The following is a 144179-nucleotide window of genomic DNA, read 5'->3' on the forward strand; positions in this document are numbered from 1 at the left end:
GAAGATCTATCTCTAAAACGGTAAGTACTGCTTCGATTTAAAAAAAAAAAAAAAAACCCAGATTCCCCTTGACAAAATGAGCCTCCATCTACTGTTAAAAATAGTTTTTCGGGTGAACTCCCGGTTTAATGGTTTGCGTTGTATGTTTCACATATTGATGTTTTTTTGTCTTGTCCAGTAAAATGTAATGCTGACCTCCAGGCACACAAGTGTAGGTGAAATGCTTTATTTGGAGAAAAGATTTGTAATTCTGATCAGCCCATCTTTTGATCCGGACACAGACCGTATAGTCCGGTCATTGACCTCCCTTTTTTCTCCACTACAGATGAGCTTACAGCATGGGTCACTTGCCTGCACCTAAAACTGCTGCTTGGACAGTGACGAAGGATTGCCACACCAGTTGGTGGATCACATTGTTGGCTCAGTGCACTCCCCTTTCTTCTTCATTCTCCATCATGTTCCCGGTGTTGGATCTTTATTCTCACATTATTCTCTCTCCTTCTGAGTCCTGCATTGCAGGAGGTTACAGGAAGCCAATATAAAGACAGGTTCTTGTATACACAATATCTTTTTAAATATTTGTAAGCTGGAGTTCAGCTCTAGGTATGTTTGCTTTAATGTTTGTTTTTTGTTCTTGATATGTACACTGTGTGTGCATTACTGAAAGAGGTCATCATTGACTTTTAATGCAATGTATATATTGGTAGAAAATAAAGACTATTTTACCCAAAAATGCTCCTGTCATGTTCCATGTAATAAGTGGACAACATTGCTATTCTTATAGAAGATCTGCAGCACACAGTATAAGGTCAGAGCATTTGGCCTATTTCACCAAAGCTCCTATAATCTGGTCACCCTGGCCATGCTCTTTGCACTGTTTTGGCCTTAAAGTGGCTCTAAAGGCGGGAGGTTTTATTTTTTACCTCTAACCCATTCTATGCATTAAGGGAAAAAACCTTCTGGGTGCAGCTCCCCCTAGCGCACCCCCTCCTTATACTTCGCTGAGCCCCATCTCAATCCAGTGTTATGCAGGAGAGCAGTGGCTCTCCCAGGTCTTTCTCCTCATTGGCTCACACAGTAGCTCCTAGTGTTGCCAATCACAGTGAGGCACTTGTCCACACTGTGTGAATGGACAATGTCCATTCACAGGAGCGTGGCTCGGGAGCCCCCACAGCAAGAGGCTTGCTATGGGGGGGGGGGGGCTGCATAGAGGAGCAGTCGGGAGCACCGGCGGAGGACCCAACTTCTGATAACAGCCTATGTGTGCATGGACACATAGAATAACATGATGGGGAGTTTAATGACTGTAAAAAAAATGTCTGAAGATGTTTATCCAGTGTGCATGAGGCCTTGGGTAAAACCCACAGTAATGACAATATACGCTATATTTTTCATTTAACACTTTGGCTGCCAGGGGAATTTTTTTATTGCACACGTTGTAAAATAAAAATTTTAGGCCTGAAGATTACCAAAAAAAAAATTGTATACATTTTCTGAAAGTAGACGCCCTAGAGCAGTGTTTCGCAATAATTTTTTTTTTTCTGGTCAAAGCACCCTTTTAAAATGATGCATAATCTCAAGGCAGCTCATTCTAAAATAACAAATTAAATAGTTTTATATAGCGTGGCAACATCCAGACTTACGACACCAAATGTTTACACCGATACTGACCTAGTATTCTAATGTTTCTCTTCTTCCTCAATTTCTCTCCCTCGCTTAGCCAACATGACCCCAATGCTCTGAGGGAGAGGGTCTGACAAGGATGGTAATAGAGTGATGTATAGAATAGGCAAAATATACTCCAGCAAATGTCGAGGTAAGGGTGACCCCTTGATAATCCAAATTGCACGAAATGGACAAACTATATTATGTCTTTATTATAACAAATGTGGAATGTCGGGTCATCATCGCTTAAAGCGGAAGTTCCATTTTTGGGTTGAACTCCGCTTTAAGATGGATGCATCTTTGGCAGGCTGCTACATGGATCATCTCTTTGGCCAGCATGATGAGCCAGTCTGTTTGTATGTTCACATGCCTTTTATAACTGTTTGTTTTTTTTCACTCTTTTTGCCCCACGTTTCCTGCTCTTTGGATCTCCCAATTCCATTGGCAGACGGCTTTGTCTCTTTTGGTGGGGAGGTGGGATCAGAACTGTCTTTCTACCCTCGCGAGCTGGTGATTGGCTGGTAAGGGGGTTGTATGATGCTGTACCTCTGCAGCATGTGCTTTGCTATAGGGGGAGTGACGTGATCCAGTATTTGACGAGGTGTCCATGCATGCGCTTTGCGGCTCTTCTGACGCAATGGCGCCAATTTTTGATTCTGTCCACCTGGAGACATAAATTGGCAGCTAAGCACGCCATGAGATGGGATCTGCTCCCTGCCCTATATAGTTTCTCTGATGTGAGGGAGCTGAGGAGTCTTCTGATGCAGGCATAAGGGACCATTGTTATGGGACCCCTGCCTTACCATCCCGTACCACATCTCTCATAATACATTCCATCTTGCATGTGGCTATTGCACCGAACATCAGGAATTCTGGGGGAGTGTTTGACGTTGATATTTATTAACATCCGGGAGTGCAGGCGGGTGGCCATGTTGGATTGACAATTGCGACATGGGGCATCAGGAGGCAGCAAAAAGGAAGACGTTGCATACTCTGCAACGTAATTACTTGGCCAAAGTCCTCTCTATAGATTGGATAGTACTATCCAAAAAAAAGGGCTATGACCATATATTTGGACAAAAACCACTGACTGGGTACCTCTGGGGGTAGAATAACCACCCCCTGAGGAAAAAGGAACCTTAGGTCTCTGTGCTGCCTCTCTGATTAATGCCCTCCTTGCCTGGTCCGTGAGTTGTGGTGTTCAGCCAATGTTTTTATTACAAATTATGTGAACAGACTGCAGTTACTCTTTAACCGACTAAGGACAGTCAAGGGGATTTTCAAGAAAAAAACAGGAGAATTCCTTCATGTATAAGGTTAAAGCAGGGCTCAACACACCCCAGGCGCCAGGTCACATTGGCAACTAGAATTAGCGGCCTGGCACCTGGGCTACACTTAGTCCACGGGTGTGTGGACTAATAGGCTGTGCCGGATGGTAATTGAGGCCGTGACTTTGCGGCCTGCTGGAGCGAGATGCAGCGCCTGCTATGCTGACTGAGGGCATTGCCCTTAAAATGATAACATTGGCCTGTGAACCGGCGCCCTCTTCTGGTGGCTGGGGCTGCGACAAGCAGTCGCTGAGGGCTTCCACTGCCCGCCCTCCTCCGACATTAGTTTGACAGCTGGTAAGAGATTGAAGGTGTTGCGGGCTTGATCTGGCGCGCTTTCCTTAATAGTGGGTGGACAGGGAGTGTGGGGCAGCTGGTTGGAATGGTTTCAGTTCCATTTACCACCCCCTCCCTGACAAAGAGGGAAACAGGTTTTCTATTTATTTTTTCATTAAAATTTATTTTTTATTATCTTCAGTTGTGCACTCTCTCCTTGTCATGACACAGCCGAAGGCCAACTTCACACCAGCTATCCAATCAGCTGCGCCTGTCCAGTTTTTCAAGCTGACCTGATCAGACCCTCCAGTCTCCTCTATGGAGCAGCAGATGTCAGTGTACACATGTCTGCTGACGCCCACCGCCATCCAATCTGATCTGATCATGTCTGCCAAAAACAGACAGGTGGTGTTTTTTTTCCATCCGATCTCCTTTTCCCCAATTGTCCAACGGATCGGATGGAAATGGACAGGTGGTCTGTTTCAATCTGATTGCCCCAAAGAGGAGAGTGGGACTGTGTCTGCTCTCCATATCGGACATAAACATGTCATCCTCCTGCTAAGCTGGGATCAGTGGAGAGATCCCCTGCTGAGCAAGCGGATCCCACTAGGGGAAAGGGGTCTAAGGTGCCATCAGTCAGTGGACTTTGGTTCTAGTTGTCTTTTTGTGCAAATTTAAGATCGGGAAATTTTTGGCATTGAAAGTAAAGCTTTGTTCTTAGTTAACCACTTCCCCACCGAGCCATTTTAAAATGACATCAGTGGGGACTTGCCGGCCGCTAGGGGGCGCGCGCGCCGCATTCCTCGGGACCCGGTGCGTGTGCCTGGCGGCCGCGATGTCCGCCGGGCACCTGCGATTACCCACAAACACGGCATGGATCTGTGTGTGTAAACGCACAGATCCATGTCCTGTCGGCGGTGAGGAGACCAATGTGTGTTCCCATTACAGAGGAACACACATCGATCCCCCTCCCCCTAACAGTTAGAACACACTTTAGGGAACATATTTAACCCCTTCAGCGCCCCCTAGTGTTAACCCCTTCTCTGCCAGTCACATTTACACAGTAATCAGTGCAGTTTTATAGCACTAATCGCTGTGTAAATGTGAATGGCCCCAAAAATGTGTCAAAAGTGTCCGATATGTCCGCCGCAATGTCACGGTCACAAAAAAAAAAACGCAGATCGCCCCCATTACTAGTTAAAAAAAAAAACATGCCATAATTCTATTTCCTAGACGCTAGAACTTTTGCGCAAATCGATCAAATACGCTTATTGTGTTTTTTTTTTTACCAAAAATATGTAGAATAAGTATCGGTCTAAACTGAGGGAAAAATTTTTTTTTTTTTAAAAAAAAAATGATATTTATTAAATCCAAAAGTTAAAGATGTGTTTTTTTTTCAAAATTGTCGCTCTTTTGTTTATAGCGCAAAAAATTAAAACTGCAGAGGTGATCAAATACCACCAAACGAAAGCTCTATTTGTGGGGGGAAAAAAGGGTGACAATTTTGTTTGGGAGCCACGTCGCACGACCGCGCAATTGTCATTCAAACTGCGACGGCGCTGAAACTAAAAATTGGTCTGGGCAGGAAGGAGGTGAAAATGCCCTGTATGGAAGTGGTTAAACAAACTGGCTCCCAGATCCCAAGCAAATTTGTCGAGCCCTGGGTTAAAGTGTATATAGCACCTTGATCAAGTATTTCCTTCAGGCCAAAGTGGATTAAGATGAGTACTAAAAACTATTTATTTTTTCCACCTCCGTCAAGCAGGTGTGCCTGCTTAGCAGGGGATCTATCTGCTGATCCAACTGAGCAGGCAGATGACAGGCCCGTGTCCGCTCCACTTATGCAGAGTAGACACGGACACAGACCATTGTTCTCTATAGGGAAGTCGGATGGAAACACACCCTCTGTCCGACGGTCATCCAATCCCAATCTGGTTTTGGCAGATCGGATGCAGGTGGGTATAAACCTGCAGGGCTGGTGCAAGGATTTTTGACACCCTAGGCCAGTGATGGCGAACCTTGGCACTCCAGATGATTTGGAACTACATTTCCCATGATGCTCATGCACTCTGCAGTGTAGTTTAGCATCATGGGAAATGTAGTTCTAAAACATCTGGGGTGCCCAGGTTCACTATTGCTGCCCTAGGTGAAACTCTTGCCCTCCATTGGCTCCACCCCCTTTCACAGGAGGCGCCGCTATACAGGAAGCATCGTCTCTGCTTCCTCTAGCGCTGCAACTCTAATTACACTACTGGTCGGACTGAGTTAGTTACATGCTGCATCCTGCAGACGTGGAGGGAAACCAGCGGCCGGCACCCGTAGGCAGCTGCCTAGTGGTAGCACCGGCCCTGATAAACTGACACGTGGGGGGAGCTATAACCTTTAGCACTGTTGCTCTATCTTACTACATGAGCCCAAAGGGGAAAGCTGGGCCCCCATAGATGACACTTGTTCCTAGGTTATCTTATGGATGATCTGGCTCTGAATAGATGTGTGGGGGATAACAAAGGGAAGAAAGAGCCATGGAAGGAAGCTTTTGCTGTAAGGAATGGACCCCAGGAAGGAAGGTTGGGAGGTAGGAAGGAAGGGAGGAAACAAATGGAAGCAAATACAGGCATTAAGGAAAGAAAGAGAAGAGGAAGCAAGTATGGCTGATTAGCCGCATCGGTTGTTATTAGAAGAAGGCCGACCGTCGGCTCTAAAAAGAACGGTACCGGGGTGATGCCTGCACTGTAGTCATAAAGGGATGGACATGGTCAGTAACAATACTCAGGTAGGCCGTGGCGTTTAACCACTTCCTGCCCGGCCTATGGCCGATTAACGTCCGGGAAGTGGTTACACAATCCTGACAGGACGTCCATGGACGTCCTGCAGGATTTCATGCCGCCCGCGCCCGTGGGGGCGCGCAGCGCGGCGATCGGTGATGCGGGTGTCAGTCTGACACCCTGCATCTCCGATCTCGGTAAAGAGCCTCCGACGGAGACTCTTTACCACGTGATCAGCCGTGTCCAATCACGGCTGATCACGATGTAAACAGGAAGAGCCGTTGATGGCTCTTCCTCACTCGCGTCTGACAGGGGGGGTTCGCGCTGATTGTTTATCAGCGCAGCCCCCCCTCGGATCGCCACATGGACCACCAGGGAAGCCCACCCTGGACCACCAGGGTGGGCCAAACGAAAAAAAAAAAAAAGCATGTAAAAAAAAAAAAAAGCTTTTTAAAAAAAAAAAAAGATGCCAATCAGTGCCCACAAATGGGCACTGACTGGCAACATTGGTAGATCAGTGCTGCCCCACAGTGTCCATCAGTGCCACCCCAAGTGTCCATCAGTGCCACCCCACAGTGCCCATCCATGCCCAGTGCCCACCTATCAGTGCCCATCTGTGCCACCCATAAGTATCCATCAGTGCCACCCATAAGTGCCGCCCATGAGTGCCCATCTGTGCCACCTATGAGTGCCCATCAGTGCCGCCCATGAGTGCCCATCAGTGCCGCCTATGTGTGCCCATCAGTGCCACCTCATCGATGTCCATCAGTGCCATCTCATCGGTGCCCATCAGTGCCGCCATATCAGTGCCCGTAATTGAAAGAGAAGACTTACTTATTTACAAAAAAATTAACATAAAAAAATAAAAACGTAATTTTTATTCAAAAATTTCAGTCTTTTTTTAGTTGTTGCGCAAAAAAAAATCGCAGAGGTGATCAAATACCACCAAAAGAAAGCTCTATTTGTGGGGGAAAAAGGGACACCAATTTTGTTTGGGAGCCACGTCGCACGACCGCACAATTGTCATTCAAAGTGCAACAGTGCTGAAAGCTGAAAATTGGCTTGGGCGGGAAGGTGCGTAAGTGCCTGGTATGGAAGTGGTTAAACAATACTCAATCGGTACTAAGGGGCCAAAAGTGTGCCAAGAAAATATCCCCCACACCATTACACCACCACCAGCCTGAACTCCTGATACAAGGCAGGATGGAGCCATAAAACTGTTAGTAGTAATCTTGCGCTAAAGAAATAAAATTAATATACAAAAACGTGCAAACTGCAAGAAAGTGACTATGTGCTGTGCATAGATTACAATCAAAACATAAGTGATACAAAAATGTAGACCAATAAGAAATCAGCAAACGAATGGTGAGCAAATGTATACAGCATGAATATGTGATCAATAATCCCACAGTACACCAAATCGCAGAAAAAGTGCAAAGTGACAAACCGTGCAAAAAATGCACAATAAACTAAAATAGTTTGTGACTGGTTCAATATAACAATGTAAAAAAAAGGAAATTAAATGAAAATATGATTAAGTTCTGTGTCGTCCCGTGCAGAGAGGTGATGGGAACAAACAAAGTCAATCTTCCAATAAGTGAATAATCTTGATGGAGATGTCTCCTTAACCACTTAAGCCCCCGGACCTTTAGGCAGCTAAAGGACCCGGGCCAGTTTTTGCGATTCGGCACTGCGTCGCTTTAAAGCGGTGGTTCACCCTGCAGAACAACATTGTAGCATACAATTCGGCATTGTAGCGCGAGCTACAGTATGCCGGTCTTAATTTTTTTTATCGCCGTACTCACAGCGTAATCGTACATCGTAGATTCCGTCTGCCGCGGGGAATGGGCGTTCCTTTCAAGAGGGAGGGTGATTGACGGCCGGCTCTGGCGCGGCACGCTCCCCGAAGACAGCCGGAGTAGGTCTCGGCTCTTCACGGCGCCTGCGCACAGACTATGCGCAGGCGCCGTGAAGAGCCAAGCCTATTTCGGCTATTTCCGGAGAAGCGTGACGCGCCAGAGCCGGCCGTCAATCACCTTCCGTCTGGATTGGAACGCCCATTCCCCGTGGGCAGTCGGAATCTACGATGTACGATTACACAGTGAGTACGGCGATAAAAAAATTAAGACCGGCATACTGTAGCTCGCGCTACAATGCCGAATTTTAGGCTAGAAGAAAAAAAAAAAAAAAATTTATTTTATAGGGTGAACCCCCGCTTTAACTGACAATTGCGCGGCCGTGCGACGTGGCTCCCAAACAAAATTGGCGTCCTTTTTTTCCCACAAATAGAGCTTTCTTTTGGTGGTATTTGATCACCTCTGCGGTTTTTATTTTTTGCGCTATAAACAAAAATTGAGCGACAATTTTGAAAAAAATTCTATATTTTTTACTTTTTGCTATTATAAATATCCCCAAAAATATATAACACATGTTTTTTTCCTCAGTTTAGGCCGATAAGAATTCTTCTACATATTTTTGGTAAAAAAAATCGCAATAAGCGTTTATCGATTTGGTTTGCGCAAAATGAATAGCGTTTACAAAAAAGGGGATAGTTTTATTGCATTTTTATAAAAAAAAAATTACTACTAATGGCGGCGATCAGAGATTTTTTTTCCCGTGACTGCGACATTATGTCGGACACTTCGGACAATTTTGACACATTTTTGGGACCATTGTCATTTTCACAGCAAAAAATGCATTAAAAATGCATTGTTTACTGTGAAAATGACAATTGCAGTTTGGGAATTAACCACAAGGGGGCGCTGAAGGGGTTATGTGTGACCTCATTTGTGTTTCTAACTGTAGGGGGGTGTGGCTGTAGGTCTGACGTCATCGATTGTGTTTCCCTATAAAAGGGATGACACGATCGATGACGGCGCCACAGTGAAGAACGGGGAAGCTGTGTTTACACACAGCTCTCCCCGTTCTTCAGCACCGGGGACCGATCACGGGACTCCATCGGCGATCGGGTCCGCGAGTCCCGCGGCCATGGTCACGGAACTTCGGACCGGGTCTCGTGCACGCGACCTCACGGCTGGGCCTAAAGCGCCACGTACATGTACGTGGATGTGCCATTCTGCTGACGTATATCGGCGTGAAGGGGTCCTCAAGTGGTTAACTTTCCTCTATTCACGTATAATCATTAGTAGCGCAGAAGACACTGCATTTTCACTTTGACGTTATTCACTAACACACTTTTGCAGCCAGGATGGATCCATGCTTTCATGGTCTTTATGCCGAATTCTGACCCTCACCATCTGAATGTCAGAGCTGAAATCGAGACTAGTCAGACCAGGCAACGTTTTTCCAATCTTCTATTGTCCAATCTTGGTGAGCCTGTGCGAATTTGGCCTCAGTTTCCTGTTCTTAGCTGACAGGAGTGGCAACCGCTGTGGTCTTCTGCTGCTGTAGCCCATCTGCTTCAAGGTTCGATGTGCTGTGTGTTCAGAGATGGTATTCTGCATACCTTGGTTGTAACAAGTGGTTATTTGAGTTAGGGCTCTTTCACACGGAGCGGACCGTTTCTGGGTCCGCTCAGTGTGTCTCCGTCGGCTCAGCGGGGATCCCCGCTGAGCTGTTGGCGGATAGGGCGCTCCGCTCTGCCCTATGGGGAACCGGATGCAGACGGACCGTATGTCCGTCTGCATCCGTTCCGTTCCACCGGACGGAAGAAAAATAGGGTTTTCTTCCGTCCGAAAACCGGATCCCGACGGACGCGGACGCTAGCGGATGCTCCATCCGCTAACGGACGCGATCCCATAGGGATGTATTACAAGTCCGTTAACGGACTTGTAATAACGGACAGGCGGACGTCTGAAAGGGGCCTTACTGTTCCCTTTCTATCATCTGGAACTGCTGCTCACTGGATATTTTTTCTTTTCGGACCATTCTTTGTAAACCCTAGAGATGGTTGTGAAAATCACATTCGATTTTTAAATACTCAGACCAGCCTGTCTGGCATCAACAACCATGCCACGTTCAAAGTCACTTCAGGCTGGGTTCACATATGAGAACACAACGCCTCATTGGCGCATTCCCATTCGCCGGTTCAGGTCCGATTTCAGCCTGAATTTTGGGCTGAATTTGGACCTGAAACGGACCAAAAGACGCACAGGACTCCTATGCAAATCGCACCGGAGCCGCTGTGGAGATATGTGAACCACCTCCATAGAGAGTCGCTCACAATCTCCTGCTCTGCGAATTGGATGCGGAAATTGGATAGAGATATCTCCTGAATCATCCCCTTGCTTCCCCATTTTGATGGTCGATTTGAACTTCAGCAAGTCGTCTTCACCACATCTAGATGCCTAAATGCATTGAATGCTGGCATGTGATTGGCTGATTTGCAATTTGTGTTACAAAGAAACTGAATAGGTGTACCTAATAAAGTGGACAGTGAGTTTATGTATATATTACGTTTGGGGGTTTTAAATAGATTTATATGCAAAGTGCTGATTTTAGTGGATAATAAAAGACATTCCTTTTTTTGATTATTATATTTCTGTATAATGTGGATATGGGGGGGGCGTGTTCTATCAGGAACCCGGGGAATTCACTCCTCATGGCTCCGCCTCCTAGGCTTGTTCCCAGGCCGGGGATTTCTGGGAGGCTGGCGCGCATGCGCGGACCGGATCGGTTCTGTGTCTTCCGCGTCATTTGTTGCTATGCAGAGCTGAGCACAGAGAAGACAGATTGGCTTCCTCCGGACACAGCGCACTTCTCTCCGGGCAGTGGGCAGCACACAGGCCGGTCACCGAGTAGTCCCCGGTCACTGAGAGCACCGGACAGCCGCTTCTGCGCGTGTCTCCGTTTTCTGAGAGGCTTCATGACACCCCGACCCGTCTGTGAACACTGACAGCTGAACAATGGGCCCGACCGGCCTGCTGGGCCTCCTCCTCCTCCCCCTACTGTACTGTCCTCAGGTAATGTCCGAGCAACAGGTAGAGGACCTGAGACCGGGGGAGGGGCATTGTGTACTGTATCTTATTATGAGGTGTACTGGTGTGTACTGGCATGTAATGGTGTGTACTGGTATGTAATGGTGTGTGTACTGGTATGTAATGGTGTGTGTACTGGTATGTAATGGTGTGTGTACTGGTATGTAATGGTATGTGTACTGGTATGTAATGGTGTGTGTACTGGTATGTAATGGTGTGTGTACTGGTATGTAATGGTGTGTGTACTGGTATGTAATGGTGTGTACTGGTATGTAATGGTGTGTGTACTGGGCTGGCATGTGACAGGAAGCAGCTGTGTGATGGCATCTGATATGCTGCCAGCCATGGTGACTTGACCACAGCTGACACCACACTGCCATCACTGTGTACTGGGAACACTGGTATTCACAGCCATCGCTGTACACTGGTCTGTGTTTACTGGGGGATACTGGGATTGTATTCACAGCCGTCATTGTACATCGGTCTGTGTGTACTGGGAACACCTGGGATTGTATTCACAGCCATTATGCTACACTGGTCCCTGTGGACTGGGGATACTGGGATTGTATTCACAGCCATCACTGTACACTGGTCTGTGTGTACTGGGGATACTGGTATTGTATTCTCAGCCATCACTGTACACCTGTCTGCGTACTGGGAACACAGGGATTGCATTCACAGCCATTATGCTACACTGGTCTTTGTGTACTGTGAACACTGGGGGATACTGGGATTGTATTCACAGCCAATCGCTGTACTCTGGTCTGTGTGTACTGGGAGGGATTGGGGGATACTGGGATTGGATTCTCAGCCATCACTGTACACTGGTCTGTGTGTACTGGGAACACTGGGATTGTATTCTCAGCCATCACTGTACACTGGTCTGTGTGTACTGGGAACACTGGGATTGTATTCTCAGCCATCACTGTACACTGGTCTGTGTGTACTGGGAGGGATTGGGGGATACTGGGGTTGTATTCACAGCTATGGTACACTGGTCTCTGTGTCCTGGGAACACTGGGCGATACTGGGATTGTATTCACAACCATCACTGTACACTGGTTTGTATGTACTGGGGGATACTGGTCTGTGTGTACTGGGATTGTATTCACAGCCATTACTGTACACTGGTTTGTATGTACTGGGGGATACTGGTCTGTGTGTACTGGGATTGTATTCACAGCCATTATTGTACACTGGTTTTTGTGTACTGGGTGATACTGGGATTGTGTTCACGGCTGTCGTACACTGGTCTGTGTGTACTGGGAACACTGGGATTGTATTCACAGCCATTATGCTACACTGGTCCCTGTGTACTGGGGGATACTGGGATTGTGTTCACAGCTGTCGTACACTGGTCTGTGTGTACTGGGAACACTGGGGGATACTGGGATTGTGTTCACAGCTGTCGTACACTGGTCTGTGTGTACTGGGAATACTGGGATTGCATTCACAGCCATCACTCTACACTGGTCTGTGTGTACTGGGATCAATGGGGGGATATGCCGACAATGTATTCATTGGATTTGCCTGCGAGAAATGTGGGAAAAGAAGTCCAACCCTTTTTGAAAAATACGCCGCAGCACCATGAGGTTTCGCTCAGCACAAATACACATGCAGGTGCCGATACAAGGGGGTGCTATAAAAGTATGGAAATCCCCAAAAACGACATACTCCCCTCCATGCTGCAACATCTGTCCCGCAATGGTTCTAAGCCTGAGAACTGAGCGATCACATGACCGCTGATCGTTTAGTTCTTGTTCTGCTGATTGCTGTCTATCACCGCTCTCCCCCTCACTGGAGTGCTGAGCCGAAGAGCGGGCTGGTGTGGCTGACTTCAGCGCTCTAAGAGCATGGAGTGCCTCTGTGATGTCACCGCGCCCCCCTTCCCCCACTAACCCATTAACTGCAGCATGAGTGCCCACTCCTCCTCTCCACTGTTATTTTACAAATCTGGCATGTGCTTCTGGTCTTGTCTACGTGCACGCGTGATGGACTTCGGCACATGCGCACAAATGACGGCAGCCTCAGCTGAGGGCAACTCTACTGCCAACTGCATTTACATTTTTAGCATGCGCTGCCGCTTCCACGAAATGCGATCACTTGAATGGGTTGCATTCAGCGGATGGTAGTGCACGCCAAACTCTACTGGGGATATAATTCTTGCCATGGCTACAAAGCGCTGCAGCACCTTTGCAGCTTACGCTACTTTAACCACATAAGACCCGGAACAATATGCAGGTAAAGGACCAGGCCCCTTTCTGCGTCGCTTTAACTCACAATTGCGCGGTTGTGCGACGTGGCTCCCAAACAAAATTGGCGTCCTTTTTTTCACACAAATGGAGCTTTCTTTTGGTGGTATTTGATCACCTCTGCGGAAAAAAAATCGCAATAAGCGTTTAACGATTGGTTTGCGCTAAATTTACAGGGTTTACAAAATAGGGGATAGTTTTATGGCAATTTTATTCATTTTTTTTTTTTTTTTGCTACTAATGGCGGCGATCAGTAGATTTTTTTTTTTTTCGTGACTGCGACATTATGGCGGACACATCAGACAATTTTGAAACATTTTTGGGACCATTGTGATTTTCGCAGCAAAAAATGCAATAAAAATGCATTGATTACTGTGAAAATGACAATTGCAGTTTGGGAGTTAACCACTAGGGGGCGCTGAAGGTGTTAAGTGTGACCTCATATGTGTTTCTAACTATATCGGGGAACAGAAGAGCAATGCCACTGTGAAGAACGGGGAAGGTGTGTTTACACACACCTCTCCCCGTTCTTCAGCTCCTGTGACCGATCGCGGGTCACGGAGTTTCGGACCGGCTCGCGGGCGCGCGCCCCACGGCTGGGTTTAAAGAAACACGTACAGGTACGTGATTGTGCCCAGCCGTGCCATTCTGCCGACGTATATCGGCGTTGGGTGGTCCTTAAGTGGTTAACGCTGAGGCGTTTTACAGGTGTTTTTAGCGCTAAAAATAGCGCCTGTAAAGCGCCTCTCCTGTCACTCCAGTGTGAAAGTCTGAGTTCCCTCACACTGGGGCGGTGTGCTCGCGGGATGTTAAAAAAAAGTCCTGCAAGCAGCATCTTTGGGGCGCTTTAGGAGCGGATTTAAAGCCTTACAGACCACTTTCACCTACAGGTAAGTCTAGATTAAGGCTTACCTGTAGGTGCTTGAAATATCTACAATTACCTCGTATGGCAATGTCTTCCGCACATGCGCCTGTGTATTCAGTGCATGCACACTAGAAAGGGCACGCTGTGCCGTTTCTAGATGGGGGTCATGGCGTGACTGGTTGCTCCCGCGTGCATGCGTGGGAGTGACGTCGCACTACTCCGGCCAGTCACAGAGCCGGAAGGAAGAGGGTTTGAAGAATGGACGCTTCCATCCAGCAAGGAAATCGAGGGCATCGCAGGCTTTGGTTTCAGGTAAGTGACACATAATGGGCTAGTATGCGATGCATAGCAGCCCATTATGCTTTACCTTTGCAGGGAAACAAAGAGGGCAGCACCTGCAAAGCAATTCGGGAGTGACGCTTTGCGGGCACTATTAACCCCTTCATCAGCCGCTAGCAGGGGTTAAAAGCGAACCACTAGCATCCGAAAAGCATTGCTATTTTTAGTTTTACTTTACCACCGACTACTTAAAAATCCCCATAGACGACGTTGCAGGGCATTGCGGAGTATTGTGGGGCATTGCAGAGTATTGTGGGGCATTGCAGAGTATTGTGGGGCATTGCAGAGTATTGTGGGGCATTGCAGAGTATTGTGGGGCATTGCAGAGTATTGTGGGGCATTGCAGAGTATTTTGGGGCATTGCAGAGTATTTTGGGGCATTGCACAGTGTGGGGGCATTGCACAGTGTGGGGGCATTGCAGAGTATGGCTGGTACTGCAGAGTATTGCACAGGGAGGGATCGATGGCTGGATCTGTGACTGCATGTGTCACAGATCCAGCCCGCAGCAGCAGCAGCAGCTGCTTCCGCTCTCTCCCCTCTCCTCTCTCACACTGTACCGTTCGGTACAAAGAGGAGAGGGAGGAACCGGCGTCATCACATGACGCCAGTTTGTTTACTAGTGATCGCTCCGTCATTGGACGGAGCGATCACGTGGTAAACCGCCGCTATCAGCGGCGATTTACCGTGATCCGTGATCAGCCGGGTCCGGAGGTCACGGAGACTCCCGTGTGCGCGCCACTCTGGGAGGACGTACATTGACGCCCTCCCAGAGTTAAGCAACCGCCTTGTAGACGTATTTTGTCTATAGGGCGGTTGCTAACTGGTTAAGGTGTGAAGTGGCCGGGGAACAGTAAAAAAACGTGGCACAGCTGCATGCTTTACTGCCTCCCACTGCAATTGTAAACGAGCCCTAAATCCTCTTATTTTCACCTGGTGATCCTGCCAGTAAGTCTGTTATTTTTCAGACAATGCTGTTTAGCAAAAGTGGCAGTTGGTGTGTTGGAGAGAAGCCATTTGTCATTTTCTTTGTTTCTGTAAAACCTTTATCCCAAAAAGGGAAGTATAGACGGTTGCTGTAACTGCTTAAAAAGTGTTGGCTGGGATTTAACATTAAATTATTAGTCATGTCTATTTAAATCTGATGTACATCTAACACAACCCTCGCTTTGAAGAAATGTCCTTCCACTTCCATGGTGTCTATAGGAGAAGAAGTGAAGGGAGATCTCCATATGAGACACAAATAGAAGAACTCCAATAAAAGAAAATCTGACTCTTGTGGAGGGTTCAAACCATTCCCAACTTTATTAAAAAAGGGGAAAAAAACTAAAAACTTCAGTTATACTTTAATCGCACTCAGTATCTCAGTGGCTGACAGTTGTCTCATTTAGAATGCACTGAATTGTGTATCTTTGGAATGAGAAAGTTTCAGGAAGAGGGAAGTTCCATAGTTCTGTGTGACTAAAAATCTGAGTTTCGCAATTTTACCCTCCCCCAGCAAATAAATTAGTCAGCAGCTACACATACTGTTTTTTTTTTTTTTTTTTTTTTTTTTGCAAAATCGTGTGTGTGTGTGTATATGTATATATATATATATATACATACACATACACACACACACACACACACACACACACACACACACACCTGCTGGTTAGATTTTGCTCTTTACTGGTGGAGAGGCTATTTTAAAGTGGTTGTTAACCTTTCACATGATATATGAACAAGGCCTAGCCCTCTATTGTGTGTGCTTGTGTCAATCCAGAGCACTAAAAGTGTAATTTTTCTCTGCTGCCTCGTTCCTCTATCAGCATGAGTCACTTCTGTTGGGTTTTCCTGCCACCAAGAGAAAAAAGGTGACAGGAGGGCACGGTCTGTGATTGACAGCCTCAGTTGCTGGGTGAAGGCGGCTGTGTCCCTTCCCTCCAATCAGCTCTCCTAAAGTACAATAAAAAAAAAAAAAAAGTGCCCCCCGTCCCCAGGTGCTTACGCACAGAAGCGAACGCATAAGTAAGGCACGCCAAAATATGTAAATGGATTTCAAATCGCATATGTGAGGTATTGCTACGTGCGTGAGAGCAGCAATTCTAGCCTAAGACCTTCTCTGTAACTCAAAGTGGTTAAACCTATAAGGGAGTTTGTCTTTTTAAAGTGACTGCATGGTTTGCTATCTTACATATCTTAAAGCTGAGGGATATCCTATCCATCCTGTCTATCCTGCTTTATTAACATAAAGAATGGTAACACCTGGCCAGCTGGAATTACTGCTCTGTAGTCTATACTCTATACTGTCATGGCATCTGTTCCAGTAAACAAATGCCTGGGCACTACTCACTGTGTTTCAGCTGAAGGGGCTTGTGGGACAGATGTTCACATCGGGGAGACCAGTAGTTCTGCCTGAGCTCTGCTTCTCCTCTTCAACAGGTCATATGACTAGTGCATAGAGTGACATTCTGGCTTTGTGTCTGGCTTTGTGTCTATTTCTTTTTTTGGGAGGCCAGAGCAGCCGTTTATGTGGGACATATAAGGGGTACAGGGGCCGGCGTGGTCATCTGTATCCTACTCTTAGAGTCGGTTCACACTGCAGCGACACGACTTCGGGGGCGACTCTGCAAAACGACTTCTGTATAGAAGTCAATGCAGGTCGCCCCGAGCCGCCCCCGAAGTCTTACAGGAACCTTTTTCTAAGTCGGAGCAACTTGCGTCGCTCCTATTAGAACGGTTCCATTGCATTTAATGGGACGCGACACGTCAGGAGGCTGAGCCGCCTGTCGTGTCTCCCCAGTGTGAACTGGGTCTAAACCTGAATGATTTTAATTTCCTGTGTCAGTCTTTAAAGTGGTTCTAAAGGCAGGGAATGTTTTAACCTTAACACATTCCCTGCACCAAGGTAAAAGATATCAGTAGATCTGTCATGTCTCCTGTCATGAATGAATGAATGAATGAAAACTTTTATGTAGCGCAGTGCATGCGAACTGAATCGCCTCTGGGCGCTTGTTGTTCCTGTCTCCTTTGATATCAAAAGAGATGAGTTTTGATCTTTCTCCTGAATGCTAAGTGGTTCTCCTCCAACCGAATGCTGGTTGGTAAAGCGTTCCATAGTCTGGGACCCTGGACCGCCAATCTTCTATCTCCTTTGGATTTGTAGTTGGCTTTCGGTATCTGGAGTAGATTTTGATTGGTGGATCGCAGAACGCGATTTGGGATTATGAGCTTTTATTTGCTTGTTTACACTGGCAGATCCCCATTCTGCCTCTTTACTAGGCGATCGCAGGTCGTCGGCGGACATAGTCTGCCCGACCCGTGAGCTGTCGTACAGGTATGGCGATTAACGCAGGAGAGCTGCCCTGCTGCCGTATAACGACAGCTGGTTCGACAAGTGGTTAAGGTACAAATGTTTCGGCATGGGCCCCACACCACCCCCCCCCCCCCCCCATACTTACCTGAGCCCTCATTTGATCCAGAGCTGTGCATGTCTGCAGCACATCTGTCCCCTTACTTTCAGATCTCATTGGTTTTGCTGAGGCAGTAGGAGCCATTGGCTCCCACTTCTGTCAATCAAAGAAAAATAACTACATGCCTTGAATGTAACGGTTTTGAGTTTAGTTTCACTTTAAAATAAATCTCCTAAAGTGAGGGGAATTCCGGTCTTTGTCCCTGAAACAGGTGTCCCCTCCTTTTTCTGGCAACAAAAACCTGATTAAGGACCAAACCCTTCCCCACTCTATTAACCTTTTTAAACGTTTTTTTCCCCCCCTAGAGGTACACTTAAACCAGTTGATCTCCGGAAGATTTACCCTCCTTCATGAGCAGGCCATTTTTTTTCTAAACCACATTGCATTACTAAACCCACAACAGTACAATCTGTGTGTATATGCAGTAAAGCATGCTTGTTATAATCGCTGTGGAACCTAAGGGGTTAATCCTCTGCATTGTGTAAAAAAGCTGTTTGATCCTGTCTTCTTTGATCCTCCTCCTTCCACTGTCCCCAATCCATCTCCTGATAGAACATAACCCTGGGGGCACTCTGCACATGCTTAATTTGATGTGTATTGCTTTTTTTATTTTTATTTTTTTCAATTGGGTGGTGTAGATTGCATGTGATCAGCACAGGGCCAATTGGCACTGTACAGACAGGGGTCAGGAGCTATGCAGCCTCATAGGACAGTCAGAGGAGAATGAAAACTCCTCCTACAAGCTTTAACCGGACACTGATAGAAGTCACTAGTGTGTGTGTGTGTGTGTGTGTGTGTGTGTGTGTGTGTGTGTGTGTAATATATATATATATATATATATATATATATATATATAATTGTGTTCCATGCACACTAGCATTTTTCTTCTCCCTTTTTTTTTTTTTTTAGCTTAAAAAAAAAAAAAGCTGGATAAAAACGCTGGTAATAGCTTTCTGTACTACGGGTTTAGGAGCGTTTAAGAGCATTTCTGCTAAAGGAAACGATCCAAGAAACTCTACTGAAACAACTTTTTTTCTGCTCCTAGACGCTGAAGTTTAAAAAACGCTAATAGCCCAAATTAGTGTGCATGGACACATGGGATAACACTATTTAGCGTCTAGAGAAAAAAAAAAATGCTAATAAGGCTGCATTCACACCTGAGCGTCGGTCGTTTTTCCGGCGTTTTGTCGTGCGTGTTCATGCTTATTTGCGCGTTTGCATACAGCGTTGTCCGACGTTTTTGTACTTTGACGTTTTTTATTTTAGCCAATAGGAAAAACTATCATCTTTTCATCACTTGTTGCTATGTTGGTAGATTTTTTTAATCTTCTGCATGGGCGACAAGTTCTATTGATTAAAGTGAAGAAACGCCCGTAGCAAACGCCCGTTGTCGCGCAAGTCGCTTGAATCGAGCGTTTCCTTTACTTTCTATGGGAAATGGAAACGCTCAAATACGCCCAAACCGCCCGATACGCGCGACAAAAAAGGGTCCGGAACTTTTTTTGGCTACAGGCGATGGGCGTCAGGCGCATCAGCGTTCAGATGTGAACCATCCCCATAGACTTTAATGTATTTTGGTCCCTCTGGCGTTTGTGAGCGTCGCGCTACAGGCGACAAAACGCCTAGGTGTGAATGGGCTCTAACTGCTTCTAGGTGCTAAGAGTCTATTCACACCTAAACGACAGGCGCGTTCGGCGGTAGCGGCGTATTTTGCCGCGATTATGAAACTTTCATTTTTTTTTTTTTCTTTCAAAAGTCTTCCCATTGCTGTCAATGGGAAAACACCACTGTCGCCTGAAAAAAAGGGTCCGGGACTTTTTTACAGGCGTTCGGCGTCTATGAGATGTGAACCATCTCCATAGACAGCAATGGGAATTCTCCCCTCTAGCGGCAGAAGCGTCCGGCGTCGGGCGTTTTGTCGCTCAGGTGTGAATGCAGCCTTAAGCCTTACTAAAATAATTGCATTTCCATGTTCTGTGTACTGTGGGAGACCAGATATAGTGAATGAAGGGTGAATCCAATTTTTGTGGTTGTAACCCTAAAAAAAAATCCTGTTCCTTTTTTAAAGCATGATAAAAAGCATAGTGCTTCTGTAGTGCCGTTTTGTCCCTTTTTTTTCTGTGCTGTAAAATACCTGGTTGATCCTGCCCATTCCTGTGTCCTCCTAGGTGTGCTGACCATGGTAATTATGACCGCTGATCCATTTATACCGTGGTCAGTTTATGTGTCCCCGTGTTCAGAGAGACTCTCCCCCTCCCTCCCTGACTGTCAGTTCCTAGTGTGTGTGTGTGTGTGTGTGTGTGTGTGTGCGCCCGCATGTGAGAGAGAGAGAGAGAGACGATCTCCAGCCAATATTCTGTGGATGTAAAGTCACTGAGGACAATTACTGGTATCCCCTCTGTTATAGCAAGGTGTAGTGTGTGTGTGTGTGTGTGTGTGTGTGTGTGGTGTTTGTTTTTTGTTATAAAGCTGGGAGGTCAGTGTGCAGTCACGTGACCTCCCAGCTGACATCAGAGCAGAATCTCTGCCCCTCCCGCTGTAGTCTTTAGATCCGGAAATGAGAGCGGGGGGGGGTGTGGAGTCACATGACTGCACAATGGTGCTGTGAAATAAGGTATTTGTCCTTCATAATTAAAAAAAACACACACTGAACTTTATTAGTCTGCTATAACAGGGAGTATCTGTAATTGTCCTCAGTGACTTTACAATCACTTTTATATAGTACTTGGTCTTATCAGTGTGCCTTACGTTTTTACATTTATTGCTTTGCTTTTCCCTGTAGCAGTTCCACAAAATGGCAGCAATTGTCTCACTTTTGGTGTCCATACAGCTCAGAGTGCGCAATGAAAGTGAACCCTTCCAGTGATTCCCGCTCCTCCATGTCTCATTCTGTGGTCATAGAGGCTGACAGATGGTATATTCTATACCTTTTTAATGATCTATATTGCTTCATTCAGATAGCCAGATTGGCTGTGGTGTGGAAATATCTTGTGGAAAACTGACCCGGAGCCCAGGGGTTGGTGTGTGTGTGTGTGTGTGTGTGTGTGTGTGTGTATATATATATATGAGCGGTCGGGAAGCCCTGTGCAAAGTGGTGCCCGGCTGACCGCATCCACAGCTGTCTGTTGATGTTTGGCAGTAATCGCAAAGGGGATTGATTGCTGTTAGGGACAGATGACTGCCACTGGTGGGATTTCCCCTAAATACCAACCGTTATTTTCAGAGAAACGCGGTAGCTACAACTAAGACCCACCCCAAAAATAAGACCCAGCGTTATTTTCGAGGATGGCTGCAATATAAGCCCTACCCCGAAAATAAGCCCTAGTTTAAAATGCATGTAAGATCCTGTAATCCACTCTATTACAGTATTGTACAATGTGAGTGTTTCTGTAATATAATTATGCCATATACCTTCGGTATATCATCGCTCTGCACTCAGCTGACCTTCAGCTGCTGTCCTCCTCTTCTCCCAGCTGTCAGCAGGGGATCTCGGGGCCCACGCCCTCCTCTGCAGTGCTCGGAGCAGGGAAGAGAACTCCTGGCGCGTCACGGAAGTTATAACAAAGGTATTTGGCACAATTATACAAGGATTTTAACTCGGTTCACACTGGGGATTCCTGACCGGCAGGGGGGGAGAGAGAAGACGGCACATGACATGAGACCTACCCCGAACATAAGCCCTACTGTGTCTTTTGTTGCCAAAATGAATACAAGACCTGGCTTATTTTCGGGGACACCCGGTACTGTCAGCCCGTCATTGCTTTGCACAAGCTTTCAGGATGTGTTCCAGGGCACAGTTTTCACAAGATACTTGCTGCACCACAGCCGTTTAAGTAATGTGAAAGAGGCCTTCAGCTGTTCTTATTAGGGTTGTCCCAATACCACTTTTTTAGGACTGAGTACAAGTACCGATACTTTTTATCAAGTACTCGCCTATACCAATTACCAATACTTTTTTAAAATCTCATGTGACAGTGGCACATGTGTCAGTTTTTTATTTTTTACAATTCATTTTTTTATTATTTATTGCAATTCCCTTTTTTTAATCATTAGCCCTGTTGGGGGGGCTTTAACAGACCTCTGACATCTCCCCTTTGAGACAGGGAAAGGGACTAGGGACACGGATTCCCCAGTCCCTTTCTCAGCAGCCTCAGCTGCACTGAAAATTAATGGAGAGAAGACAGTGGCTCCTCTCCATTCATAAACTGAAACATTGTAAACACAGGAATGGACAGAGTCGGTGATCACTGACTCTGTACATTCGGAAAAGGTAGGAGCCAGATTTACTGACTCCTACCTCCGCTCTACATCCTGACAGATCGAGGGGGTGGAGATGGCAGCACGGAGGGGGGACACGGCAGCATGGAGGGGGGGATACGGAGGGAGACGGCAGCAGAATGGAGGGGGGCTGGAGGAGGATACGAGGACAGTCAACGGTGATCAGTGCTTGTAACTCCCCCACCGCACTGATCACCCTGACTGCCCAGGTATCGGGTGAAGCATCGGAGCATTTGCCCGAATACAAGTACTCGGGCAAATGCTCGGTATCGGTACCGATACTAGTATCGGGACAAACCCTAGTTCTTATTGTCATATGACTGGATGACATGTTACTGACTTGAGGCACTGCTGACATGCTAGGCTGCATCTTTTCATATACGAAGACGGCTATATCATGTGAGCATGGGCAAAGCACAGGATTGTGTTAAGGTTTAAATACATGACTAATCAGAATTTTGGAGTATTTTGTCAGTCCAAATCAGATGATCCAGTTACTTTTATTTACATTTTAGCTGGTAAATAATAGTGCTGCAGTTACTTAAACGCTGCAAATTTTTTAAAATAATATTCTACTTATCAACGGTCTGGGCAACTATATTATATTGGGGCTACAAAATGATGCCAGGAGAGTGAAGGGTGGCTATTTTACACCAAAGGTCGCCAAACCTTTGCCTTTATCTGGCGCCAGTCGTGGGGCACTATTCCTCCCACTGGCGCCAGTCGTGGGGCACTATTCCTCCCACTGGCGCCAGTCGTGGGGCACTATTCCTCCCACTGGCGCCAGTCGTGGGGGACTATACCTCCCACTGATGCCAGTAGTGGGGCGTTGTTACCAACCCCAGAACATTTTTCTACTCCTACTGGCCACAGTCCTGCCCCTCTAAAGTCTGATGGATAATAAACTTGCCCTTTGTTTAGAAACGATTCTTGACCTATGCTTTGTGTAAATGGTAAAACGTACCATTTCTGAACTCTTCTAAAAAGCCACCTGGCTATTCTAGGAATGCATGTTCATCTGGATACTGCATTGGGAATTACAGTGCTTTTCATAAGTACAGATGACTGTCCGATGCCAGTAGGGTTTTGATTCTGTTGGTTTGGGCTTGTGCCCGGGCTCTAAATGGCATGCTCTAATGTCGGATACAATTTACAGGAATATACATCAGAGATAGGGGATGAGGGTATATTTATACTGTTAATATATACACTATATTACCAAAAGTATTGGGGCACCTGCCTTTACACACAAATGAACTTTAATGGCATCCTAGTCAGTATAAAGTTGGCCCACCCTTTGCAGCTTTAACTCTTCTGGGAAGGCTGTCCACAAGGTTTAGGAGTGTCTATGGGGATGTCTGACCATTCTTCCAGAAGCACATTTGTGAGATCAGGCACTGATGTAGACTAGAAGGCCTGGCTTGCAGTCTCCACCTCACTCCACTGTCTTTATGGACCTTGCTGTGTCACTGGTGCGCAGTCATGTTGGAACAGGAAAGGGCCATCCTTAAATTGTTCCCATAAAGTTAGGAGAAAGAAATTGTCCAAAATGTCTTGGTATGCTGATGCCTTAGGAGTTCTCTTCACTGGAACTAAGGGGCCAAGTCCAAAACCCTGAAAACCCCACACCATAACAACCCCCCCTCCACCAAATGATTTGGACCAGTGCACAAGGCAACGGCCATAAAGACCTGGATGAGTGAGTTTGGGGTGGAGGAACTTAACTGGCCTACACAGAGTCCTGACGTCAACCCGATAGAACACATTTGGGATGAATTAGAGTGGAGACTGCGAGCCAGGCCTTCTCATCGAACACCACAAATGCTCTTCTGGAAGAATGAGCAATCATTCCTAAATCTTGTGGACAGCCTTCCCAGAAAAGCTGTTATAGCGGCAAAGGGTGGGTCAACTTAATATTGAACCCCACAGACTAAGACTGGGATGCCATTAAAGTTGTGCGTGTAAAGGCAGGCGTCCCAATACTTTTGATTTGATATGGGATTTGTACTGCGCCAAATGTGCTCCCTTAGTGATTTGGTAATATAGTGTACTACTTTTGGAAGTGTAGAATACCGTATATTCAAAGGGTTAGTTCACCTTTCACCAAAAAACTGCTTATGTTGATAAAAAGATACTGTGCAGCTTTGAGCACAGTTAAATCCCAGCTCCAAACAGAAAAATGACCCCTTGCAGTGGGGCTTTTATGCAGGGGAGAGAAGAGAGTTTACTTGGCTGCGATCTCCCACCATCCGGTGGTGGACTATCAGTCTGTCCCTTGGTGTCCTTACTCCCAAAGCAGGGATATGGACCCTGCTCTGGTCTTGATGTTGGGACCACTGGAACTTGTAGGTGCAGAAGCTGCAGGGACCATCTTAGTCACAGGGAGGAGTAGAAGTTTGGGAAAGTATATTTCCTTTTATTGTTCCTCTAGATCAGTTGTTCTCAACCTGGGGGTCAAATGATGATTTGCCAGGGGTCATCCAATCCTGGGCTGTTCCTGAAGCCCACACCACTCTCCCAGCCTTTTTGCGGCCACCCAGCAGGGCTATCCCTGGAGCCTGTGGCAGCCCAGCTGTGGTGTTCCTGGAGCCCGCAGCCACCCACTCAGCCTCTTCGCAGGTGCCTATTCAGTTCACAGCAAGGCTGGGGGGGCAAAGACTAGAGGTCAGGTGACTGGTGAGGAATGTGAAGTGGGAGGGGCTGGAGGAGACCCTATCTCCTGATTTCGGCATAGGTGTCACTGCTACGAGACACCACAAAGTCAGAGACACAGTGAGTAACACTACCTGTGACTATAGTTGCCATTAAAAGGACTCAGGTAGCGCTAAATGTCCATGGGTTAGGGGTGCAAATTACTTGTCTTGCCTCAGGTGCTGACAAATTTTACTGTTAGGGGTCCCCTCAACATGGGAAATTGTATTAAGGGGTCACAGCACTAGAAGGTTGAGAACCACTGCTCTAGATGTAAATGAGCAATTAATCCTTGTAGTGCAGCCACAGCCCCAGTGCAAGGGATTATTCAATTCAAATCAATTAAATTCAAACCCTTTCGTATGCTCTCTCCCTCTTACTTGTCGTAGTAGGTCAGTCATGCTGTGACAGGAGATTTTGGCCCAGGTATGTGTGGGATTTGATAGCCCGCTAGCAAAATGGTTCTCAATGTCTTGTCAACAAGGCAGCATGGGACGATCGTTGCCATATCTGAGGTTTTTCCATTCAGGTTTTGGGATGTCCATAAATGACCTACACCTATAGTAAGAGTCTTATCCAACTTTACTCTAAGCTGCACAGTTTTTATCTCCAGGTGAACTAACCCTTTAACTCATAGGTGGCAAACACAAGGCCCGCGGGCCGAATGCGGCCCTCCAGGCCATTTCATGTGGCCCTTACACCTCTCCTGCAGCTTCAGCCCTCCTCTGGTCCTCCTCCAGACCCTTACTTTCTGCTTTAAGCAATACATCCAGCTTCTTCCCAGCAGCAGCATATGGAAAGGGGGGTGCACTGTGATGTAAGGGAGAGTGGGGGACTCAACTTCTGATGGTGGGTTAGCTCTTGGCATCTAAGACGGGATGCGCTGGACATCTAATCTTACAGATACAACCGGCCCTTTTGAGGGCAATCATAATGCTGATGTGGCCCACAATGAAATTGAGTTTGACACCCCTGCTTTAATTCATATTGTCTTGTATTCTCTTTATTGTTCTTTTGTGAGGGATATTTGAATTGCTTGTTCTTTCCATGTACAAAACATCATGTACACTCTCTTTATGTTTGTTTAGTCTGAATGCAAACCCAGCTTTGTTTGTTTTGTAGATATATGCAAGCAAAGGAATTTTGCGCTCGGCTGTCATTGAGGAGCCTTCAAAAGCAAAGGATTATTGTATTACATATAATTCGACATGGACAACACTTCCACCAACCTATACAAACGCAGTAAGTTCTTGTTCTGTTCAATATGGGAAAAAAAAGCGCTATTTAAAAAGCTATTAGTGTACAGTACTGATGCTGCTGCTCCTAGGTGGCAAATGAACCACTAAACTTATGGGTACATCCTCACAGCACTATACAGTGCATACATATGTATGTAACATTGAATAAAACAAACAAATCCACAATGAATAATAAAGTGGTTCTAAACCCACTGTTCCAATTTTCACCTACAGGTAAGCCTAGATCAGTGATGGCGAACCTTGGCACCCCAGATGTTTTGGTACTACATTTCCCATGATGCTCAACTACACTGCAGAGTGCATGAGCATCATGGGCAATGTAGTTCTAAAACGTCTGGGGTGCCAAGGTTCGCCATCACTGGCCTAGATTAAGGATTACCTGTAGGTGCAAGAAATATCTCCTTAACCTACACGGTTAAGGAGATATTTTCCCAAAAACTGGCACCGCTGTCTACGGTGCATGCGCGTCGTAGACAACGGCGTACTGAGCGGTGCCGTTTATGTGAATGGCATTAACGCCGCGTTTTCTGCATGCGCTGGGATCTGCCGGTCATTGTGACGTCATTGCCGCTCCGGCCAATCAGAGCCGGAGCAGCGAAAACAAGGAAGAAGCTCCAGGGGACATGGTGGCGGTGGACGGGACCAAGGCGGACTTCAGGGGCTTCGTTCTCAGGTAAGTGACACATAATGAGCTAGTATGCTGTGCATACTAGCTCATTATGCCTTTCTCTTGCAGGTGTATTTGTTAAAGTGGAAGTAAACCCTCTGTAATATTTTAGTTCCCAATATGTACACTCCAAAGTCTCTCTTGACTATCTGTTGTGAAGTGCTCAGTGCACAGCATTAAAGGGTCACTAAAGGAAAATTTTTTTTTTTTTGCCTAAAATTAATGTCTGCAAGGTAGACAGACAGAATAGTGTAATGATTCTGTTAAACTAGTAAATACCTATTAAATTCCTTCATCTATATCACCTCCGGCATTCTAGTTTCTGTTCTCTTCCTGGTTTGCATCGCTCGTTCATGTAAGAACTACATTTCCTACATTTCCCAGTATGAATTGCGGCACGCCCAGTAATTCACACCTCCTTGAAGTCTCTAACACGTAGAGAGCGTCCTGCCGCACAGATGTAGTTCCCAGGAGGGGGTGAGCACGTCACTGACCACCGCAGTAAAGCCTCCCATCACGGTGGTCAGTAACAATCAGACAAGCAGGAAGTGAACAGAACAGAGAAGAAATAGAGCAACTTCTGAGCAAAAACGAACAATGAGGAAGTGAAAAGAGGAATGTCTGCAGGTAAAGGATGCTTATTATGAAAAAAAATGTTTTCCTTTACTACCCCTTTAATATAATGACTTTGTGCTCCAACAAAGGTGCTCTGTGTCCCTCTGATGTGCCGACAGCTCCCCTATAATCTGTGGGGTGCCGGGAGCTGCAGCTATAAGGAGGCTGCAGGACATCCGCAGCAATAAGACCTAACAAAAGAAGAAATAAGGTTGTCAGCATACTTATTAAAAAAACTGTGTAATTCCTGGGAATGTAGAGGAGTCTGGTCTAGTAAAAAGAGAGAAGCAAAGAGGAACACCTTTCCATAAGGGCTTGTTTGACTCTTTTATGCTAATTTCTAGGGGGTCCATTCTTTCCGGTGAGTGTGGGAACATCAGAGGGGGCATGGAGCACTTCACAATGGATAATCAAGATGGACTGTGTACAAACGTTTGTGCAAGAGAACGGCACAATGAGCTAGTATGCACAGCATACTAGCTCATTATGAATTACTTACCTGAGATCGAAGCCCCTGAAGTGACTCTCGTTTCTCTCCTCCGCCGCCGCCATGATACCCGAGTGACATCATCATGGATTTGTTTATGGTTTTAGTTTTATTTTTCACGGTCATAAATATAAATTCATTGGGAAGTATGGTACAAGCAATTAGGCAGATGATAACTGTTAGAGTAGTACAGAATCATGCAAACAAGGTACATAAAGTTCAGCAGTAGATATGAATGCATTAGTTTATGGTTTTATTGTTATATTTATATGTGTGTACTTTTTAGCACTTGTTATGTTTATTACCAAGCAGTCTCTCTTCAGAATGACCCTATTTGGATGGGAACTTGGGAAGACTTTGCTAATATGGAGCGGTTATTAGGTTTTAAACTTTAAATGGGCAACACCCTATTAAGGCTTAATGTACACGGACATTTAACTTGACAGATGGTAACCCACGTTAAAAAACTTCAGTTTTGCCGCGTTTACTTGCCGCGTTTGCGTTTTTAGAATAATTTTTTTTGTCAAATAGTCAGTATTGTATCTTCATTTAAAAACACCTGTAAGCTAAACGCAAGATACCGCGTTTACAAGCTGTTGCAGGCATTTGGTGTTTCAAATGCCTCAGAACATCCATCCTGAACGCATTATTTTGTGTTTCAAAAAAAGCTTCTAAACTCGGCTGCCTAGAAAGAACTATAAATGACCCTGTGTACATGTACTGATGAGATAACAAAAAAAGCCCAACTGCTCCTAAACATCCGTTTACCAGCAGCATTGTACATGAAGCCTAAATAGAATTTTATTGTGTTTGGAAATATTTGCATTACAAGGAATTCAAGTAGTACATAATTTAGGGGTTGATTTATTAAACTGGAGAGTACAAAGTCTGTTGCAGCTCTGCATAGAAACCAATCGGCTTTGAAGATTTATTTGTCAAAACTTAATTGAACAAGCTGACGTTGGAAAACAACGCGACCTAGAGGCCCGTCTGGAGGTACTCTACACGGCATTTAAACAATCTCCTACCTCGACTAACCGTAAACTTCTAGACTTTTTGATCTTTGTCTCACTGATGGGGCGGAGCGCATTTTGCATTAGTTTCGTGAGGAAAAGGTATGCAAAGGCTAATTGGCCGAATCGGATGTTGGCCAATGGGCTACGTACTTTCACTCTTAAATTTACCCCTATCACCCTACAAACTCGACATAATGTACTTACTGGTAATCCAGTGCAGGTCTCGGATGAATTTCCTTCATCGCCTCACCACACTGTACTCGGGCCCCACCCCAGATATGAAATCAGGACACTGATACATTTTTGAACAGTTTCTCGCTTCCTACACTGACTGAGGCTCGCGTGTCCCTTTTATGGACCAGGGTATCCAAGTCTTGGAAGTCCTCCAATGCATTAAAGACTTGAAAGTAGGTAAACGACCTGGCCCTGACGGCTATACTGCGCTTTACTACAGGAAGCTAGCTGACGTTATAACCCCACATCTGACAGCTATGTATAACTCTGTTAAAGATGGCCAGCCCTTTTACATCATATCGTTTAACCACTAACAGTGATGCTTCCTAAACCTGACCATAATCACTCCTCTTGGGCCAACTTTAGACCTATTTCCCTCATTAACATAGATATGAAGATTCTGCCCAAAATTTTGGCCAACTGTTTTAAACTCTTTCCTCCACCCTAACTTAATTAAGAAAGATCAAGTTGGCTTTGTTCCACAGAGACAAGCAGGGGATGATATTCAGCGAATATTGCAGTTACAACATATAGCTCACAGCCGTTCTTTAGAATCAATGCTTTTGTCTCTTGATGTGAACAAGGCATTTGATACCGTCATGACCTTATCTTATGTCCGTACTTCACCATTCTGGTTTCGAAGCCTCGTTTTTGCGATGGCTGACAGTGCTGTATCACTGTCCTCTGGCTTAAATTTAAATATTGCAGATTTGCGTCACCCATCTTTAATATATGGGGGTATTTTAATATTAAATGGCTTCATTCACTGACGAAATTCTGCTAACCTTGACCTCTCCACCAAATCTACTATCTCTAGTAGATACTTTTGCATCCCTCTCTGGACTTCGTGTCAACTCTTCCAGATCTAAAGCACTATCGGTCAACCTCTCCCTTCAGTACTGACGGATTTGAAATCGGCCTTTCCATTCCACTGGCTCTCCTCTTTGCCCTATCTGGGAATTCATCTCACTTCATCATATGCAGGACTATCATCGCCTGCTCAGTGGGGATTAGCGGAGCGATTCCCCCACGGAGCTAGTGGATTCCACTGCAAAAGGGGCCTTAGTAAATCGACCCTTTTATTTTCTGAACTCGCTTTTTTTTTTTTTTAACACTGGGAAACAGTTGTAGTGTCAAGGTGCTCCTCATTCTTAAACCATATATAGTCCCCCATTTAGGGTTCACACCAACCTGTTGTGGTAACGGTGTGTCCTGATTGCCATCCTAACTCCCCTGCATTGCGTCACAACCCATTATGTGGCATTCACTGCGCTGCAGAACAATTAAAGTGTTTTCTTGCACTGAGAAATATTACAGCCCACTCATTTTGAATTGGCTGTTCAATGCAATCTGTTTTCAATGCACAAACATGTAGTGTAGTGGCAACAGGGGCCCCATTATTTAAAGGACCTCTAACTTTATCATCGTAGAAGCAATACAAATGATGGCCATCTTTGACAATCCGATGTACAGTGCATCCAGAAAGTATTCACAGGGCTTCACTCTTTCCCCTTTTTTTTTGCTGCTATTTCCAACATGGATTAAATTTAATTATTTAACCTTAAAACTCTACAAACAATACCCTCGTAATGACAACGTGAAAGAAGTTTGTTTGAAATCTTTGCAAACTTATTAAAAATAACAAACAAAAAAAATCACATCTACCCAAGTATTCACAACCTTTGCTCAATACTTTGAAGCATCTTTGGCACCAATTGCAGCCTCAAGTCTTTTTGAGTATGATGCTTCAAGCTTGGCACACCTATTTTTGGGCAGTTTCTCCCATTTTTCTTTGCAGGACCTCTCAAGCTTCTTAAGGTTGGATGGGGAACATCGGCGCACAGCCAATTTCAGATCTCTCCAGAGATGTTCAATCGGGTTTAAGTCTGGGCTCTGGCAGGTCCACTCAAGGACATTCACAGAGTTGTCCCATAGCCACTCCTTTGTTATCTTGCCTGCAAGCTTGGGGTCTGTGACGGTATTAGAATATCCCCGTCAAGCATTCCCTTCTTCCCATGAAAAGCAAATCACCCCAATATTCCACGAGGAGGAATATTCCTGGGATCGCCCAATAAGCCACACATGAGTCAAAGCTTACTGCTGGAACAAGACAGATTTTAATGGTACAACACACAGCTTATATGTAATTTACAAAACTGTTACAATGACAATCTCCGCCCCCCCTCACACTGGGGCTTCCATACAGATGATAGGCAGACACTTCGGAGTCGACCCTGAAGACATTTCTTTAGATAATGACATCAGTGAAGGTAATTACTAGTTGTAACCGAATACATTATCTAGACAGCCTGGCCCCGCATATAGAAGAGATAATTACCACAATGAAGCAATCAGAATATTTAACATGAGCCACTTCTAATCACAGTAAACACAGGTCTCCTTCACACACACAATAGATCAATTATCCTTTGAAATAGGGAGCTGGCTGAACAGCCTGTTAGCAGAGGAGTGAGTCACACCTGAAATCACCTTTCCTCTAACACACACACCGCATTAAACTAGCAGGGAGAATTACACTGAAGCATATCCTTCACAGGGTCATTGTTCTGTTGGAAGATGAACCTTCGCTCCCGTCTGATGTCCAGAGCGCTCTGGAGCAGGTTGTCATCAAGGATGTCTCTGTACATTGCTGCGTTCATCTTTTCCTTAATCCTGACTAGTCTCCCAGTTCCTGCCCATGGAAAAACCTTCCGACGACGTGATGTTGCCACCATCATGCTTCACCGTAGGGAGGGTATTGGCCATGTGATGAGCGGTGCCTAGTTTCCTCCAGACATGACACTTGTTCAATCTTTCATTGCACCTGAAAATTTTGTTTCTTGTGGTCTAAGAGGCCTTCAGGTGCCTTTTTGGCAAATTTAGAGGTGGGCTGTCATGTGCTTTTTACAGAGAAGTGGCTTCCGTCTGGCCACTCTACCATATAGGCCTGATTGGTGGTGTGCTTCTAGCGCGTAGCCTGTTCCTAGTCTCACATTCCTTCCGGTGCTCTCCGGTAACATCATCATCTGCACCTCCACGCTGAACCTGGCTGTTTCCTGGCGGCCACAGGATGGATTTATCTCCCTGCCTGCAGATCCATGGATCTAGATGGACCTGAGACTGGACCGCACCGCGCATCATGAGACCCTGATGAGCCTGTTTTGTAATTGTGTATTGTCAGTGCATTTCTTTTGAGATTAAACATAGTATCTGACATATTGCACTTAGGTGGCGTTTCCCTTTTTTGTTTCCTTGATACAAAGTGATTGCCAACGATGTACAGTTAAATTGCTACTTTTTTGTTTAGGTTGCTAAGGGGAGAAAAGTAATCCTAATCGGGGCGATTTGTAGGATCTCTATCTCCACTCATAGATGGTACTCAAGGATGAAGGGTTACAGGCTATGTGCACGAGAATTCCCAGGAATGTTAAGACACCATTTGCAAAGGCATTTTGCCATGATGCAAATTCCAGTGGCAGAAATCTATGGATTTCTTTTGCTGGGATTGACAGCTGCATGCAGATAGCACTCTGTGTGTTTCCTGCCGCAATCGCTGCAGGTGATTGCTGGCTTTGCGAACAGGCACAAATGGCTGCGGCCAGTGGCAGCCTGTCATTGCGACATATGGGGTATGCAGCCGTCAATTCCAGCAACGGTATTAGGCAGATTTCTGCCTCCTGAGATTTGCCGCATGGCAAAACATCCGTGAAAATGGTGCCTAACACACTTACCGGAGTTAAATAAAGGGAAAAAAAAATGGATGAAGTTTAAAGAAGGAGAAATCGGCATTTGAGACCGATAACGAAACAGGTGACCATCAACTGTGACCACTAACACAAAACGCTCAATGGCTGCACGTTGCTTTTGCTTGGACTCCAATATTTACCTAAGAAAAAAGTGTAATATTTGCTCTAGTAATTAAAGTTACATAGTAGGTAAGGTTGAAAAAAGAAACAAGTCCATCAAGTCTAACCTATGTGTGTGATTTTATGTCAGTATTAAATTGGATATCCCTGTATAGGGAAACCACTGCCTGCGGAAGGGAATTCCACATCCTTGCCGCTCTTACAGTAAAGAACCCTCTACGCAGTTTAAAGTTAAACCTCTTTTCTTCTCATTTTATTGAGTGACCATGTGTCTTATTAAACTTCCTTCCGCTGAAAAGTGTTATCCCTATTGTAGGGTCACCTGTATGGTATTTGTTAATTGAAATCATATCCTTCCGACCCTTTTATTCGCTTTGTTGCCCTTCTCTGTACTCTTTCCATTTCCAGCACATCCTTCCTGAGGATTGGTGCCCAGAACTTTTTAATCCATTCCAATATTCTGTTTGCTTTGTTAGCAGCAGCTTGGAACTGCATGCCATTGCTGAGCCTATCATCTACTAGGACCCCCAGGTCATTTTTCCATCCTAGATTCCCCCAGAAGTTATCCCCCCCCCCCCCCAGTAAGCAGATTGCATTCATATTTTTGCCACCCAAATGCATTATTTTACATTTTTCCACATTAACCACTTAAGCCCCGGACCATTTTGTTACTAAATGCCCAGGCCAGGTTTTGCGATTCGGCACTGCGTCGCTTTAACAGACAATTGCGCGGTCGTGCGACGTGGCTCCCAAACAAAATTGGCGTCCTTTTTCCCCCACAAATAGAGCTTTCTTTTGGTGGTATTTGATCACCTCCTGTGGTTTTTATTTTTTGCGCTATAAACAAAAATAGAGCGACAATTTTGAAAAAAAATGCAATATTTTTTACTTTTTGCTATAATAAATATTTCCCAAAAACATATATAATTTTTTTTTTCCCCTCAGTTTAGGCCGATACGTATTCTTCTACCTATTTTTGGTAAAAAAATATCGATTGGTTTGTGCAAAATTTATAGCGTTTACAAAATAGGGGATAGTTTTATTGCATTTTTATAAAAAAAAAAATTTTTACTACTATTGGCGGCGATCAGCGATTTTTTTTTTTTTTTTTTTCGTGACTGCGACATTATGGCAGACACTTCGGACAATTTTGACACATTTTTGGGACCATTGTCATTTTCACAGCAAAAAATGCATTTAAATTGCATTGTTTATTGTGAAAATGACAGTTGCAGTTTGGGAGTTAACCACAGGGGGCGCTGTAGGAGTTAGGGTTCACCTAGTGTGTGTTTACAACTGTAGGGGGGTGTGGCTGTAGGACTGACGTCATCGATCGAGTCTCCCTATAAAAGGGATCACTCGATCGATGCAGCCGCCACAGTGAAGCATGGGGAAGCCGTGTTTACATACGGCTCTCCCCGTTCTTCAGCTCCGGGGAGCGATCGCGACGGAGCGGCTATAAACGAATAGCCGCGCCGTCGTTCCGGATCGCTCCCCGAGGTAAGCCGCCTGCCGCACGCAGCGGAGGGGGTCCCGATCGGACCCGCTAGAAGGCAGGGACGTATATATACGCCCATCTGCCTGTACGTGCCATTCTGTGGACGTAAATAGGCGTGCGGCGGGCGTTAAGTGGTTAAAGGGTCACTAAAGGATTTTTTTTTTTTTTTTTTGCTGAAATTACTGTTTACAGGGTATAGAGACATAAAAGTTAAATGATTCCTTTTAAAAATGATTACAAATAGATAAAAATCAATCATATAATGTGCCTGCAGGTTAGTTTCACTTTTTTAAACTGGTTTCATGTTCCTGTGAACTAGAGAGACACACAGAACAAAAACAAACAAATCCAGGACAGTGTTTTGTTTTTAAAATGAATCTGATTGATTCTGTTAAGTTTTAGACACACAGTAATGACAGCTTAGACCACCGTGAAAAGCTCCCAGTACTGTGGTTATAAGGAAACAGACAACCAGGAAGTGTGGAGATCAGAGCAGAATTACAGCAACTTCAAAGCAAAAACGAACAATGAGGACATGAAACCAGTACTGTCAGTAAGGTAAAGGAAGCTATTTAGCTAAAAAAAATTCCTTTAGTGATCCTTTAAACCTCATTTGCAATGTAGTTGCCCACCCCATTAATTTACTTTCAAGGTTTCCACTTCCTGCGGAGAAGTTATTGCCCTGCTTGGCTTAGTATTGTCCGCAAATGCATAGATTGAGCTGTTCACCCCATTCTCCAGGTCGTTTATGAATAAATTAAATCGGATTGGTCCCAGCACAGAACCCTGGGGGACCCCACTTTCTACCCCTGACCATTCTGAGTACTCCCCATTTATCACTACCTTCTGAACTCGCCCCTTGTAGCCAGTTTTCAATACATATACTCGCCCTATGGTCCATGCCAATGGAGATTACTTTGTACAGTAAACTTTTTTGGGAACTGTGTCAAATGCTTTTTGCAAAATCCAGATACACCACGTCTATGGGCCTTCCTTTATCTAGATGGCAACTCACCTCCTCATAGAAGGTTAATAGATTGGTTTGGCAAGAATGATTCTTCATGAATCCATGCTGATTACTGCTGATGATACTTTCTTATTACTAAAATCTTGTATATAGTCCCTTTATCCCCCTCCAAGAGCTTGCATACTATTGATGTTAGGCTAACTGGTCTGTAATTCCCAGGGATGTATTTCGGACCTTTTTTAAATATTAGTGCTACATTGGCTTTTCGCCAATCAGCTGGTGCCATTCCAGTCAGTAGACTGTCAGTAAAAATTAGAAACAATGGTCTGGCAGTTACTTGCCAGAGTTCCCCAAGGACCCTCGGGTGCAAACCATCTGGTCCCGGTCACTTATTAATGTTAAGTTTTTCAAGTCTATTTATAATTCTGTCCTCTATTAGCCATGAGGGTTGTTCCTGTGAGGTTTCATGAGGATAAACACTGCAGTTTTGGTTAATGAAGCCCCCCGATTCCTTCGTGAAGACTGAGGAGAAGAAGAAATTCGATACCTTCGCCATCTCTCCATTCTTTGTAACCAGATGACCGTCCTCATTCTTTATGGGGTCAATATGGTCTGTCTTACCTCTTTTACTGTTTATATACTTAAAGAATTTTTATTTTTACTCTCCTCCGCTATGTGTCTTTTGTGTTCTATCTTAGCCGCTCTAATTGCACCTTTACATTTCTTGTTGCTTTCTTTGTAAAGTCTGAATGCTGATGATCCCTCAGCCTTGTATTTTTTGAAGGACTTCTCCTTTGCTTTTATATGCATTCTTACATTGAATGTAAGCCATCCAGGACTTCTGTTCTTCTCTTTTAAATGTATTTCCCAATGGGATGTACTGGCTAATTCCCTTATTTAATATGCTTTTTAAAGCAACCCCATCTCTCCTCTGTGTTCTGTCTTCCTAAGATTTTATATCTTCTAGCAAGATTCGTAGTTTAGGGAAGTTGGCTCTTTTTGAAATTCAGTGTCTTTGTATTCCCCTTGTTTCCTATTTGTATGATTTATACTGAAGCTAATTGACCTGTGATCGCTGTTTCCTAAATTCCCCATTATTTTTACATCTGTGATCAGGTCTGTATTGTTGGTAATCAGTAGGTCTAGTAATGCTTTGTTTCTAGTTGGTGCGTCTACAATCTGACCCATGAAATTGTTCTGCAAGACATTTAGGAACTGGCTAACCTTAGACAAATGCGCGGTTCCTACCACCCAGTCTATGTCTGGATAATTAAAATCCCCCATTATAATGACACCTCCCATCCTTGCCGCTAATGCAATTTGTGATAGGAGGTTTGTCTCCCCTTCCTCAGTATTACTTTCCCCTTAGTTTTATCGCTTAGTAATGTCCTCTCTCGCAATTATTTGTACACTTATTCTTGATATACAGGCATACCCCTCCCCCTTTTTTACCCTCCCTATCCCTGCGATAAAGGGAATACCCTTGAATGGTTGCCAGCCAATCATGTGAGCTGTTGAACAAAGTCTCTGAAATTCCCACATAAACACTAAATTCTCCTCGTACAACAGTATCTCTAGTTCTCCCATCTCATCTTGTCCGTCAGGCTCCTGGCATTGGTGAACATGCCACGTAGTTTAGACCAGTCACATACTGTCTTCTTATTGGGTGGTCCGAGGTTGCAAATAGGCTTTGTTACTATACCTTCTTTGGGTTTATGTGCTTTAGCCAACCTACCTCCCTAACTTTTCGGCCATCTTCACTCCCAGCAGATCTGCACCCTCCTCATTTAGGTGCAGTCCATAACTTCTATAAAACTGGTGACCGACTAAGAAGTCGGCCCAGTTCTCCAGGAGCCCAAACCTCTCCTTGATACACCAGCTACTCAGCCACTTGTTTACTTCCCTAATCTATCTCTGCCTTCCTGCAGTGTTGTCTTGTGCTTGGATGTGATCAGTGCTAATAATGATCTTGTATCATTTTCACTCAGAAAAATGTCCTGCCAATGTCCTTCTGATTTTATTGTAACATGTATGGCCAGCATAAAATTGCTTATCTTTTTAACACATAACTAAAAGATATGACTTTCAATGTTGGGTAAAGAGAACTTGTCACATTTGAATTTATGAAGCTGAATATTTAGTCAAAGTAGTAAACCTTGCACTTTTTTTTTTTTCTATGCATGTTAAGCAGTGTAGGAAACACTACATAATATGCATGGTATGTGGCACAAACACTTGCCATAGTCCCTTTCCACCTCTGCGGGCTCTAGGTCCCTCAGTGCAGCTTTCCCAAACTTGTTTTTGGAGGTGAGCACAGACTACCAAGTCACAGCGACACAGAAGAAGCACCAATCGGCTTGGAAGAGGGGAGAGCAAGGGAGTGACTTGTAAGGGTTGTGTGTTTTTGTATGTGTGCACATTTATTCACCACTAGTCCCAGGCCTATAGTGTGCATGCAAGGGTGGCTCTATAGAACCCTTCTGGAGAAATGAGTTGCCCTGAAACCAGGAAGTGGCACAGGCGCCAAAGGGGTCCAGCTGGAGCAGAAGGAAAGAAAAACTTTGAATAAGAGGTAGCATGTAAAGTAACTCTTCACATTAGTATATGAAAAGCATTAAAAAGTAAGGCTTTAATATTACTTTAAATTATAATTAATAGACAGGCTTACTTATAAAAGGTTCATATTTTCTCCTCTTACTTAATTAAAGCCAATCTGACCTGTCGTAAAAAGTTTCTAAGATCAGAGATACCTGTAACTGTGATATCCTTAGACCCTAGGTCTAGGCAGTGTATGAGACTAGAAACTATTCACAGCATTAAAACCTACCGCTTTCCATTGAAGTACTAAATGCCAAAGCTTTTTTTATTGCCCTCTGAACGTCTGGAATATTGCAATTAAATGACAGGTTGGGGTGGTAGAGTACTGTGACTATCAAATGTTTTCAGGAAGAGTTGATGCCCGCAGCCTGGGCTTTAGTCCTTAGGGGATTCTGAGTTGCACTGAAATCAATCAATCCTAAAGCCAAACTCCATCGTACACCCAGAAATGTGCACTGTGGTAAGTTACATCACTGCTTGGCCCAGAACACAGCTGGTTTCCTATGTCTTTGCAGTCTGGCTCTTGTCAGAACATCGTCATTCCATTTTGGTTATTGGTTCACTTTTGTATTTTCTTTTCTTTTTTTCAGACCCTTTACAGGTTGTTGGACTTAAGCTCAGTTTGGCTGTGCAGCCCTTCAGACGTTCCCAGTGCAGGATTTCGGGACATGGCAGTCATTGTGATGGATGGAAACTGCTCCATGATGGATAAAGCTCTTTTAGCTCAGAAATACAATGCTAAAATGCTGCTTCTTGCCACTAGAGACGGTCTGGTAAGTGTTTGGGATTATAGACATGCCTCGTTGATTTTTGAAAATGTCCCTTTTTAATCTTGACATTTCGGTTAAGCCAGCCATAGATGGATCAAATCTCAGCCGGTTCAGCAGGGACCAGCCGACATTCCATCAACCTTTTGGGCAGGCTCATTGTACTGAAGTAGATTCCTCGATCGCCTTCAGTTGAACTAGCTTGTCGTATTTTTTTTTTGCATGTGACCACTGTCGCCAACAGTGATCACTGTGATTTGCTGGCCGGGAAGTCTCCTAGCCTGCAGAAAACCATAGCACTGCGGGAGGGATTTCCTCATTGACACTAAGGCTCCATTCAGACATGATTTCCAAATAACTACAAAACGCGGGACTCGTTTGCAATGCCATTACTTCTAATGACGCCCCAATTGCGCAACAAATCGCAAAAACAAACTTGCAGGACGTAAGCAACACGTCTGACACCCCCCCCCCCCCCATTTTGCCATGCGGCAAAATTGTGGCACGATTTGGTTGCCATTAGAAGTAATGGCATTGCGAACATGTCCCGTGTTTTGCAGCCATTTGGAATCGTGGTAATACCGCCTGCGTGTGCATGTGTGAATGGAGCGTAACTCTACTGATGGGTATAAACGCACAGGCTGATTTTAGCATTGTGAGTTTTTTATATGTAGCAAAACACAAAATACATTTTACATTTGAGGAATAAATATAAGATATATAATGTAAGTACCTTACGACAACATGAACATTGACTTTTTGTTTTTTTCTTTAACTGTGTTCTGTTCACTTGATGTTCTAACAACTCTGCATTCTCCGTTGCAGCCTGCTCCCCAAGACAGCAAAAGCAACCTCTTGACAATACCGATTGCATATATAAAATATGGAGATGTCATAAACATGGCACAGGTATATAATTTGTGTGTGTGTGTTTTTGCTGCATTTAGACTTTGTTAACCTTGTCCTTTGTAAGCACATATCTTATGATTGTAAGCATAGTTATAGCTTTGATATATTGCTGCAATGTTCTTACAGAGTGCGTAAAACCACAGCAATCCCCGCTGCATACAAATTTTCAATTTTCCTTTCATAATCAATCTACCTCACACAAACATACTTGGATTATTTTTTTATTTTATTTTTTATCTTTTTATTGGTTTTCAGAAAAAACAAACATACATTTATGCCTTTTTTTCTAATGGTAAAATGGAAAGGGTTTTTTGTAATATTTACCAAACTTCCTTTTGATAGGATGGCAAAATTAGGAAATTGCTTAGCAGTCTTGGAAGCCTGAAAACCCCCTATGTAATAAAGTGTGTGTGTGTGTGGGGGGGTTTCATGAAAATGTTTATTTTCTACAATACCAGCTAAAACGTTATATCAATTTCACATGATGGTATTGAAATGTGGGAGAAAGGGGAGAATGTCAAAATATGCCAATTAAAATACTGACATTACCTTGTTTTGTGCACTGAAAGTCTGTCGGCATGGGCGTCCGCTCCATAGGGCAAGGGGGGGGCAATTGACCCCCCCCCCCCTGGAAAATCGAGAAGGTGTTGAAGAGTTTTGCGACCACGGGCTGTCTAAACGGTCCCGGGTTGGATGTCACACAGGCACAGAGAGCAGAGTGAAGCTGCCTCCCCTCCAGTGTTTATGTGTACACAGGGGGAGGGAACCTGCTGTGCCTGTGCTGATCTGAGGTACTGAATGGGATGGGGAGGGGGATTTGTGCTGAATGGGGGGGTCTGTACTAAAGGAGGTATGTGCTGAAGGGGGGTCTGTGCTTAAAGGGGCTCCATCTGTGCTGAAGGGGGGTTTGTGCTGAATGGAGGGGTCTGTGTGTAATGGGGGGGTCTGTGCTGAAGGGGGGGTCCATTTGTGCTGAAGGGGGTTCTGTACATTCTCTAGGCTATATTTATATGGGCATGGAGTGAAGCTGAATTATCTCAAGAGCTATTTCACACTGCCAGCTGGCCGCGTTATCGGTAAAGTGGCGCTTTACCATATTTTTAGCTGCACTATTCGGCCGCTAGTGGGGCGCTTTTAACCCCCGCTAGCGTTTGAAGAAAGGGTTAAATGCGACTTGGTATCGCCGCTGCTGAAGCGCCCCTCCCTGAAAAAAATTCAGCGGACGCCCATGTCTGTCGGGTAGGTATCTACGCTGCATGGTGTGGTATGTCTACTTTCGATTATCATAGGAAAATAATTGTAGGCTTAAAACAGTGTTTCTCAACTCCAGTCCTCAAGGCGCCCCAACAGGTCATGTTTTCAGGATTTCCCTCATAGGAAACGGCTGTGGTAATTACTAAGGCAGTGAAACTGATCAAGGCACCTGTACAAAACGATGGAAAGCCTGAAAACATAACCTGTTGGGGTGCCTTGAGGACAGGATTTGAGAAACACTGGCTTAGAAGATTGAGTTTCCGCTGTGAATACAGCAGTCTCCTTTTATAGATGTCAATGCCAAATCAAATGACTGGCTACACAAGGTAGAAAAACATACGGTTGACTAAGTGACTATTTAGCTGGTTGGAAATTTGACTGACCGAGTAATGTCTGTTTTTTTATTTTTTTTTATTTTTTTTACCCCTAGGTGCTTGGAAAGGATATTGCTGTGTCTTTGTACTCCCCTCCGCTCACACTGTTTGATTTCAGCCTGCTGGTTATTTTCCTTATTTCTGTGTTCACTGTGGCATTGGGTGGTTACTGGAGCGGACTGTCTGAGATGTAAGTATAAATAAAAATATTTACCTCCCACTGATGCTTTTGTAAATCCTTGCACACTTACCCCTGCCTAATGCAATATCCTCCTAATTCGAAATTAAATAAATGTTTAAGATACTTTTATTGTCTTATTTTCTAGTGTATAATATGGCATTCATCAAAACCTACTTTGGTGTTTGTATTGCTCAGCTTAAAGTGGTTGTTAACCACTTAAGACCCGGACCTATAGGCAGGTAAAGGACCTGGCCAGTTTTTGCGATTCGGCACTGCGTCGCTTTAACTGACAATTGCGCGGTCGTGCGACGTGGCTCCCAAACAAAATTGGCGTCCTTTTTTCCCCCACAAATAGAACTTTCTTTTGGTGGTATTTGATCACCTCTGCGTTTTTTTTTATTTTTTGCGCTATAAACAAAAATAGAGCGACAATTTTGAAAAAAAATCAATCGTTTTTTACTTTTTGCTATAATAAATAAATAATGGCGGCGATCAGCGATTTTTTTTTTTTTTTTTTTTTTTTTTTTTTTCCGTGACTGCGACATTATGGCGGACACTTCAGACAATTTTGACACATTTTTGGGACCATTGTCATTTTCACAGCAAAAAATGCATTAAAAATGCATTGTTTACTGTGAAAATGACAATTGCAGTTTGGGAGTTAACCACAAGGGGGGCGCTGAAGGGGTTAAGTGTGACCTCATCTGTGTTTCTAACTGTAGGGGGTGTGGCAGTAGGTGTGACGTCATTGATTGTGGTTCCCTATATTAGGGAACACACGATCGATGACGGCGCCACAGTGAAGATCGGGGAAGCTGTGTTTACACACAGCTCTCCCCGTTCTTCAGCCCTGGGGATCGCGGGACTCCAGCGGTGATCGGGTCCCGCGCCCACGGAGCTTCGGACCGGGTCGCAAGTGCGCACCCACGGCTGGGCAATTAGAGAGGACATACCTGTATGTGCTTGTGCCCAGCCGTGCCATTCTGCCGACGTATATGTGCAGGAGGCAGTCCTTAAGTGGTTAAAGGAGAAGTGAATCACAGGAGTGCAGTTTGTTTTGCACTCCTGTGATGCGTTTTCAGCAGGCTAAAGCCCCCTGTCGGCTGATGTCACAGAGCTGGTACAGGGAAGGATCGCCACCATATGGTCAGGATATGCCCACATGCCTAGAGCGGCACCCAGCTCAGCCTCTCGGTGAGCCGCTGAGAGCCTAGGCTGGCCTCTCCCTCCCCCCTCCACATCCCAGCGCTCCAGCAAGCATGGGGGGCAGAGCAGAGAGCTGCTGACAGTCATACCAGCTCTCTAATCGGGGAACTCTGAGACCCGAGCGATTGGCCATGTTGGATCGCTCAGTTCTCAGTGTTGGAGACATCGGGGGACAGATGTAGCATCAGACCGAGGCTGCATCCACCTAGGTATATATGATTCTGAAATGACAAGAAAACCCATACTTCTCTTTTAAATATGAACAAAGCATATACCTCTATAGTGTGTACTTATCTAAATTGAGAGCACTTCGGCTGGATTCACACCTATGCATTTGTTGTGCATTTTTGCACTACAGAACATGTTCCATAGGAAACAATGTTAAATGGAGTGTAGTGCCAATCTGCAAAATGCACAACAAATGCATAGGTGTGAATCCAGCCGAAGTGAAATTTCTGTCTGCTGCTTCATTCCTCTATCGGCATGACTCGCTTCTGACATCCACTAAGAGAAAAATGGTGACTGGGAGGTATCTCCAGCTGATTGACCACCTCATCTCATTTCCTGTGTGTGTGTGTGTGTACACACGTCCCTTCCCTCCCCTCCAATCCACTTTTAGAGCTCTCCTTACTGAGCTCAGCCGAGTGTAACTTCAGCTCTTTGCCCCCTTTTGTTCTGAACTCTCAGACAAGCTCTAAAATTCAGCACATTGAATGGCTGTATAGAAGAGTGCAGATAAACACGTACAACGTATGTAGGAGGATTTGTTTCATCTCTGTGTATCACCCGAGGCCAGTCACTTTACTGGGTATATGTAAGGGTGTACAACCACTTTTACCCATCTGCTAAATTACTTAAAATGGACCGCAGTTCTATATATAAATGGAAGTCCTGATGGTGGCTGAGGGGACCCTGCTTTTTCTGTAGTAGGGAACCCTCTTGCTGCAAGTAGATCTATTCTTGTCCATTTCCCTGAACCTTTCAGTTATGTTCCAGTGTAACGACAACTTTTTTGTTTTGCCTTTTCTTTCAATACCATCTGGACACCCCCTGCAGACAGACTGATTTGCCCTGTTTGTATTCTTATACTGTATTTTGACAAAAACTTTAAACAAAGAATAAGAAAAAAAAATACCACAGTATTTGTAAATGGTAAAAATCATTATTGTAAGTAAGTTGTACTATGTTTGTAATTCAGGGAAGACTTGAGACCTTCTCCAAGTGAAGATGAATGCGAAGGAAGAAAAAAGAAAGATGAAAATGTGACATTTACACCTCTCACTGTTATCCTGTTTGTTGTCATTTGTTGTGTCATGCTGCTTCTCCTGTACTTCTTCTACAAATGGCTAGGTAATGGGCTTCAATTTCTTGTGAATTTTGTGTACATTTTATTTCTGACTCGCTCAGTAATTAGGAGTTGATTAAAAAAGGGGCCGGAGGCACCATGGGGGTTATTATCTAAAGGCAAATCCACTTTGCACTTGGAAGTAAAGTCTCTGTAGATCTGAGGGGGACATGCAAGGAAAAAAAATGCATTTTAGCTTCCACATGATTGGATGATAAAATCAGCAGAGCTTCCCCTCATTTCAGATCTACCCCTTAGGCCGCGTACACACGACCAGTCCATCCGATGAGAATGGTCCGACGGACCGTTTTCATCGGTTCACCGCTAAAGCTGCCTGATGGTCTGATATGCGTACACACCATCGGTTCAAAAAACGATTGGGTCAGAACGCGGTGACGTAAAACACACGACGTGCTGAAAAAAACGAAGTTCAATGCTTCCAAGCATGCGTCGACTTGATTCTGAGCATGCGCGGGTTTTGAACCGATGCTTTTCTGTACTAACCATCGGTTTGGACCTATCGGTCAGCGGTCCATCGGTTAGATTTTAAAGCAAGTTCTCTAATTTTTGTCCGAAGGACAAAAGACTGATGGGGCGTACACACGGACGGTTTGGACCGATGAAACGGAACTTCGGGGCCGTTTTCATCGGTTTGGACCGATGGTGTGTACGCGGCCTTAGATTTAAGGCGACTGCAATTCCAAGTGCGCTTGTAGTGCAAAGTGGATTTGCCTTTTGTAAATAACCCCCAATGTGTGTTACTACTTCTATTATTAATAATAATCATTTATGTTCTTTAATGTAAGATGGGCACCTATACGTATCCTTTAATAAAAACTAAAAACATAAAAAAAGTGTCTTCCCATTCGGGAGATTCAGCTTTCTAATTTTGTCCTGTTTACCATTCTCATTGAAAGTGGGGAAAAAAAGTCCTATATTTTGGGTTGTCCCGGGAACAGCGATGGTTCTGGTGACATCCAAAGATTTCTTCACTTTGTACGGATTTCCTCTCACTTTATGATGTGGCTAACAGGACAGGAAGTGAAGGGTAATTTCCCCAATGAAATACAGATGGCAAAAAAAAAAAAAATCCTGACTGGTTTTAACCCCCCCTTTTTTTTATACTATTCAAAATTAAGAAAAATGCCTTTTAGTTTTAGGCAGGTGTGAAAAATCCTGTAAATTAGAAATAAAGTGTTTTAATAGTTTATTTTTATCAATGAACAAAATGCGAGTAAATAACAGAAGAGAAATCCATATCAAATGAATATTCAGTGTGGCCACCTTTTCTTTAAAACTGCATCAATTCTGCTAGGTACACTTGTACACACAGTATTTGAAGGAACCCGGCAGGTAGGTAGGTAGGTTGTTCCAAACTAACCACAGATCTTCTGTGGACGTAGGCTGCCACAAATCATTGTCTTGTCATGTAATTCTCAGACAGACTCAATATTGAGATCAAGGCTCTGTGGGGGGCAAACCATCAGGATGTTCTTTACACTGACATTGGCTGCATATTTGGGGCCAATCACATGCCTCCTGTTAGTATGGCATGATGGGATGTGTATCTGGCCAGATTTCTCCAGACAGTAGATGGGTGTCCCTGGGTCCCACTGGTTTCTGCCAGTTCTGTTCTGATGGTACTGCTGGTCCTCTGCCTTGAAATCTTTGCCTGTTAAGACCTTGCTGATGAAGCACAACTACCTTGTGTCTTGTTGTGTGTGTGTACTCAGTAGGGATGAGCTCCGGCGTGTTCGCACAGTCCACGTGCAGAGCCCGCCAGGAATTCCTGCACGGCGCTGCGCTAATCACTGGCAGGGAGACATTGTCCCGATGCTCGGCTGCAGAGATTGGGAAAATACTTCCTGGCGGGCTCTGCGTGTGGACTGTGCGAACACGCCGGAGCTCATCCCTAGTACTCAGTCTTGCCATGGTATATGACCTGTGACATGAAACGGTCTTCTACAATCTCACCTTAGTAGCGAAGAGCGACAATTTTGAATTTGACGAATTTCTTCATAAATTTAGGCCTATTTGTATGCTGCTACATGATAAAAAATCCCAATAAGCATATATTAATTTGTTTGTACAAAAGTTATAGCGTCTACAAACTATGGCATAGATAGAAGGGAGGGTCAAGTGGAACAAAAGGTAATAGCTGTGGGGGATGATCAGATGGAGAAAATGAAATAAATAAATAACACTGGCTGGAATGGGGTTAACATCAGGAGCGATCAAAGGGTTAACTGTATGCCTAGCTAGTGTTTGTGCACTGTGGGGGAGGCCTCCCCTACTGACAGAATGTCGATCTGCGTTGTTTACATAGGCAGATCTCCGTTCTGCCTCTGTGCTAAATGATCAGCAGACATCGAGGCTGCGGTACCCACAGATCAGCTGTATAATCCCAGTGGGAGTGGCCCTCGACTGGCGTGCATACGTGCCCCAGCCCCGAAAGTGCAGGATCACATGCTAGGTACGTGATCCTTCGCAGCAGGATCCGCCGTATATGTAAGTTTATACGGTCAGAAAGTGGTTAATCAAACATCTGACGCTGATCTTAGAAAATCTCTGACTTTGTGCAAGTGTACGAATTGGTGCTGGTTTGAAGCCAAAGAGTAGTCGCACCAAATATTGATTAGATTTCGATTTTTCGTCTGTTTGCTGGTTTTGTATTTTGTATTATTAAAAATAAACAATTTAAAATGTAAAGTTTTTTGAAAGTATTCTTTACAGCATTTCTTCACACCTGCCTAAAGCTATTGCACAGCAGTGGCTGTCCATACGGGGCTCATGGGCGCCGCCTTCCTAATCCATGCAGTAAAGAAGAAATGGCTGTACATCTATGAAAGTCCAATTCCCGTTTGGTGTCTTTTGATGTCATCTCAGTGGTTAATAAACAGAAATTGGACTTTCATCGATGTACAGACATTTCTTCTTTACTTCATATACTAGCAGAGCAGGGGCAGGGGCTAGCACTTGATTGAAGTTCATTCACCTGCAGCGCCGACTTCTTTATTTCCCCTAATCCAGGGATCTTCAAACTACGGCCCTCCAGCTGTGGTGGAACTAAACTTCCCATGAGGCATTGTACAAATCTGACATTCACAGACATGACTAGGCATGATGGGAGTTGTAGTTCCTGAACAACTGGAGGGCCATAGTTTGAGGAAACCCTTCCCTAATCCATGTGCACGGTCCCTAATCTACATGCAGGGCGCCGAACGCATGGATTTCAGTGTTTTTTTTTTTTTTTTTATCCCCTGCTGATTTTGTACATTTTGCCCACTGACAAAAAAATGATCAGTTTATAACTGTATTTTAACAGTGAGAGACAGAGAAACAAAAATATCCAGAAAAACACATTTCAAAAAAGTTTTTTCTTGAACAGGGGGACCTTGCTCGAGCTTCAGGATTTCAGTCCTTCACGGTGTAGTGTGTTACCAATTGTTTTCTTGGTGACTATGGTCCCAGCTGCCTTGAGATCGTTGACAACATTCTCCTGTGTAGTTCTGGGCTGATTCCTCACTATTCTCATGATCATTGAAGCTCCACGAGGTGATATTTTGCATGGAGCCCCAGACTGAGGGAGATTGACAGTTATTTTGTGTTTCTTCCATTTGCAAATAATCGCACCAACTGTTGTCACCCTCTCACTGAGCTCTTTGGCGATGGTCTTGTAGCCCATTCCAGCCTTGTGTAGGTCTACAACATGGGTCTTCAAACTACGGCCCTCCAGTTGTTCAGAAACTACAATTCCCATCATGCTTAGTCATGTCTGTGAATGTCAGTGTGTTACAATGCCTCATGGGATGTGTAGTTCTACAACAGCTGGAGGGCCGTAGTTTGAGGATCCCTGGTCTACAATCTTGTCCCTGACATCCTTGGGCAGCTCTTTTGTCTTGGCCATGGTAGAGAGATTGGAATCTCGTTGATTGCTTCTGTGTACAGGTGTCTTATATAGGTAACAAGTTGATATTAGGAGCACTCCCTTTAAAGGGAGTGCTCCTAATCTCAACCTGTTACCTGTATAGAAGACACATGGGAGCCAGAACTCTTGCTAAATTGATAGGGCAAACAGTACTTATTTAACTTATTAAAATGCAAATCAATTTATAACTGTTTTGAAATGCGTTTTTCTGGATTTTTTTTTCTTCTGTCTCACTGTTAAAAACCAAAATCTACCATTTTTAAAATTTATAGACTGGTAATTTCTTTGACATTGGACAAACGTACACAATCAGCAGGGGATCAAATACTTTTTTCCTCACTGGTATAGTCCCTTTAAGGCCCCGTACAGACGAGGGGACATGTCCGATGAAAACGGGCCGCGGACCGTTTTCATCGGACATGTCCGCTCAGAGATTTCGGTCTGATGGCTGTACACACCATCAAACCGAAATCCCTGCGGACAGAGAACGCGATGACGTATACGACACCGACGTTCTCTGTCGCGGAAGGTCAAAGCTTCCACGCATGCATCAAATCAATTCGACGTAATACGCGGGTTCTCGGGCCAGCGGACATGTCCGATGAGTCATACTGACCATCGGACATGTCCGGCGGACATGGTTCCAGCGGACGTGTTTCTTGGCATGCTAAGAAACAGTTGTCCACTGGAAACCTGTCCGATCCGCCGGAAAATTGTCCGGTCGGCCCTACACACGACCGAACATGTCCGTGGGAACTGGTCCGGCGGACCAGTTTCAGCAGACATGTTCGGTCGTGTGTACGAGGCCTAATACATACTTCTATTCTTAGGGTTTCATTCACAAAGTCAGGCTTCTGTTGGAAGAATATGTAATGTCTAATTATTGAAAAATGTATTAGTAACGTGGAAATGTTTGTTTTGGAAAGTTTTATTCTTGCAACTATTTACAAGTTATTCTTTTTGCCTACAGTGTATGTTATCATTTGTGTGTTTTGTCTGGCATCTGCAATGAGCTTATTCAACTGCCTTTCTGCATTGATCCGGAATATCCCATATGGAAAATGCAGGTGTGTCTTTATCACAAATATATTAAACATATTTTTCAGGTTGGACGTAATAAGATAACATTATCATTTTTGCTTTCCATAGAATTTCATGCTTCAGTAAAAGCGGTGAAGTGAGGCTCCTTTTCTTGGCTGCCTTCTGCATAGCTGTGTCTGTGACCTGGGCAGTGTTCCGAAATGAAGATAGGTACTGTATGTGATAATGGGGACAGAACAATACTTCACTTTCATGTGACACGCTTTTCCACTGTACTATAAATAAGTTGTTTGTATTCACTGTGCAGCTGTTGGTGTCTCACATTTGAATGAAAATATGTACTGCTGACATGCATATGTTCACAGGATGTTCAGATTGAGATTTTTCATGAGGCTTTATGTAGAAAGAGAAATGTCCAAAAATGAAAACAAAATGCACGGCAGATTTAAATATCCTTGGTTCACCAGATTGTAAGAATCTTACCTGTATCTGATGACCTTAATGTAGCCATGAACCCCCCTCCATGACCTCCTATATACACTACTGTGCAGAAGTTTTAGGCAAGTGTGAAAAAATACTGTGCATTAAGAATGCTTTAAGAAATAGGAGTGCTAATAGTTTTATTTTTAAAGCGGTTTCTCCACCCTAAAGTGAAGTCGTGCTGATCGGCACCCTCCCCCCTCCGGTGTCACATTTGACACCTTTCAGGGGGAGGGGGATGCAGATACCTGTCTAAAGACAGGTATTTGCACCCACTTCCGGCCCGGCATTCACGGGCAAAAGACGGGCATTGCTACATATCTTGTCGCCCCCCCCGTTGTGTGCTGGGAACACTCGGCTCCCAGCACACAGCGGGAGCCAATCGGCGGGCGCAGCGCGACTCGCGCATGTGCTGTAGGGAACCGGGCAGTGAAGCCGGAGCGCTTCACTTCCTGGTTCCCTCAGCGTGGATGGAGGGGGGAGCAGCAGGGTGACGAGCGATCGCTCGTCCTCTGCTGCGGACGGCGCTGGACTCCAGGACAGGTAAGTGTCCTAATATTAAAAGTCAGCAGCTGCAGTATTTGTAGCTGCTGGCTTTTAATATTTTTTTTGGAGCGAACATCCGCTTTAAGTGAATGAACAGAAGGGAAATCCAAATCAATATTTGGTGTCACCACTCTTTGGACAAACTGGAAACGGGCACTACAAGTCACAGCAACAACGAAACCTATGACAGCTGACGCATTTCACACTAACTTCAGTGTTTACTCATCAGCTATGAGTAAACCCTGAAGTTAGTGTGAAACGCGTCAGCTGTCCTAGGTTTCGTTGCTGTGACTTGTAGTGCCCTTTTTCCATTTTTTTCCATTAAAGTTACGTTGGATTGGAGTGAGGCTGTCCTGACCATCTTTTGTTCTTATTTTCCATGTGCATTGCTAGCACCCTCAATTCCTGAGAAGAGATTTGCACCCAACAAGACCTGCCTGGAGCGGCAATCTCTGTCTCTTTATACATCTTGGAGAACTAACCATAGATTTTCTGTGGGTGTAGGCTTGCCTCAAATCCTTCTGTCCTCTTCATATAATCCAAGGAAGCAAGGAACAGATCCGCGAATTGCACATGGAATCCAAAACGGGTGCTCTGGCTCTTTATAGTGTCCTCAAAACATCAGAATTCAGCAGAAGGCCCCTTTCACACCTGCGTATGTCCGCTTTTTCACCCATCCGTGTGCGGATGAAAAACGGACATACATTGGTCCCTATGAGATCGCGGGTGTTCATTCCGCTGACACCCGATCTCGCTCTCTCCACATTCCTCTGATTCTGCAGACGGAGGAAACCCCTATTTTTCCTTCCTCATCGGATCGGGTGAACACGCTGAGCAAGCGGAGGTTCATGGGGTGGATCATCACTGATCCGCCCCGTGTGAAGGGGCCTTAAAGATCCACCTGTCAGTTTATTCGGTGACCTGAGCGGGTGCTCCATGCTTGTATATGGAGCATCGGATGTCAGCGGCGCGCGACAAGCCCCAATCCCTGACTTTGTGCAAGAGTGTAATGCCGCGTACAGGATGGTCGTTTTTTGTGATGGAAAAAAAACGACGTTTTAAATCGTGAAATAAAACGACGTTTTTGAAACATCATTTTCAAAAACGATGTTGCCTACACACCATTGTTTTTTTCACAATGCTCTAGCAAAGCGAGGTTACGTTTCACCACTTTTTTCCATTGAAGCTCACTTCATAACTAGCTTCTAGGCATGCGCGGGTGTAAAAACGTCGTTTTTAAACGTCGTTTTTTTGCTACACACGGTCAATTTCTGTGAAACAAAAACGACGTTTTTGAAAAACGACACAAAAAATTCGAGCATGTTCGAATTTTTTTTTGGTCGTTTTTTTGAAGACTTAAAACGACGTTTTGCCCACACACGATCATTTTTAAATGACGTTTTTAAAACGTCGTTTTTTTTCATCACAAAAAACGACCGTCTGTACGCGGCATAAGAATTGATGCTGGTTTGAAGCCAAAGATGGTTACACCAAATCTTGATTTCATTTGGATTTTTTTTCTGTTCGCTCCTTTCGCATTTTGTAAATTTGCTATAAATGAACAATTCATATTCTATATTTTTGAAAGCATTCTTTCTTTACAGCATTTCTTCACTCCTGCCTAAAACATTTGCACAGTACTGTAATTTTATAATCCTAAAATATGTAGAGGTCACATTGCAAATTGTAATCCACAGTTTGTTATACAGTGTAGTATACACATGATATTGCTTAGTCACCCAGCAACCACATTATCAGAATGGGGGAAAATGTTTAACGGCAGGTGGGTGGAGGCTGGAAGCAGTCAATTCAAAGGAATTGCATGTCGCCAGTGAGTCACAGGCAGTTTGTTGTCAGTGCAAACAATGATCAATGAATCCAAAAGCAAGGGAAGTTGGTAGCGATTTTGGGGAAGTGGTTGTGTGTGTGTGTGGGGGGGAGGGGGTTTGTGTGTGTGTGTGTGTGTGTGTGTGTGTGTGTGTGTGTGTGTGTGGGGAGGGGGTTGTGTGTGTATGTGTGTGTGTGGGGGGGGTTGTTAAGGGATACAAAACAGGTGTCTGTAAGGCTCTATGCACACTGGGCATAAAAAAAAACACCAATTTCCTTTGGCAGAAAAAAATCGCTTATATAAAGCATTTTTGTACATAGTTTATATGAGTTTATTTTTATTTTTATTTTTTTTTGTCTGCCAGAAAGCTCCAATCAGAAATGCAAACCATTTGTTTTTTTCCTCCTGCCTCTAAATGTTGAGGTTAAAACATGCCAGAGATCATGCTAATGTGCATGGATACACATAGGATAACACTGAGCCGATTCTACAGGAAAAACACAACTCCTGTAGAATGAGCTATTTTTTTTTTTAAGCCAGTGTGCATGGAGCCTATGCCTTTTGTACACACGATCGGAATTTCCGATAAAGAGTCAGACGGAATTTTTTCATCGGATATTCCGACCGTGTGTGGGCCCCATCAGATTTTTTTTTCCCTCGGAGTTTAGAAACAGAACATGTTAGGGTTTTTTTCCATCGAAAAAAAATTTATTCGGAAATTCCGATCGTCTCTGTGGAACTTCGACGGAGAAAAAAACACACATGCTCAGAATCAAAGCAACGCATGCTTGGAAGCATTGAACTTAAATTTTCTCGGCTCGTCGTAGTGTTTTACGTCATCGCGTTTTGGACGGTCAGAATTTTGGTCTGACAGTGTGTATGCAAGACAGCTTGAATGGAATTCCGATCGTGTGTACAGGGCATAAATGTTTTGGTCGTTCAACTAGGACATGAATAACCCTTTACTGAGCAACATTCCTGAAAAGACAGAAGAGCAGAAAGGGTTGAAATATTATAAAAAACTAATGTTGGAACCACCTGCTATGTGTTTACTATCCAAAATTGTGACAGACAGTGGCAGGGACAATATGCTGCTGGGCACTGGATTTCATCTCTAACAGAAATCTTGATAGCGGTGACAGGAATAATGTGGTGCAGAGGATTGGATGATACAATTGAATAGTAAATGGTGACTGTAATTGGTGGCTGTGACATGGTGCTTGCTGAACAGTAGCTGGTCCATATGTGTGTAGGGATTCTGGTGCTGACCAGTGTTTACTATTGTATAGGCAGCAGATATTCTATGCTTAAGCCCTGATTCACACTGGTGCGAAATCGGAGGAATTTGCCGGCAAATGCACTGTCCCAATCGGTGCGGCACTGCACCGATTTAAAAAAAGTAGTTTCTGTACTACTTTTCGCGATTTTAGCCCGCGATTTACATTGACATCTGTGTAGAAACTGCACGGATGTCTCTGTAATCGCGGACGAAATCGGGGCTGACAAGCGGCTGCTGAACTCGCCCACAGCCCGGTGTGAAACTGGGCTTATGTAAAGAAAGTGGTAACAGACAGAAGGGACGTGTACACTGTACTGTTAAACAGTGAATAGTACATATAAAGAGGGAGTGGTGACAGCGGTGACAAGGACTATGTACTCTTGAGCAATGTGTTGTAGAGAGTGTTTACAGACCGCAGTGACAAAGGCATTGTGCTGCTGAACCCGGAAACCCCCTGAAATCTTTTTAAATACAGAGCATGGTACATTCAACACACACTTGTTTTTAAAAGAGCAAGCATGCTTCTGGCTGTTGAAGAGGCAGAAGGGAGCACTGAAGGATTTGTATTTTTCTGGGGCCTCATTTACACAGGCCCTGCAGCTCCTATACCATGAATTGACTGACTGTCCTAATCTAACAGGCTGTGGAAGTGAGCAGCCCCAAATGCACACAACTGTCAAATTGTGACAGGCGGCTGTGTCCTCATAGATGTGTGAATGGTCCAGAGAAGTTTATGCAATTATTTGCCAAACGTGTCTGTAAGGTTGCTGGAGATGCTAAGTATGTTTCATTTTTATTATGCTGGAAACTTACTGTTAGCTGTGAGCTTCCACCGCTCAGACTGACGGTTCCGTTGTCTGTCAGAATACCGCTGCCCATCAGAAAATGTAACGGAAGTGACTTTCCAAGCTAAAAAAATGCTTGCTGCACATGCGCCATGCGTTCTTACATGGCCACTGTGTGTTCCAATAGGTTTCCTAATCTGACAGAACAAGAAGGCAGCAGCGGACATTTTGTTACACTCAGCCAAGTCTTCAATTTCACACTTATTTTAGCAGTAAACTTGCCTTATATACTAAAATACAGTATTTTTTAATCTGTGACACTGCTCATGTTGCATTTGAAAAGCAGCGACAAGTCTGCAGGCATGTGGCGATGGCCATCTTGGTACACCCCACACTGCTCAGCGCCAAACTGATTATATAGAGAAATAGACTATTTCACTTGGTCGCAGTGAAATGGTCTATTTCAGTATATAAGACGAGTTAACTGCTAAAATAAGTGTGAAATTTAAGACTTGCCTGGGTGTAACGAGATGTCTGCTGCCGCCTTCATGTTTTGTCAGATTAGGAAACCTAATCGTATAGCAACCATGTTGGAAAGCATAGAGCATGCGCAATACGTGTTTTTGTTCGCAGCGTCCCTTTTTCTGAAGGGTAGTGGTTTTCTGATAGAACACTGACTGGTGTACACTGAGGGATAGTATCACTCGCTCTCCCCTTCCCCTCTCTTGTATTCTTTTCGCTGGATACAAGACTTTCTGACAGGGGATTGGGTCAGTAGGGGAGTCTGAGGCAGTAAATATAGACCGTTTATGGCTCCTGGTGTGCAGCAAACTTGTTACCTTTCCTAGAATGTGCAAAGTTTAGGTTTGCTTTCGGTAACACTAATTTGGTCCTTAAAACTGTTAACGTGTTGATTTCTGTTTTCAGGTGGATATGGATATTGCAAGATCTTCTGGGAATTGCATTCTGCCTCAATTTTATAAAAACTCTGCGAATGCCAAATTTCAAGGTAAGGGGTTTTTTTTTTTTTGATAGTAGTCACTTAAATATATTTAAATCAGTCTGCATCACTATGCTTCCTAAACGAAAAGTTGCTTGCCTTTCTTTGGTAAGGCAAGACCAATGACTCGATTGCATTTCTGCAAATTTCAGAATGTGGCACCATTGAAAACGGGGAAAAAAATTAAGAGTGATACAGGGACTTTAAATTGGTAGCCACATGTAAACCCCAAAATGAAAGCAATTACTCAATTGAATAAAAATCCAATATTTATTATAACATTCTAAAAACCATTTAAAATCATGAAATGGACTTAAAATAGACGTTTTAACACGGGTTCCTATAGAACACATTTACATAAATGCATTTTCTTTATCGTACATCACGGGACACAGAGCGGCATTCATTACTATATGGGTTATATGGAGTACCTTCAGGTGTAGACACTGGCAATCTCAAACAGGAAATGCCCCTCCCTATATAACCCCCTCCCATAGGAGGAGTACCTCAGTTTTTACGCCAGTGTCTTAGGTGTTAGTCATGGTTTAGCTTGCCTCCGCATCCTTGGGATTAGGTGAGCTACCGGTTCTGTCCAAAAAAGCCTCAGCGCTAAAGTGGTCAGTAACCGGACCCCAAACCCTTGGGTATAGCCCATAATGCTTTTCTTTTTAGAGAGCTGGACCCTGGGCCCAGAACTTAGAAACCTTTGCGTACCTAAAGTTTTCTGTTGCCAGGGTGCTATATGGGCCCAGGACAGTGGATCCTTCATAGGAACCCAGGGCCTGAAGGTCTAGACATCCCCACGGAGATGGGGGAAGATTGGGCCTCTTGCTTGGCAAAGTCCTGCGGCATGGAGCAGGTAAGTGAGGGGAAAACTTGCGGACTTGGTTCTTAGCAGGTTTTTTTCTGGGGGGTCACAGGGGACATGCCTAAAGTTATGCACTGCATCTGGCAAACTAGTCACATATCATAAAGATAGGATGGCTCTCTATGTATTATTCCCCATAAGATGTGACCTCCCTTGTAGTGTTGGAAAAGCATTGAGTGGGGCCTGTGTTATATAAAAATATATGTGTGCTCAGAGAGCTTTGCTTACCTGCAGGCCTCCAGGCGATGCTCCATTCAGTCTTCCTCCTCAGAGCCTGCAAGCAGGCAAAACGCTGACCTCCTCATGGTTCCAGGCTGCAGGCTGCAGTTTGCTGGAACAGAGAGGTCCCTTCCTCCCAAATCCCCCCCCCCCTCCCCCTGTCGGGAGGGGCATTTCCTGTTTGAGGTTGCTGGGGGGGAAGGGCGGGGTCAGTGGCTTAAAGGAAGGGGCGGCCCTTCCTTGTTTGTTCCATCAATACTTTGGAACTGAGGAGAAAGACCAGAGCGGCAGCACGGGGCGCCGAGGACACACAGTGGCCAGAAAGGATATTGCAGTCTTCAGAGGACTGTTTTGTCAAGCCTAGAAATAGGCTGTTTCTTTTCCATCTCATAGTTTTTCTTTGCAATACTACTCAGGGGGACAGAATGTTTTTTCTTTCCTGGATTTGAAACAAAAACAAAAAAAAAAAAAAAAAAAGTCATCTAGGGGAGAGGAAGCATTTTTTTATCCCCCAAACACCTGTTTGGGGGAATTAACTTTTATAGTTCCAAATACCAATAGGTAGCAGGTGTACCTCGGTATTGTACCATGGTATGCCGCTGTTTTTCCCTACAGGGAGCCTTGGGGCCATCGGGATCTGGGGCTGGAGCTGACGCGGGTCAGTCCAACCCTAAGATGGTCACGGAGGAGGTATTACTCACCTCTTTAAAAGAGATGCAGAAAAGCATGGGAAAAATGATATCCGCAGCTATGCGGGCAGTAAGCGAATAGATCTCCGTCGCCCGAGCGCGGACCCTCAGAAGAGGAGGTCCTTTCCTCAGGGGAATTGGACGACCTCTTGGACACGGACCAAGTAGGTTCAGGGATCGAAGACCCGGATACAGAGGAGTCTGGGGCAGTCTCCCTGAGGGGAGAGCTGGTGGATTCAAGGATTGTCGGACTTGGTCCATAGGACATTCAACTTGCCAGTACCAGGATCTCCAGGTATCGACGGTTTCAGCTTTGGGCTCACTGAGGGCGCCTCAAAGCAATGCCTGTGTTTCCGATCCATCCTCTATTAGAGGGAATTTTGTTCCAAGATTGGAAAAGCCAGATAAGATCTTCTTACCACCTAAAAGGTTCTCTGTCCTATATCCTATGGAAGAAAAATTTTCCAAAAGATGGGCTACTCCTGCAGTGGACGCAGCCATCTCATGTGTTAACAGATCGTTAACATGCCCTGTAGAAAACATACAGGTGTTCAAGGATCCAGTTGATAAGCGCTTGGAAGCACTACTTAAGAACTCCTTCACTACTGCAGGGGCAGTAGTACAGCCAGCTGTGGCTGCGATTGGGGTCGCTCAAGCATTATCGGATCAATTTAAGCAGATGCTTAAACTTATTCCGGCCCAGCAGGCAGAAAAATTTTCGGATGTCCCTAAGGCCATATGTTTTACGGTAGACGCAATCAAGGTTCTATCCAGCAAGCGTCACGTTTATCGTTATCCCTTATCCATATGAGAAGACTCTTATGGTTAAAAAGCTGGGAGGCTGAGCCCCCATGCAAGAAGCTCCTGGTAGGGTTCCCCTTCCATGGAGGACGACTCTTCGGAGAAGACCTAGATAATACATTCAGACCATTTCAAACGGCAAGAGTACTCTCTTGCCAACTAAGAAGAAGGTCAGGGACCTGCGTTTAAACGACAGTATTCCCCTGGGCAGGGGCCCTCTAATGCCAAGCAGTATCGACGGCCTCCTGCAAAAGCAACTTCGGCTTCAACAGCAGATCACAAGGACAGGCTGTTAGAGGCAAAAGGCAGTGGTTTCGCAAACCAGCAAAACCAGCCCCCAAGCCAACCTTATGAAGGGGCGCCCCCACCCACGAAGGTGGGGGGAAGGCTTGCGACTCTTTTCAGAGATTTGGGAAGCCAGCATTCCAGACGAGTGGGTACGGTCTTCCGTGGCCCACAGGCTACAAATTAGATTTCCTAAGGTTTCCTCCTCCTCATTTCCAGAAGTCGAGGATTCCAAACGATCGGAAAAGGGAGCCGCATTAAGATCGGCATTAGATCATCTACTTTCCCAGGAAGTAATAGTAGAGGTACCAGTCCTGGAACAGGGGCTGGGTTTCTACTCCAACCTATTCATCATCCCAAAATCCAATGGAGATGTCAGGCCAATTTTGGACCTAAAGATGGTAAATGCATATCTAAAGATCCGCTCATTTCGGATGGAATCCGTGCGGTCAGCAGCTGCCACACTCCAGAAGGACGACTTCATGGCGTCCATAGACATAAAGGATGCCTACCTTCATGTTCCAATTTATCAGCCACATCAAAGATATCTACGCTTCATGGTGGCTTCGCGTCACTTCCAATTCGTGGCGCTTCCCTTCGGGTTGGCTACGGCCCCCCGGGTGTTCACGAAGGTCCTAGCTCCAATCCTAGCCAAACTAAGGATCCAAGGGGGTCACGATCCTAGCATACCTGGAGACGACCTCCCTAGTCATAGATCACTCGTCTCCCCGGCTTGGAGCGAGCAGTGGCCCTCACGGTCCAATACCTCGAGAGGTTCGGCTGGGTCCTAAATCGAGAAAAGTCAGCTTTCCAGCCCACAAAGCAGTTGGAATATCTCGGCATGAGATTAGACACAGAACAACAAGGAGTGTTCCTACCTCTGAGGAAGGTAAAAGCCATCAAGGAATTAATCCTACTGGTTCTAAGCAAGAAAGAACCGACTATTCGCCTATGTATGAGGTTACTAGGCAAGATGGTGGCCACATTCGAGGCGGTACCATACGCCCAGAGCCACACTCGCATCTACAGGCAGCCATCCTGTCAGCATGGAGCAGAAGGCCACAGGCCTTGGATATCCCGTTGCCGCTCTCATCAAGAGTCCGACAAAGTCTGTGTTGGTGGTTAGACCCTCAGAATCTACTGAAGGGGAGGTCTTTCAGCCCAGTGGCTTGGAAGATAGTGACCACAGACGCCAGCCTGACGGGCTGGGGAGCAATTTTGGATGGTTGCACTCGCCAAGGTACTTGGGCAAAGCCAGAGAAGCAGTTGCCCATCAACATCTTGGAGCTCAGAGCTGCTCGACTAGCCCTCAGGGCTTGGACGTCAAAATTGCAGGGGTTCCCGGTGAGAATTCAATCAGACAATGCCACGGCCGTGGCATACATAAATCACCAAGGGGGAACCAGGAGTCAAGCCGCTCAGAGAGAGGTGAGCTTGATTCTTCTATGGGCAGAGGCTCATGTGCCCTGCATATCGGCAATATTCATTCCAGGAGTGGACAACTTTCAGGTGGACTTCTTAAGCCGCCAGACTCTATGGCCGGGGGAATGGTCTCTGCATCCACTAGTCTTTCAAGCACTCTGCCAAAGATGGGGAGTGCCGGACGTGGATATCATGGCATCGAGACTCAACAAGAAACTAGACAGGTTCATGTCCCGCTCAAGGGATCCGATGGCCTGCGGAACCGATGCGTTGGTTTGCCCTTGGCATCAGTTCAAACTTCTTTATGCGTTTCCCCCGCTCCAGTTACTACCCCGCCTGCTGCGCAGGATCCGGGTGGAGCACATACCAGTCATCCTGGTAGCTCCAGCATGGCCCAGAAGGGCATGGTACTCACTAATCTTAAGGATGGTAGTGGGAGACCCTTGGACTCTTCCTCTACGGCCAGACCTGCTATCGCAAGGTCCGATCCTCCACCCTGCCTTACGGCATCTAAATTTGACGGCCTGGAAGCTGAATCCCTGATTCTCAGGGGTAGAGGTCTGTCTCAGAAAGTAATCTCTACCCTAATCAGAGCCAGGAAACCGGTCTCTAGGGTGATTTATTACAGGGTCTGGAAGGCCTATGTAGGCTGGTGTGAGTCCAAGCGATGGCTTTCTCGCAAATTTACCATCGATAGAGTATTAAGTTTTCTCCAGCTAGGAGTGGATAAAGGATTGGCATTAAGCACAATCAAAGGACAGATTTCTGCTCTGTCAGTGTGGTTTCAGCGGCCGCTGGCCACCCACTCGCTGGTTAAGACCTTCCTTCAAGGGGTCTTGCGTATTAGACCTCCAGTTAAATCCCCGCTTTGTCCGTGGGATTTAAATCTTGTTCTGTCGAGTTTACAGAAACAACCGTTTGAGCCGTTGGCTGATATTCCTTTGGTTCTACTGACAAGGAAGTTAGTATTTTTGGTTGCCATAGTTTCCGCAAGAAGAGTTTTTCGGAGCTGGCAGCCTTATCCTGTAAGGAACCATATCTTATTTTTCATAAGGACAAGGTCGTTCTCCGCCCTCATCCTTCCTTCCTACCGAAGGTTATATCCAGTTTTCATCTAAACCAGGATTTGGTATTACCATCCTTCTTCCCTAAACCTACTTCCAGAAAGGAAGGGTTGCTGCATACCTTGGATATTGTCAGGGCCATGAAGGCCTATCTTAAAGCTACAAAGAAGATCCGGAAGACAGATGTGCTGTTCATTCTACCGGATGGGCCCAAGAAGGGGCAGGCAGCTGCAAAGTCCACCATTTCTAGGTGGATTAAGCAATTAATCACTCAGGCCTACGGCTTGAAAGGGTTGCCTCCTCCAGTATCATTAAAGGCTCATTCTACTAGAGCCATGGGCGCCTCCTGGGCAGCACACCACCAGATCTCTATGGCTCAAGTTTGCAAGGCGGCAACCTGGTCTTCTGTCCACACGTTTACAAAATTCTACAAGTTGGACGTAAGAAGGAATACTGATACTGCCTTCGGGCAGGCAGTGCTGCAGGCTGCAGTTTGAGACCCTCGGATTCCGGGGGCTCCTCTTGTTCGAGTTAAATTTAAAAATTTTATTTTTCTCAACTAAGTTGGATTTATTATGATTTGAGTATATCTCTAAATTAAATCCTTTTTGTCTTGGAGATGTTCTCCCTCCCCTCATTGTAAGCATTGCTTTGGGACATCCCATATAGTAATGAATGCCGCTCTGTGTCCCGTGATGTACGATAAAGAAAAAGAGATTTTTAATACAGCTTACCTGTAAAATCTTTTTCTTGGAGTACATCACGGGACACAGAGCTCCCACCCCTCTTTTTTGAGGACCATTTTGGGAGGCATACTGCTTGCTACAAAACTGAGGTACTCCTCCTATGGGAGGGGGTTATATAGGGAGGGGCATTTCCTGTTTGAGATTGCCAGTGTCTACACCTGAAGGTACTCCATATAACCCATATAGTAATGAATGCCGCTCTGTGTCCCGTGATGTACTCCAAGAAAAAGATTTTACAGGTAAGCTGTATTAAAAATCTCTTTTTTTTGCCTTGGTGTTTTTGGAAAGGGTCAGACTTGTTAACATGCAAAACTGCTTTTTTTTTTATTCAATACACTTCAATGGAGAAGTTGCAGAAAAGCTTGACGCATGCTTTTACCGTGATTTGCATTTTTTTTTTTTTATCTGCTCTACAACAAATCTGCCCCAAAAAAGTATAAAAATGCAAACCGGTGCAACACCACAGTACAAAAATGCAAAAAACACTGCAGAAACGCTCAAAACCAAACTGCATAGCTGTGAATGGAGCCTTAGTTCATGTTCACTTTTACAGAAAATCTGTAAAAAAAAAAAAAAAAAAATCACCAGTGCTAAACAGAGGCAAGTCCGGAAAATGGTGGGGGGGGGGGGGGGGGGGCACAAAAATTTGTGGGGAGATTTTCACTGAACCCAGTGCTGCACGGATACCATAGCTGGAACACAGGAGTATACAATAAACACAAAAATCCAGCGCTCGATGGGCAGGAAAAAACAAACTGTTCAAATTGCTGTTAAAATGTTTATTGATGCTACCCTGGAGTGCGGTGATCCTGCCGATATGGTTCCGGCTATCGTGAAAGTTCCTGCGCAATCTGCTCTGCCGATATGGTTCCGGCTAACGAGAAAGTTCCTTTAAGGACTGCGCAGGCGCAAACTTGCCGACGGAAATCTCCGAACCTCGGCCGGCATCCAGGCCGATGTGGATTTTGAGGAAAGTGGCCAGTCGGCCTCACGTCCTCGCTTCCGATTGGAATACTCCTAAACATACTTCCTGACGTATGGTATGTTTTGAAGATGAGCAGCGGGGGGATTACAAAGCCCCGAACCGGTGAAGTGGCGACCCAGTGTGTCCGTGCGGGTGATTGCCGTGCTCCAGGTCTTTTTGTAAAGGTGAATTTACCCTTTTAATTAATGTTTTATTATGGGCAGTGTTAAAATACAGCATTTTGGCCACTAGATGGAGCTTAAGAGCATAGGAATTGCATAAGTCTTCTAACAAGAGGCATATGTAACAATTTTAGAAAACGTTAGCAGGAATTAGTAGCCATCGGTTTCATTGTTTTGTTAATTCCCTCCTAGCATTCTCTTAAATTGATTGCTTGATGACTGTAGGTAAAGTGTTTTGCAGTGGCCTAAAGATCTGTTGATGCTATGGTCAGCCTGTGAGTTTCAGAAAATTGTATCTTGATAAAATATATTTGGAATAAAATTTTGCTTTTGACTTATAAAACATTCCAGACAGTTTACAGGATAAGTGAACACTATACAATTTGTCAATTTCTAATGGTCCTTTAGAACATTCTATCCATATATGTACAGGGGTTGGAAAAATGATGGAAGCACCAGGTCAAAAAAAACAAATTGTTACTGAATATGTTTGCACCGCCACCACCATGCTTTACCGTTGGCACAAGACAGTCTTGGTCGTAAGCTCAGGAATGGGTTTGCCACACGTAAACACAACCGATGGTTGGGAACAGTGTGAAGCTCGATTTTCTTTGGACCAGAGGTGCACTGAAATTTCTGAAAAAAGTGCTGCTAATGAAGCTAAAAAGGGAGCAGTTCGCCCCGATGCCGCACATGTGTCATCCTGGCGCAGAGAGCCCCCGCTGTGTCACGGAGCTGGATTTGAATTACCAGGTGGCCGCTGTAACAACCTCCTGCCTCCCTGACCTGCTCTAGTGATAGACGGCACACTGATCCAATGCCGGTAAATTGAATCCTTGTTGCAGCAGCCGCCCTGTGATTCAAATTCAGCTACGTGACACAGCGTGATATGGCACTACCAGGCACTGGGGGGCTGCATCTGATGGGCACTAATGAGGCTGCTCTTGTATCATGTCGGCAGGCTCTGACCATCTCTTGTGCTATAATGCATATAAAGTTGTAAGACCAGGTCTAGGGGCAGTCATAGCACATCCACATCTCTGTACAATATATACAGAAGAAAGATTGAGAGATCACCACTCTCTCATATGGTGATGGGACTTTGAAAGATGTGCGACTGTTCGCTGAGGTAAGCGCACAACAATAGAATACTAAAAGTAAATTTTATTCCAAATCACAATACTTAAATCTTAGAATGGTTTGAAGGATGCTGGTGCATGGAGTTTTCCTAAACTCCATGCACCAGCATCCTTCAAACCATTATAAGATCTCTCAATCTTTCTTTCACGTCTCTTGTACCATGTATGCAGTCTCTGACCATCTCTTGTACCATGTATGCAGTCTCTGACCATCTCTTGCACCATGTATGCAGTCTCTGACCATTTCTTGTATCATGTCTGCAGTCTCTGACCATATCTTGTATCATGTCTGCTAGAGGTGCACCAAATGGAAATGTTGCTAGTACCATTAGCAGTGTGCTTAAGTAAGAGATTGCAGACATGATGCAAGAGATGGTTAGAGACTGCAGACTATTTTTCACACATATATAATCCCTAAAACTGATTTTCATCCTACATTTTTGGTTTCGGCACCAAAATTTCCATTCGATGCACCTCCACTTTGGACCATATTAGTCTTCCATTGATCGATACACTGTGATTTTATGGGCGTTGGACCACTCTCTCCTCTTCTGAGCATAAATTTAGTGGTTTGGCAATTGCAGCTTCGCCCGAAAATGTTTTGCTTATAGCATTCCCTCGGCACAGATTTTGTGGACACATGCTTTAGAAGATGGAGTTTGAGCTCCGCAGTTGTTTTCCTATTCCGGATCACAATACTGTGCCATGTCCTTTTTGTCTCTTTCGGTCACATTGACTATGTGGACCGCGCTTGTGCTTATCGGAGGATGTTTTCCCGGAAACTGTATATGCTGTCATAAACTTTTGATACTGTACCTCGTGACACCACAAATAAATTGGCAACTTCTGTCACAGAGGCACCAACTATTTGCCCTCTTTGAAACTCCGTAAGCTCTGACATGACTTTGTATTATTAGCAGCGCGTGCACTGAATGACGGAAGTGAGGCTTCCCACCTGTTAGCTTAGTGTCTCATCACACAGCAGAAGCAAAAGAATGCGACGCCGCTTCAGCTTTCAACACAAAAAAAAAAATTCAAACCTGCAAATCATGTAGTGTTTCCACATTTTTGTCCAAGCCCTGTATATGTATAAAAAATATTTTTTAAGCAACAAATATCTACGTCTTATTTAGTTTTAGTGACCCTTTATGACGGCTACCTAAGTTTTAAGGCTTTGTGATTGCTGAATTACAATGTATTCACTACTTCTGTTTTTCAGGCCTGCGTGATCCTTCTAGGACTCCTTCTTTTATATGATGTGTTTTTTGTGTTTATAACTCCATTCATCACAAAGGTATGAGAACAATTTGTGAGAATATATACTATGCAAACTATTTAACACTTTGACAAACCTAGTCTGTTCATTAACGTTCTCAGGCATGCCTGTGCTGAGAGAACGTTAATCGACTTCTATTCTACATCAAGGAGCATACACTGTGCCAGGGATACCAACTAGCGATCGGGAAACAATCAGCTGATTTTTCGATTGTGTGCCTAACATTAGGTTTGTTTACAAACAAATCTGCAAGCTTTGGCTGTTGCTGGACCTTCCTAAAAAGAGGCACAGTGACAACTGCATATGTAAATTACAGTGAGCAAGGGCTAGTTTACACTTTCTTCAAAACAAGGCTTCAGACAAGCTTTATTAAAGCTCTCTGAACACTATACCCCATGTAGCTTCAGTGGTGCTTCAAAGCGTCTTCAAAGCCTCCAAAGAAGTCTATGGCAAAGCTCGCTTGAAGCCTCATCGAAGCACCAAGCAAAAGCAGGTATAAACAGGACTGAGCTAACCATTTTATTTAGTGACAGGACCTTTGACTGGCATTCAGAGCTTTAACAAAGCGTGTCTGAAGCCTTGTTTTGAAGCAAGTGTAAACTAGCCCTAACAATGCAATTCAGGAGGCAAAATTTTAAATTTGTAACCCTTTGTTAGGGCAGACAGTGTTCAAATCTAATAAACTGATAACATAGAGCTGGGAGTACAGTACAGATAGAATTAATCATGTTGGGCATTACCCCACAGCCCCCTCTTAAACATTTTGATGGAGCAATTTTTAAAGGATTTTTTTTTCTTTTTTAGGTTATCCTATGTAAGATGTCACAAATCTCAAGTAGCTATAACTCCATTTTGGCTGCAAAAGTGGAATTAAACTTTAACTTCAATGGGCGGGGGATTAACAAAGTGCTACCACTCCTTTGCCCTATATTTGGTGGTGCTGCGAACACTAATAATGTGTTCCCACATCTAAACAAAACATAAATAATATCTGAGTGCAGCGCTGCTCTTATGGATGCAATAAGAATACTTGTGATATATTAAAGCAATATTGCAATTAACCAAAACCCTAAAAACAAAATTAATATGTATAACTATGTGCTGACGCTAATCCAATTGGATGATCCAAACACACCGTTATACAGTCAGAAATTCAGAGCTCCACTGCGTGACGGTACTTCCGGTATGGATCGAAACCGGAAGTAGGTGAGGAACAGCATCTTTTGCAAACTACATTATACCACAGGCTGGCTTCCAATGGGGTTAAATGCGAGTGCATATTTTTTTAATAAACATCCAGTTTTTATAAGATTATTGCACCATTTATTAATTATGGACTTGCTATACGGATTGTGGTGTTCTGCATGAAGCACACAATAATAGACTCCCGTTTCATGTGGTGTTTGTTTTGTCTTGTATGCATCCAGGCATGCTGTTCCTCACCTACTTCCGGTTTCGATCCGGAAGTGGCTTCACCTGATGGAGCACTGATTTTCTAAATTGTGGAAAGGTTTCTTTGGTATTTTGGATTATCTGATTAGATTAGTGTCAGCACATAGTTGTACATATTGATTTTGTTTATAGTGTTTTTGTGAATCCCAGTATTGCTTTAATATATTACCATTATTCATATTGAATTCATAGGAGCAGCGCTGCACTCGGATATTTTTGAAATTTAAAGGATAAGTTAGCCTTTAAAAAAAAAAAAAAAAAAGTAGGTAAAAAAAAAGTGCTTTTATTTTTTTTTGGGGATCCTGGAAAGCATTGCACCCACGACCAGCAGATCATGGGTGCAATGCAGGGCTATTACATACTGGGTGTAAGTGGTCTGCCCCATACATCGTACAGCCAGGCAGTTGCACACTACCAGGAAGCATAAATAAACTACCAGAGAGCTCAACAGCACTGTGGTATTTCATTGAGAACTACAAGCCGACGTCCGCAAAGGCTGCCGGACCTTGTAGTTTTCCATTTACACTGTACATGGATGACGCGGCCTGGAAAAGCCACTTTTCAGATCATGACCGAGAGCAGGGAGAGAAGTTCTCCCACTCACTGTCACAATGGTAAGTTATGGGGAGGGGGCTGTCGTGGGCCGGTGGATTTGTAAGATGTTACAAAAGGTGAACTTATCCTTTAACAAAGAGTTGTGCAGGCTGTGTGCCTGTACCACTCTTTTAAGCTGAAACAAGGGAGTAAAGGCTGTTTCTAATTGCCAAAAGGGGTGCACACCCTTTTGTTATTTAGGAGCGATCTGCTCCCTGTTTTGTGCTGTTTGACAGGCACAGCACAGATGAGTTCAGCTGGAAATGCATCCTCCAATCCCTCTGCCTGCCTCCCCATTCATCTGAGTGTGGCTAAGAGGAGGACGGTTCCTATCTCTGCAGGCTTGGCTTGTGCATTATCAGAGAGAGGGATGTGAGCGGTCTGCTGTCAGGTCCAACCTGGCAGGGATCTGTGGCAGTTTTTAATATTGAATACTGATGCAGTCTTTGTTAGATTTGGACCCTGCCCAACTTCTTTTTCATTTTGAAATGGAAACTGGTGTGGGTGGCACAGAGAGACCCTAAACAAACACCAGTTTACTCTGCCTCTAATTCCACCCAATATGTTTGACATAGATTGTATCAGAACAGACACTATTATACTGGTGACCATCTTCCAGTTGTCTTTTACCAGTTAGAGTATTTGCTACCACCACTACATTACACAAAATCTTTTTATCCTCTTAAATATTTTATTAAAACAAATTTTCCATATTTCATTCTGCTAATTAGAAAATATTCAATATACAGTAAGAGAGAGAGCAGTAACATTATCAAGTGCATTTGGCAGTACAGTGGCATTGTCAAAATGCTTTAAACTTTGAGTGCAGTATAATCGAGGATTAGGTGATGTGAGTTAGAACAGTTTTAATACGCCATTTTTGCAAACGGGCTAAAATGAGAAGTAAAATACTAAGGTTGGGGTGCATAACCTATCTGCTCCATTATTATTTTTTTATCCTGGCATTGCTGCAATGCAACAAACCGCTCTGCTCCATTTTGCCATAAATGTTCTGATCTGGAAGTCCCTTCTTGTGATACTGGTGACAAACTCCCAGAAATATCCACTGCAGTCTGCTTGCTGCCTTTCAGATATAGAAAGTTTGATATTAAAACAAAATATAAGTACATAGGCTCTGTCGGCTACCTTGGAAATTCAAATATGATTTGGGGATTAAGGAAGCGGAGAGGAAACCGGTGTATATGGCACAGCCGCCAAAGATGTACATTCCCACTGATGCTCTGAGAATCTCTTTTGAAACCTGGCTGTAGTGGATAACAAGACTCTGATTAGAATAAGGCTCCGTTTACATCTGAGCGTATTGTTTTCAGGCAGAAAGTCGCATTATTTTTAATGCGATTTTTGTACAGGTCAAAAAGTTGTAAATGTAAAAGAATGCAATCTGCCAAAAGGAGCTCCTGTACTTTTTTGAGCGGCGGGTGTATTGCTTTAGGTGACAGAACGCTCAGATGTGAACAGGGGCCATTTAAATGAATTGAATTTTGTCTTGCTGGGCATTTTTAGAGCTGAGGCTTAGAGCAGAAAAACACCCAAAAGCGCCTAGGTGTGAACAGAGCATAAATGTAGTCTTTTGCAGTGTTTGCTGGATAGTTCTCTTGATTGCTTTGACTTTGTTGACTTTAATTAATGGTATTCTAAAACTATTTAATTTTTTTTGATGTTGTGAAATTCAGAATGGTGAGAGCATCATGGTTGAAGTTGCAGCTGGCCCCTCAGAAAGATCTGAAAAGGTAAATAGTAAAATATCACTTTTTTTATATACGTACTGTTTTTTTGAATTTTAACTATTGTTTTTTTTTTAGCTATTAGTGATGTTTATCTATTAGTGATGTTTTACACTGAGAATGTTTGCCCAGTAGGTTATGTACTATGTGAACTCAGTTTGTTTCCTAAAAAGTTGTTATTGCTTATACTTAAAAAGTGTAGTGCCACCTATATAATCAAACGCTAATGAATCAAAATGTTTAGTGCAATATCAAAAACAAAATATCTACTTTAGATGAATGAACAAATAGATCAACAAATACATACATTGATCAATGGATAAAATCAAAAAACCCCACCATAAGCTCCTCCAGTGCAATAGTGACGTTTATCAGCCACCAAATCTTAAAATCACTTTTACCTTCCATGTGCCAAAGGAAGACACCAACCACCACCACCTTGTGAAATACAAACTTGCCAAATCTATATGCTGCAGGTAACTACAGTATCAATAGCATGTGTGACAGTGAGGATGCAAACACCAGCCATCACCTTCATGCAAACTCACCGCATATACAGTTGTGATCATAAGTTTACATAAAGAAAAACACCGGAAGTGACGTGGCGTACGGGAACGAACCAATCGGATCTGATTGGTTTGTTCCTGTATGCCACGTCACTTCCGGTGCGTTGATCCTGTTTGCGGTTCACCCTGAGACGCACGCCGTCCCGTACGGCTTCCTGCACTTCCCTATGGTTGCTCAGGCATTAGAACGCTCTACCACCAGCTCCCCCGCTTACTGAAGACCTGAAAACCTTGCTGAGGACCAGGACCTATCTGACACCACAGTGACTACAGACCTAAGCCATAGATATGCCTGATATTTTATACAATTTGTGAGTAGCCATTTGGCTGTCTGTTTACTCTATTTTATGAAAAGTTCTCTTTATACTGCACTTAGATTGGCGCATCCTTTGTTTTTCTTTGTATACATGTTTCAGAGCTTGCTTCTGCTTTGGGATTGCTGCCACTAAGCGCCTTGGATCATACTGACTTTTCTCTGGAATAGGGACGACTATTTATTACCTTACCAAGAAGTATCTATTCTGTATTTATGGGCCATTGTTGTCTATACTCTGCTAATCTTGCACTATCTGACAATTGTTTTTATAAGTTTACATACCCTGGCCGAATTAGATTTTTTTGGTAATTTTTCAGAGAATATGAATGATAAAACAAAAACTTTTCTTTCACTCATGGTTAGTGTTTGGCTGAAGCCATTTATTTTCAATCGACTGTGTTTACTCTTTTTAAATTATAATGGCAACATAAACTACCCAAATGACCCTGATCAAAAGTTTACATACCCTGGTGATTTTGGCCTAATAACATGCACACAAGTTGACACAAAGGGGTTTGAATGGCTATTAAAGGTAACCATCCTCACCTGTAATCTGTTTGCTTGTAATTGGTGCACGTGTGTGTGTATATATAAAAGGTCAATGAGTTTCTGGACTCCTGACAGACCCTTGCATCTTTCATCCAGTGCTGCACTGACGTTTCTGGATTCTGAGTCATGGGGAAAGCAAAATAATTGTCAAAGGATCTGCAGGAAAAGGTAGTTGAACTGTATAATATAGGAAAGGGATAAAAAGATATCCAAGGAATTGAGAATGCCAATCAGCAGTGTTCAAACTCTAATCAAGAAGTGGAAAATGAGGGGTTCTGTTGAAACCAAACCACGGTCAGGTAGACCAACTAAAATTTCAGCCAAAACTGCCAGCCAGGAAAGTTGTTTGGGGTGCAAAGAAAAACCCACAAATAACTTCAGGTGAAATACAGAACTCTCTGAAAACATGTGGTGTGGCTGTTTCAAGATGCAGAATAAGGCTGCATGGTCAAGTCGACAGAAAAAAAACATTACTACGCAATTGCCACAAAGTATACCGCTTATAATATGCCAAACAGCAGAGAGACAAACCTCAAACCTTCTGGCACAAAGTCATTTGGAGTGATGAGACCAAAATTGATCTTTTTGGCCACAACCATAAACTCTACATTTGGAGAGACGTCAACAAGTCCTATGATAAAAGGTACACCATTCCTACTGTGAAACATGAAGGTGGATCACTGATGTTTTTGGGATGTGTGAGCTACAAAGGCACAGGAAATTTGGTCGAAATTGATGGCAAGATGAATGCAGTATGTTATCAAAAAATACTGGAAGAACATTTGCATTCATCAGCCAGGAAGCTGCGCATGGGACGTACTTGGACATTCCAACATGACAATGATCCAAAACACAAGGCCAAGTTGACCTGTCATTGGCTACAGCAGAATAAATGAAGGTCCTGGAGTGGCCATCTCGGTCTCTTGACCTCAATATCATTGAGCCACTCTGGGGAGATCTCAAACATGCAGTTCATACAAGACAGTCCAAGAATTTATAGGCACTGGAGGCTTTTTGCCAAGAGGAATGGGCAGCTTTTCCACCTGAGAAGATAAAGAGCCTCATCCACAAATACCAAACAAGACTTTAAGCTGTCATTGATGTTAAAGGGGGCAATACACCGTATTAAGAACTGGGGTATGTAAACTTTTGATCAGGGTAATTTGGGTAGTTCCTGTTGTGACTATGATTTAAAAAGAGTAAACACATTTTGATTGATAATAAATGGCTTCAGACAAACACTAACCATGAGTTAAAGAAAAAAAATTGTGTTTTATCATTCATATTCTCTGAAAAATGGCCAAGAAATCATAAAGTTTGCCAAGGTATGTAAACTTATGAGCACAACTGTATATGCTGCTATTTACACGCAGCATCAATAGCATATGTGGCAATGAGATCATTCCAGGATGTGTAGATCAGCTTCACATATCCTCTATTCACTGGCACCAAAATCTGGTGGTAACTCTAGTAAAATCTCTGGATACAATAGTATGAAACCTTAAACAACCCAAGTCACATAGATGGCTGCTGCTGACCGAGATCATGCAGCGGCGTGACGTCAGCACCTAGTCTCCAGGGCGAGGGTGCCAGTGAATAGAGAAGACGTAAGGCTGGTAGGTACGCACATCCTGGAAGGATCCTTATTGCCACATATGCTATTGATTCTGCAGTTACTTGTAGCATATATATGGGGTGAGTTTGCAGGTGGTAGCTGATGTGTTTTTTTTTGGCATATGGAAGATTAGAGCGATTTAAGAATTTGGTGGCTGATAAACTTCACTATTGCACTGAAAGAGCTTATGGCACTTTTTTATTTTATTTTTTATCTCCTGATCCATTTATGCTTTCGTTGAGCATTTATTTTTGTTCATCCATCTATAGTGGATATTTTGTTTTTGATATAGCACTGAACTTTTAGATTCATTAGTGTTCAATTATAGGTGGCACTACAATTTTTATTTTGTGTATCAAACCTTGGTGTTGGCAGCCATATATCTATAGATTTACACAGCTCGGATCTATATTTGTAAGATTTATAAATGTACATGCTATTTTAAATGACCCACCAGCTCAATTATTCCTTTCAAAGGTAAAGGCTTAAAGAGACTCTGTATGTCTTTGTGTGGTTATGTATGTACAGTGGCCATAAAAAGTCTACACACCCCTGTTAAAATGTCAGGTTTCTGTGATGTAAAAAAAATGAGACCAAGATAAATAATTTCAGAACTTTTTCCACCTTTTTAATGTAAACTATAAACTGTACAACAAACTGCAATCTTTTAGGTGGAGGGAAGTAAAAATCAAAAACTAAAATATGGTTGCATAAGTGTGCACACTCTTAAACTAATACTTTTGTTGAAGCACCTTTTTTGATTTTATTACAGTGCTTAGTCTCTTTGGGTAGGAGTCTATCAGCATGGCACATCCTGACTTGGCAATATTTGCCCACTCTTCTTTGGAAAAACACTCCAAATCTATCAGATTGGGAGGGCATCTCCTGTGCACAGCCCTCTTCAGATCACCCCACAGATTTTCAATCGGATTCAGGTCTGGGCTCTGGCTGGGCCATTCCAAAACTTTAATAGTCTTCTGGTGAATCCATTCCTTTGTTGATTTGGATGTGCTGAAAGATGAAGTTCAGCTTTCTAGCAGAAGCCTGAAGGTTTTGTGCCAATATTGACTGGTATTTGGAACTGTTCATAATTCCCTCTACCTTGACTAAGGCTCCTGTTTCACCTGAAGAAAAACGGCCCCAAAGCATGATGCTGCCACCACCATGCAGTGTTTTTACGCCAAACATATCTTTTGGAATTATGGACAAAAAAGTTTAACCTTGGTGTCATCAGATCATAACACGTTTTCCCCACAAGCCTTTGGGAGACTTCAGATGTGTTTTTTGCAAAATTTATCCGGGCTTGGATGTTTTTCTTGGTAAGAAAAGGCTTTCGTCTTGCCACTTTACCCTGTAGCCCAGACATATGAAGAATACGGGCGATTGTTATCACATGTACCACACAGCCAGTACTTGACAGATATTCTTGCAGCCTCTTTAATGTTGCTGTAGGCTTCTTGGCAGCCTCCTTGACCAGTTTTTTATTCTTGTCTCTTCAGCAATTCTGAATAGATGTCCAGTTCCTTGGTAATGTCACTGTTGTGCCAGATTTTCTCCACTTGATGTGTTCACTGTGTTCCATGGTATATCTAATGCCTTGGAAATTCTTTTGTACCCTTCTCCTGACTGCTACCTTTTTAACAATGAGATCCCTCTGATGCTTTGGAAGCTCTCTGCGGACCGTGGCTTTTGCTGTTGGAAGCGACTAAGAAAATGTCAGGAAAGACCTACTATAACAGCTGTTTTTTTTTTTTTTTTTGGCGGTTAATTAGCTGCACTTTAAATGATGGCAGATGTGTACTGACTCCTATTTAACATAAGTTTGAATTGATTGGAGATGTAGCTGTGTACATAATTAAACAGTTATAAGAGGATGTGCAAAAATATGCAACCACATTTATTTTAGTTTTTTTATTCCCCCTCCCCCTTTCAGTTTTTTTTTTTAATTGAGTTGTACAGTTTATAGGTCACATTAAAGGTGGGAAAAGTTCTGAAATTGTGTGTGTGTGTGTGTGTGTATAATATATACACGCACACACGTGCATATCACACAGTGATATATTTCAGGCATTTCTTTCTTTTAATTTTGATTATGGCTTACAGTTGGTGAAAACGCGTAATTCAATATATCCAGAAAATTTGAATATTGCAGACCAATACAAAAAAAGAGAATTTTATTACAGAAATGTTGGCTGACTGAAAACGATGTCCATGTAGAGTATAGTATGCACTCAATACTTGGTCGGGGCTCCTTTTTCATGAATTGCTGCATGGAGGCGATCAACTTATGGCACTGCAGAGGCGTTATGGAAGCCCAGGCCGTTTTGATATCGGCCGTCAGCTCGTCTGCATTGTTAGGTCTGGGGTCTCATCTTCCTCTTGACAATAAACCACAGATTCTCTATGGGGTTTAGGTCAGGCAAGTTTGCTGGCCAATCAAGCACAGTGATACCATGATCATTAAACCAGGTATTGGTACTTTTGGCAGTGTAAGCAAGTGCCAAGTCCTGCTGGAAAATTTAATTGGCATCTCCAAGCTGGTCAGCAGAGGGAAGCAGGGAGTGCTTTAGAATTTCCTGGTAGAGGGCTGCGCTGACTTTGGACTTGATAACACCGTGGACTGACAATAGCAGATGACATGGCTCCCCAAATCATCACTGACTGTGGAAACTTCACATTGGACCTCATGCAACTTTAATTCTGTGCCTCTCCACTCTTCCTCCTAGACTCTGGAACCTTGATTTCCAAATGAAATGCAAAATGTATTAAAAAAAATACCAAATAAAGAAAAAATAATATAGCGTATACAATTGCAATGTCATATTGTAATTAAATGTTATTAAGAATGACCTTTCCTTTTCGATCTGCAGCCAGTGTAATTTTCTGAAAATGCAATATGGCTACACATAATGCCCCCCAGAAACATATTTTTCTGCTTGTGTGATTGGCTCACTGATTTTTCCCAGAAGTCTGCCCTAAGATACAAGTCGGATTTCAGGCATCCCCTGCAACAAAAATGTAATTTATGACATGATACTCCCAATAGGAACACGGCTAAAGGGATGCAGGCTCAGCAGCGTTCCTCATTAGTGCCCTGCTGGTGCATCGCTGACTGATAATTCTAAAACCACTCCCATTAGACCTATTTAGCATAGAGGAATAAACAGTAATTTCTTCAGAATAACAAAAGTTAGGAATCTGCAACAAAGGTGGTTATAGATCACCTAGAGCTAAATGTTTTTTTTTTCTTATCAAAAGTGGAGTTGCGCTTTAAAGAGGACTTTGGACCACTGAGCAACAGTCCAGTCCTGTTTCTCCTTAGCCCACAGGTAAAATGCTTCTGACATGGTCTCTGGTTCAGGACTGGCTTGACACAAGGAATGTGTTAGTTGTAGCCCATGTCTTGGATACGTGTGTGTGTGTGTGTGTGTGTGTGTGTGGTGGATCCTTGAAGCACTGACACCAGCTGTAGTGAATCTCCCACAAATTCTTAAATGTCCTTTGCTTCACAATCCTCAAGGCTGTGGTTATCCCTGTTGCTTGTGAACTTTTTTTCTACAAACACTTTTTCCTTCCACTCAGCTTTCCATTAATATGCTTGGATACAGCACTCTGTGAACAGCCAGCTTCTTTAGCAATGACCCTTTGTGACTTACCCTCCTTGTGGAGTGTGTCAATGTCTTTTTTTCTGTCCAACAGTCAAGCCAGCAGTCTTCCCCATGATTGTGTAACCTACTGAACCAGACTGAGAGACCATTTAAAGGCCCAGGAAACATTTTACAGGTGTTTTTAGCAGATTAGAGTGTGACACCATGAGTCTACAATATTGAACTTTTTCACAATATTCTAATTTTCTGAGATACTGAATTTGGGGTTTTCTCTAGAGGTAAGCCATAATTCTCAAAATTTAAAAGAAAGAAGTGCTTAACATATATCGTGTGATGAATCTATATAATATACGGGTTTCACTTTTTGAATTTGAACTACTGAAATAAATTAACTTTTTGATATTAAAACATTTTGAGATGCACGTGTGTATGTGTGTACACAAAATAAAATGTGCAGGTACCTGCACATACCGACAGCAATGCTGAGCCATTCTGATAGGTGAAGTTCTAACTATTTTAGATAGTTTTGGAACTTGTCTCTAACGATTCATTATATATATAATATCAATCAATCTCAATCAATATATATAATTCTATATCTATCTCTATCTAAAAAATAGGCGATGCAATTTCAGTTTCAGTGGAATTTCTTTACTTAAAGCGGAGTTCCGGCCACAATTTCACTTTTTAAATATAAATACCCCTGTAATACACAAGCTTAATGTATTCTAGTAAAGTTAGTCTGTAAACTAAGGTCCGTTTTGTTAGGTTGTTGCAGCATTTAGACACTTTATAAAATAGAAATTGACTGGGGCCATCTTAAGTGTGGGCATCATGAAGCCAGACTGTATGACTTCCTGGATTTCAGCCTTGCAGATCTCGCACATGCTCAGTGCTGCACAAGCAGTGTCAGATCAGGTTTCAGCACCTGTGCTGTCCAAGTCACATGATTCTTTGAGACTGGGGAGTGCACAGACTCCTGGAAAGTTACACCCACTACATTCCCAGGAGTCTGTGCGGTGTAGGTTAGGAAGCAATAAGCACCTAGGTGCAGGAAGTGGGAAGATTAACTATTCTGCCTAGCAACAACACTTTGAAGGCATCTAAAAAAAACATTTTTTTTGTAAAGGACTAATGACATTTTTTTAAAACTACTGATGTAATGTTCTATTTATGGGTGGAACTCCACTTTAAATCTTCATGCATATACATGTTTTACAAGTAACTGCACAGTTTCGGACAAACACATGTCCTTCATCAAGCAGCTTCAACTGAAACTGAGGTTGCATCTCAAAATATTTGATACATGTCTGCTGGAAAAAAGGAGTGCCATATCCGATGTAATCCTGGTTAAGGAAATCAACCACACGGCAGAGGTGTCCCACCTTGGTACTGTCACTGTGTGTTTTTTTATTTGCACAGGGACATTGTCCTTCCTGCCTTAAACTAGCTATAGATGGAGCGATTTTAAATTGCTCCAATTCCTCCATTAACACAGTTGGTGTTGATGAGGGAATCTCTCCTGTGGAGCCATTGTCTTCTCTCGGCAGGAAGAGCCATCCTGCCTGGGAATAAACAGTAATCATTGCTAGCGGCTATAGCTGCTGGCAATAATCACGTGGAAAATTTGATGGGCTGGTTGTACCCAAGTTGATCAATTTTTAAATTGGGTACATTCAGCCTGCCCATACATAACTTTAATCTCATCCGATCCCTGCTGAATCAGCCCGAGATTCAGACTGTCTGTAGCTGGCTTTACTTTAAAGCGGAGTTCCACCCAAAGATGGAACTTCCGCTTATCCCACTCCTCACCCCCTTACGTGCCACATTTGGCATGTAATTTTTTTGGGGGGGGAGTGGGGGCTTCAGAAGGAGTGGGACTTCCTGTCCCACTTCCTTCTTCCGCCGAGGGGCTGGTAAGGCGATTAAGCTTAATCGCCTTTTGGCAGCCCCTCCCTGTAGGCGATCGCCTAGGACACGTGACAGGTCCTAGGCGATCGCCTGTCCAATCAAACAGTGACAATGAAGACGCCGGCCGGGGAGGGGGGGGGAGAGTAGCGGAGCCCCGGCCGGCGCGTCGCTGGAGCAGGTAAGTGTCTGTTTATTAAAAGCCAGCAGCTACACTTTTTGTTGCTGCTGACTTTTAATAAACATAAATATTGGCTGGAACACCCCTTTAACAAGTGTTCACTAGGTTTTGAGTGTCCTTTTTATTGCTTTGTTTTTTTATGTTAATGCCCCTGATTGGTAGATCTAACCATCCCTGTTGTATAATAAAGTAGAATTGCATGGTAGTCTGCAAACTTATAAATTGCATTGTGCACATAGCATACATGTTAAAAATATGGACATCAGAAGATGAAAGTAATGTTATAGGGTTATTGAATGCTCCTTCCCCGCAGGGTGTCTGTATCTTGCTTCATGTGCACACACACAGTGAAATAGACACCGCACAATGTAAGCCACCCTTTGAAAAAACTTCCTGCATAACACATACTGCTAATGTTCAGGCATTTGCTATGTTGGTTGGTAGATCTGACTACAGCCAATTTTAGGAGAAGATCACATTACAGTGAGATCTGACCTGCGGGAAGTGATATTTGGGCTCAGCATGTTCTCTTTGGTTTAACTGTCATAATTATAACGTATTCTTTCCATCAAATGTCTATTTTTCTTCTATATTTTATTATAAGGCATTTCTGGCCAATGTGAATGCCGTCATGTTGTATCGCTAATTACACTTAATACGTGAGATAGCTAAACACTTTATTCCTCACTGTGGCCTATATTTGGCTGCTCCTTTTTGGATATTAAATGTCTGTGACTTGGATTTGATCCTAGAGTGGTGAGATCTATGTGGAGGTGCCTGCTGATTCTCAACCCACCTACGAGAAAGTAAGGACTGTATTTCAGTTTATATTTAATAGACCCTTCTTTCAGTCTCTTTTGAGGTTTACATTTTCTTTTAATCATGTCTGATCATTTTTTTGTGTTTTCAGTTTGTTATTATGTATTCAAATCGAATTGGGGTGCCCATTTGTCATGATTGCTCCTCATTTTCTATCTGTTAAGGCGGTTGATCAATAATGGGTGGTGGAATTTGTTTTTAATTTTATATTTTTAATTTATTTATTTTTTGTTAAAATAGGACCACTTCATCCATTTCGCACACTTTAATTAATTTTAAATGTTTTAATTGATGTTGAAAGCATTTTAAAATGTCTTTACGCTTAAAATTATTACTGTAAATCCCTGTTATGTGACTTTTGTTGGCATTTTTACAAATATGGGGAATGTTGAGTAAGATGATGTAAATTGATGCATCATGCAGGGTACAATATCTAAACATTTTTGGTATAAACATTCCACAAAGTAGGGTTGTCCCGATACCGATACCAGTATCGGTACCGATACCAACTATTAGCGGGAGTACTCGTACTCCCGCTAATACCGCCGATACTAAAATAGAATACTTCCCCCCCCATCACCCCCCCCCCGCCGCCAACGCCGCCGCTGCCACGTTAATCACCGCGGCGAAACATTACAGACAGCTTTCGTTTGAATAGCTGTTTTCCCCGCCGCGCATAGACACTCCCCCTTGGACGGATCTGTCCAATCGCGAGCAAGGGGGAGTGTCTATGCGCGGCGGGGAAAACCGCTGTTCAAACGAACGCTGACTGTAATGTTCCCCGCGCCGCGGTGATTACCAGTAGGTACGGGGGACATGGCTGGATATACGGGGGACATGGCTGGATATACGGGGGACATGGCTGGATATACGGGGGACATGGCTGGATATACGGGGGACATGGCTGGATATACGGGGGACATGGCTGCAATATGTGGGGGACATGGCTGCAATATGTGGGGGACATGGCTGCAATATGTGGGGGACATGGCTGCATATGTTTGGGGACATGGCTGCATTTGTGGGGGGACATGGCTGCATTTGGGGACACATTTAAAAAAAGTATCGGTATTCGGTATCGGCGAGTACATAAAAAAAAAGTATCGGTACTTGTACTCAGTCCTAAAAAAGTGGTATCGGGACAACCCTACCACAAAGTATCCCAATGTTATCCCCCCCCCTCCCACTACCTATCGCGTCTAAACGGTATAAAAAAAGATGTGTGCACATACCTATTTTAATCTGGTTTGGTCAATTGATGCTGCAGTTTTGGCTTGAGGAATGCTCAACATCTGGGAATTCTGGAAACTGTGACATCACCCATAGACTCCCTTAGCCCAGCCATTGCTCTCCCCTACAGCTGCGACTCACTGACACAGGTGAGCCAAGGCTGCTGGATCACGTGACCGGAGTGGATTAAAAATGGATCCTTTTTTATACAGGTTAGGCAGGATAGGTAGAAGGGGAGGAACATTTTAAACATAGATGGTGTAAAACATTTGTTCCACTTTCCACAGTATACCTAAAGCCAGTATTCCTAAAGCCAACATAGTTTTATTAATTTTGGAGTAGTGTTAAAACCCCTGTCAGTTTTTTATATCTTTTTGCCATTTGTTTTCTTTCTTTTCTTCCTGTCCTGCAGGGATATGCAATTAGCGGACCTCCAGCTGTTGCAGAACTACAAGTCCCATGAGGCATAGCAGCACTCTGCCACAAGCCCGACACCAAGAGGCAGAGGCATGATGGGACTTGTAGTTTTGCAACAGCTGGAGGTCCGCTAATTGCATATCCCTGCTGTACTGTATTCTCAACAGGGAGTGGGAGGACATATTTCCAATTTAAGGGATATCGCATCTAAGATGACTGTCATGGGAACAAGTGTCCCCATTGGAAGATTTCCTCTATTCCTGTTCTGGTAGCAACTCAAAAGTTTATAAAAACCTGACGGAGGTTCTAACCTATCGCCATTATCCAAATTCAATATTGCATTTAGTTGCACTTAAAACAAATATGAGAATGGCAACTTAAAATAAGTGGTAGACTCTCTACTCTCATTTGTGTTTTTAGTGTATTGTACTCTAATATGTTCCTTGAAATTTCAATTAAAAAATAATTAAAAATATTTGAAGTACAGTACAGACCAAAAGTTTGGACACACCTTCTCATTCAAAGAGTTTTCTTTATTTTCATGACTATGAAAATTGTAGATTCACACTGAAGGCATGAAAACTATGAATTAACACATATGGAAATTATACATAACAAAAAAGTGTGAAACAACTGAAAATATATTTCATATTCTAGGTTCTTCAAGGTAGCCACCTTTTGCTTTGATTACTGCTTGGCACACTCTTGGCATTCTCTTGATGAGCTTCAAGAGGTAGTCACCTGGCGCAGCACCCCATCACTCTCCTTCTTGGTCAAATAGCCCTTACACAGCCTGGAGGTGTGTTTGGGGTCATTGTCCTGTTGAAAAATAAATGATGGTCCAACTAAACGCAAACCGGATGGAATAGCATGCCGCTGCAAGATGCTGTGGTAGCCATGCTGGTTCAGTATGCCTTCAATTTTGAATAAATCCCCAACAGTGTCACCAGCAAAGCACCCCCACACCATCACACCTCCTCCTCCATGCTTCACGGTGGGAACCAGGCATGTAGAGTCCATCCGTTCACCTTTTCTGCGTCGCACAAAGACACAGGGGTTGGAACCAAAGATCTCAAGTTTGGACTCATCAGACCAAAGCACAGATTTCCACTGGTCTAATGTCCATTCCTTGTGTTCTTTAGCCCAAACAAGTCTCTTCTGCTTGTTGCCTTTCTTTAGCAGTGGTTTCCTAGCAGATATTCTACCATGAAGGCCTGATTCACACAGTCTCCTCTTACCAGTTCTAGAGATGTGTCTGCTGCAAAAGGTGGCTACTTTGAAGAACCTAGAATATGAAATATATTTTCAGTTGTTTCACACTTTTTTGTTATGTATAATTCCACATGTGTTCATTCATAGTTTTGATGCCTTCAGTGTGAATCTACAATTTTCATAGTCATGAAAATAAAGAAAACTCTTTGAATGAGAAGGTGTGTCCAAACTTTTGGTCTGTACTGTATATCTAAAGTCAATACTTGTTTGCATACAGTAGGGACTAATTAAAAGCAACGTTTGGTGTGCGTGTTTGTTTTTTGTGATCTGTATACCTTCACTTCCTGTTTTGTAGACATAACTGGAAGTAAAAGGAGGTCTCTCTAAAATAATGGAAATCCCCCTCTTAAGCAGTTGTCAACAGAACCAGTGTCCCCATTGGAAGAGTGCTCTATTCCTGTAATAATCTAAACCTTTGGATTTTCCCTCACTTTCAGTCCTGTGACCATGTTCACCAGGGCACATAGAGAGGGTGGATCTCTGCACTGGGCACACAGCAATAAAAATGTAACTTGGAGTTGTAGCCTTTTACTCCTCTATTCAAAATAAACAAGAATTGGCTTTGGATACATTTTGAAGATAATTGTTACTTCCAGAGTTTTATTTGGTATGGGCAACATAAAGTAACACAGTAGCTGCTGAAAGTAGGAGAGGTTTACCCAAAAGTTATTTAGTCACAGTAGTCAAAGAAAAACCAAGGTAAAACCAAGTGTCTTTTGTAAACAGAGCAATGGTAAGAAAACTAGCTGGCAGCGAAAAGGCTGGAAGAGATGGTGCAGAGTGCCCATGTGACACTGCAAGTTGTGAGGCAGTTTTTTTCTTTAGTTTACAAATTTTCAGGGAATAAAGTAGTTGAAGAAAAGTAATCTTGTGCCATACTCGCAGAGATGGATCTAAGAGACATGGTGGTCATATACAGATCCCAGTGATCAATACCACATTCCTGGAATGTTTCACCCTCAGTGGGCATACTCCAAAGGGAGTCATCAGGGACAGAGCTGCGTATCAGTCCTTTTTAAAGAGATGTGGCTAGCAAACCAGTACACTAGGTGTCTGGTAAGTGCTGCCAACAGAGCTCAGTGCCCAGGGGTCACCTTGCAGACAGAACCCACATTCTTTAGTCCATTGGGGTCTCGTTACAGCGTCTATGGCGGTACTAAGGATTAGCTGAACTGGATAGCTCCATAGGAGCTGAGAAGTTGAATGATGAGGACTTGACACATTTTTCAACAAAATCTTTTCACTTTAAAAGTGTAAACTTTTCTCCAAAGAGAAGATATGTCCTTCCTCCTAGGACACAACCCTAAGGCTCCATGCACACTGAAGCTAAAAAAAGCTATAAAATAACGCCAGTAGCTTTGCAGGGAGCTTTTCAACGTTTTTTAGCGTTTTTGCAATAGCTTTAATCAGCGGTTTTCAGTGTAGCTTTTTTTTTTTTCAAATGGATAAAACGCGTTTATGAGCGTTTTCCTTTTTTAGCGTTTTTTTTTTCGCCAAAAAAATGGAACTTTGAACGCAAATTTCAGGTGTTCAGAAAAAAGCCAATAAACTCCAAAGCTCATTAACACTAAACGCCTAGGTGTGCAAGGGCACATAGGCTAACAGAGTTCCGTTTATGGGCTTTAAAAGAAAAAGCAAAAACGCCAATAAACTACAGTTTATCAGCTTCAGTGTGCATGGAGCCTAAAACTGGAGCTTTATGGAAGGTATTATACCTGGCTGGCCAGCCACTTGCAGCTAACCCAGAACACCCAATTCAATGGAAATTAAGTGGTAGTAAATGTACAGTGTACTTTTTCCATGTGATCTACAATTTTTTTTTTTGTTCATTTAGATTGGGAGAATGACTACAACATTTACATTTTATGTCATTCGTCAAGTATATTGCCTGTATCTGTAGACACTGTTGTTAAATGACGCTGTCTGTTTAAATATGTTGAAAAAGTCAAAAAAATTTTCACATGAATGTAGATTAACTTTTTTTAAATTAACTTTTATACCAGTTAGTAGTAGGTAATAAGCTGGCTGTTGTACTTTTATACATTTCATTTAATTGCCCTGTACTTTAACTTAAAGCGGAGCTCCGCCGTAAAAATAATAAAATATTAAAAGCTAGCAGCTACAAATACTGCAGCTGCTGACTTTTAATAAATGGATACTTACCTGTCCTGGAGGCCAGCGACATCGACAGCAGAAGACGAGCAATTGCTCGTCTCTCAGCTGCCCCCAACGCCATCATCCGTGAGGGAACCAGGAAGTGAAGCGTTGCGGCTTCTCTGCCCGGTTCCCTACTGCGCATGCGCGAGTCGCGCTGCGCCGTCCTCACTGTTCCCCGCTGTGTTCTGGGAGCCGTGTGTTTCCCAGAGGGGGGAGAGACGGGAACTGACACACTACCCGCAGGTCCCTGGAGAGTCTATGCCGAAAGTGGGTGCAAATACCTGTCTTAGACCGGTATCTGCACCCCCCTCCTCCCTGAAAGGTGCCAATTGTGGCACTGGAGGGGGGGAAGAATCCGATGATTGGAAGTTCCACTATAGCAGTGTTTCTCAATTCCAGTCCTCAGGCCCCCCCAACAGGTCAGGTTTTCAGGATTTCCCTCAGATGAAAAGGCTGTGGTGATTACAAAGGCAGTCAAACTGGTCAAATCACCTGTGCAAAATAATGGAAATCCTGAAAACCTGACCTGTTGGGGGGGCCTGAGGACTGGAATTGAGAAACACTGCACTATAGGGTGGAGCTCCGCTTTAACTGTACACAGTTTTGATTAGTTTCTGATATTTTTAAATATATATCTGATTGCTAGAAAAAATGTATCTTGCATAAACCAGTGTAGTTAGCTAGTAGTAGATCTTCATTCATTCATTGACTGTAATGGTTCTGTGTTGTTGTTGTTGTTGTTGTTGTTGTTGTTGTTGTTGACAGCTTATCCAGTCTGTTTGTTCAGTTTTAATGCATGTCAGGAACCTATCCCAGTATTTATAGCCACATGGATAACTCGGTCACATCAATCCAACCACCACCAAATGTGTCCAGCCAGATGCTTAAAGGAGTTGTAAAGGAAAAAAATGTTTTGCCTAAAATTGATGTCTGCAAGGTAGACAGACAGAATAGTGTAATGATTCTGTTATAAAAAGAGTAAATACCTAATTAAATTCCTTCATCTATATCACCTCCGGCGTTCTAGTTTCTGTTCTCTCATTCACTTCTTGGTTTGCATCGTTTGTTCATGTAAGAACTACATTTCCCAGTATGAATTGCGGCACGCCCAGTAATTCGCACCTCCTTGAAGTCTCTAACACGTAGAGAGCGTCCTGCCGCACAGATGTAGTTCCCAGGAGGGGGTGAGCACGTTACTGACCACCGCAGTAAACCCTCCCTTCACGGTGGTAAAATCAGACAAGCAGGAAGTGAACAGAACAGAGAAGAAATAGAGCAACTTCTGAGCAAATACGAACAATGAGGAAGTGAAAAGAGGAATGTCTGCAGGTAAAGGATGCTTATTATGAAAAAAAAATGTTTTCCTTTACAACCCCTTTAAGTATTAGGGGTGCTGGAGAGGCTGCTACACACAGGTTTTTTATCTTCATGCGTAGAATGCATGAAGATAAACCTTTTGCCTTTACAACTCCTTTGAGGAATGGTGGTTCCATTTATACGTAGATGACCTCTTTCATGCCTCTTATGCCTCGTGCACACGATCGGATATTTGATGGAATCTAATCCGATGGATTTTTTCGTCGGATATCCGATGAAGCTGACTTTCATCAGTCTTGCCTACACACCATCAGTCAAAAATCTGACCATGCCAAAACGCGGTGACGTAAAACACTACGACGTGCTGAGAAGAATTAAGTTCAATGCTTCCGAGCATGCGTCGACTTGATTCTGAGCATGCATGGATTTTTTACCGATGGACTACCACACAGACGATCGTTTTTTTCTATCGGTTTTTTATCCATAGGAAAAATTTAAAACATGTTCTATTTTTTTTCACTGATAGAAAACAAACCGATGGGGCCCACACATGATCAGTTTTTCCGATGAAAACAGACCGATGGACTATTTTCATTGGACAAACCGATCGTGTGTACACGGCTTTACACACCAGTTGTCCTTTTTGGAAGAAAAAAATAAATGTTCACCTCTCCATCACTGAAATAATGTCCTGTTGCCTTAAAGTGATTTTAAATGCTTCAGACCGTGTGTAATTTCTTTTTTTCCTTTTAACAGTTTGCAGAAAAGGGGAGTATTATGGTTATTGGGTTATTTTTTTACTCATTACAAGTTTGATTGCTTTAATCAAATCTTGTTGGTTAATCTCAACTGTACCTTTTTTCATGTTTGTTTTTGTCTTCCAGTTACCTGTAGTGATTAGGGTGCCTAGGCTCCAGTACTCTGCTCTGACATTGTGTGAAATACCTATGTCCTTGTTGGGCTTTGGAGATATAATTGTGCCTGGTGAGTGAGAAATAAGTTTGTTTGTTTCACCCCCTTCATATAACCCTCTGCTTTATATGTTGCTATGCTCTCTTGTGTAGACTTCTGTTACACTGCTTTTCTAAGCAATGATGATGTGCAGAAAACCATTTAGACAGGCAGACATATGGAAGCTGTGTTCTCTGCCACTTGACTTGCAAGTTTTTTTACAGCTAGCCTTGGGATCCAGGGACCCCTGCTATATTGCACAGCCAGAACCACAATCTCCTCTCCTCCTCCTCTATGCTGCTTCACAGCTTAGTCATGATTTTGGTCTGAATAGACAGTACAGAAGCACAGTGATGAGACCTTTTTTATGTGCATTGTAGCAATTTAGCTTGTTCAGTGATGGCCCGCCTCCCTAAGTGCTGATGTACAGGAGGCTGATTGAAGACAATGAAATACTTTCACTGCAATGATGGGGAAGTGCGGCCCCTCTATTAACTGAACCCTTGCTTAGCCCGCCATAAGCAAAACACAGCTTCACTTTGAGATTAACTGTTTTTTTTTTCTGCAGGTTGATCTTTCTCTTAAAGAGGAAATGCAGTCTTCTCACATAATTTGTAATAAAAACATATTTGCCATTCTGAAGCTTCCCTCCAACCACTTTGCATATTATTTTATATATACTGTGATTCTGTACTTGCCAAATATGCTGCAGAAATCTCCCTCCACATAGTCTGGCTGCAGCCATTTTAACTGTGGGCAGCTGAAGCTGCTGCCTGTTCACTTTATGGATTTACACCGACACACACCTCCAGCTCTGCAGCTCTCATTGGCCCTCTTATGACTCGCCCCCCGTCCCTTCCTGGCAAACTCAGGAGAGAGTTGTGCATGATGTCGTAAGCCTTGGCTTCTTACCAGACAAACAGGAAGTGGGCTGTATAAAGTATTTACTGGCAGAAAAAGTTTTACTATCCAATGTTAAAACAACAAGGGCAGAAGATTTAATAGATGAAAAAATTACTGAAGGTTCGCTTTAACTAGAGAGCTAATTGCATAAGTTTAGAGCAGTGTTTCTCAACACCAATTGTACAGTCAGTTCCGTAGGTCATGTTTTCAGGACTTCTTGCTTAATATAGTTAGAGATTAAATTGACATGGAACCCATAGGTAATGATATTGCAAAGTTTTGTAACATATTTCGTGCAGGACAGCTATGTTTGTTTCAGTATGTTATGTCGCTTATGATTTTCTTCTTTTTTTTTAGGTCTCTTGGTTGCCTACTGCAGAAGATTTGATGTACGAACATCCTCTTCAAGTATATATTATATATCCTGCACCATAGGTAGGTGCTGCATCGTTATTCTGGTTGCACAAGCCCATCTAGTTTAACCAATAAAAGGTGGGGGGGGGGGGGAATTAACAATCCTGTATACACAATCCTATATCCACAGTTAATCCAGAGACAGGCAACAAAAAAAAAAAAACGCAAAGCATGATCCAATTTGTTCTAGCAAGGAAAAAAATTCCTTCCCGATTCCCCAAGAGACAATCTATTATTCCCGGGATCAACTTTCCCTATAAATGTTATCAAGTTATATTCTGTTTGCTTTAAAAAAGGCCTGGATTTTTTTCCTAATCTACTGAGCTGGCCAGAACCAGCTCTGGGGGGGGGGTCTATTCCACATTTTCACAGCTCTTACTGTGAAGAAACTTTTCCTCTTTGATGACCTTAACCACCGCCTCGTGCACATATGAATGAATGAATGAATGAAAAACTTATATAGCGCGGCACATGCGAACTGAATCGCTTCTGGGCGCTGGTTGTTCGTGTCTCAAGACATCAGAAGAGCAGAGTTTTGATCTGCTTTCTGAAAGTCAGGTGGTTTTGCTCCAACCGAATGCTGGTTGGTAAAGCATTCCATAGCCTGGGACCCTGAAAAGCAAACCTTCTTTCTCCTTTGGACTTGTATTTGGTTTTTGGAACCTTGACCAGATTTTGGTCGGTGGATCGCAGAATGCGGTTGGAATTGTGAGGTTTGATCTTGTCGCATAGATATTGCGGCGCCTTCCCATGGATGCACTTATGTGTCAGGCAGAGTGCTTTGAATGCAATTCTGTCTTTCACTGGCAACCAGTGAAGGGATCTCAGTGAAGGTGAGATTGATTCCCAGGGTTTTTTCCCAGTCACCAGTCTGGCGGCCGTATTCTGTACGACTTGCAGACGGGAGATTTGGTACTTTGGGAGTCCGAGGTAAAGGGCATTTGCATAGTCCAGTCTGGAATTCACGATTGTTCCCACCACGACTGCTACGTCTTCTTTGGGGATAAATGGAATAAGTCTGCGTAGTAGGCACATCAAATGGTGCGATCCGCTGACTACTGACCCTATTTGTGCGTCCATTGTCATATACGTCGGCAGAATGGCGCGGCTGGGCACATCCACGTACAGGTACGTCCTGTACTAGTACCCAGCCGTGGGCGCGCATCCGAGACCCGGTCCGAAGTTCCGGGACTCGCGGACCCGATCGCCGCTGGAGTCCCACGATCGGTCCCCGGAGCTGAAGAACGGGGAGAGCCGTGTGTAAACACGGCTTCCCCGTTCTTCACTGTGGCGGCAGCATCGATCGTGTCATCCCTTTTTATAGGGGGACACAATAGATGACGTCACACCTACTGCCACACCCCCCTACAGTTGTAAACGCACTTCAGGTCACACATAACCCCATCAGCGCCCCCTGTAACTCCCAAACTGCAATTGTAATTTTCACAATAAACAATGTTTTTTTATATATTTTTGGGGGATATTTATTATAGCAAAAAGTAAAAAATATTGAATTTTTTTCAAAATTGTCGCTCTATTTTTGTTTATAGGGCAAAAAATAAAAACCGCAGAGGTGATCAAATACCACCAAAAGAAAGCTCTATTTGTAGGAAAAATAGAACGCCAATTTTGTTTGGGAGCCACGTCGCACGACCACGCAATTGTCAGTTAAAGCGACGCAGTCCCGATTTGCAAAAAGGGGCCTGGTCTTTTAGCTGCATTTTGGTTAAAGTGAATATTTCTACACCAAGTTCACTATAGTGCTGTATATAATAATGTCTAAATATAGCCCGGAATAGTATTGGACTGAGTTCACATAGACTATAGTTTCTAAACATTAGTTTGAAGAGCAATGTGTATAATAACTTTATACATAGCTTTTAGCAGCCTGCTGAATCTCTTAAAGCAACCTTCAACTCAAGTCTGGGAATTTTGGATGCAGATCAGAACGGGATAGTTGACTTTTAAATTTAATCAAGCTGTTTTAGCTTTGAGAGGCGAATGGGGAGCCCAACTTATGTGCTTACTGGTTCAGGTGTTGGTCCAGCCAATACTGTGTTCTGTAGTAATGTGGCGGTTGGTGGTAGAAACTCCTGAGCTCAATTTGGGACACGAGGCTGATGCTACCTAAAGTGTTGGCAATATAAAAGGCGAGTATTCACTTACAGGTAGATCTGTTTGGGTGTTTTTTATTTTCTGACGTGGTTGCTTTAAAACATAATTGTACAAAAAAAAAAGGTAAAAGAAATGGTGACTGGTAGGATTTTTATGATACAAGAAACCCTAGTAGTCTCTGTTGTCGTAAATGTTTCTCCCTGCCTGTCGGCGTTAACCATTTCATGACCAGGCCATTTTGTGCGATATGGCACTACATTACCTTAACTGACCATTGCATGCTCATTTGACACTACCCAAATACAATTTGTCCTTTTCTTCCCACAAATGGAGCTTTCTTTTGGTAGTATTTGATCACCTCTGCATTTTAGTTTTTGAGCTATAAATAAAAACGCATCCAGTACAACATTTTTAAAAATTTAATATCTTCATCAGGTTAGACCAATATGTATTCCGATACATATTTTTGGTAAAAAAAATCCCAATAAGTGTATATTGATTGGTTTGCGCAAATGTTTTAGTATCTACAAACTATAGATTTTTTTTTTTTTACCAGTAATAGCTGCGATCAGCGACTTTTATAGCGGGACTGCAATATTGCGGTGAACAAATCGGACTATTTGGGGACTAATGACACTGGCAGGGAGGGAGCTAACATCAGGGGCGATCAAAGGGTTATCTGTGTTCCTATCTAATGTTTCAGTGTGGTGGTACTACTGGAATACATGGATCTGTGTTTTTGCTTTACAGGGACACACAATCCATGTCTTCTGTACTCACTGAATGACTGCTTTGTTTACATCGGCAGACTGGCATTCTATCAAAGTACCGAATGATCAGCGGATGCCAGCAGACATCGGTCCGCTGGACCCACTGTGTAAAATCGCAGCGGAAGTGCGGCAGCACGCACTCATGTCCAAAACCTGGAAGTGCAGAATCGCGTGTATATACATTATTCTGCACATCGCGGCCGCCCTGTAGTAGTAAATCTGCTATGGGGCGGTCAACAAGTGGTAATGTGCATGGAGCCATGTTTGCGCATCTAAGGGAACTTTTACAGCACCCCTCTATGCCATGATGATGTGACTCCTGTGCACATGCATGGGAGTGATGCCAGCACAGTGCTGGAGGGCATTGTTTGACAGGTAAGTCATAGTATGACTGACAGTTCCTGGGAGCCCATTTATAAAAAAAAAAAGAAGAAACTAACAGAATTCTGCTCTAAGCTTATAATTAATATATTCTATTAATTGACCTACTAATTCTTTTTAATTTTGCAGCTTATGCTGTGGGGATGGTCTTGACATTCATCATTCTAATGGTGATGAAGACAGGCCAGCCAGCGCTCCTGTATCTAGTGCCATGTACTCTTCTGACTAGTTCTGTTATTGCCTGGAGAAGAAAGGAAATGAAGAAGTTCTGGAATGGAGGAAGTTATGAGGTATGGCGGTATTTACTCCAATATCATTAAACTTGTACTGAAAACCTCCAATCACAACTGCAAAGTCTATGCCACAACCTATTTCCTACACTACCCTCTGTCTTTACACTTTCTGGATTCATTTCTCTGGTACATACCTTCTGGTTGATCAGATATTGGACTGAGATCACTTTCCCATTTTTGTTTTACACGGCACAGGAAATTTGAGCAGGAATTTAAAGTGATATTAAATCTGTTTCTTTTTTTATTTTATTTTATTTTTTTCTAAAAAATAATTAACATGTCATACTTACCTGCTCTACGAAATGGTTTTGCACAGAGCAGCCCCGATCCTTCTCTTCTCGAGTCTCCCGGCGCTCCTAGTTCCTCTTCTTTATTGAGTGCCCCCATAGAAAGCTGCATTCTATGGGGCAATTAAGCCGGCTCGCTCCTGAGCCACCCTGTCTGCATCTATTAACAGACAGCATGGCTTGGCCCCACTCCCTTGTCACAGGCATTGATTGACAGCAGTGGTAGCCAATGACTTCTGCTCCTGTCAATTTGCCTAGTGAGGAGGGACAGACCCCCGGAGAGCCGCTGCTCTCGAGCACAGCACTGGATCAGGTATGGGCTCAGGTACGTATGGAGGGGGCAGGGGGGGATCCTGTTACACAGAAGGTTTTTTACCTTAATGCACAGAATACCCCTGTGAGAACACAATAGCTCAGCAGGGAGTTTGCTGCACTAACATTGCATAGTTGGTACAATGAGCTCCTTTTTTTCAGCCCACTGGGGTGAATGGGGGAGAAAAAATTAAGCAGTGTACCAGGCTCCGACTTGAATAAGCGTAAAGCCATGTCAGACTGTTGATTATGGCACGTTTTCACCTGGCAACTTACTTGCTCCCTCTCTGGCTGAAACTAGAGCATTAGCGAGAGAGCAGCAGCAGCCTAGGTTTACATTGGAAATCATGCGAGTTCAGCTGCACTCGCAGAGTTTCAATCCAGCAATTCAGTTCGACTTCAGGGGGCATTTGACAGACATCTGTGCGGGTTCATGCACAGATGTCTATTGAAATTGCACATAAAGTTGCTAGAAGTAGTACAGGTACTACTTTAGGGATTCGGATGGTGCTATTGCCGGCAATAGCCGCCGATTTGGCATGCGATTTGACATGTCAAACCGCATGCCAAATCAGACCAATGTGAACCTAGGCTACAGCGAATGAGCAATAGGATAAGAGAAGGGAAGGGGTCACAGCATTCCTGTCACTGATAAGTTGTCACTAGTGTGGCAAAGCTCTAATTAAGACAATAAAGGCTTTATTGTGCTTCTTGAGCTTAATTTGGACATATTCTCCTAGAGGACTAATTCAGCCACAAAATAGTTTGTTACCTATATGATTTTTCTCTGAAATGAAAGTCCCATTCAATCTCTGATACTCTGGGGTTTTTATCACTCTTATACAGGAGATGTGTTACTGGCTAGATCACCAGGTGAAACCTGAGGGGGGGGGGATTATAAAAAAAAGACTAAGGCCCCTTTCACACGGGGCGGATCAGTAATGATCCGCCCCGTGAACCTCCGCTTGCTCAGCGGGGATCGCTCCGTTGATCCCCCGCTGAGCCAGCGGATGACAGGGCGGTCCCCGCACACTGTGCAGGGACTGCCCTGTCTTTTCTCCGCTCTCCCCTATGGGGGGATCGGATGAACACGGACCGTTTGTCCGTGTTCATCCGATCCGCCAGACGGATGGAAAAGTAGGTTTTTCCTCCGTCACACTTTGGCGGATCGGAGCGGGTCGGATGTCAGCGGGCATGTCACCGCTGACATCCGCGTATCCATAGAGGAGCACGGAGCGCCCGTTCAGGTCCGCCAAAAAAACTGGCAGGTGGTCCTGAACATGGTCCATGTGAAAGAGCCCTAATGCAGCCTTCACATCTAATGATTAGTATGCTGCAATATGACATTTTTTGTTTTCATACCACTTTACTCAGGAGGATGTTTGAATTATTTATGACCTTACTAAACAAAAACCACTTTAATATACAAAAAACGCTAATAAACTTTAAAAGCAAAACTTCATATGAATTTATTTTTGAAAAGACCTGCTAACTATATCAAACTAAACATGATTTATAATCTCCTTATGTAAAGAACTACCTTTAAACAATTAGACACAATTCTATATAAACGCTTCATATAAAGACCTGCTAATTGCAATAAACATCATTTTAACCACCTCCCGCCCAAGCAGTATAGACAAATGACTGTGGGCGAGATGCTCTCTTGTTCTTGGATGACGTCATATGACGTTGCTCCAGTCTCACCGCAGTTGCACTGTGTCCCTGGGACACGCGTGACCCTGATCTCAGTAAAGGGCTCTGTGTTCAGTCACAGCTGATCCATGTAAACAAGGACATGCCGGTTATTGGCTCCTCCTCGCCTCACATTGACAGTGTGTGTGAGAAGAGGCGAGACGATCACCGACATTTCCTAGCAGGGGACACCTGTACAGGTAATCTGCGCACTGATGATCAGTGCAGCGCCAACTGTGCCCATCAAAGATCCCAATCTGTGCCCATCAGTGATACATTGCAGTGCCACCCATCAGCGCTGCATATTACTGCCATCTCATCGGTGCGCATCAGTGAAGGAGGAAAATTACTTACCGTATCTACTAAATTTTCTGACCAAAAAAAAAAACCCAGCGGTGATTAAATACCACCAAAAGAGAGCTTGATTCGTGTTAAAAATGTAACTTGAGTACAGTGTTGCATGACCGCGCATTTGTCAAAGTGCGACAGCGCTGAAAACCTGGGCAGGAAGGGGTAAAAGTGCCCAGTATTGAAGTGGTTAAACGCTTGTCATATAGACCTGTTAACCAACCAAAAACGCAAAAGTTCCTGTGTCTGCACAGAAAATTCGATATTTTTCAGCTATAACAATATCTTTTGTTCTGTTCCATCGATCCATTTAAAGTGGTACTAAATGTTATATATTTTTTTTAAATAACAAACATGTCATACTTGCCTCCACTGTGCAGTTCGTTTTGCACAGAGTGGCCCCGATCGTCCTTTTCTGGGGTCCGACAGCGGCTCTCTCGGCTCCTCTCTGCAATAGCCAACCCCCTATGGGAAGCTCTCTCCCGAGGAGGTTACCTTGCCGGTGCGCTCCCGTGTCCTACACTTGGCGTCCAAAGACGCTGAGTGTATGACTCGGTTCCGCCCCCCTGCAGCCACGTCATAGGATTTGATTGACGGCAGCGTGAGCCAACGCTGCACTGTTATCAATCTGTCCAATCAACACCGAGACTCCGTGGAGAAGAGGACACCGAGGACGAGCCGAGCAGGTGAACGGGCTCAGGTAAGTAAAACGGGGGGGGGGGGGGGGGGGGGGCCCGTGATTGCCAGGTGTTTTTTTACAACACAACCTTTTACAACCACTTTAAGCCAGTGAAAAGTGAAAGTGACAGTTCTTCAATGACAAGAAAGCCAGCTGTAAGAAAAAATAGCTGCACACAATTTCCCCGTTTTTATTTAAAACGTGTCTAGTAAGTTCCTGAAACTTCTTACTGTTTTAAGTGACTTTTTATTAATATTCAGTGTTCTGGCTACATATTTTTGCTGTAACCTCTTATTCTTTTTTTTTATTATTGTTTTAGATAATGGAACAAACAGACAATGCTGTTAATGAAGAAAATAGTATTACAGGTGAAGCACAAGAAGTTCAGTGATGTAACCATTATGCTTTTATGAACTTAATTTTTTTTTTTTTTTGATCTGGTATTTTCAGATAGGTTTAGAAATCTTCTGCTGTATTCTCCCTGTTGAAATTGTAATCTGAATATATTTTCTAGATTTTTTTTTTTTTATTGTATGTAAATCCAGAAGGGGAGGGAGGTTTATGAAAAAAAATGTAATATATTTGTTACTGGCTAACATGGTACAATTTTCTTTTCCACTTCTAATGTTGGGAAGATCTATTTCTATTACATTGTGCCTTACTTCAGATAAAAAAGGTCTTTTGATCTTTGCACTGTAACAAAAGTAGGCAACAGTGGTGTCATCCAGCCCTTCCACTGTAGGTTGACCTAAAAGGGAACACCTTACTATGGTGGTGAGACTTATCTAATAGCTGTCATACTTGCACCAGTTTGAAAAGTTTACAGGTTTTTTTTATTTTATGGTCAGTGCACAATTTTTTTTTTAAATGTTTTAGAAGGACAAAGTCACCCATGGAAACCTTTCCTGGTTCTGTCTTTTAGTCCAAAGCATCTCATACCACCAGCTACTGGAGAGCTCTTAGGTGTGGCCTTGTAAATTCAAGTGTACCATCTTTGCTACCAGTACACTGGAATTGCATAACAAGATGGCAGGAGATTCAACCAACTTGCATCTGCTTACAGCTGAAATGTAAGATTTGGGTATACCTTTACAACCTGATGCATTGTATGTTTTGTGTTTTAGTCCTTCAGCAGATAGAATGTGCCAAATCCACAGAATGCTGTGGGAAATCTCTGACAAGGCAGATATGCTGGAGAAATATGGTAACAAATGAGTAACGCGCTCCTGATGAGTTTGTAGCGGTAGGCTTTATCTCACCCCTATTCTGGAGCTTTTGTTCATTTTAAGCCAGTCATGTACAGATATAGTTGTGCCATGTTGTATTCTTTACTAACACAGACATACAGTGATTTTGTTAATATTTTTCAAATTGCTGTTAAATACTCTGAATCCTGTTAATTTAAAACTGTGTATTCTTAAGATATCTGGGACATGGCGTGCACAGTACTTTATTTTTTGGCACCAGAAATGCATTTTAATTCCTGTACGGACACCCATGTCTTCCCAAAGAGAGATATTTATAACAATCATCACACCACGCCCCCCCATTACCTATATACCAAACTTACTCCATAACACTTAAAGCGGAGTTCCACCCATATAAAAGCAGCTACAAAAACATTTAATAATCGGACACTTGCCTGTCCCACGGTCCAGCGATGCAGGCGACCGACCTGTGACGTGTCCCAGAAGATTGCAGGGAGGGAGGGGTGAGAGGTAAACTTCCTTCCGGTGGTGCTGAGCCTCGGGAGAAAGTAAGAGCTGGATACCCTCTAAAAAGAGGGTATCTGCTTCCCCCCCCCCCCCCCAAAAAAAAATGACATGCCAAATGTGGCATGTCAAGGGGTCACTGTCACTTAAAGTGGAAGTTCCATTTTTGGGTGGAACTCCACTTTAAAGTTAACCCCTACAATAGCCCTTAAAATTAACCTTCAACCCCTACTTTAACCCACCAATCCCAATAATACCATGAACATTTAAAAAAAAAAAAGTAGCCCCACAAAGCCCTTTTACACTCTCTTAACCAGTAATCTTAAACACCTAATTCCTGTAACTACTATGATACTTGTCTTAACAGTCCCATTTAAAGAAGTACTGGTGCTGACAACACAAGATTAACACCCCTGCTCTCTCTACATAAGCCTTAAAGTGGTTGTAAACCCTTACACACCACTTTTACCTATAGGTAAGCCTATAATAAGGCTTACCTCTAGGTACCGTGAATATCTCGTAAACTTGCACAGTTTTAGGAAATTTTCACTGTATCGGCATGTGCCGACGTCATCAGCACATGCACAATGAAGAAACGTCTCGCTCGTCCTGTTTCTTCAGCTACTGTGCTGCTACCAGTGGCTCCCGCGGATATGCACGGGAGTGACGTCATCTTGGCTCCAGCCAATAACGGCGCCGGAGCCTGCGAACTCCGGAAGACATGTTGTCTGTCACAGCGGTGTGCCGAAACCACTGTGGGGGCTTCGATCTAAAGTATTTCATAATGAGCTAGTATAGTATGCATACTAACTCATTACGCAGGTTTTTTCTTTTCCCTTGGGTTTACAACCTTGTTAAGCCTAGTACACACTATTTGTTTTGTTTTTTCAACCCAATGGGCTGAATGAAAAAACAGTGGAGCTTGCTGCACTAAAGCCAGCCATAGGTGGAGCAATTTTATTTCCTGCAACCATGGGTTGCAAGAAAGAAAATCGTTCAATTTCCCCCATCAACAGTCAGTCGATCAACTTGGGTACATTCAGCATGCCCCATACATGGTTCAATCCTCCAAGGGTCACTGCTGAACCGTCTGAGATTCGAACCATATATAGTCAGCTTTAGGAGTTGTAAAGGCAGAAGGTTTATTATCTTAAAAAAACTTTTGTGTATAGCAGCCACCTCAGCATCCCCTAATTACTTACCTGAGCCCCATTTCTCTCCAGTGATGTCTACGAATGTCTAAGCCATCCGGGACACTCCTCTTGATTGGCTGAGACCCAGCAGTGGCGCCATTGGCTCCCACAGCTGTCAAAGTCAGTCAGCCAATCAGGGGAAGAGGGGGGCGGGTTTAAGTCGGGGCTTTGTTTCTGAATGGACACAGTGAGCTGTGACTCTGCTCCAGTGACCCCACAGGAAGCCGCTGACTGTGGGGGCACCTGATAGGAGGTATGGGCCAGGAGCAGCAAAGAGGGATCCGAGAAGAGGAGGATCCGTGCATCTTTGTGCAGAACCAACTGCACAGAAGCGATAAGTACAACATGTTATTTAAAAAAAAAAAAAAGACTATACAATAACTTTAACTATGTGATGTTGGTACAGCTATCTCCCTGCTGAGCTATTGTGTTCTAATAGGGGGACTGCCCCACCCCGGAACACACCAGTCAGTGATCTCGGCTATTTTCCTGCAAGTGCTGATCAGATGTCAATTGGCTGCTGTTTTTCCAGCATGACTGTTCAACAGACTGTAGTACACACTGGCCAAATGTTGGCCAGTTTCTGTTAAATCTGCTGATATTCGACTAATGTGTACCAGCTTTTAGATACATTGAGGGAAATTTAAAACTCGAGCAGACAATCAACATCTATCTTCAGCGTGTTCAGTTAAGCTTTGAAAATGAAAGGTAGAAGCTGATTGGTTGCCATGCCAAGGTACTGCAGATTTTTACAGTAATTGGATACTTTCATTAACATCCACTTATATAGTAGACAAATAGTGATTGTTTGGACAGATAACAGTTGCATCCTTTTCCCGGAGGTTTTTTACACGCACAAAAGTAGGAACATTTCAAACAGGCAGAACCTGTAACTTGACAAACACCTCAGAACAACCATTTTCTGCCTTTTTTTTTTTTCTTACAATAAAGGATTTGTATGAGCCCAAATCTACATAATGTATTTATTGGCGTATAACACTCACTTTTTTACCCTGAAAATAGAGGGTAAACTGTGCCTGCGTGTTATACGCAGGGGGTTGTAAAAGTTTTCTTCCTGAAACGTCCCTGTTATACGCCGATAAATACGGTAACTTTCTATGCCTGCATCGTGCTGGAGTTGTAAGTTTACAAAAAATGTAAGCCTATCTAGATATGTACAAGCTTGTATCTAGAATTGTATATAAACCGCTGTTAAGCCATTTACATTATAAATCTAAAAACTTGAAAACCTATATTTATACTGTTGAAATACAGGTGCTTGTTGAGTTCAAAGGTTGAGTCCAAGCAGTTCCTAGCAACCCTGACTGTAAGGCCTCATGCCCACTGGATGTTATAAAAATGCCAGTAGCATTCGCTGTAGCTGTAGAATTTTTTTTTTTTTTTTTGCAGTAGCAATTTTTAGCTGTGTGTTTTTTTTTTTTTTTTTTTTTTTTTTTTTTTAGCAAAACTATACTCCCACAAAAGCTTGGGGCTAAAAACCAAACGCTGTTTGGTTTTTAATTTTTTTTTTGCGTTTTTAAGCTTTTATCAGCGGTTGAGCATTTTACAGTTGAAAAACTCCTCCTAAAACCCACTAGTTCTGGGGGGGTCTTTTTTAGCCAGAACACGCCCCTGGCAAAAAATCGCTGATAACCGCCTATGTGGGCATAGGATAACATACTGGGGGGGGTTTACTGGCTACAGAATGTCTGAAGTCAAAAACAGCAGCTGTAAAAACGTCCAGTGCTCATGAGGCCTAAAGATGAAGCTAGAAACAATGCAGATCTTGATGCAGTCTGTCTGTGGTATTTGAGGTCTGCAGGAAACAATTAAGTTTGGTGTGTATCACACCTTCTCCAGGGTGCTTTGTCTTGCACCCACTTGCTCACTGCACTCAGGTTTTCATGCTTACAGCCAGATTTAAGCACATGGAAGGTATAAATGGTAATTTGCATCAGCAAAATGTAAGTAATAGTGTGGGAAAGTGGTTGTATGCACATTGGTCCTTGCACTTTACTTCACCTAATTTAATAACTTAAAGCGGAACTAAACCCATCAATTTAATGGTTTAAAAAAAGTTACGTTGCCGGGAATGCTAATTATCACGTTTACTTGTGCTTTCAACCAAAGTGTCAAATGGCTGGAGTCATAACTGATCACATGTGCAGCATCATGGCAGTTGCAGATCAAACAGGTGCTAAGATGGCAGCTTCCTTGGCTGAAAAGTATAGGAGGGTTTAGTTCTGCTTTAATACAAGGATAAGTGGTATGTGGTAACCAACAGTAATGCATCGCAAATCAGCCATTTATAGGAGAAGTAAGGCCATACTTCTCCTGTGGATCACAGCACAGGCGTGCACTTTAGTTCTGCACTCCTGTGACCCAGATTCAAATGATTCAGCTAAAGCCTGCTGTCCGCTGATGTCACACAGTCGCTCCAGGCTATGCATGGATTCCAACAATAATGCCAAACCGGGAGCTGGCTCAGCGTCTCGGCGTGCCACTGAGAGCCTGAGCCAGCCTCTCCCACCCCTGTACAGGCTAGTGCTCAGCATAGAACAATGATTGACAGACCCTGAGAACAGAGTGATCAGCAGTCTTTGCTTTCTCTTAGGGTAGCGCTGGCAGGGGACAGCTGCAGCATTAAATCGATGCTGCAGCCATCTAGATATTTATAAATGTTATTTTCCATTCTCTCTTTTAATCGGCTGCTATCAATTTTTGTGTTTGGTTGCTGTAGGTCTGATCAGCTTTTTGCACTTCTATTACTAAGAGTAGATAATCCTAAGCATTGAATATTCATTCGCACCAGTGGGGGAATTATACCTCAGCTGTGGGTGTGCACTGTGAAGGGAGCGCTGCCAAGGGGATATAATGGTGTAGCGCACCGTTTTTTTTCTCCCCATTGTTATTGAACTGTCACAAAATGACATTTCATTAATATTTTGCTGTGAGCCGCAACATGCTGTACTCAAAAAGTAGAGCATGGCCTTTTTTTTTTTTTTCCAGCTTAGTGGTGTGAACGGATTTTTTTTATAAGCTTTGAAGGGGGTTGTAAAGGTTTGTTTTTTATTTTCTAAATGGGTTCCTTTTAAGCTAATGCATTGTTGGTTCACTTACATTTTCCTTCGATTTCCCTTCTAAATGTTTTTTTTTTCTTTGTCTGAGTTTCTCACTTCCTGTTCCTCCTCAGTAAGCTTGCCCCCATCATCTGAGTTGTTCTGGCTGGGGGTTAGTCGGCGTGCTCGCACCCTCCCTTGGGACTACATCCCTGCGGGGAGATGCTGTGTTCATAGGGATGTTGTCCCAAGGGAAGAATGGAGAAAAAGACTGGACAGCCACACTTCCACAAAATTCTTATCATAGCTATGACTAAGCGCTGATACCCCAGTGCGAAACGCGTTAGCTATCCACCCCACTGTCTGCTGTGATTTGTAGTGCTGTTTACATTTTTTACTATTAAAGGCAACATTTTAAGAATTTTGTGGAAGTGCGGCTGTCCAGTCTTTTTCTCCAGTCTTCGCTCTGTGCATTGCCTGCACCCACGCTTCTGAGAGGACACTGATTGCTGAGTGCACTCACCTGGAGCGGCAGTTTCCTTTCTCTAGTCCCAAGGGAGGGGGCGAGCATGCCGACTAACCCCCCAGTCAGAACGTCTCAGATGGGGGCAAGCTTACTGAGGAGTAACAGGAAGTGAAAAATTCAGACAAAGAAAAAAAACATTTAGAAGGGAAATGGAAGGAACAGATAAGTGAACCAACAATGCACTAGCGTAAAGGAACCTATTTAGAAAATAAAAAAACAAACCCTTACAACTCCTTTAAAGAAAATTGCCTGGTATATGCTGTGGACAAGGCTGCCCAATGCATATGATGTGAATAGGCCCCCAAGCCTATCCTTTCTCTAGCTGTAGCATAGGCCAAATGGAAGTCAGTGCAGCCATTGCAGGGTTGAGGTCTCGGATTGTTTTATAACTGTGCAAGGCAAAATGGAAGCAATCCGAATAGCACATGTTCTTGTGTATATCCTAGTGCAGCGCACAATGGAAATAATCTGTTATTATTTAACTGCACTGGGCAAAATATTCATGCTGAAGTGTACACTGTGGGAGAAGCACATTAAGGACCCTTTCACATCTCTCTGCATTTTTATGTCACTTCCCAACATCCACTTGAATGGGCTGCCAATGTACTAGAATGACCAAAAAGAAATGGCTGCACATTTTTTTTTGCAACATTGTGTACCACAAAACACAGTAGCGCATTACCATAATGCAGCTGTGTTGTGTTGTGAAGGTGCGTTTTGGGTGCCATTCAAAATGAATGGCACTGCAACTTACAAAAATGTGTAAGGTGCCGCAGTGCATGAATGTGAAGCCAGCATAAAAGCAGTATAGACTTGGGTTCCAGTTTGGGTTTTGTTGACTGCAGCTGCAGGTACAGATACTCGTGTACACCACATGAGAAGCACGATCTGCTGAACGTTTTTACTTTTATTTGCATTGTTAAACAATTATGAGCCCAATTCAGATTAAAGAACTCAACTTTGCACCTTTTTTAATTTAATTTTTTTTTTTTTTTTTTTTTTAAGATGAGCTATGATCTGTGTGTAGCCTCACTGAACGGGTGCTGTCAGGGGGGAGTTTTGCTTCCATTATGAAGTTTTGTGTGATCTGTGCTGTCACTCGGCATTATATTGCAGAGTGGGGTGGGACAGGAACACCGTTTCTCAAGGTCTCGGACACATTAGTTGCTCTCATGTCAAGGACAAAAATTGCCTATAGCAGCCATATAAATGAATTGTAGTTGGAGATTCTGCTCATCTTGAAACATTTCTTTTCACTTAAACTGGAGTTCTTCTATAATTCCATTCAGATTTCAACAGCTGCTGCTCTTTTTTGGCTTTGATTTTCTATATTAACATATATTTGCACAATTTCGCCCACCGTGTCCTACGGTGCAGGAGTACATCACATTCTTTGAAATGTAGTTATAACACGCCGTGTGACATGAATAAAATCTCAATAGCAATTGTAACCATTCTGCTTTTCTGTACAGATTTGTATGGTGGTATAAACACAAAATGTAAATCTACAACAAAATCATTTTGTGGAACCCTTGTTTTTATATCTTTTGATACAAATACAGGATTTATTATAGCATTATACTTTTGATAACAAGGTTTGAAAAGTTTCAGGCTAAAAATAGTGACTTTCTAACATTTTAAATACTAATAAAACAAGCTGATTAAGATACCATGTTTGTAATATTTTTATTAAACTAAAAATGTGTGATTTCAATAAATATGTAATTTAATTACAATGTATGGTGTTTGTTTGTTTTTTTGTTTTTTTATACAAGTACATGTATAAAAGGGAAGAATGGGTGAGCCTTCCTTCCTTGTTCACTTCTTCAACCCATAATAAAGATGATGCTTCAGTAGTGTTGGGAAGATTAATGCTGCTTTATGAAGGCATGAAGATCCATAATCTACACACCCCACAAATGCACTGTAACTGACAACTTTCATTTATTGTTGGCGAAAAGTTTTATCTTTGTATTGCACAAAGGCAGAGCACATCATGTGGCACTAGAGGCCTGCATACTAACAGACATACAAAGAAACTGTCCACCATGTGGACCTGGCAGAGTTGGTGCTTGGGTTGTGGGTGTGAAGGTAACAGATCTTCCATGCAGGTGTAAAAGCCAAGTTATTGAGCCATTAGATGTGTGTATGTGCATATTTTTGTGTGTTAATCACTCCATAAACTAAGGTAAGCCATTGTAGAGCAGGTAAACCAAAGTTTTGCCTGTTTCATATCGACATTTTTACTATGTGGGGTCCTTCTAACAGAGATGTATTCCTTAGGTTTTGTATGTCGGTTTCTCTGCACCCCAGCACTGTGTTGTTCTTGGCTTTAGTGGAGTGACTGCACATTTATCATGAGATGACAATCAGCTATGCTCGGCCCCTCCTAGCCAAGACACTTTTTTTTTTTATCTTTTTATCTCACATGCAATGCAAAACGCAAAATCTAGAGAGTAAGCATAAAGTATAAACTCAAAAACAAAATGTACTTTATTTCAACTTATTTCTTGGATGTAGCGGTTCCATTCGTTTCCCTTTTTTTTTAGGTCTTATTTTCACTTGCTGATCTTCATAGACTGAAGATTGAGCAGTTTCTTCCAATGGTACAGTCCCTGTTTAACCTCTTTGCGCCTAAGGGTAAAACAAATCTTAATTCCTAAGCACAATCTTGGCAACTTTGAGATGTGTTCGTAAAATTCTACATATCATTACAACTGCTTTATGTATCCAGGTGGATTATACATTTATTTTTATTTTTTTAGGGCAAATTGGGCTTTCATTTGGTGGTAAAATCTCCTGATTTATTTTTTATTCTATTATGAAAGGAAAACTGGCCCAAAATAGAAAAAAAGTCTAGTGGGGCTGCATATTTGTATACGCTCAGCATGAAGGGGTTAAAGATTTGCTTTTTTTTTTTCACAATCAAGACATTTTATTTAAGAAAATGTAGCTTACAATTGACAGTGTGCATTTATGAAAAGGAACACGAAAACAATGTCTGTTAACAGTATTACAATGCAAAATATGTTCAAGAAAAAATTTACAGTTTGCATATTTAAAACGGAAGTTCACTCTAATTTAAAAAGGGGGGGTGAGAGTAAGGATAGGGGGGAAAGGTAAAGGTATAAGAGGGGGAGAAGGGGTATAAAATGAACCCAAAAAAGTAACAAAAACTAGAGGAGGGATAAATTGCATGGTATTCAGCAGAGTTGCCACAGCAGAGTTCAGCAGGTTGCCACATCTTGTTAAAGCTAGTACTAGTTTTCTTTTTTCATCGCTAGTACTTCTTCCATTTTGTATAACTATTTAACTCTGTCCAGCCAATCCTTTAGTGGATTTCCAATGTAAAGGTATGAGAGTCTTAAGTAGGCCATACACGGTCGAATTTCGAGCGAATTTCCTTTTCAAAATCAGAACGTTTGTTTTTTTGTTTTTGTTTTTTTGTGATCCGATGATGCCACCATCGATTTTTGAAATTCGGCTGACCAAATCTTCATGTTGCCGGGAATATTCTTTTCTCTCCGAGAGTCTCCCTCCGGGAATATTCTTTTCTTGAACATAAGCTTTTTTTTTTTCTATTACATTTCTCGCAAGATTCTCCGATCATTGATCAGAAAATCGTTTGTTTTAAAAAAAAATTCAAGATGTCAGATTCCTCAAATTTGATTGCCGCACGAAAATCGGCTGTTGCTGCAGCCCACTAACGATGCGAAATTCGTACGAAAATTCTTTGATACGATTTTCTAAAAGAAAATTCTTTTGAAATTCAAACTGTGTATGGCCGCCTTTAGCAGCAGTTAAAAGATGTCTGGTGAGCGTTTTTTTGGTATTTGCTTAACGTAAAGGAATTGATATGCAATAAACAAGCAGCTGCGTTCAAATTTATTTTAGTATCAGTTATGTGTTTGATCCATTTTGTTATTTCCTTCCAGTAGTTAAGGATTGGGGGACATTTCCACCATATATGCACAAAGGAGCCTATACGCTGTCTGAAGTCGTGTGGAACCACCTCCTGGCTTTCTGCAGTGTACCACTGCGTGAGAATCTTATACAAAATCTATCTTGTGCTTAATGAACACTTATGTGCCAAGATACATGCCTTTTCCCATTGGGCGTCACTGATCTTAGTGCCTAGGTCTAAAGAATTGTATGTTGTGATCATATCTCCTCCTAAATACCCCTTCTCCAGTAGCGCTCTGTTTTTTTTTTAGGGTCAAGCGCTTACCTATGAAAGTGCAGCAGTTTCACCCTAAGGGCTCTTTTACACAAATACAAAAACTTTTCCCTTTAAATTCTATGGGACTTTTCACACCACTGTGCTGTGGGTGCGCTGTGTTTTTAAAAGTCCTGCATGCAGCATCTTTGATGCGGTTTTGGGAAGCCATTGGAATGAAAATTGTGGTAAAACCGTATTCTGATTTGCATTTGTCACGTCCATTTTTCCCAGGTACAGGCGGCCCAAAAACGCATAAGAAATGCAGGAGAAACTCATCTGAAACCCAGCAAAATTGCGTTAAAAAACGCATATGCGTTCATACCACGATTGTGCTGCAGAGCCGTGTGAAAGGGCCCGAATACTACAAACCTCACCCTACCCCCATTCACATGTCTCTCAACCTTAAGATTTAGGTGTCGTGGAAAGGACGCAAGTTTTCTAGCAGGGCCAATGGGTATTTCTCTTTTCATGCAAAAAATGTACTTGGCATGAGAACAAAAAACGAATGTATCCACCAGATCTAAGGACTGGTAAGCTGCAATATATTATATTTTTGCTCTTGGATGTATACTTTAAGAACTGTAATTTCTATAATCTTTCTTAGAAATTACGGTTTATGTGTTTGTCCAGTATCAGCAAACACATACTCTACAATAATATATATTTTGTTGCTGTATCTGCCCCAAAAATGTTGCTTACTAAAATCTGAATGGTTATTATCAAGTACTGCGGTATTAAAGGGGGGTTCCACCCACATTTTTTTTTTATTTTTGATGTCAGCAGCTACAAACACTGTAGCTGCTGACTTTTTTAATAAAGACACTTGCCTGTCCTAGGCGCCTGCAACCTCGGCCCCCCCGAGGCCAATCCCTCCATCACGGCAGGTCCCGATGCCGCCATCCTCACTAAGGGTAACAGGCAGTGGAGCCTTGCTTCACTGCCTGTTTCCTACTGCGCATGCGCGAGTCTCGTGGCGCTTTGTGACTGGGCGGCTGCTATCTGGGATACACACACGCCCCATTGACCAGAAGACAATGCAAGGAGGACGAGGAAGAAGACTTGCAGCGGACTAGGAAGAGGCAGATTGGAAATATCCGCATAGCAACTGGAATTTATGGTAAATAAATATAAATATATATATATATAAATATATATATATATATATATATATATATATATATATATATAAAATTATATATATATTTAGCATTTTGGTGTAATTTTTATTTTATTTTTTCAAGGGTGGACCTCCACTTTAAGCGCTGCAGGTTTTTGATGCCACAATGTACTTACCTGTCAAACAAGGCCCTCCAGCACTCGCTTTTCACCTTTCCTGGTGTTTCCATCCCATCTTCACCTGGTGTTTCTTTTGGGTTTGTGCCTGTGCTTATCGACTGCTTGAATGGCTGGGCCGCAATTATGTCACTCCCAAACATGCGCAACGGAGTCATTGAGACGGCAAGGCGCTCTCTGCAATCATTGCATAGGCAAACTGCGCATGTGCGAGTGATGTCATTGGTCAGTGTCATCGTGCATTGTGTAAAAAGGCTGTTTTATCCTGTATGCACAGATCCATCCCCTCCTGCGCTCTATACCTTGGAAATAACAGGCAAGGTAGCCAACCTAAACCTGCACATGCTCAGTTGTGTCTTTTATGCTCTACAGAACATTTCCTGTTTCAGTTGCGTTTTTCAGGCCACATGGTAAGCCGTGTGAACAGAGTGAAACGGAATGTGGACGGTTTTGTGAACTGAGCATGTCATTGGCTCAGCGCTGGCCGGATCGCGGGTGAAGGTTCACAGATACAGAGGAAATTTCGTCAGAGGAGAGTGAAATCTCCTCCTCCATGAACACTGGGGAATCGCTGGGACCCTGTAGATTAACACGTGACCACAATATATAGGAGATAAAAAAGGTACAGTATATAACGGCAGTATTTCGATATAAAAAGAAGATTTAGCAGCTGTGTGCACTGTGGGGGGGCGGATGATTTGTTTTTGTATTGCTGGGTTTAGTAACACTTCAACTCTATCATAATTTTTAGAATATATTTGCAACATCTTTCACCGAGTTTCTTTGGTAATACTGGATTAGTCCAGCCATAGATGGTTCTAATCTTGGCCAGTTCAGCAGGAACCGGCCAAGATTCAAACCGTACATGGGAAGGCTGAATGTATCAAGTTGATCAATCGATCAACTTTGCTACAACCAGCCTGCCGGATTTTACTTGTGATTTATCGCTAGCGGCTACTAAAGCCTGACAGGGAGGGCTACTCCTGCTGGGAGAATACAATGGGGGTTAGTTATGAAAGGCAAATACATTTTGCACTACAAGTGCACTCGCTGTAGATCTGAGGGGGACATGCAAGGAAAATAAAAAAACAGCATTTTAGCTTGCACATGATTGGATGATAAAATTAACAGAGCTTCCCCTCATTTCAGATCTTCCCCTCAGATCTACAGCAGCTGCACTTCCAAGTGTACTTGTAGTGCAAAGTGGATTTGCCTTTCGTAAATAACCCCCAATGTCTCGGTAGGAGGGATTCCCCTGTCAGCACTGTCTATGGCCTGCCTAAGAGTAACCAAGCTGGAAAGCCCCAAGAGTGAATATATGCTTTCATCCAAAATAGGTCAGACGTATTTGGGATATGTTGCCACTTGACCATGGAACCTAGTTTGTCCTGATGCAAATTCCATGAATTATTGGTGAGTGATAGAACCTTAACTATGATTGACATCAGACATGCATGGGGAACAAGAGTGTGAGTTAGGGCCCTTTCACATGGGGCTGTCCGTGTATGGGCTCCGCTTTGCTCAGCGGGGATCGCTCCATCGATCCCCGCTGAGCAGGCAGATGACAGGTCTGTCTCTGCACACTGTGCAGGGACCGACCTGTCAGAGTGCCGCTCTCCCCTATGGGGGATCGCATGACGACGGACCGTAAACGCCATTGTCACGCGATCCAATCCACCAGACGGAAGCAAAAGTAGAGTTTTCCTCCGTCACACTTTGGCGGATTGGAGCGGGTCAGATGTCAGCGAGTATGTCACCGTTGACATCCGTGGCTCCATAGAGGAGCACGGAGCGCCCGTTCAGGTCCACCTAAAAAACTGGCAGGCCGTCCGCCCATGTGAGAGGGCCCTAAGGCAGAAGTGGGAAATGGGGGAGGAAAGCAAAATTAATTACACAGATAAGGTTGTGACCCTGCAGCTTGTTGAAAATGTCAACAGAAATAAAATACAATAGTTCAATTTCAGGGCAAAAATATATATATATATCAAAAAAGGTTTCAACAATTTTCCTGGGAAAAAAGTTAACTTTTAATCCTGGAAGGAAAGTCAGTTGAGCTGTAAGTAAATAACCATCCTCCTATCACCAAACATTTCCAGCTGTGTTATAGATAGTTGTACTTAATTTACTGTTTGTGTTGTACAGCCATTATTATATATCTTTGTATGACCTTGCTGACACATTGGTACCGTATTTTCCGGCGTATAAGACGACCCCCTAATTTTCCAATGAAAACATTGTTTTTGGCTATACTTGCCGTATAAGACTACCCCCTACCTTACACAGGGATGCAGTCTTGTACCTCCGATCCAAGCCCAATGTCTGAAGGCAGCTCTGGAAGACTTAGATGCAGGTCCATCCTCTGTCTATCCTCTCTTCATGGTAGAGGTGAGCAGGCACTGCAGCAGATCACCTTAGCTGAGAGCTCAGACCCCATCTATAGGTCTGCACTCTCATCTCTCCTGGCTCAGTTTGCCCAGAGAACCGTGACACTTCCTCCTCTGAGTGCAGTCACTTTTGGTATCAATCCAAGTCCACAGTCTATTTGCCTCCATTGGCAAGCACAGTGCAAAAAAAGGTGACATTCATTGCAGCATGCGCTGAGCCAATCCCGGCGGGCGATGCAGTCTGTTGGTGAATACAGAGCTTGTTAAGCCTGCTCGGATTGGCAGAGGCTTGTGACATCATCGGCCCGCGCTGCTCCAATCTGAGCAGGCTTAACAAGCTCTGTATTCAACAACAGAATGCATTGCCCGCCGGGATTGGCTAAGCGGAGCATACTGCATGTAACAGTATTACAGCGCTTCACATCCATCTGGCTGCCTCTGTACCCGGTGTATAAGACGACCCCCACTCTTCGCCAGTGTAATTAAGGTGTAAAAAGTCATCTTATACGCCGGAAAATACGGTAATACAGTGGAACCTCGGATTGGGAGTAACACGGTTAATGAGCGTTTCGCAATACGAGCACTGTATTAAAAAAAATCCTATCTCGGTTTGCGAGTGTTGTCTCGCAAAACGAGCAGGATTCAGGCCAAAGCTGTGTGCAGTACCATGTTTGGCCTGAGGTGGGGGCGCCGGAGCTGAACGGCGCCGTTTGGAAATGCACGGAATGGCCTGAGGTCAGTTCGGCTGACCTCGGGACAGAGTCTTTCCGAGGTTTGCCAAGGTCAGCCAAGGTGTCCTCAGGCCTTTCCGGCCATTTCCGAGGCTCTCCGGTGCCCCCCCACCTCTGGCCGTATGCGATATTGCATGCCATTGAAGTCAATGCGGAAACAAATATTTTCGTTTCCATTGACTTCAATGGGGAAACTCGCTTTGATGTGAGTACTTTGGATTACGAGCATTCTCTTGGAACGGATTATGCTCGTAATCTGAGGTTCCACTGTAGTTCTTGAGTATCAGTACAGTAAAAATGTTCTTGGGTCCTGGGATTAAAAAAATTTAATAAAAAAAGCATAAAGCAGACCTGACATAGATCCCTAACTCTTCCCTACTCTATCCAGATATAAAGTTTTGCTTTAACTTCTATTTTAAGCTTTCCCTTTAAGCACATTAACATTTGGAACACTAAATAGCAAGGCTTTGTTTGCAGACAGTTGTTCACTCAGTAAGTAAACACGTAATGCCATGTATAATATTGAAACACTGCCCTCCCATTTACATCACATAACAGCTTTGTGACCATTCAAGGCACAAATTCCTATCAAATATTTTCTTCACCCAACAGTTTACATTTCATCTCCCTATTGTGCGTGTTACATTTTTTTTTTAAAATCTAATATTTGGAGTCGCATTCAAATGTTGGCTGTTATTGTTATCTAATAGACTGGTGAGGGTTCTGTCTTTCTATAACTTCTCTGCTACCAACCTTATCAACGGAAGACAGAAATATAGAACACTTGTAAACTACAGTAAAACCTTGGATTGCGAGTATAATTTTTTCCCGAAAGCATGCTTGTAATCCATCCAAAGCTCTTGTATATCAAAGCGAATTGACCCATAAGAAATAATGGAAACTCAAATGATTCGACATCCATTTATTCATAAATCCTTCAGTTTATAGTCCATATAAAAAGATTATAGCAATGTGACTTTAAGGCAACTTCAAGGAATGCCTGGGTAATCTTCCTGTATTGTCGGATCCAAATCGCATCAATTTAGGATTCGACTTAAGGCTCATGCACACTGCAGCTCAAAAAAAAAGCTGCTTTTATTTTTGCTTCTGCATGGTTTTTATTGAGCTTTTTTGAGCATAAGCCTAAGCTATGGGCACAAGTCGGATAGAAGTCGCCTTGAAGTAGTACAGGAAACTTTTCTAAAGTCTTTATTGGTGCTGATTAAGACAGTTCTCATTGACTAAAATAGGATTTCTCTTTTATACTCTGTTGTGACGTGTCGCTACTTGTATTGCGAGACCTCGTTCGTTTATCAAGTTAAAATTTATATAAAAATTTTGCTCGTCTTGTAAAACACTCGCAGACCAAGTTGCTCGCAATCCAAGGTTTAACTGTACTAGTTTGTAAAAAAAAAAAAAAATATTTTATACATTTTCATAATTTCTAGAAGCCTAGAGCAACACGTTTTTTTCTCGGGCAGGGAAAAACAAAATGATTGTGTAGTACAAGACAAAAGCTTTGTAAAATTATTATAACTGGGTGTTACTGTGCCTGCGCATCCAAATGCACTTACTGCATATGCCTCGCCCTGTTAGAAGGAAGGCTTCTGCACTTGTGCACTCTTCCTCTTTCTTTTGGATCCTGGACATTCAAACACCATCCCCTGGTTGTAACAAGGGCACGCTTCTAGTGTTTCCACTCACTGATCCTGGACTGTAAAAACCTACAGGTGTTTGCACGAGGAATCCCCTAACCCCAGTTCTGTGCGGCGGACAGTGGCGGTGTGTCCATAGAGGGCGCAGGAGCGCCGCCTTCTCTCGCTCCTGCATCGCCACTGAAAACCAATACATAGATTCATGCATTGCATGAATCTATGTATTGTCGCCGCTGCCGCCCACTATTCAGACGGCGGCCCCCCTGGCGAGTGCCGGTCATCTGAATAACGGCAGCTGGTTGGCTGTGGAAGTGTCTATTAGAGCCAGCAGCTCTGATAGGCTTTCCGATTACAGCCTGAGGGTAATATTTGGCTTCCAAATAGTTAACCAGGGGACGCACGGGAGGTGCGTTCCTTGGTTAACACTGACAAGCATCTCAGCCAATGAGGTTCACCGGATCTGGTTACCGGTAACCTGATTGGCTGAAGCGGCATCGAGGGCGGGACTACATCCAGGGATCGTGGAGGAGGATCCGAGGATGGCTGACCGAGAAAGGTAAGTGTCAGGCGGGGGGGAGGGGGGGCAATCTTGCGGAATTATAGGGGCAAACTGCCAGCAATTGATGGGCACAGTGGCGACAGTGGCATGGCACTGTGGCGACAATTGATGGGCACAGTGGTGACAATGGCATAGCACAGTAGCTGCTTTTGGCATGTCACAGTGGCGACAATTGATGGGCACAGTGGCGACAATGGCATGTCACAGTGGCTGCATTTGGCATGGCACAGTGGCGACAATTGATGGGCACAGTGGAGACAATGACATGGCACAGTGGCTGCGTTTGGCATGGCATAGTGGTGACAATTGATTGCACAGTGGCTGCGTTTGGCATGGCACAGTGGCGACAATGGCATGGCACAGTGGTGACAATTGATGGACACAGTGGCGACAATTGATGGCACAGTGGCTGTGTTTGATGGTATGGCACAGTGGCGACAATTTTATGGCACAGTGGCTGCGGAGGGAGTCTACTGACATCATGACTCCACCCACCATGCACCAGACAACAGATCCACCCAAAGAATCTGCAGTTTTTCCGTTCTTATAACAGACAGAGGGGAGACATTTGACAGGTAAGGATACATGCAGGAGGCCTCTATATCCTTATAGATCAGCACTATGGCAGTAGTTTAGAAAGGATGAGAGTGGGTTTACATCCACTTTAATTAAAGTGTGAGAGGCATATGCCAAGATGTACCCCTTAATGGTGCCAATATTTGGTCCAGACCAGATTGGAGGAAGGACGGGATACATCCTATGGAGTACTTGGATTTAAGTTATTCAACTTGGACCAAGCAAAGTAGGTCATCCAGGTTCAACTTCCTAGTCTTCCTGAGGACAGTGGCTTCAACAGCCATTCCGTAGAAGACGGCAACTGGGAAGCAGGATAAAATACTGGCTATTGTGACAGGAGGTCCAGATGAGCCCATGAAATGTCTGCCAGGAGCTTGAGTATGTTGGCATACCATGTTCCCCTGATTCAATTTGGTACAGTGAGGATCACCGGCATGCCCTCCTTGATCCTAAGTACTAGGCAAAGAGTAATTAAGAGGAGCAGAAGGCATATATCAGATGAATCTGTTCCTACAGCATCACCAGAGCATTCACCGTGAAGGCTTGAAAGTCACTGGACCTGGAAACAAACCTGTCCAGTTTGTTGTTGAATCTGGACACCAGAGGGTTTACATATGGTGTTCCCCATCTGTGTCAGAGGCAGGGTTGCCAACTTTCAGTAAATATACAAACATTTTGTAAAATCGGTAATTTTTGCATCTGTCCATGAATGATCCATCATGGACGTGTAGTCTGTATGTCCGAAATGGACATTTATGGACAGATGCAAAAATTAGGTATTTTACAACTGTTTGTAAATTTACTGACGGTTGGCAACCCTGGTTAAAGGATGAAGAACCTATTCCCATGTATCCAATTCCTGATGACTGAGAAAGTCTGCCTGACAGTTTTCAACGCATTAAATGTGGATGGGGTCAAAAGGTGCAGTTCAGCCTTAAAGAGGATAATGTCCACTTCCCTTCAGGTGGTGCCACCCCTTGATTAATGTAAGCCACAGGCATTGTCTGTCTGTATTTTTTGTCTAGTGTACTCCCAGAGAAGGAATCCAGTATTGAGGGGAGAACTGAATCGTTCTTATTACCAGAATGTTGATTGGAAGTCGGACTTCCTTGAATACCAAGTCCCCTGTACTGAGAAGGTGTTCAGGACTGTTATGCCCTGTACACACGATCGGAATTTCCGATGGGATAAAATCCGATGGAATTTTCCGTTGGAATTTTGTTCAAGCTGTCTTGCATACACACTGTCAGACCAAATTCTGACCATCCAAAACGCAGTAACATAAAACACTACGACGAGCTTAGAAAAATGAAGTTCAATGTCTCCGAGCATGCGTCGACTTGATTCTGAGCATGCGTGGTTTTTGAGTTCCAAACAGACGATCGGAATTTCCGATAGGATTTTTTTCCATCTGAAAAAAAAAAAACAGAAGTCAGATGGGGCCCACACACGGTCGAAATATTCAATGAAGAAATTGCGTCTGACTTTTTTTATTGGAAATTCCGATCGTGTGTACGAGGCATAAGGCTGACATCTGCAGGAAGACATGACTGTGGAGGAAAAAGGCTTCCTAAGGCTGGGTCACACCTATGCGAATTGGATCCGGATTTCGCCGCATCCAAATTCGTTTGACGGGAGAATGTGAATGATCCTGCAGTCTTCTGGGATCTGTGATGTGACCGACTCTAATTTCTGCTGGTTTGCCTCCGACCTCAATCCTCTTTAACATTTGGCACTTCAATTTTTTAGGGGGGGGGGGGGGCCAGGTACCTGTTTTTGACAGGTTCCCACACCCACTTCTGTCCGGATCACTTGGGTGGTCTGAGCGAAAGTTCACCTCCCCTCCTTCGCCAGCAGCCTTCTGGGACACATCACAGGTCCCAGAAGACTGTAAGATCATTCACAAAGCGCAGCATTTCCCTTAGTTAAGATGTCAGAAATACACAGTACTATGCATTTCTTTGTATTAGTTCTGTCCTGGGCAGCAGCACATTGGTCTGACCACCTAAGGTTAAAAATGGGAGGCAGGGCCTGGCAGGGAGAGGGTTAAGGCCTTTGTCAAGGAGCAGCCAGATCTACTGCCAAATTTGTAGCAGGACCTCGTGGACTTGGTTTGTTGGGCTTTTATTTTAAACAGATATGCCCCGTACACACGATTGGAAATTCCGACAGCAAAAGTCCGATGTGATCTTATGAATGGAAATTCTGACCGTGTGTATGCTCCATCGGACTTTTGCTGTCGGAATTTCCGCTAACAAAAGATTGAGAGCTGGTTCTCAAATTTTCAGATGGAAAATTTTCCGATCGTCTGTAGCAATTCTGACGCATGCTCGGAAACCATTAACTTAATTTTCTCGGCTCGTTGTAGTGTTGTACGTCACCACGTTGTTGACTGTCGTAAGTTCAGAGAACTTTTGTGTGACTGTGTATGCAAGCCAAGCTTGAGCGGAATTCCGTCGGAAAAACCATCCAAGGTGTGTACGCGGCATAACAGGTTGTTTAATTGCTCTCTTTTCGATTTTATTATTATACAGGATTTGTATAGTGCCAACATTTTGCGCAGACCTTGACAACATGATAGCAGACAGTACAGTTATAATACAATACAATACAGGAGCAGTCAGAGAGTCCTGCTTGTTAGAGCTTACCATCTATAAGGGATAATCAAGTGATACAAAAGGTAATAACTTTGGAGGATAAACTGAAAAAAAGGTACAGTTGTTAGGTGGGGCAGAATAGGCTTTTCTAAAGAGAAGAGTTTTCAAGGATCGCCTAAAAGTGGATAGGTTAGGAGACAGTCAGACAGATTGGGGAAGGGAGTTCCAGAGGATGGGAGAGGCTGGGGGAAAGTCCCAGAGGCTGTGACAAGGGAGCTAGAGCGCAGGAGGTCCTTGAAGGAATGAAGAGAATGATTTGGTTGGTATTTAAAACTAGGTTCGTAACGTAGCTGGGAGCAGAGTTGTGAATGGCTTTGTAAGTTGTTGTTAGTATTATGAATTTTATTTGTTAGATGAGTGGAAGCCAGCGGAGGGATTGGCAGAGATGGGTGGAGAACAGTTTGTAAGGTGGATGAGTCTGGCAGCAGCATTCATAATGGCCTGAATGGGGGATAGCCTATGTAAAGGTATTCCAATGAGGAGGGAGATGACCACGGAGTGAATTTGAAGCTTTGTGGAGTCATTGGTTAGGAAGGGCATATTTTGAAGATATTGTGGAGGTAGAGATGGCAAGATTTGTACAGTGATTGGATGTGGGGCCGAAAACAGAGTTCAGAGTCCAAAATTACACCTCGCACCCTGGCATGTGGGGACGGGTTGATAGTTGTGCCATTGATCTTGACGGAGAAGTCATGGGGAGGGGCACATGGGGGAGGAAATATTAAGAGCTTGGTTTTGGATAGGTTGAGTTTGAGAAAGTGGTGTGACATCCATATTGGAATGTCGGTCAGTATGTGTGATAAGACTGATGGAGTGAGGTGTAGAGAAATCGATTTGGGAGTCATCAGAGTAGAGATGGTATTGGAAGCCATGGGAGGCTATCAGCTGACCCAGGGAGGGGGAAAGTCTCTGCTGATTGAGCCAGAGGACTGTTTGTGTAGTCTCCAATGTACTGTATGTAGTTATTTATTAGGTAAGCTATCTCCTCTAGATTAGCTTTTTTTAAGTGAAGTGCATTGAGTGATAAGAATGCCTCTAATGCAACAGTCATGGGCTTCCCGAATGACCAGAGGGGAGGTGTTCGCTACCTGATTTGGAAGGTTGATGATTATTGTGGATATTAGTGTACTGTGCTATAAATACATATATAAAGTGATGAAAATAATAAAGTGCTAAACGTGCAAACCAAAAATGTCTCCAAATATATATAACACCTCTTTTTTTCTTACGCAGTCTGTAAAACATAAAGCAGCCAGTGCAACCTAAAGTGGTAGTAAACCATGGTTGATGGGGGGGAAAAAATCCCCTGCAAGGCAATGTCATGTGCTAGTATGCTTTGCATACTAGCATATTATGAGACTTACCTTAGAACAAAGCCCCCCAGCACCGCGCTGTCACCGCTGAGAGGGCATCTTTCCCCAGTCTTCCATGTTTGTGTTCTCCAGCTACATGAATGGCCGGGGGGCACGATGGCGTCACTCCTGCACATGCGCATGGGAGCCGCCATTTACGGCACAGGCTCTAAAGGTTCCGGCACTGTATGCTGAAGCTTCAGAGAGCATGCGCAGGCAACATCATCAACTGCATGCACTCTAAATATCTCCTAAACTGTGGAGATATTCACATTACCTACAGGTAAGCCTTGTAACCATATATATTGGTAAAATATTACTATATATATATATATATATATATATATATATATATATATATATATATATATATGAGTATCTCACAAAAGTGAGTACACCCCTCACATTTTTGAAAATATTTTATTATATCTTTTCATGTGACAACACTGAAGAAATTACACTTTGCTACAATGTAAAGTGGTGAGTGTACAGCTTGTATAACAGTGTAAATTTGCTGTCCCCTCAAAATAAACCAACACACCGCCATTATTGTCTAAACCGCTGGCAACAAAAGTGAGTACACCCCTAAGTGAAAATGTCGAAATTGGGCCCCAAGTGTCAATATTTTGTGTGACCACCATTATTTTCCAGCACTGCCTTAACTCTCTTGGGCATGGAGTTCACCAGAGCTTCACAGGTTGCCACTGGAGTCCTCTTCCACTCCTCCATGATGAAATCACAGAGCTGGTGGATGTTAGAGACCTTGCGCTCTTCCACCTTCCGTTTGAGGATGCTCCACAGATGCTCAATAGGGTTTAGGTCTGGAGACATGCTTGGCCAGTCATCACCTTTACCCTTGGCTTCTTTAGCAAGGCAGTGGTCATCTTGGAGGTGTGTTTGGGGTCGTTATCATGTTGGAATTCTGTCCTGCCGCCCAGTCTCCGAGGTTAGGGGATCATTCTCTGCTTCAGTATGTCACAGTACATGTTGGCATTCATGGTTCCCTCAATAAATTGTAGCTCCCCTATGCCAGTGTTTCGTCAGATTAGGCGACCCATAAGATATTGTAACAGAAGTGATGTTCCGCCACCGCCATCTTGTACACCCGCCACTCATCCAAGTAAGGATACAGTCAGAAGGTGGCAAGCAGACATCTTGTTACAGCCACTGAAGTCTTGCATTTGAGACTTATTTTTAACAGTAAACTCAGCTTATATAGTTAAATACAGTATTTAGAAGTCCGTGTAACTGATTAGATGTTGAATTTTAAAAAACAGCAATGTTTTTTTATATTAGCAAAGCTGTGAGATCACCAGGCTTGCCGCTGCTTTTAAAATTCAACATCTAAACATTCATACAGACTTCTAAATACTGTATTTCACTATATAAGCTGAGTTTACTGTTAAAAATAAAATGGAAGACGTCTGCTTGCCACTTTCAGATTACTGTAGACAAGTGCAGGGTGTAGCAAGATGGCGGCGACGGAACTTCACTTCCGTTACATAATCTGACGGGTCGCCATATCTGACGAAACACCGGCCGCACTCATGCAGTTCCAGACCATGACACTCCCACCACCATGCTTAACTGTAGGCAAGACACACTTGTCTTTTTACTCCTCATCTGGTTGCCACCACGCGCTTGACACCATCTGAACCAAGTAAGTTAATATTTGTCTCATCAAACCACAGGACATGGTTCCAGTAATCCATGTCCTTAGTCTGCTTGTCTTCAGCAAACTGTTTGTGGGCTTTCTTGTGCATCATCTTTAGAAGAGGCTTCCTTCTGGGACGACAGCCATGCAGATAAATTTGCACGTGCACTCAACTTCTTTGGTCAACCATGGCAAGGCCTGTTCTGAGTGGAACCTGTCCTGTTAAACTACTGTATGGTCTTGGCCACCGTGCTGTTATACAAGCTGTACACTCCCTACTTTACATTGTAGCAAAGTGTAATTTCTTCAGTGTTATCACATTAAAAGATATAATAAAATATTTACGAAAATGGAAGGGCTGTACTCACTTGTGTGAGATACTGTGCATATATATATATATATATATATATATATATATATATATATATGTTCAAAAAAGCACAGAGTACTCCACAATAATCAGATCACTCTTTGTGTCATTCCATCTCCTGCAATGTGTTGCCATTAATCATACTATGGATAATGAATCAGGGTGAACACTTTCCAGACCATAAATACCACTTAATTTAGTAAGTTTGTCCTAAGAAGAGTCAGAGTCAGCACTCATAAGTTTTCTAATATAAAACAGGAGAAGACAAAAATTATCCAATAGCGTAAAACCATTTATTTTGCTAAAACAGTGCATAAAACAAACCAAATCACTTACAATGGCAGGTTCCCAATCCCAGCCACTAAGGTTGGAATAGCACAATCCTGTATTAAGTACCGTCTCTCCCTACCTGACGTAAGTGGGTACTTTTTTCAGGGTGACGTCTGCATGTCTAGACTCGCCTAATGAGTTTCGTCAAAAGGATGTCATCAGGAGTATGTGCATACAAAAATTTTGGCAAGCTATGCAGCTGAGACATTTTTTTACTCAAACTTTTAGGAAATCCATCTCACACTGATACACACTTCTTTTGAGCAACTATTCTTGGAATCTTCTCCCATCCAACATGGTCTGCCCTCATCTTATAAGCTTCTACCACAGCCTCCTGATCGTTTATTCCCTGTTTTTAGCTCTCTGAGTAAAATACCTAAATAGGACCTTTCCAGAACAACAATAGAGGATACCGCAGTTTTCAGATAAAATCTCTATTTCTAGCAGAATACAGGAATCATGTTACAAATTGATAGCTCGTTGGTATAGGGTCTTGAAAATTTTACATAAAATGTTCCCACAATGCTCACACCTTTTCTTGGAGATGCCAAAGGCATGATGGGTCGTTATAACATATTATTTGGGACTGTCCTATTCTACAAGAATTTGGGGACAAAATTCAAGATATCACTTTCTGATTCACCAAAGTCCTGTTGGGGAGCGAACGTGTAGCCTTTCTCCTCCATTAGACGCTAATGCCCCTCAACATGTTGTAACAACCCATCATGCCTTTGGCATCTCCAGCAAAGGTGTGAGCATCGTGGGAACATTTTATGTAAAATAAGAAGTCACTACTTATATATCTTCTCAACGCGGTGAAAGCCTGAATTTCAGTATGTTGGAAGCAGCCCTCTCAATTGGCCTGTGGATAAGTAAGGTTGATGGAAGACCTTATGGCGGAAGTGAACAATACCGAAGAATGGTTCCTCCAGGTTTTGTTGGTCTGTTTTTCAAACTACAAAAGAGTACATTACCCTAGGATTCATACTTCATCCCTTTAAACCCGAACACAAATTAATTCACAAATTAATTACACAGGCTCTGAGGCTAATTTAATGCAGATAAAGTACGAAGTGAGTTTAATTACTACCTTATTCAGACAGAGAACCTGTGTAATTAAAATGTGTTTGGTTTTAAAGAGATGAGGTGGCAACCATACAGTTTTTTCCTGAATACAGTTTAGGTGTCGGTATGAAGTGTTCACCTGACCCGTGGTCCCCTCTCTCCCACCTTTTTTCCCTTTTCTCCTCTCCCCCTCCTACTTTGATCCTTTTTGTGTCATCCCCTTTTAGATTTACTTTCTTTTCTCTTTTACCCAGTGTCTCCTTTAGGTCTTTCTCTATTTCAGGATCCATATGGCTGATCTCCCAGGAGTTCCATTCACCCCCATCTACAGGCTTGTCCCCTAAGAAGGGTTGAACTCTTGGTATCCCTGTGTGGACGAGGTTATTCTCCTATCCAGGGACATTTAAGCTCTATGTTACAATTCCTTCTGCACTAACTGTCTCACTCGTATATTCCTTCTTTTAGTTTTCTCCATGATTGCAGGATGACATTTGATAAAGGAGATGTCGAGGTTGTAATTCCAGCTTTGATGTTTGTCCTTCTTTGAGGTACAAATTAGGGATGTCCCGATACCGATACTAGTATCGGTATCGGTACCGATAGCGAGCATTTCCCTGAGTACTTTTCAGATGCTTTAGTTAAAGTTATACAGCGGTGATCGGTGCTTGTAACTCCCCCCAAAGCCGCACCGATCACCGCTGACTGTTTCTGTATCCTCCTCCATGCTGCTTTCCCCCTCTGGGTTTGTGTTCCCCTCCGTGCTGTGTGTCCTCCTAAGTGCTCTGCTCTCCCCCTCCGGGTCCTTGTCCTCCTCCGTGCTGCTGTCCGTGCTCTGTGTCCCCTTCCTTGCTGTGTGTCCCCCTCCGTGCTGCTGTTCGTGCTGTGTGTCCCCCCTTGTGCTCCGTGTCACCCTCATGCTGCTCTCCCCCTCCATGCTCCATGTCCCCCTCAATGCTCTCCTCCATCCCCTCGATCTGTCAGGATGGAGAGCGGGGGTAGGAGCCGCTAAATCCGGCTCCTACCTTTTCCAAATGTACAGAGTCAGTGATCACTGACTCTGTTCATTCACGTAACTGAGCATCGTAACCTGTGTTTACGATGCTTCAGTTTATGAATGGAGAGGAGCTTCTCTCCATTCATTTTAGCTGAGGCTGCAGAGAAAGGGACTGGGGAATAGATGTCCTTGGTCCCTTTCTCTGTCTCAAAGGGGAGAGGTCAGGGGTCTGCTATCTCACCAAAGACCCCCAACAGGTCTGATAACAAAAGAAACAAAATTGCAATAAATAAAAAAAAATATTGTAAAAAATAATAAAAATGTTAATAAAAAACACACTGGCCCGGATTCAGATACATTGGTGTATCTATCGGCGGGGCGTAACGTATCTCAGATACGTTACGCCGCCGTAAATTAGGGCGCAAGTTCCGTATTCAGAAAGAACTTGCGCCCTAAGTTACGGTGGCGTAACGTATGTGGTCCGGCATAAGCCTGCCTAATTCAAATGTGGATGATGTGGGCGTGTTTTATGTAAATTACATGTGACCCCGTGTATTTGACACGGGGTCACGGCATGCGCCGTTCGTGAAAGAATCCCAGTGCGCATGCTCGAAATTCCGCCGCAAATCGTCATTGCTTTAGACGTGAACGTAACTTACGTACAGCCCTATTCGCGAACGACTTATGCAAACGACGTAAAATTTTCACAATTCGACGCAGGAACGACGTCCATACTTAACATGGGATACCCCTCATATAGCAGGGGTAACTTTACCCCGGAAAAAGCCGAACGTAAACGGCGTAAAAAAATGCGCTGGGCGGACGTACGTTTCTGAATCGGCGTATCTACCAAATTAACATATTCCTCGCGTAAATCGACGGAAGCGCCACCTAGCGGCCAGCGTAAATATTCAACTAAGATACGACGGCGTAAGAGACTTACGCCAGTCGGATCTTAGCCTAATTTCGGCGTATTTTGCTTTCTGAATACAGAAAAAAAATTGTAAAAAAATTAAATAAAAATACTGACACGTGTCACTGTCACATGACATTAAAAAAAGTATCGGTAATCGGTATCAGCGAGTGGTGTCGGGGACAACCCTAATACAAATGTTACATTTGTATTTTGTAGGTTCAGTATGTAACAAATCTGGCTCTACTAAAGACAGAATTTAAACCAAAAAAAAATCTGTTTAGTGATTTAGTTGTCACAGATAAGTTACAAACCGTCCAGCTCTATGCTGTGATTGCTTACCTGTTTCACACATAATTGTATACGCTGAATACTTCTGTTTATCCAATGCACTATTTGTTAATGCCATCCTCCTGCCAATGTATAAATGTCACATTGTTCTGAATGCCAGAAGCTCCAATTTATTTTCTTACCACTTTGCAACAGAATAATGAACTTAGACTTTAGTACTACTACATCTGCCTTCCACTACTCACATGTGCCGTCTCATGCTTAATCTGGTTCCAATCGTGTTTTGTGGTGCAAGTTTCTGAAGGAAATGCAGCAACAAGGGTTCCCTTACATGGATTAATACCTTGTCATAGATGGGGGTTGTGTGTGTCCTTTAGACCTGGAGAGGTATGGCTGGTGCTTGCTTTTCTGGGGCACCCCACTTTTAAGATTAAGAGCAGGCCGATGCTGGCCATACATTTAACAGTGAACAAGTGATTAAAGCAGATCTTCACACTCCTTTTGAAGAATGCATATTCTGGGGGCATTGGGACAGTCTCCTTCAATCTGCATCTCATGCCTGTACGGTGGGGAGCTGGCTGCTACTGATCAGAAAGTCACAGTCGGCTTCTGAATCCAAGATGGCGGAGAGGCCGAAGACATCAATGAAGATATCAGATTGTAAGAAGACAGCGCTGAACTCCATAGCCGGGCAAGTACCTGTGCTATAATACTTGTAGCTGCTGATATTTGCTTTTTGCAGACACGATTGAAGTTCCTCTTTAAAGTGTAGACCTAGCCACAACTATGTTCCTTGTTTTAGATTTAGAGTAGAGAAGCTTTACAACTTCAGTGAGCTTTTTACTGCCATCTTGGGCTCCATTACAAAGATTTGCAACCACTTCCTGTGTTGCTGACCAGACAGGAAGTAAGAGTAGCTCTGCAACAGTAACACAGCCATAAATAGATTTTTAGGAGTAGACTAGAACCCCTGTCCAACTTTTATTTCTGTCTGTGTTGCAGATGTTCCCTTACTCCCTGCCTTTCTGCCTGCAGGAAACCTGTAAGGCCTCGTACAGACGAGGGGATCTCCGCTGGAAACGGTCCGCCGGACCGTTTCCAGCGGAGATTCCTCCTCCGGATTTTGATCCGATGGCTTGTACACACCATCGGATCAAAATCCACGCGGAATACATCCGCGGTGGCGTGTCGTGCCGATGACGTGGCGACGTGCGCGACGCTGGAAGGTAAGTACTTCCACGCATGCGCCGAATCATTACGATGCATGCGAGGGAGGGGAGCGGACGGATTGATCCGGTGAGTCTGTACAGATGACCGGATCAATCCGCTGGACAGGATTCAAGCGGATAGATTTCTTAGCATGCTAAGAAATTTTTATCCGCTTGAAATCCGTCGGCTGGATTTTTATCCGCCGATAAATGTCCGCTAGGCCGTACACACGACCGGATCTATCTGCTGGAACAGATCAGCGGATCAATCCCAGCGGATAGATCCGGTCGTGTGTACGAGGCCTAACAGAACTCTGGATAGCGGCAAAAAAACAAAAAGGAGCCCTTCTTGACTATCCAAAACTAGAATAAAAAGTTTTGGCTTGACGTATGCTTTAATAATTGATTTGATCATTCTAATCATTTGCCAGAAATCAGTTGTACAACAAAACAAAGAACATTTTTTTATTTTTATTTTTTTACAAGAAGAAACAAAGAAAAAGTTTAATTTCGTCAAATTAATGCAGACTTTCCATCGAGTCAAGCTGTTCCTTTATCATTTGATTGTTTATATATCTAAATGCTCACTTAGTGTGTTTGATTTTCAAAAGATTTGACTCTCTTCAATGGTTTTAATTTATATATTGTTGGGTTTATGGGCAGCATAAATGTATCCATTGGTCTTTCAAGCTTTGGGGATAAGACATCCCTCCCTTCTAGATTGTAAGCTCTAACGAGCAGGGCCCTCTGATTCCTCCTGTATTGTATTGTAATTGTACTGTCTTCCCCGAGGTTGTAACGTGATGTGCAAACTGTTGGTGCTATATAAATCCTGTATAATAATAATAATAATAATAAGACCAGGGCTAGCAACTTTGAATTGATAAAATGTTGCAAAAACAGGAATGGCTATTTGTTCTTATGATGGGTTTGGGAAGTTGTTGTTTTTTCCACTGTAGAGATACATATTGGACTTTCCCTAATAATTTAATTTACCTTTCTCTGGGTCAAAACTGTTGTATTTTATAAAAGTATATGTAAACCCAGAGGGCCCATTTTCATCTGCGCTGTGTTGTAACATACGTGCACTAAGATGTATTGTGTTAAGGCAGCCCATTCATGCCAACGTACCCCAAAACAATTGATTGTTTGTGAATCTACTGCAAAGTTTCTTATCTGGAGTGCCATTATGAGTTCTTCCTGTTGCGGGTTACCAACGTAAAGCCATTGCCTCCCAATTAGCAGCAGCAATTTAAGTCTGCTTTCAGTTGACCATTGGAATTCCTATCTGATTGACCTGATAAGCAGCACAATGGGCAGATGAAGAACTGCACATGGCAAGCCGACAATGCTGCTCATCACGAGACAGCGCCTGCGCACAATAGCTGCTAGAAATTTTTTTTGGGTCAGATTGTGCCTCGCGCTGCCGAGCCGTGCTCATGTCAGTGAGGGGCGGATTTTCACAAGTTGGGGACGGATTTCTAAATGATGGGCAGTACTGCAAAATAAATATTTTTATGCTAGTTTTCCTGAATGCTTGCAGGCCGAGTTTATTCAACTGAAGGGCGGGTTTGCATGGCGTAGTTAGTTTGTTTTGTAGCATTGGCCATCTATTAAATATCCGGCCCCATCTTTTTAGCACTGCCCATCGTTTAAAAATCCGCCCCTCACCGACATCTACACGCCTTGGCAGCTCCGTCGCCTACTGTGCGCAGGCGCTATCTCGCCGTCACAACAGCTGATCGTAAAACCAGCTGTTGTGTTCCATGGTGCACATGCGCAGTTCGTCCGGGCAACTTCTCGATAGCGGGCACTATCTGATAGAACACCGGATCTCCAAGTAATACATTTTGCAACAGATTCATAAAAAAATTATTTGCTTAAAGTGCAACTAAACATATGAGGAAAGAAATTGTGAACAAGCAGGAACGTTATTGTAGATGAAAAATGCTGCAGCTCTTCTGCAAGAAAATGTACACTGTGCACAAGTCATTACTGTATAGCAATGAGCTCTTAGAATCTAACGTTCAGTTAATACTGGAAAACAAAGAGTAACTGCCAGATAAAAGCTAAATTATTTTGCAGAATGTCTACATTTGTCATTTTCTAGAGTACTGTACTCCTAGTGCAGTACTCTACCTTCAGGGTACCCCTTTGAAATATATGTGGGTCTCTCTGCCTCAGGAGTCCAATCTTTTTCAGGCACTGTTGCAATTACTGCACTTTCACTTTGTAAGGACGTATACAGGTAGCTTCCTGTCCCTTATTTTGCCAAAGATATTTGAATATCCATCAGTCATTGTTGTCTTATATCAACTAGCAGAGATACAATACTATTGGTTTGAATCTGTATGTAGCGGAGTACATCCAACATCGATTATATGAGGATATACACAGGGTTTCCTGCTCCCTCTTCGATTGCTGCAAGATTGCTACATTGATTCTTCTTTCTTCTATCTCTGCCACCTCTGTTTTCCTATTTCTCTCAGCAGCTCGAGCTTCAGATGAGACTGGAGGGATAATATATTTTTTCTACTTTTCAATAAGTTGGTTTATTGGTTTAATTTCATTCAGGGATTTCCCTGCAATATATATCCCTCCACACTATCTGATATCCGGATAGCCTTTGTGTTTATATGTTTTGTATATATTTTTTCTTTATTGTCGGTATGTGGAGGCTGCCTTGCTGGTCTCAATATACCCTATAGTTGGTGAACCGCACTGCAGCCAATCTTTTAATAATATTGTTCCTTATCCAATCAAGTTCTTCCATTATATGTATTATTAATATTTAATTAAACATTTTTCTACTTTTGAATAATTATTTAGTCAGTTGTATTTCCTTATAGTCCTTCTTTTCGGTTTGATCCTCTTGTTCAAACAATTTTTTCCATACTCCTAGTGCATAACATGAGTATTCGCTTAAAGCAGACACTCCAAAACCCTCCGCATCTTTCCGCGCTCCGCAAGTCCAGAACTCTTCGCAACCTTCCCCACTCAAAGATTAAAGAGCAATTTTTAACTTTTTGCTTATTTATTTTTACATTCTTATTTATTTATTTTTTAGTTCCGCCTGTTCTCTCTGCCAGCAGGAATGTTGTGGCTTTACTTCCATAGCCTTCTAGGATATCCCCCATGACATATCTCAAAAAGCAGCAGGAACAGGGGCACACAGAGGAGGATGCAGCGAGCAGCACATCATAGAGGGTTGGCTGCCTGAACCCAGAAGAGGCAACCGGCCAGGGGCGCACCTAGAGCATTTGGCAGATCCTATATCTGGCACCCCCCCATCTGGCACAACATGCCCTATCTGGCACCACCCCACACCCCCCATCCGGAACCCCCTAATTTGGTAATAATCGAAGTGAAATACCGCTGTGCGCACTTACCACAAGGGTGCTTTTTTGCAGGACAAGAAGGTGTGGTATGATGCACTTGGTGACAGTGGAATCAGAATGTAAACATTTCAGGGGTGTTCACTGGGGTGCAAAGTATGAAGAAAAGCATGATTCTGCAATGTGGAACACACACCAATGACAGCTACCAGGAAATGGGGCCAGAAATGCTTTCCAGTGCGTACTTCCTGCTACCATATGCGTTATTTCCCCTCCGCGGGCTACCGCCATCTTTGTAGGTACCGCTACTAGAAGTCAAAGCTCCCTATGCTCGAAAAGGGAAGCAGACCCGCTGAATAAGCAGAACCATCCTGACACCCCTAAGCAGCGCTGGACTGAAATCCCCCAATGTGTGGCACCCGGGGCGGACCACACCCCCTGTCTCCCCTATTGGTACGCCACTGCAATCGTCTCCCAATAACATCATAAAAGAAGATGGAGGTGTGAGATCCGTTTGTGGCAGCGGATCGGCAGATCACAGAAGGACAATACTGGATTTGCTGGGCAAGGGAATATGTGATTCAAGGACAACCCTCCATAACCGCTAAGAAGGGGGGGGGAGATGGGAATAAAAAAAACTGAGGGGGTAGGTTCTTGTGCAAGTATAAACGTAGCTGCATATTATGACAAACTTACCTGCTAAAGCACCCTCCTCCAGCAATGCGATATCTGTGATCCCTCATCATTGCATTGTCACCACTGACATCTTTTTAAAGTCTTCTTTGGGGTTCAGCATCTTCGGCCATCTTGATTGTCTGGCCACATCTGCACACAAGCAATCGTTCGTCCTCGCATCCGTGACTTGATGACATTGTACACTGAGATTTGTAGGCCCGGCTCAGTGTACAATAAGAAATATTGCTGGCAGGCAGCAATTTTTATTTCAGAGAAGACATACAGAGTATCTTATGCAATAAAAGCCAACCTGTTACGATTGTTTTTTTTTAGAGTTTAGTTCCGCTCTAACAGCATACGACGGAAAGTAGTGGAAATTAACAAACCGATCCTTTCTGCTCAGGCACAGGTTATTTCCAGATTTCTTTCTGAGATGTAAGTTTCCATTTGGTCTATTACCTGTAGTGTATAAAGGAACAAAATAACCTTTGTTAGGATAATTTAAACAGATTGTTCTTGAACACATTACTGATAGTATTGCACATTAAAATTAGGTTTCACCATTTAGGAATGAGGAAACGCTGAGACTCTACAGGACAAAACAGGTGATTGTTTTTTGTTGCTCTTATAGCACTAATGTTAAACAAATGCATTGTATTTTTTATTACCTTATACCAAGCAGGTTTATTCTGGAATGTTCCTTCTTTGTGTATGGAAGATTATTGTTTACATTGTGATGACTATCAAGGTGCTACTAATAAAAATTCTAAAAAATAGAATTGCTTGTTCTGCTTACTTTAAAGTGGGCAAACGTGTTTCTAGTTTTGGATAAAATGGGAAGATTTCGATTTTTATTGCTGGAGAGACATTATTTGTCATGACCATTGTCACTAAGATAGGAAGTGAAAGAAAATCTAAAATGTCATTGTCACTACTGGGACTGAATGAATGAATGACTTGTATAGCGCTACACATGCGAACTGAATCGCATCTAGGCGCTTTTTCCAGCCAGTGTCTGCTTGGCTGGTGCGGTCATTTTACCCCGTAGGATCTCGACACGCTTGGGACACACAGTCATACACACAGATATACATATATATACTGGGCCAATTTGGACAAGATCCAATTTACCTACCAGCATGTCTTTGGAGTGTGGGAGGAAACCGGAGTACCCGGAGGAAACCCACGCAGGCACAGGGAGAACATGCAAACTCCAGGCAGATGGTGTGGTGGTCGGGATTCGAACCAGTGACCCTTTTGCTGCTAGGCGACTGCAGTAATAACTTTCAGTGGCAACACTTGTCCCTCTTCCTTTCTTCCATAACAAAAGTGTACATGAAGGTGCTTGTGATTACAGTTGTAGCCATTTGTTATATATGGAGTGGGAAGGCACAGAATGTACAGTACCAACTGTGTACAAGCCAGGAAGAGGCCTTGGTCAGTATCAGTAACTATAAGTGAGACTCTTTGATTCTAATATAGTGTCATTTTTAGGAAGATAGTCAGTGTGTGTTTGTGTGAAACTGCCACACAAAAGCCTCGTACACACGATCGGATTTTTCGACAACAAATGTGTGATGGCAGGGATTTGTCGGAAAATTCGACCGTTTGTATGCTCCATCGGACAATTGTTGTTGGATTTTCCAACAACAAATGTTGGATAGCATGCTTTCAAATTTCCCTGGTGTGGAGAAAGCCTCTTGAGGGGGAGGGGCGAGCAGGAGTGTCAGGACGCCCACTAACACACAGCTCCTTTCTCTATCTGCAAAGTAGAGAGCGTCCTGACTTGCCTGCTCGCCCCCTCAAGAGGCTTTCCCCACAGCAGGGAGAAAGCCTCGCATTACGGTGGTGAGTTACAGACAGAAGAACAGGAAGTGAGGATTTCTCAGAAGAAATAATGACATTTAAAAGCAAAATGGAAGGATGAGGTAAGTGAAGGAGGACTGCACTAAGGTAAAGAAAGCTATTTAGGAAAAAAATGTATTCCTTTAAACCCCTTTAAAAGACTAGTGCAATATATTTCCCTTGCATACATTAACCAACAGCATGCTGCAAGTACCTGTTGAGATGTCTCAGAATATAAACCATGTAGCCAACAATGCCCAGGCTTTATGTCCAAAGGCATCTGACATATCTTGATGAGACTGCTCGTAGACATGTTCCAACTTTGTGAACCCCCCACCCCCTTCCTCACCTGAGGCAAATCTACTAGGACTGGTAATTTGGTAATGATCTGTTAAGACCACATTGGATGAGCTGTATTTGAGTTTCTGTTGACAAGAAGAGTTAACATGGTTGGCAATGTCACAGGTCTCTAGTGACTGGATAAACTATATTGTCAGTGATATCACCGATCTTTGGTAAATAGACAGGCTTCATTCTCGGAAAGGTCACTGACCTTCAGTTAATGGATAGTTTATATTCTCAGTGATACTACTGGTTAGTAAATGTATAGGCTGCAACCTTAGTGATACCTCTGGTTACTAGTACATGGATATATTACACTGGGGGCCGGATTCAGAAAGAGATACGACGGCGTATCTCCTGATACGCCGTCGTATCTCTGAGTCCGGCCGGTCGTATCTATGCGACTGATTCAGAGAATCAGGAAAAAAGGAAAATTGCGCTAATCGAATATAAATTAAGTGAATAAATGGGAAGGCTGCAATAGCGTGAACTAACACAAAACAAATATAAAAAGAAAGAAAAATTGCGCCAACCAGTAGTACAATAATATAAACAGTGAAGTCCTTTGTGTCTTCTACACGTGAAACACAGAAAAAATGTGCACCATATAAGTGCATAAATCGTGAACAAATTGTTAAAAAGATCCAATAACAAAGTCCATAAACGAAATTTTCAACCCAGGCAGCACCCAGTGTGAAGATAATTGACAGTCGTGACCCGCCACCATATGGACTGAGGCTTACCACAAGGTAATTTGATAACAGCGTTATTCAAATAACTGTAGGATACTTCTAAACATCGGATAATAGCCAGGAATACACCAGGTCACGGTCCCTTTAAGAAGTCCACGATGGGGTGCAGCAGCGTATAATAGCGATTTACGTCCTCATAGCATGTCACAGCCCAGTCTGATGGTCTGGCCACTCACAGGTTAATCTCCTGGCTGAGCGTTTGATGGGACTGCCGCTTGTCAGTTGTCAGCGCTGCTGGGAGAACTAGAATCAGAGAATCAGTTACGCATAGATATCCCTAAGATCCGCCAGGTGTAAGTGTCTTACACCGTCGGATCTTAGGCTGCAATTTCAGGCTGGCCGCTAGGTGGAGCTTCCGTATGTTTTACACGAGGAATATGCAAATTAGGATTTACGCCGATTCAGAAACGAACGACCGCCCGGCGCTTTTTTTTTATGTCGTTTGCGTTCGGCTTTTTCCGGCGTATAGTTACCCCTGCTATATGAGGCGTAGCTAATGTTAAGTATGGCCGTCGTTCCCGCGCCGAGTTTTGAAATTTTACGTTGTTTGCGTAAGTCGTTCGTGAATACGGCTGGACATAATTTACACTCACGTCGAAAGCAATGACGTCCTTGCGGCAGGATTTCGAGCATGTGCACTGGGATATTTTACGGACGCGCATGCGCCGTTCAAATAAAACGTAAAAAACGCGGGGTCAACACAAATTTTAATAAAACACGCCCCCTAAATCCCCATTTGAATTACGCGGCCTTACGTCGCAACACATACGTTACGCCGCCATAACTAAGGGCGCAAGTTCTTTCTGAATACGCGCAGGTATCTGAATCCGGCCCTGGAAGTTTGCATTCTCAATCATATGGATGGTTATTATTAAACAGGTTATAGTAAAGAGTGCAGTCTATAGTAAGAGGATGCCTTGTACTGAAATATCTATCTTGGGTCTCTTTTTATTGAACGACAACCCTGTGTTATGTAGCAGTCTGCTAAATTTAGGTTTGTTTAGGTATGTGTTACATTAATCTGAGAAATGCACTACAAGTTGCAGTATGTTTGTGTGAAGGAACCTCCTATCTATTGGATGTAACCTTTGGACCCATGCTCACCAAAACACCAAAAAGCAACTCTTGTGTGTGGAGAAGTGCAATCCGATTTAACATTTAGGAATGTAAATTATTTAATGAGCAAATTATTGTTAGGGAAAAAAAAATCAAATAAAAATATATTATACAGTGTACTGAATTAACCCTAAAATGATGATGAAATTCAAAAGCTTGATAAAATAGTTCATAGCAATATCGTATTGTTTAGATATGGTTTTCCAGTAGGGTATGACTATAGATGGAAAGGCCTGGAAAATAAAATAGATTTTTTTTCAGTGTTTTTCAGAGATGTTTGTTGCTGGGTTTTTTTTTCAAGAAAAATTGAAAAAAATAAGGGAGGAATGTTCTTTTAGAATGATAAATACTATGGCCCGGATTCACATAGCACTTACTCCAACGTATCTCGAGATACGCCGCGTAAATGTCAATTGTGCGCCGTCGTATCTATGCGCCGTGCCCATAGAAATAGATACGCCTGAAATTAGGCTTCATCCGACCGATGTAAGTTTCCTACGCCGTTGTATCGTGGGCGCATATTTACACTGGCCGCAAGGGGCGCTTCCATTGATTTACGATTTGAATATGCAAATGAGGGAGATTCGCAGATTCACGAAGTATTTGCGCCCAGCGCATTCATTTACGCGGTTTACGTAAGTCGTACGTCCAGCGTAAAGTTAAGCCTCATAAAGCAGGGGTAAGTCATGTTAAGGTATCGACCAGGGAACAGCCGTCGTATTTTACGTTGTTTACGTAGTAGTACGTGAATAGGGCTGGGCGTAGGTTACGTCATGTCGTAGACAGTGATTCGACGTATCTTATGGAGTATTTTATACGTGATTCTGAGCATGCGCACTGGGATGCGTCCACAGGACGGCGCATGCGCCGTTCATTTGGCCCATCATTTGCATGGGGTCACGGTTCATTTAAATGTATCACGCCCACTTCCACCTACTTTGAATTAGGCAGGCTTACGCCGAGGAATTTACGTTACGCCGGCGCAACGTTGGGAGCAAGTCGCCGCTCTGCGCTACGTCGGCGTAGTGGATATTCGATACGCTGCGCCGGCATAACAATGCGCCGATCTGCATTGATGGGCAATTCAGAGGCTGCAGATGGGCACTAATCAGGCTGCACTGATGGGCACTGGTGAGGCTGCAGATGGGCACTGAGCAGGCTGCAATGATGGTCACTGATCAGGCTGCAATGTTGGGCACTGACCCGGCTGCAATGATGGGCACTGATCAGGCTGCATTGATGGGTACTGATGAGGCTGCATTGATGGGCACTGGTGAGGCTGCAGAAGGCCACTATTAAGGCTGCATTGATGGGCTGTGACCCTTATTTTGCTTCAAAGGTCTTTATTAAACATTTAATTTTTTTCCCTGAAACTTCCCTCTTAAATTAAGGTGCGTGTTATACGCCTGTGCATGTTATACACCGATAAATACGATAGTTTATCTTATAACTCTTAAATTATTCCTAATAATGTTCTCCACCATCACAGAATAATGTTTACCTATAGTCTGGTCAGTAAACTGTTTTTTCCCTTCCTCCTCTTAGTAAAATGGTGAGACCAACATCTAGAGCAGAGTTGTCAAACTCTATTTCATCGTGGGCCGCATCAGCATTATGATTGCCCTCAATAGGGCCAGTTGTATCTGTAATATTAGATGTCCAGCGCATCCCTTCCCCATATATTAGATGTCAAGAGCCACCCCACCATTGTAAGTTGAGTCCCCCACTCGTCCTTACATCACAGAGCACCCTCCTTTCCTTATGCTGCTGCTGGGAAGAAGCTGGATGCATTGCTTGAAAGCAGAAAGTAAGGGTCTGGAGGAGGACCGGAGCTCTTCTGCAGCTGGAGAGGTGCGAGCAGTGCCGATCCTGACCTCCCTGGGGCCCTAAGCAAAATGACATCATGTCACATTAAAGTTGAGAAGCGGGGGGGCTGCCGAAAATGACTTGTCACATTTAGAGTTGAGAAGCGTGGGGGGGATGCACTGCCGACAGTGACTTGTTACATTAAAGATTATAGTTGAGAAGTGGGGGGAGGGGGTGTTCTGCTGTCGGAAATGACATCTTACATTACAGTGAGAAGCGGTGGGTGCTGACTTCTTACCTCTTCTCCCATGCAGCCAGCGAGTTGAGAAGCGGGGTGAGGGGGCAAAAATTACTTTTCCCCAGGCGGGGCCTCTAGTAATTTGGGGGGCCCTCCGCAGCTTTGCGGGGCCCTAAGCGGCTTGCATAGTGAGCCTATAGGGCGGATCAGCCCAGGGTGCGAGGGCCACATGAAATGGCCTGGAGGGCCGGATTCGGCCCGCAGGCCTCGTGTTTGACACCTGTGATCTAGAGTTTCCACTGTGCAATTTCTGCTGAGAGCAAAGCTGCAATTTACAAATACTGTGAGAAGAAATATTATTTTCCAAATGCTACAAAGATGACAAAATACATCCAGCATGCCAGAGGTGCCCTAAAGACATTACAAAATACTTTATGGAATGAAATGATGAAGACCGGAATGAAAGTTTGAGGAGCTTTTCACTCCAGAGTTCTCCTTCCAGAAACATTCTGCTGCTTCTGGATCATCACAAAGTGTTTCTTCACCAGCAACATCTTCAAATAAGGAAGTGTTACAAACCACGGCCTCCCAAAAATAAACAACTCCTTGAATTTATAGAGAAAATGACACCTGATAATCAGGAGAAAATTGATCAAGCAACACATGCTTCTGGGTTAGCATTGTCAATAACTAAAAATGCATATTGGCAGTAAGCTTTTACATTATTATGAGGTAAAGGGGGGTGGTTACCTGTTCTCATGTATCGTTGAAATGTTCTTAACACATACAGTCCTTATTATTCCATTTCTAATAAAATGTTAAAAGCACATTTAGTTTATTTACTGAATAAGCTGTACTTTTATTTCAAGCATAATGTTTTTATATACCCTGCATTTCACATTCCCAGTGTAACAAAATGACTTTCAATTTGTAAAACTACGCTACACTGAACTTTTTAAAAGTTTTCCAAATTTTTTTATTTTTTTCGGTTAAAACACAGGGAATTTTTATTTATCTTTTCATGGCTTCAAAATTTCCAGAAATGTTATATCTCTAGGGTAAACATTTTAAACATCTGCCTTGGGCTTATCAGTGGAGCATACAAGCTGGCTCCTATCTTCCTACTAGAATCTAGAGATACTGCTAAAGCTTCAAATAACTGCTCCTGCAGGATAAGCTTTTGTACATGACCAAATAGGAATCCGATTGTGCTTCTGCTTTATCCATAGAGGATTGGGACAAATGTTTTGTAGACCTTGAGGCCTGTGTCACGTACCTGGTAATGGAGCCCAAAGTGCAGGGAGAGTAGACAGGGGGTCAAGAGTTCAGAGGGGCACAAGCGCCTGGTAGTAAGCTGAGTAGTGGCCGGATGCGGCAGCAGGAAGGGGCACCAAGGTCCTGGCAGGATGCTAGCGGCAAGCTGGAGTAGAGGTGTGGGACAGGAATCAAGCAGGTGAGGCAGGCCGGGTCAAACACAGGCGGGCAGATCGGAAGCCAGAGCAAAGTCCAAAGGGGTAGTCAAAGTCCAGGCCGGGTCGGTATAACAGGCCGGCAGAGAACAGAGCCAGGGGCATAGCAGGTGCGGTGGTCAGACGTAGCCGGGGTCAGAGGCAGGTTGCAGGCAGGAGAGGTCAGAGGAAGCCGGGTCAGGTAATCGGGATACAACAGGTATACAGGTGCAAGATTCTCCAGGGTACGCTGTAGACTGGACAGCAAGTTGATGAGGGGTCAGGCTGTTTAAATAGGGAGCTTTGGCGCCAAACGCCATCACCGCGCGCGGTACCGATGTGTGCACATGCACGCACATGCGTGCCAATGTGCGCATGCGCACCACCGCGCACGCGCCGGGATTGGATTCTCCTGCCACTATCACTAATGCTGGGACGCCTTCCATGACAGCCGGGTTCACGCCCATGCAAATTGAATGCGCGTTTTTCCGCATTCAATTCGCATAGCAGGAGAATGTGACTGGCTCTCTATGGAGATGGTTCACATATCTCCGCAGCGGGTCCTGTGCAGTGTGCCGGAAAAAATTGTGCCTTTTTTGGTGCGTTTCAGGTTTGATCTCAGCTCAATATTCGGGCTGAAATCGGACCTGAACCGGTGAACCAGCACGCACCGGACCCCTGCTGTGCGCTGCATGCGGCGACAGTGTGAACCCGGCCTCAGAAATGTACCAGAGCACTCACAATCCGTGAAACCGTTATTCATATTTTTACAAGATAGTACCTGACCCCAGTGAAGTTGCATTCTAGCTTTCTGTTAGTTTTACCTACTTGATTTCAAGGATGCCCATTCTATGGCTCCTTTCCCCATATTTTCTGGGAATACGAGAAGGTTCTCTTTGTTTGATGTAAATTTGAGGATTTTTCGTTAAGAATAGTTGGTAGCCCTGTTCGCCTTACAATGGTAAATGGTTTATGTTTTGCATCTATCCCAGACATTCCCATCCCTCATATGAGACTTATCCATACTATTTGTGTCTCCATTCATTGGGTTATCACTTTGCATTAGAAAACTCCCTCAATACGATCTCACAAATTAAAACGAGAGTAGACTCCATTAGCTGCATGGAAAAGATCTTCCATACCTTATATAATTTTATGTCTTATTATAATAACTAATAGGATCCTTAGTTTGAACATGGTAATGTTTTTCATTGACTCCTTTGATATTTTTGTGGCTCTCATTATTGAACCTTGTTGTTATGTTATTCAATTATTACATCAGCTGTATCACCCTATGTTGACGTTCCTTATGTTGGCAATACTGTCTTTATGCATATCATTTGCCTTACCTTTTATGCATCATATGATATTTTTCTCTGTCTGTTACTTATCTTGCAGTTTCATCAGCTTTATACACACTATTTGTACTAAAAAGGAAAATTTATTATCGTATACTTACAGTAATTTTCCTTTCCTGATGGACTCCATGGCAGCCTACGTGTGGGTTAATCCCGCTTCCTCTTCAATGCTATAGGACCACATACCCATAAAAGTCAGCTCACCTCCCAGTACTGGTGTTCCGTAACTAGTCGACTACTTACTTCTAGGGTGGGAACTCCGTCTGCCATGGAGTCCATCAGGAAAGGAAAATTACTGTAAGTATATGATAATAAATTTTCCTTTTTCCTGACAGACTCCATGGCAGCCTACGTGTGGGAAATAACTAGCCAGACCACACGGGTGGGTATGCTGAACAAAAAATTGTTTTAACTTGTCCCGTCAACCGACAGGATTCTCAAACCAAAATTCACAGAGGAAAGAGATGCAGGCTCAATACAATAATGAGACATAAACGTATTTATGGAGGACCAAGAGGGCGCTTTACAGATGACATCTGGGGCCACATGATGAGCCGCCGCCCAGGAAGCTGCCATCCCTCTGGTGGAGTGTGGCGTCACCTCCTGCGGGGAAGCCAAGCCCTTAGCCCTATAAGCCTGCTGGATTCAGGAAAAAAGAAAATTGCGCTAATCGAATAAAAATTAAGTGAATAAATGGGAAGGCTGCAATAGCGTGAACTAACACAAAACAAATATAAAAAGAAAGAAAAATTGCGCCAACCAGTAATATAATATAATAATGTAAACAGTGAAGTCCTTTGTGTTTTCTACAAGTGGAACACAGAAAAAATGTGCACCATATGAGTGCATAAATCGTGAACAAATTGTTAAAAAGTTCCAGTAACAAAGTCCATAAACGAAAATTCCAACCCGGACAGCACCCAGTGTGAAGATGATTGACAGTTGTGACCCGCCACCATATGGACTGAGGCTTACCAAAAGGTAATTTGAGAACAGCGTTATTCAAATTACTGCAGGATACTTCCAAAACACCGGATAATAGCCAGGAATACACCAGGTCACGGTCCCTTTAAGAAATCCACGATGGGGTGCAGCAGCATATAATAGCGATATACGTCCTCATAGCATGTCACAGCCCAGTCAGTGTCAACATAAAAGGAAGGAGACCGCACATAGGGTAGTATGCACTAACAGGTTTTAATTAAAAAGGTTAAAACTACTTACAAGCGAAGGTAAATAGAGAGCGAATAAACATTTGCCGGCCGGCATCTAACAGGAGCCCTTCCTGTACGCGGTGACGTCACTGCACTCCCTCCCAGACGCGTTTCGTCACAATATGACGTTCTCAATGGGAATGGGCTCTGCAGTGAACCACCGCTTAATATACCCAGGCCTCGCTTTGACTGCCAGGAACCGGAAATAGCCAAATCGCCATTTTGAAAATGGGAAAACTGGATATTTAGTGTGTGCGGGACCTTAAGTGCCCTTAACTAGATAAGAAATAAAGATAAAAATATATATGTGTGTAAATAAGGCTAAAGACAGGGAGCTATCCCTTTAATAAAAGAGAGACAGTATTAAAGATATAAAGAATTTGTGTTTTGTGCATATAAGTGAATCTAATACAAAACGTGCATAAATTAAAAAGTCCATCCTGAATAAATACAGTCGGTCCCTCTCGTGGCCAGAGATGGAACTGCCATCCTATAGATAATTATATCAGAGTGAGCAATACCTCACACATATATAGATCAGGATGCTACAAACAAAATAATGAATATTTAAGAAAAATTAAACTTAAATAGGAAACCCCATTAGGGATTAATTTATATTACTGGTTGGCGCAATTTTTCTTTCTTTTTATAAGCCTGCTGGATTGTCTGGACGATCCAAGATGCAATTGTCCTGGTAGAGGCCTTTTTCCCTCTATTACTGCCTGAGTGCAGGATAAACAGATGATCGGAGCGTCTAAAGGGAGACGTAACTTACAGATACTCGGTAAGGATGTTGCATATGTCCAGAGGGTGAGTTTCGTTGGATTCCGGAGACTTAAAGGTAGGAAGAACAATTTCTTGATTCTCGTGAAATACTGACAAAACTTTTGGATTTGAGCCCAGCATGGGTATCAAAACCACTCGATCCGGGAAGAACGTCAGGAACGGCTCTTTGTGACCGAGAGACCCGATCTTTTTAAACGCTTTTGGCTGAGGTCATAGTGACCAAAAATGCAACCTTAGCTGAAAAGTTCTTTATGGAGGACGGGGAAGGCCCCATTGTACTAAGCCCATTCAGAAAATCAAGAACCAGAGAAAGATCCCACTTGGGGAATCTTGGCTTCCTTTGAGGCCTCAACCTTGATGCTCCTCAGAAAAATTGCCTGACTAGTGGGTGTACTGCCCACGAGATCCCAGAGAAGGCTGACAGGGCCGAGATTTGAACTCTCAATTTTTGGTAGAAACTGAAAACTTGGGCGCTCTTTCCCCAGACGCTTGAAATACTTTTTCTGTTTAGCTGGGGGAGTGGATTGATCTTCCCACAAAGTGCCTCTTTAATGGCCTTGATAAGCAGAGTTACTTGGGAGAAATCAAACTCCAAACTCTCCTCATCGCTTTCAGTTTGCCCTCCGAGGAAGCCGGCGAGGAAGCGCGAGGCTGGGAAGGACCTGAATCCTCATGGACCTCATTGGCCGGAGAACCAGACCCGATGGCACTGGCCTGGCTTTGTGTGGGGGACGCAGCCTTCTCCTTTAAAGATCGTTGCACCACCCTTTCAACTAGAGACTTGATGCGCCGATCTTCTGTCTCCTTTTCCCCAACCGCATGGGCATAACATCGGTCACACAATGACTTGCCCTCGGGAACTTGTGTGTCACAACCCCAGCAGGCTCTTCGACCAGAGCAGCTATCACCAGCTATGGCGGTGGGAGCGGTGTCTGGAGGAGGAATGGGAACTTCTCCTCTGGTGGTGAGATGCAGACTGAGAATTACGCTTGCCCTTCGATTTAGAAGATGAACGGTGTTGCGGCCTGGCAAGGTCCGAGTTGGTCTGGATTGGGGCACGAGGATCTGGACCGGAAGGGCTAAAGAGAAGAAATTTAGGGGGAAACCGTCAAACAAGAAACCACTGATTTGCGACTTCCAACCCCACGCCCTCCACTCTCCTGCACATATCTTGTGAGTGAGGGCTGGCCACGTATAGGCGGTGACTGGTCCGTAACACAGCGACACCAGGTCTGAAAGGTGAGAATCCTATGGTGCCGCAAAAAACGTAAGGATAAATTTGCTACCCCTTTAAGATTATATATACATTCTCTTTTTTTTTTTTTTTTTTACGGTAATGCATTTAAATTTTTTTAAACATACTAAACATTTTTATATATATTTTGTTATATATTTGCACCAAGAAAGAGGATCTGTCCATCATATAGGCAGACCCCACTCACTGACCTGGATAGCCAAGTATTACTTTGTAGCAGCTGCTCGCCTGTCAGGGGAATCCCAATAGAAACAGGCGAGCAGCTGCTTTAAAACCTGTGCGGCCGCCACAAGTTTCGCCGAACTGCGCATGCACGAGCCAAGCCTCGCTCTGCAAGAGGACACTGCGCATGCGCGAGCGGCAATGGTGCCCGCGACCCAGAAGCAGCACGGCGACCTGGAACGCAGAAGCGCTCCAGCCGCCACCAGGGAAAATAATGCAGGCAAAGGGGGATATTTAAAATACCAGGGGAAAGAGAAAAGACAGACACAAATGTATGATACATAGAGGCGACTGCCATGGAGGAGATGTCAGACCTTGCCAGCCGTGGATCCAGAATCTTCAGCACACACCGCAACAACATAGTACAGTGAAGGAAGTTGCTACAAAAGCTCTCCACCTGCCCATGGCTGGGATCCGAGCTGCACCGCTAAAGTGTGCTATACATCCTGATCTGTTGGACATCTGAATGAACGTACATCCTAAATCCGTGGAGGAGGACAAAAAAGGAACACCAGTACTGGGAGGTGAGCTGACTTTTATGGGGTCCTATAGTATTGGAGAGGAGGCGGGATTAACCCACACGTAGGCTGCCATGGAGTCTGTCAGGAAATATCTATTTTATCAGAATATATTGTCTATTTTTATAATTGTACGATTGTGCTTTTTTTGTACCAACTTTTTTCATTCAATAAAAGTTTGTAAACAAAAAATGGCTTCTGGAAGTTCCACTGTTTATGTCTACAACACTGAAGTTGTGTCCCTTCCCATGATTTTGCAAAGTTGGTGATTCTGAATTCAAGGAATTTAATCAATCCAGGGTCTAAGGAAGAGGAGATACATCCTAAAAACTCCCATAAAGATTCCAGGGTGGTAGCGCCTTTCTTCTGCTGCTCCTTCCACATTGAGAATACCAGCATGTCCCAAATGTAATAATAAAAACTGGTAGTTACTGTATATTATACTGTATGATTGGCTGGCAAAGTTCAGTTGCTCATTAGTAACATAACACTTGAAGATAAAAATCTATAGGAAATCCCCACGCTAATAGAAAAATCAATAAAATAACCCAAATAAATAGATAAATAAATATAGAAAGCAGCTAACACCCAACTGCACAATCATTATGCCAATACAAATAGTGAAGTGCTTTCAATCGAATCTGAAAGTAACATATAAAAACCTGCAAACTAACAATTCATATTATCATAAGAGTATCTCTTCAATAACATATATCAATATGTGAACCAGTAATACATAAAAGAAAGTCCAATATAAATGTCCCAAACACCATCCAATGTTTATGCAATCATCAATTCATTTTCAAATTCTTGCCCAAAAAAATATAGTTCCTTCAACGTGAAAAAAACACCAACATGCCCTTCACCACAGCATGAGTATCGCTTCATTTAATAATGAGGACCCCACTGTAATATCGTATATAATATCTCTGGGAGACCAATTACCATTATGTCATAGTTCATGTAGAGGAGCGGAATTTTGGATATGTAAAAAAAAAGGACAATTGACATCCTTAGCTGGATTCAGAGAAGTTTACGCCGGCGTATCAGTAGATACGCCGTCGTAACTCGGAATCTAAGCCGTCGTATGTTTAAGTGTATGTTCAAACTGAGATACACTTAAACCTAACTAAGATACGACGGCCTGCGCCGTCGTATCTTAGGGTGCATATTTCCGCTGGCCGCTAGGTGGCGCTTCCGTTGTTTGCAGCGTAGAATATGCAAATTAGCAAGATACACCGATTCACGAACGTACGTGCGCCCGTCGCAATTAGTTACGCCGTTTACGTAAGAGATACGCCGGCGTAAAGATAAAGCTGCTCCCTAGGTGGCGCAGCCCATGCAAGGTATGGACGTCGGAACAGGCCTATCTTTTTACGTCGTTTGCGTAAGTCCTATGTGAATAGGGCTGTGCGTAAGTTACGTTCACGTCGGTATGCAGTGTTCGACGTATCTTAGGCATTCTATCCGACGCATGCGCACTGGGATATGTCCACGAACGACGCATGCGCCGTTCATTCAAAACGTCAATCACGTCGGGTCACTAGTCATTTACATAAAACACCCCCCCCTCATTCTCATTTGAATTAGGCGCGCTTACGCCGGCCCATCTACGCTACGCCACCGTAACTTAGGAGGCAAGTGCTTTGTGAATACGATACGCTACGCCGCCTCAAAATTAAGCCACCCTACCTGAATCCGGCTACCTTTGTTTATTTTTTTCATTGCCACATAGAGCATATGCATAAGAAACCTCGCTTTGCACCAGCAACAGCATATGAGTTTCACTTTAAATGGAACAAATGCAGTCTTTACATCTTTTTTGTCTATCGAAAGTAAAATAATGCAAAAAAAGGTCTAGTTTGTCCCACAAAAAAATGTGTTACTTTAGTATCTTAAGCAAAGACCAAGATATTGTTGAATAAAAAAGGCTCACTTTAGAAGTGGAAAAATTGCTCAAATCCATACATGTTCGCAAGCTAAGTGGCTAAAAAGAGGCAGAGAGCTGGAAAACACAGTTGCCTTAAACACAAACTCGCATTACTAAATACAAATGTCACTGTCTTTGTAAAATGATAAGTGTGATACATTGAATAAAAAAAAAATAACAAAAAAAGTATACTTTAAAAAGCCACGTAATTTGAAAAAAAATATTATCCTAAATATAGTTTTAATCTGAAAATCTGCAGAAAGTTAGGACTAATACAATTTATCCAAAGGGTCATTGGGAGAGTTTTTCTTGAAGCCTGTGCTTACTGCCACATTGCTTTCTGTATCACCAATCACATATAAACTTTCAAGCCAGGTTAGAATCTGATTGGTAGCTGTAAGAAACTTCTTAGTACTTTATTGTTTTGAGTGCAGGGGACATGGAAGCTCCTGCACTGGGTGTATTTGGGAATTGCTCTTCTGCAAAAAAGGTATTCTCTGTTTATTAGATTATCCACAAAAGGGAATTTGATGGATAAGTGCATTACATGCCAGGGTGAAAACTGAAATATCAAGCATTAAAGCTGTTCTACATGGGTACATCTCAAGGCTTTATATTTTCGAAATGTATTTGATATGGAAATTTGACTATAAAAAAAGTAGCATGTTTTAAATACAATTCCTTCTGTTGGTTGTCTGAGATGAGCTGGGAATATATCATGACCTTGTAAAGGTTAAACTCCCTCTAGGTATCTGCACCTGTACAAGCTGGCCTAAGAATGCTGTTCTGAGAATGTCTTTCTTTCTTTCCGGGTGCATGGACAGCCATAACTTCCAGCTCAAAGTCCTTCACTTGGTTTGAATATAATGGCATCTGAAGGTCCCAGAATATCAGCCCTCTCGCTTTTGGTAGTTTCAATAAAAAGGAGCTGCAAAGCAAGATTTTTTTGATATCCTCTCTCTTTAGGTAACCCACGGTGCTTTGGGAATCCTTTATTGTATATTAAAAGTTTATTATCTGTAAAACAAAATTGTGTGGTTTCTCAAGTGTGTGTATATACATAGTAATCCTAGGGTGGAAGGCTGGCACACAAACACATAAAAACAGAGCCTAGGTATACTCACAATTCACCCAAAACGTAGACCAATAAAGGAGGCACTCACTGTCCTGTTGAATTTTAATAATATTTTCGAATTTTGTTGAATTTTAACTCTGTATTCAGCATTATAAAATGGGTAGGTAAACAACATGAAATATAAACTATTATAGGAATACAAAACTGTTGTAGCCCTTAAAACAATAAATAAGCTGGTGATTTGACCCATTGTACTGAACTTAAAACTTCACTTTTGGGTGGATTGGCCCTTTAATTTTAAGTACGTTTTTATAGTATAATCTGAACAGCTGCATATTTTCCCTTTAAACTTCCTCTTTAGGTGTTCTGTTTTCTGAACCGAGATTTTATTTTCCAACTACTGGAAATTCCTCATTTTTATGTTTAATATTTCTGACATCCTGTCGAATTTCATTGTCCTTGAAAAGGGGTCATAGATCAACACGCCGAAAGGTTGTAATGGAGTGCATCCTAAAAAAACATGCAACATCATGATTGCGGATAAGAGTATTCATTTTCCCATTGGCTCACCGGTACTGTTTGTCTGATGCAGGAAGAAGCGATCATTTTGCTGAATGACTTCCCTAGAATTTGGTCGGAAAGGAACGAATCGTTAATATACACGTGAAAGTGACATGGTGTTTGGAAATGGAAAATCGCTTCCACCGGTGAACTCAATGACAAAAGGCTTGGCAAACATACTTTTTTATATATAAATAACATTTCCTGTATAGGTTTATAATATCTGAAATACATGAGGCTGATTTACAAAGCAGCAGTAGGGCCTTACTCCTACTATACTGCTGCTTAACGATATGTCTAGCGTGTCAACAGTTTCGGGATCCTAAAGCCAGTGGAGTAGTATTACTGTGACCAAATGAGGTAAAACAATGCAGTGGGAAAAATACTTTAGGAGAGCCCGGCTTTGTGACCTGTCAAAATCACATGACTGACACTTGTCCAATCACACAGTTCCTCCTGCTGCTATAAACATAGGAAAATCCATAGAATTTTTAAATTTACAGGATTTATATAGGGCCAACAGTTTACACGGTGCTTTGAATACTGCAGCTCCTATTTTATGAATGGACAGGCCACAGAGTGGGCATATAAATTTCTGCTCTCTATTATACAGAGACCGTAACGTGTTTATCATATTTTAACCACTTAAGACCCAGACCATTATGCAGGTTAAGGACCTTGCCCCTTTTTGCGATTCGGCACTGCGTCACTTTAACTGACAATTGCGCAGACGTGCGACGTGGCTCCCAAACAAAATTGGCGCCCTTTTTCCCCCACAAATAGAGCTTTCTTTTGGTGGTATTTGATCACCTCTGCGTTTTTTTTTTTGTTTTTTTTTGCGCTATAAACAAGAATAGAGTGACAATTTTGCTATAATAAATATCCCAAAAGAAGATATATAAAAAAAAAATATGTTTTCTTCATTTTAGGCCGATATGTATTCTTTTCCCTATTTTTGGTAAAAAAAAAAATCGCAATAAGCATTTATTGATTGTTTTGCGCAAAATTTATAGCGTTTACAAAATAGGGGATAGCTTTATGGCATTTTTATTAATAATTATTTTTTACTACTAATGGCGGCGATCAATGATTTTTTTCGTAACTGCGACCTTATGGCGGACACATCGGACAATTTTGACACATTTTTGGGACCATTGTCATTTTCACAGCGAAAAGTGCTATAAAAATGCACTGTTAACTGTGAAAATATCAATGCAGTGAAGGAGTTAACCACTAGGGGGCGCTGTTGGGATTTAGTGTGACCTCATGTGTGTTTATAACTGTAGGGGGGCGGGGTTGGACGTGTGACATCAGTGATCGTCGTTCCCTATATCAGGGAACAGACAATCACTGACATTGCCACAGTGAAGAACGGGGAAGGTGTGTTTACACACACTTCTCCCCGTTCTTCAGCACCTGTGACCTGACCGGGGG

General features: G+C 43.3%; 1 protein-coding gene across 2 annotated transcripts; it reads left to right on the forward strand.

The window, feature by feature from the left end:
- The first annotated feature begins 10639 nt into the window (after positions 1–10639).
- On the forward strand, positions 10640–95334 carry SPPL2A (signal peptide peptidase like 2A). Of its 2 annotated transcripts, XM_040342593.1 has the most exons (16): positions 10640–10956; positions 25972–26091; positions 38647–38829; positions 39649–39732; positions 41417–41550; positions 43946–44097; positions 48991–49087; positions 49170–49271; positions 54907–54988; positions 64578–64652; positions 68375–68431; positions 77921–77974; positions 85265–85364; positions 86592–86669; positions 90044–90204; positions 93848–95334. In XM_040342593.1, exons 1-16 carry the CDS (start codon positions 10900–10902, stop codon positions 93917–93919), a joined length of 1608 nt encoding a protein of 535 aa, XP_040198527.1. In that variant the 5' UTR covers positions 10640–10899; the 3' UTR covers positions 93920–95334. The 2 variants fall into 2 exon arrangements, with proteins under 2 accessions (XP_040198527.1, XP_040198528.1); XM_040342594.1 differs by lacking the exon at positions 77921–77974.
- The last annotated feature ends 48845 nt before the right edge of the window (positions 95335–144179 follow it).

This window comes from Rana temporaria, chromosome 3, assembly GCF_905171775.1.
Source record: "Rana temporaria chromosome 3, aRanTem1.1, whole genome shotgun sequence".
NCBI classification, from domain to species: domain Eukaryota; kingdom Metazoa; phylum Chordata; class Amphibia; order Anura; family Ranidae; genus Rana; species Rana temporaria.

What these genes read in the sequence shown, in the direction of transcription:
- SPPL2A (XM_040342593.1), top strand. Translation starts at nt 10,900, where the DNA reads ATGGGCCCGACCGGCCTGCTGGGCCTCCTCCTCCTCCCCCTACTGTAC. An exon ending in CCCTACTGTACTGTCCTCAG is followed by an intron (nt 10,957 to 25,971) that starts GTAATGTCCGAG and finishes TTTGTTTTGTAG; the next exon opens with ATATATGCAAGCAAAGGAAT. An exon ending in ATGTCATAAACATGGCACAG is followed by an intron (nt 39,733 to 41,416) that starts GTATATAATTTG and finishes TTTTACCCCTAG; the next exon opens with GTGCTTGGAAAGGATATTGC.